General features: G+C 38.0%; 7 protein-coding genes, 1 long non-coding RNA gene and 1 pseudogene across 20 annotated transcripts; 6 read left to right on the top strand and 3 right to left on the bottom strand.

Annotated features, from left to right (window-relative positions):
• Positions 1-507: 507 nt before the first annotated feature.
• LOC139147920 (lysosomal protective protein-like) lies at positions 508-13,224 on the bottom strand. Of its 3 annotated transcripts, none has more exons than XM_070719144.1 (12): positions 13,087-13,224; positions 11,678-11,886; positions 9,881-10,043; positions 8,837-8,923; positions 6,071-6,226; positions 5,780-5,871; positions 4,821-4,911; positions 4,518-4,688; positions 3,792-3,934; positions 2,993-3,068; positions 2,544-2,732; positions 508-1,544 (listed from the first exon to the last, which is right to left on the bottom strand). In XM_070719144.1, exons 2-12 carry the CDS (start codon positions 11,851-11,853, stop codon positions 1,461-1,463), a joined length of 1,428 nt encoding a protein of 475 aa, XP_070575245.1. In that variant the 5' UTR covers positions 11,854-11,886; positions 13,087-13,224; the 3' UTR covers positions 508-1,460. The 3 variants fall into 3 exon arrangements, with proteins under 3 accessions (XP_070575245.1, XP_070575246.1, XP_070575244.1); XM_070719145.1 differs by having other exon boundaries at positions 11,678-11,907; positions 13,087-13,209; XM_070719143.1 differs by lacking the exon at positions 13,087-13,224 and adding an exon at positions 12,634-12,901.
• An 8,668-nt stretch (positions 13,225-21,892) lies between these two features.
• Positions 21,893-28,868, top strand: LOC139147916 (arylsulfatase B-like; annotated as a pseudogene).
• Positions 28,869-29,704: 836 nt separating this feature from the next.
• Positions 29,705-36,236, top strand: LOC139147917 (arylsulfatase B-like). The gene is made up of 7 exons (XM_070719140.1): positions 29,705-30,282; positions 31,777-31,963; positions 32,259-32,422; positions 33,641-33,851; positions 34,001-34,250; positions 34,747-34,919; positions 35,529-36,236. The coding sequence occupies exons 1-7, from the start codon at positions 30,028-30,030 to the stop codon at positions 35,792-35,794; spliced, it is 1,506 nt and encodes a 501-aa protein (XP_070575241.1). The 5' UTR covers positions 29,705-30,027; the 3' UTR covers positions 35,795-36,236.
• Positions 36,237-38,333: 2,097 nt separating this feature from the next.
• Positions 38,334-51,639, bottom strand: LOC139147918 (sodium-dependent multivitamin transporter-like). Of its 4 annotated transcripts, XM_070719141.1 has the most exons (9): positions 50,049-51,639; positions 49,301-49,438; positions 48,925-49,010; positions 47,644-47,688; positions 46,952-47,007; positions 45,502-45,644; positions 44,601-44,754; positions 43,953-44,059; positions 38,334-41,469 (listed from the first exon to the last, which is right to left on the bottom strand). In XM_070719141.1, exons 1-9 carry the CDS (start codon positions 50,234-50,236, stop codon positions 41,412-41,414), a joined length of 975 nt encoding a protein of 324 aa, XP_070575242.1. In that variant the 5' UTR covers positions 50,237-51,639; the 3' UTR covers positions 38,334-41,411. The 4 variants fall into 4 exon arrangements, 2 of the variants coding, with proteins under 2 accessions (XP_070575242.1, XP_070575243.1); XR_011555835.1 differs by lacking the exons at positions 38,334-41,469; positions 43,953-44,059 and adding an exon at positions 46,065-46,153 and having other exon boundaries at positions 44,657-44,754; XR_011555836.1 differs by lacking the exons at positions 38,334-41,469; positions 43,953-44,059; positions 47,644-47,688 and adding an exon at positions 46,065-46,153 and having other exon boundaries at positions 44,657-44,754.
• Positions 51,640-53,127: 1,488 nt separating this feature from the next.
• On the bottom strand, positions 53,128-67,391 carry LOC139147914 (sodium-dependent multivitamin transporter-like). 5 transcript variants are annotated; one of them, XM_070719137.1, is made up of 18 exons: positions 67,028-67,391; positions 65,712-65,826; positions 65,349-65,484; positions 64,052-64,220; positions 62,526-62,745; positions 61,895-62,012; positions 60,915-60,982; positions 60,470-60,624; positions 59,756-59,893; positions 59,382-59,467; positions 58,200-58,244; positions 57,704-57,759; positions 57,166-57,254; positions 56,604-56,746; positions 55,683-55,836; positions 55,066-55,171; positions 54,693-54,832; positions 53,128-54,390 (listed from the first exon to the last, which is right to left on the bottom strand). In XM_070719137.1, the coding sequence occupies exons 4-18, from the start codon at positions 64,174-64,176 to the stop codon at positions 54,231-54,233; spliced, it is 1,803 nt and encodes a 600-aa protein (XP_070575238.1). In that variant the 5' UTR covers positions 64,177-64,220; positions 65,349-65,484; positions 65,712-65,826; positions 67,028-67,391; the 3' UTR covers positions 53,128-54,230. The 5 variants fall into 5 exon arrangements, with proteins under 5 accessions (XP_070575238.1, XP_070575236.1, XP_070575239.1 ...); XM_070719135.1 differs by having other exon boundaries at positions 65,349-65,826; positions 67,028-67,185; XM_070719138.1 differs by lacking the exon at positions 65,712-65,826 and having other exon boundaries at positions 67,028-67,185.
• A 3,052-nt stretch (positions 67,392-70,443) lies between these two features.
• On the top strand, positions 70,444-79,294 carry LOC139148724 (Y+L amino acid transporter 2-like). The gene is made up of 10 exons (XM_070720198.1): positions 70,444-70,951; positions 71,257-71,382; positions 73,558-73,657; positions 74,429-74,473; positions 74,892-75,015; positions 75,502-75,605; positions 76,214-76,310; positions 77,220-77,369; positions 78,019-78,199; positions 79,017-79,294. Exons 1-10 carry the CDS (start codon positions 70,444-70,446, stop codon positions 79,070-79,072), a joined length of 1,491 nt encoding a protein of 496 aa, XP_070576299.1. The 3' UTR covers positions 79,073-79,294.
• Positions 79,295-80,609: 1,315 nt separating this feature from the next.
• On the top strand, positions 80,610-90,422 carry LOC139147913 (large neutral amino acids transporter small subunit 1-like). 4 transcript variants are annotated; one of them, XR_011555832.1, is made up of 10 exons: positions 80,610-81,196; positions 81,505-81,630; positions 82,113-82,212; positions 83,118-83,162; positions 83,584-83,708; positions 84,736-84,839; positions 85,405-85,501; positions 86,581-86,730; positions 87,427-87,607; positions 88,359-90,422. XR_011555832.1 is itself a non-coding variant. In XM_070719133.1 (10 exons), the coding sequence occupies exons 6-10, from the start codon at positions 84,763-84,765 to the stop codon at positions 88,418-88,420; spliced, it is 567 nt and encodes a 188-aa protein (XP_070575234.1). In that variant the 5' UTR covers positions 80,666-81,196; positions 81,505-81,630; positions 82,113-82,212; positions 83,118-83,162; positions 83,584-83,708; positions 84,736-84,762; the 3' UTR covers positions 88,421-90,422. The 4 variants fall into 4 exon arrangements, 2 of the variants coding, with proteins under 2 accessions (XP_070575234.1, XP_070575235.1); XM_070719133.1 differs by having other exon boundaries at positions 80,666-81,196; XR_011555833.1 differs by lacking the exon at positions 83,118-83,162.
• Positions 90,423-91,698: 1,276 nt separating this feature from the next.
• Positions 91,699-97,886, top strand: LOC139147911 (Y+L amino acid transporter 2-like). Its single transcript, XM_070719132.1, has 7 exons — positions 91,699-92,257; positions 93,364-93,489; positions 93,935-94,034; positions 94,442-94,486; positions 96,355-96,478; positions 96,920-97,023; positions 97,677-97,886. The coding sequence occupies exons 1-7, from the start codon at positions 91,741-91,743 to the stop codon at positions 97,735-97,737; spliced, it is 1,077 nt and encodes a 358-aa protein (XP_070575233.1). The 5' UTR covers positions 91,699-91,740; the 3' UTR covers positions 97,738-97,886.
• A 4,926-nt stretch (positions 97,887-102,812) lies between these two features.
• Positions 102,813-105,789, top strand: LOC139147912 (uncharacterized). Its single transcript, XR_011555831.1, has 3 exons — positions 102,813-102,892; positions 103,197-103,346; positions 105,447-105,789. It is a non-coding gene; the product is annotated as an uncharacterized lncRNA (long non-coding RNA).
• Positions 105,790-111,740: the final 5,951 nt, after the last annotated feature.

Genomic DNA, 111,740 nt, shown 5'->3' with positions numbered 1-111,740 from the left:
GAATGGGCTCCAGCAGAGACTACGATGTCACTTGCATCCCTTTAAAAGTCAATCAGTCAAATTTGTATTTACACTGGAGCTCCATCGTGAACAAGTCACATGAGGGCTATTTTGATTGACTTTTAAAGGGTCGCCAGTGACGAATATGGTCTCTGCTGGAGCCAATTCACATCTAAATGTACAGGTTTGCATTCTAGTGTTTAAAGTGGACCAAATGACTAGAAAGAGAATGGACGAAGGCGGAAAGACAACGTTGAGATGCTAGACAAAATTTTACAGATATTGGGATCAAACTTCTCTTGTTTCTTGTTTTGTCACATAACATACTGGTACTCACCATGAGTGATTTCCCTTTAACCCATTTAATGCCCAAAGCTGGCTATAATAGCACTCATTTATGACAGTTGTATACTTGTGCACATTTTACACCATATATACAACACAGGCAATGTGTTTCCATGTCAATCCTACCAATGAGAACACAAAGTCCAACAGCACACCATCAAAGAAGGATTTCTTTCCTGTTTAATATAAACTTGAGCATAGATTACATTTCACAAGGCATTGTGTTGTACCTTAACTTTAGCAAAATCTTTATGGTGAATTGTTGCTGTCCTGAGTTGAGTCCATTACTTGGAAAATACATCCATCTGTACATAAACCACAGTGGCAACATGTAAAATGTCAAATTAGCAAAAATTCAGCGCCAGATATTTATTAATTTCAAAGCTTGGAAACTTCAAAGATTTCAATGCACACTACAAATGCAGAGTCCTAACTTCAAAGAGGTCTGATAATCCAAAGGTATTCTCGGAACAAAATAATTTTCATCAGTTATGAGAGAAAAAAATGTACAAAGAAAGGTAGAAAAATAGGACTGTCTTTGTTTGACAGGAAGAATGGGTACCTTTATTTGTGACCAGCCTGCTATAACCAAAGTGAAAATAAGCGTTGTACTCCATCCATTCTATTAATGTGTATGCACATATTCCAGACTATTTGATTCTTTTTATTGAATTTAAAATAATCAAAAAATTGCATGTCAATTGGGAAAATTAGATTTGGAATGTTTATATGATAACCAATATAACAGTTTGAAAAATTAAGTTCTGTAGGGATTCTGTTACTTCATTGGTTCCCAACAGAATGATAAAAGCAATGTATAAATCAAATGACAAGTAAATACAGTGTGATAGTTAAAATCATGGAAATTAAAAGCAATGACAGCAGTGCTTTAAGCAGAATTTATATCTATAACAATAGTTATTGAAACACACCTTGCATAAAAAGGGAGATTTGAATCAACAAATCAGTTCTGACCATATAAATTTATCGTTTTGCATAGCATTTCCAGTCTAAATAAATACAGAAGCACTGATGATTTCCTTTGACAAAACTATGAAATTACAACGAGACAGAAATACTAAATTTTGTAACATTTTTACATTCTATAATCATCTTTAGTAGGGTTTCTTTTCAATGAAATTGGTGATAAGTTGCTGCATTGCTTTACGTTTCTCCTGTGGTGCCAGGTGTCCTGCGCCCTGTAATATAACACAGACAAAGTTTGTTAATGGGCTGCAGTCATCATCAGCAACTCTCTCCAATTCATATACAGATACGTCCTTTGTGACAAATAAATGTTGCACAAAGTTACATTGAGAAGACTGCAAGTTAACCAAGTTATTGTGTTACGTTCAATAATATTACAATTTCGCATCTACATTTATTCGTTTCAACTAAACTTTTGCTAAAGAAATACATTCATTTCAAACAAGAATCTCTCATGCAGAATCTTCATGATCACAGCCCTTCCATAGGAAAGAGCAATCCTCTCCTATAGTAATCACTTGAGGGCGCTCTTACGTTTGTCCTTGCCTTCTCAGCAAAATTCTGACCCTTGTTGTAATGGGTGCTGCACAGGGTAAATGTCAAGTCAATCACAGACTCTTACACAGGAATATTCATGCTCACTTTTTAGAATTATTATTAAATGTACTTGAAACTTCAATTAGTACAGTGTTGGCCCTATCATGTCATTGAAAAGTATGAGAATAGGCTAAATTCTCATTGTGAAAAGGAGCGGGCCAGTCTGATCTTTCAAGTGAAATACACCTGGTACTTCCTAATCTATGTGAGTGTGATGTAAAGCTAGTACAGATTTCTCCCTCAATACATGCAATATACTGTTCTCTCACATCTGGCGGTCTTAAACTACGCTCCCATCAATCAAAATCATCGCTAGTGAATGTAGTTGTTTTTTTTTTACTGCAAGAATAATTATGACTGACAGGAATTATGTTCATTATGACTGATTTTAATACATACAACGGATATCGTAAAAGAAATTAATCACAACATTGTTGCTTAACACTCACTGAGACCAAAAGCAATGACTGCTGTAGAGACTTGTATCGTTCTGGTTCCCTCTCAAAGGTTAACATTGTTCCAACACACAACACACGAGTGTTACACAGGTGCAAAGATTGCAATTTTACTCTCTCACAGAGGTAAACACGAATGGTGGTGTAAACATAGCTTACCTTTACAGTTGCAAATGCAAGATTTTCAAATTCTTTGACAAACCCTGCAACCTGATCAGTGCCGTCATTGTAGAGCCACGGCCTGCGTTGAATTTGCTCTTCTAGATTGAGTTTTTCCACAAACCACTGATCACCAAGGAAGTTGCAGGCCATGTCAACATCACCGTTGTACACCAGTATGCGGTAATTCTACCAAAGGCAAACATTGCAGAGAATCGGTGAACTGAACTCAGAGTTAAAGCAGACCAGGGTATCAAGAACCACAGTTTGCGGCTTCAAAATATTACACGGTATTTTGGAAGCTTTGTTTTGAGATACATCTAACAATTCACTCACAACAAGGGACACAGTAAGATTTGGTGTGTTCACAAAAAGGTTGCATGTACTGCAAGTTCCATAATCTTCTTGATTTCAGACTTAAAGTATTGGTTAAAAACAGATTTACTCACGTAAGTGGCAAGAAGGGCCAGATATTGGGCTTGCATACTATCATAAAGCCTCTTATAAGTCGTAGTGACATCACCACTGAAAGGAAAACAAACATAAAATGATTATAATAATTTCATAATTTTTGTCAGGCTACGTGTGGATAGTATTTCCTCAATTGCCAGTATTATTTTCAGAACTGAGTACCAGGAGATCAAGATATGGACGCTCGCAATATTGGGAGAGTTTGTTTCAGAACAAGTGACCAGAACATCCCTTAAACCATCGTCCCTCTATGTGATAGAAAAACCATGCTTAAACAAAAGATGCTGATTAACAGAACTTGCATTTCACAAATTAACAAATTAACAAATGCTGACAAAAGGTAAAATTCAAAATTTGAATTCTTTCAAAAAAGGACATGCATGGGAAACAGAAATCTGATCTTGATGTTATCTGAAAGTCTCATTACATGAATTTTTAGGTGAATTCTTATAAATGATGAGAAATCAAGAGGAAAAGCTCACATCATATTCCTTGTCAGTCAACCAAAACAACATTGCATTAAATTATTATTTTTTTGCAAAAACAATACAGAATTTCTTGTTTTAATTATCTGAGATTGAGATTTTGAACAAGTAAATAATAGAAAATAAATGAACACAGTAAGGCATTTCCCTTCGAAAACTGAATAAACTGTCGGCATGGGCTTTCTTGAACTAATTTTTAATTACATCCTAAAAAGAAATTTTCAGTGTTTTTATTTCATAAGAGAGAGTGATATCTGCCTGATATCTTTCAATGAGTTGAAGAATCACTAACTTGCATATCTCCCAACCGGGTAGTCCATCTTTGATGTGCAAAGCCTGTTTGACATACGGATCATTGAGGTATGTGGTGACGGCTGTGGCATTGATGCATGGTGGTACCAGTTTCAACCTGTGTTTTGGAATGTATTTCAGCATCTGAAGGGTAATAAAAAAGAAGACAGAGAGTTTCAAAGAATTGTCACAGAGTATTTCAATGAAGAAATGCAGTCGTATTTGCTTAGGAGAATACTGTAGTTTCTTGCAAATCAGACTTCGGTGATCTGGCAGTCGAGTGGTCGTGCATGCATAGTCCTTCGTCCACAAAGCTACTGTTCCCACCAACCAACCCTTTACAATTTACAACAATAGGAGACAAACCACAAAGCTTCAACCATGGAGTGAGGAAGCAGGTCTTACAAAAGAAATATTAAACATGCTAACTGCACAAGTCTTTCCATCGAAGGATGTACCCAAGTGCCTCAGCGACCAAGACATCAATGCACTGGGCTTGTCTATTGGCCAATGTGAACTGCTCAGTTGGGCATGGATCAACTAAGGTGCAAAAGCGGCCACTGAAATGCATTCCTGAAGATAACTCAGTGCAGTCTGAAAAGTTTTAAAGCAGGGCATCCGGCACAGGCCATTCACAATAGTTACAATATCAGAAACAGCATCAGTTTTAATATGATTAATTTTCAGCTCCGTTCAGAAGAGTGAGAAGCATAATTAATGCACAAACCTCTTTTTCCTTCTTTTTGAAATCATATTCACTGAAGATGTGATCCAGACCGACAGTGTATCGGAAATAATCTTTCTGTACAGAGTTGCCCGGAACACCACCAGCACAATCTGCATAGAGGTTGTACACGTTCAGACCAATGCCACTGATGATGTAGTCAACTTGTTGAATCTGTGCAGGAAAATTAAAATCATTCATGAATATTATGTCAGGTACCATCATTTGTTTTATCTACAAGGGGAAAACAAGACATGAAATTTTTCAGTTCTTAGTAATTAAGATTACATCCACTAACTTACTTACCCCACTCATACAATCTATGTCAGTATTGTTGTAAAAATTACACTTGGTTCCATTGTTGGTGCAGCAATTTTGTTGTAGACTGCTCCAGAGGCTGTGAGAGAGACAGAACAATAGATTCATTATTGGTTTGCCCAACTAGATTTATACATAAACAGGAAGTCCTCTCTGTTTTACTTTATGATTTTTCTTGTGAGTGGCCAATGGCAGTTTCACTTTCAGATAAAACTAAATTGGGTAGTTTGTTGGGGAGGTTTCCTAAAGTCATAAAATCTCCTACAGTTTGCACTGAAAAGCGAGTTTTTTTGCACAAATACTTCAGAATATTTTTATCTTTTAAGAAAAAGTTAGTCGAGCATACATGTATTTGCATATGTAGAGTCATATCTGTCATGTCAGAGAAATGGCTGCTTCAACTTTGACTAGTCTCACCATCTGGTACCAAATCTCTGGATCGGAATGGATAGAGTGAATTCATTACAAAATACAGTTCAGGGTAAAAGGGATACATGACGGACTGACTGAACCAAAACTAGAATTTATTTGTAATCATCCATTATACTAAATTAAATATACTACAAAAAGGTTTTGCTGCCTCAGTTTCATCAAAATCGAAAATTTAATTTTTCTCCATGTACATGTACCAGGTAGTTAACATGAGGATGAAGGCCATTTTGAATGCCAGTATATCTGTCATTTGTTTCTCTGGTACCAAATTTACACAGTGACTCCTAAATTTTATTCTTGATTTGTTAAGAGAATGTTGAAAGTTTCCTTGACGAAAGCTTACTGATTAAGTTTTGAGGTGCATATAACCTGAAACCATACCAGATCAAAATAAGTTCTTGGTCGCCATGCCAGCATTGATATAATAAGGCACGTACATTACTGTATCAGTTTGACTAAAAAATTGTGGAAAATCAATGAGACATTGAACCAGCAAAATTACATAATTGAAATACCTTGTTCCAAAGAGACCGTGGTAGTAAGAAAAGTACACAATAGAATTTGACAAATCTTCAAAACTTGTGACACCATTACCGACTGCAAATCCCTGTAAGTTGGAAATCAGACAATGTGAAATTATTGCACAGTTTTTGAAGTATTGAGATTTACAAGAGCTGTTATGATTGTTCTTTCTTACTTTGTTAATACGAAATTTGCATTTGGAAGGTCATGCCTGTACGATACGTAAAATGTAAAACTCGTACAAAGGAAACAAGACATGTTCATGATATTCACATTTATCTCACCTGGAATTTGATGGCTGTGTCAGCCATGACCTTCACTGCCAGTGTTGGCACGTATATTCCTCCGTAACTTTCACCGAGGATGAAGAAAGGCAGTTTCGCAAAGTCAGGATAAAGTGCAAAGAAACTCTTCAGAGCTTGGTAATTGTCTTCTGCAACCTTAGAAAAAGTGTAAAAAATTAAGTTAGCGAACAAATTGCTAACAAAATCAAATCAAAGTAGTAATTGTAACAATTTTGGAGTTTTAAAAGATATGCAGTGGTAATTTCATATAAAGGACAGATCAAGTCAGGGTCTGATGGCGGGATCATGATTCAGAGTAGGTCTATTAAACAAAATCGTGCAGGGATATCTTCACGATGTCAAATCCTGTGAGTTGGCAGTTACACGTTTTACTTCATGTTTGGATAATATTAATGGAAAGAGTTGTCAGGGACAAGTCATCGTTGATGACACAGTCCCCACTTGTTAATGGGTACTTTGATTACAAGTCCTCAGAGAGGATAGAGTCCTCTTCATTAATTAGGTCTGTGATAAAAATACTTTGATACAGATGGCACTCAATGGCCAAGAATGAGTTCCATTTTGATGAAAACATAAAACCAATGTAGGCCACCATCCTAAAGTTCATAAAATGTATGTATAAAATGTATATAATATGTATTACATAAGTCAATGTCCATGTACCAACTTTGAATAAGATCAGTTGAGACTTGCCAGAGTTATGGCTCTCGACATGAAACAACCATAACAAAATTGCCACCATGTGGCCATATTTGACCACCTCGTGAAACCAATCGACATACATATGTATATAAATAAGTCAATGTCCTTGTACCAACTTTGAATAAATTCGCTTGATACATGTCTGTGTTATGGTTCCGGACATGAAAAAATCTGAAAAACAATGGCCACATGGCGGCCATATTGGATTGTATCACAAACAAATCAATGTGCATATGTATGACATAGGTCAATGTCCTTGCACTAAGTTTGAATAAAATTGGTGAATAAAATTGTACGTGTCCAAAGGACGTGAACAAATTGTAACAAAATGGCTGCCATGCAGCCATGTTGGATCATATCATGAAACAAATGACGTACATATGTATGACATAGGTTAATGTCATTGTACAAACTGTGAATAAAATCGGTTGAGATATGCCTGAGTATTATGGCTCTGTACATGAAAAAATCGTAACAAAATGGCCACACGGCAGCCATATTGGATCATATCACAAAACAAATTGACATGCATATCTATGACATTGGTCAATATTCTTGTACCAACTTTGAAAAAATTGGTTGAAACATGTCTGAGTTATGGCTTTGTACATGACAAAATCGTAATAAAATGGCCGCCTTGCGGCCATATTGGATTGTATCACAAAACAAATTGATGTGCATATGTATCACATAGGTCAATGTCCTTGTACCAACTTTGAATAAAATCGGTTGAGATATGTTTGAGTTATGGCTCAGTACATGAAAAATTGTAACAAAATGGCCACACGGCAGCCATATTGGATCGCATCACAAAACAAATTAATGCGCATATCTATTACAGTGGTCAATATCCTTGTACCAACTTTGAAAAAATCGGTTGAAACATGTCTGACTTATGGCTCAGTACATGAAAAAATTATAATAAAATGGCCGCCTTGCGGCCATATTGGATCGTATCATGAAACAAATCGACAGGTTTATCCATGACATTGGTCAATGTCCTTGTACCAACTTTGAATAAAATAGGTTGAAACATGTCTGAGTTATGGCTTTGTACATGAAAAAATCGTAATAAAATGGCCGCCTGGCGGCCATATTGGATCATATCACAAAACAAATTGACATGCATATCTATGACATTGGTCAATATTCTTGTACCAACTTTGAAAAAATTGGTTGAAACATGTCTGAGTTATGGCTTTGTACATGACAAATCGTAATAAAATGGCCGCCTTGCGGCCATATTGGATTGTATCACAAAACAAATTGATGTGCATATGTATCACATAGGTCAATGTCCTTGTACCAACTTTGAATAAAATCGGTTGAGATATGTTTGAGTTATGGCTCAGTACATGAAAAAATTGTAACAAAATGGCCACACGGCAGCCATATTGGATCGCATCACAAAACAAATTAATGCGCATATCTATTACAGTGGTCAATATCCTTGTACCAACTTTGAAAAAAATCGGTTGAAACATGTCTGACTTATGGCTCAGTACATGAAAAAATTATAATAAAATGGCCGCCTTGCGGCCATATTGGATCGTATCACAAAACAAATCGACAGGTTTATCTATGACATTGGTCAATGTCCTTGTACCAACTTTGAATAAAATCGGTTGAAACATGTCTGAGTTATGGCTTTGTACATGAAAAAATCGTAATAAAATGGCCGCCTGGCGGCCATATTGGATCGTATCACAAAACAAATCGACGTGCATCTGTATGACGTATGAAGTAATCCTTGTACCTAGTTTGAATGAAATCGCTCCTTGCATCTCTGAGATATCTGCGTGAACGGACGGACGGACGCACGGACGCACACACGCACGCACGGACGCACACACGCACGGACATGACCAAACCTATAAGTCCCCCCCGGACGGTGTCCGTGGGGACTAAAAATGTTGTAAAAGGTGTAGGCAATATGCTCTATGCAATACCACATGCATAGTCCAGTCCACCTGTCTCTCTGTCACTTCCTCAAGTGATGTAAATTTCATCATCCGTTGGTCATGTGATGGTCATATGACCTACCTGGTCATCATCAGTTGTATAATTGCCATCATCAGAGTAAGAGAATCCCACACCAGCTGGTGATTCCAAGTAGATTACACTGGCTTTCTGTGGAAAGAGAAAAATGTATATCCATGGGGTTTGATCATCTTATTTTGGATATTTTGTGGTCAGTGGTGCCAGTCAACATTATTGGACACAAACTTTTGGATATAAACCAATATAAAAAGGTTTTCCTGTTCGCCCTTGCTATGTACTCTGTCTCTGATGATATTGGCACCCTGTTTGAGCATACTTCAAAGCATTTGGAAAGTTTGTAACGGTAGACATAAAATACTTTTACATGCATCAAACAATGTTACAATGAACAAGACAATGTTACAAGTATGACACAGCCTTGCAAAGTTTATCTGATTACGTACATTTCACTACATACGCTAGATGTACAGTAGGCATCGTCAAGGTTACTCTACCTTTAAGATGATTTCCCCTAATTAACAAGTAATTATGCGTTCATCAGTGCTGCAGTGTTGATTCTTATGAATATTCATAATAATCATGAATATTCATTGATACTAACTGGTGTCATGAGTGATTGCGATGCGTACCATGGGCGCACTCGTAATCACAGCCACTTTGATTTTGACATGACCCCTAACCCTACTGACTCCCTAGATTACTCATGATTAATGCAAAATCTTGTCTGCATCAACTGATCGTCACTCATTAATAATGCCTGGTGAGGAAAATTCAAAAGTTGTTTCAAAATGAAAGGACACGTATAAGTACATGTCGCCAGGTTGCATCTGTTCTGTATATGACTTGATTCATACATTGAAATATTGTATTTCTTCATTCTTGAATAGCATCCACATTTACAGGAACGGACTTCGAGGTGAATGACTATGGTAAATCTGTTAAACACTGCAATTACTGCTGTGACTTTTGTCCAAGGTAGTTTATAAGATTCATTTTTATCTGTATGTTTCCACAGATAAAGAGTGGTGACAAATATAGAGAAATTCACATTCATGTGAGGCGTTCTGCTTGCTCAGGGCAACTCACCATGTTCCAACTGTATTCATTGTATTGTAAATTGACACCATCGGGTTGTATGATGTAAGGACCATGTTCTGATAGAAGTCCATCCAATGAACTGCAGCCTGGACCTCCGTTTAACCAAAGGATGACTGGATCTGCCGTTGGCTTATTCTGGGATTCAACAAACCTGTAGAAATTTTGAAGAAATCCGATAAAGCAGTTGCATCAAACCACCCACGTATGTCATGTTGGTTTATATGTTGTATGTTTAAGCAATAAAGCACATCAAGCGATGGTATACAACAAGAGTTTGACTAGTTCACGACGTATATGCACGAGCGATAGCAAGTGCATGAAGTGAACTGGTCAAAATAGAGTGGTATACCGTCGCTGGGTGTGATTTATTGCTATTATATCATAACAGTATATTGAAATTCTGGTGTGGAACGTCAAAAATGGATTTTTGCTCAAGCCAAGAGCTCGCGCGTATGCCAGCCGTGGTATATCGCGAATATACCATGATTCTTTTGCATCTCGACCAATCAGATAGCTGTATTTGTGCCATTGATATACTGGTATGATATAATTTAGGATAGTGCATGCCTAAAAAGTGAAGGACTTTAACTTTGGCTCAATCTTTCTTCAATCAAACTTTCAACCATATCTGTCCCCGAGGTGCAGTCTACCTTAAGGTATTCGGTCACCTATTTTTTTATTGCCAATAACAGATTTTACGTAGGTGGCCACTTTTTAAAAAGGGCCCCTCCACAAAACCAGCCATGGCATACTTAGCAGCGTAGACAACTACCATGTTCTTTGACGTATCAAATATGGAGGACCGACAGCTACAGGTGTTACGGGGTAGTACGCTAAGCCTCGCCCCTTTACCATATATGGAATATGCAAATTTACGGTAACCGTGTACCTTAAAAGCAGTGTACAAAGTCTTCCACAATGTCACGTTTCAGAGACAGGTCACATGAATTTATTGAAGAGCTTTATTACCACGTGTTGCAAATGTAGCAAATACACTTATATATATTGAATGTATACAATGAAATTACTTTAATAATCATAACAAATTTCAGACCTTCTCATGATTCAAATGTCATTCCAACACTAGCAGTGGTCATTGTGTGCACACCTTATACACAGCTGGTGTGTTTACATACTGATGACATTGACATCACACATATTCATGCGTGGCAAGAGTATGACATAATTAACACACAGAACTGGCAAAAGTTGCACAGAATATTAATAGCGTAAGGTCACAGCCACAGTCCCTTGGTTGATCTTTCAACAAAGTAGCTGAAAGGGACAAAGCTTGTCACTTTTGTATACTATTTAGTAATGCAACACAGGGAATGGTCATTGAAAAAACTCAGCTTAAGCCCTGCTTTGAAAGACCAATGGTATAATTTCTTATGGCTACAACTTAGAAATACATGCTAATGCAACTACAAGCTGCTGTACCAAACTGTAAACCATGGTGTACAGTCCAGTGTGGCAATACCCGAGTTCAATGTCCATTATATCACAGCTCACCAATATTTGGGTTCATGGTGAATTTTAATGATGAACTTCACTTGTTCTTTACATGAAAATTGGAAAAAAATTGAGTGACTGTGGCTATTTGTAATGATGACACATGATAATTCATTTACATGTTGATCGTTTCACCACGTATTCAGTTATTGCTAACAAACCAGCTACACTCAAGGACAAAAGGTTATGACATACACTATTGTACAGTGCACTGTGATCAGTACAGGGCAACAACTGGACATCAGAAATGAGGGACTCTGTCCATACACTCACCAATAGTGGAGCATCTTTGTACCTGTTGCCTTCAGGTAACCTGAGTAGTGCTTAAAGCTGGGTTGTTTTTGAAGTCCTGGCAGGTAAGTAATTTCATCGGTGTTTTTGAGACTTTGGACGCCCAGGGCCAGCCAAATATTGCACAGGGAAATCACAAACACAATGGATTTCATCATGTTTACCCTGCTGTAAGCCTCTGTAATGTAAATCTGGAAGACAGTAAAACAACTCTGTAATGGAATGTAAAATAATGAACAATTATTCATGAAATAAGGCAGAAAGAATCACTTTGAGAATTTCTCTATGACTGTACTGCCTATCAAATCATTCAACATGAACCTTACTCTGTAACATATGGTTCAAGAATTTTGCATTGAGCACATGTTATTTTTATAACTTGCTATGTAGGTGGCCTATAAAATAAATATACATATTCCTTGCTAATTAATGATATTGTCCCACAAATGAATCACTCATTCACTGGGTCCAGATTAACATTCAGTATCGGATATCACAGATGTACAGTATTGACAAGCTGAATTCACAGCATTTGGGACCTATGTTAGGAGTAGAATAAGAACACCATAAAAAAATACTGGAAAGCACATCAAAAGTTCTGACTGATGGAGAGTTTGGCTACGAGAGGAGGGAGAAAAGGGTCATTCCTTTGATGAGGATTGTACATCAGTCCCTACTGCCATATTTTTGCTGTCATATTCAGCACAACTGCATGACATAAAACATTGTGTACGTGTCCTGTTTGACGATGTTGTAATACATGGCAATGTTGTTGTGCTAGGCACCGTCACTCCTCCGTGTGCTGGGTCAATTGATCAAGGTACCATCATGAAAATATCTATCTACCTATGCATGAACTGACCATACAATATCAGACAAGAAGGCATGCTGGCCTTATGTCTAGCCAACCACACTAACAGAATTGAAAAGTACATTACCAACTTCACTGAAGAAAAATCCACGCCAAGATACTTTCTAGTGTCGAGGAAACGCCTCCTACATTTATATATTGTACTCTGATACGATGTCGTGAAGGACATGTATATGTACTGTAAACAATCTGTTTCCTGATATTCTCGACGCCCTTGCTTGCGGCTAAACAGCTACATTCGCTTACTTTATGGTGGTATTCGCTTCATAGAATCGCGCAGGGAGATACGCAGATAGTACAGAGATTACTATTCCCAGGGAAACACGGTCTCATGCCGTTTGCGGGTCTTCAATTCGAAACCGGAACATGCGGAAGGCATGCTACTTGCTACCCTGTACACTTTGTCAAGCTCGATAGCGATAACGCTTGCCCTACTCTTGGACTTATCACTTGCATGTTTCAAAACTAAGCGAATAAACACGCCTTTCGCAACGTCAAGCGTATATTGCCTCTTTCTTACCTTAAGTATGATAAATACCGGGACTCAGAACCACGCGCTGACGCCAAACATAAGAGCAAATTGCAAGATACGTATACAAGGTCGCCAAAGGTGAATCAGCTGAAAGTCAGGTGACATTGACGCGCAAAGACTTGTGGGTAGTTTATAGAAGTTGCGACGCGTTGATGAAGAGATCTGGTAGGTCGCGCGCGTACTCGTGACTTTCAAAGTCGCGGAAAATGCGCGATGGGTTGTGCCATGTGTATGACCAGCCGACGACAGCGAAGTCATTTTTCAAAGATGCAAAGTGCATGCTGAAAGCAACACGTCGTAATTATTTTGAACGAAATGATGTTAAAGTGCTGAAAGTGGTCAGTAGGCCTATATAATTTGCCGAAAACTTCCAAACAACGAAACCTTGCGAAAGAACGTGTTTGACTTCAACTCTGTTTGGCTAGATTAATATTACACTGAAATTTAGACCCATGAAAAACTACCCCAGAGGGCACCATGTATACTTATACAGACTAAAGCCTACCGGCACCGACTAATTGACAAACTCCCACTGATGTTTATCTCCTTTATAGCTGTCTACCATGCACACATAAAATGAGAGCTAATATTTGCTATAAATGTGCACATATGGCATGTTGTAGGCTATACTCTTAATGTGGTACCTTAGGCAGTAAAATAATAACAATAAAAAATATAACATATGATTAAAATTGCCTTCATTCTTGGCAGTACAGATGACTGGCTCTAGCCGTAAGTATACAACTAAACTCTCGGTCAGTCAGCAGAACTGTGAATCAACAGAATGAAAAGAATATGGAACTCTGAAACATTAATAATAGACAACACATGTAATTTGAGTAACAATGCAAATGCTTTGGTGTTCGATGGCATCTCAAAAGTTAATGGCATCTCAAAAGTAAACAAACAAAGAATAACATTATGACAATCTTGCATTGTTGCCTTGTCTCTCGTTACTATAAAGTTATATTTGTGAAGTCAAAAACCGCTGTACCACTGTGTTGTGGCCAGGAATTTTAGATCAGGGGTTACTGTGTCCCACCACCATTTGTTTTGGGGGACATTTTGTACATTTTAGGACAACAAGCAGTTGTCAATCAAATTTTGCATCATTTCGTAAATACATTAGTTTAACTGAAAAAAATTCAAGCTACCGGGACCGCGTCGCTACGCTTGAATTTCAGGCAATTGAAGAGTTGAAGAGTAAACCATATCTGCCGCAAATCAGAGCTCAGACGGACTTCAGTCAAGCAAATTACATGATATCAAGTGCAGAGTTTCAATTACTTTTAATCATATACTAGTTCTGAAAGTACGTAAGTGTAAGCCTCAAAATAATTATGCAAAACAAAGATCATCATCAGTAACATATATTACTTGTAGACTACACCCATCACAGTCGACTCAGGAGTGCGCCCGAGGTGACCCGCTGTACGCAAGAGTGCGGGGCAAGTATTAGGGTTCCGTTTAGGGGACATTGTCGCAAGGGCGTGTCCTGGCGGCAACACTGTGTACCATAGTCATCTTCGCTTGCCAAGGTCTCTTGCCCTGGCGACCGGATGCTCTATGAAGAGTGGGAGACTGTATTCGAAGTAACAGACCCTTGCGAGAGGACGAAAAAGGCAGTAGCTCAAACTGTTACCAAATTTTTCCCCAAAGAATGTTAATGCTGTGCTTCAACACGTAAGCTTATGAAAATGTGTTTTGCAGTTAAGTTTTTTCACCGTGCCCAGATGCTCACATGGTAAAACCAACATTGGTATACTTCTTTAAATGCGACGGTGTGGTGAAGGACATGTACTGTAAGGCTGCGTTCACAAAAAAACCGATGGGGGGGGGGGGCAGGAGAAATTCAGGGGGGGATTCGGAAATTTTGGGGGTAGTAGAGGGGGACTTGGAAATTTTGCTCTACCTGTAAGGGGGGACTTGAAAATTTTTGGTTCCCTTTTATGTTTTAAATTTTCCAATTCCAAGTTTTTGTAGGTAATTTAATGAAAAATGAATACCAGTTTTATGTCATCCAAATGTTGTAGTGTTAGTAATAATTTATCAGAATCTAGAACCATTTTGTCGCATTCCATGATTTTTATCTCGAAAAAATCTAAACATGTGTGATTTGTCGTAAAATAAATCAAACTTGAGCCTAGTAACAGGGCAAAAGCTGCAACTGTTGATGATTTTTGCAATATTTCTATGCAATATATCAACTACAGTTTCTTGCTGTCTCCCTACAGCATGCTCAAACACACAATGTTCAGTTTGTCGACAAAACCTGTATATATAAATATGTATTTAGGTGATAGAGTCCAGACTGACAGTCAGTTGTCAGTGATACAAATGCATGGTACACACACATAGGCTGTGATAGCAAGCTGAATACTGGACAATTCAACATGTTGCTAGAACAAAAACGCAGTTGTATAAACTGAACAAAAATATTGTCAAAATTATCAAAGTTAATAGAGCTACTGCCTACGGGCAACTGTCACTATCAGATACTGCCCGTGCTACTGCAGTGCCACTGTTACTGCATACCTGGACAGTGACAGAGATAGCTCTGACTCTGATCTGGGACTAGTATACCTAACGGTGTGGTGAAGGACATGTACTGTAAGGCTGCGTTCACAAAAAACCGATGGGGGGGCAGGAAATTCAGGGGGGATTCGAAAATTTTGGGGGTAGTAGAGGGGGGACTTGAAAATTTTGCTCTACCGGTAGGGGGAGGACTTGAAAATTTTTGTGTTCCCTTTTATGTTTTACATCTTCCAATTCCAAGTTTTGTAGGTAATTTAAATGAATACCAGTTTTATGTCATCCAAATGTTGTAATGTTAGTAATAATTTATCAGAATCTAGAACCATTTTGTCGCATTCCATGATTTTTATCTCGAAAAAATCTAAACATGTGTGATTTGTCGTAAAATAAATCAAACTTGAGCCTAGTAACAGGGCAAAAGCTGCAACTGTTGATGATTTTTGCAATATTTCTATGCAATATATCAACTACAGTTTCTTGCTGTCTCCCTACAGCATGCTCAAACACACAATGTTCAGTTTGTCGACAAAACCTGTATATATAAATATGTATTTAGGTGATAGAGTCCAGACTGACAGTCAGTTGTCAGTGATACAAATGCATGGTACACACACATAGGCTGTGATAGCAAGCTGAATACTGGACAATTCAACATGTTGCTAGAACAAAAACGCAGTTGTATAAACTGAACAAAAATATTGTCAAAATTATCAAAGTTAATAGAGCTACTGCCTACGGGCAACTGTCACTATCAGATACTGCCCGTGCTACTGCAGTGCCACTGTTACTGCATACCTGGACAGTGACAGAGATAGCTCTGACTCTGATCTGGGACTAGTATACCTAACACATCCTTTACAAATGTGCGGGCCTGTGATAGTTGGGGGGGACTTGAAAAATTTTGATCATATAGAGGGGGGCATTTGAAATTTTTTTAGGTTATTAAGGGGGGGGCATCTGAAAAAAAAATAAGATTTTAATCGCGATTCCTCCAGCCCCTCCTAATCGTTATTTGTGAACGCAGCCTAACAATCTATTTCCTGATATTCTCGATGCCCTAGCTTGTGGCTAAACCAATAACTGAACAACTCAATGGGAAGTAGCTCTGTTTTACTCCTTTTTCAACTTTCAGGCTGGGCGAGACAAAATTATTTGTTTTGATGTGTAATTTTGTGTTAGTGTACATGTGTTTTATAAGTATGTATAATTTGCTATTAATATTATTTTTGAGAAGTTTATGAAAAAGACCAACTCTCCATACCGAGTTGAAAGCCTTGGCAAAGTCAACAAAACAAAATATTCTACTTTTTGTTGATGTGAAATTTTATCTACAAAGGGGAATAAACGTAAATAACGAAATGCGCATAATTTATGCGCCTCTAAATAATCATTATCACTCGACTCTAACTTGAATGTGTCTGGACATGATGTTTAGAATATCTGCAATGCTGGATACATTCAAACTGGACAGATTTATAGCTCTGTTCGTCACTTCCTCTCTCCACAAGCTACTCAAACCACAGGCGCCCGTGCCCTGGGTAGTCTGCTAGATCGATTTTCTGTTCAATCAATGGATCCCTTACTCGATCTGGCCATTTAGGTTGCAGTGGCGGGCAGATCGAGTACGGGGTCGATAGAAATATAGATCGAGCAGAAAATCCATTGATCTAGCAGACTACCCAGGGCACGGGCGCCTGTCGCGGTGACTCAAACCCTCGTCTCTGCACTTGTGCTGTCTCGCTAAAATCGGACTATTTTCTCAGTCCGCACAACTTCTCGTGTTTGACTCGAAGTTGTACGGTTCCGCGAAAAACTCTCGTATACGATGATGTCAAACAGAGAAAAATTCCATGGGACAGTTTGATGTGGATTTCTCAAAATTATTGCTACAGATTGCAAAAATATCGTTGCGATCTGGGTTTTATTCACCGGGATTATTTTCATTTGATGAGTAAAACGATTAAAGCGGCCTATCAACCAGGAACTGTGCAATTTTGATGTACTGAGTGCCATCTTTACCAATAAGATATACGGATTCGGTCACGTGAACTTGTCAACCACTGTCTCGCGCTGTCACGACGCCAACGCAAGTCTGCCTGGGCGAGCAGAAAGTTTCACCGCGCTATCGACAGACAGCCACAGTAATCAGATTATTGAAATTATTTGATTGTTATCAAATATATTTGTGAAGGGAAGGCAACAACAAGATCGAAACAGTATCGTTGCTTTCAAAATATCACAAGCAAAATAGTCTTAGAAAAATACTTTCCGTGACAACATAATCGTGCGCTGTACATTTGTTCTATTGCATTTAAAAGTATACATTCACCTATAATCTAAATATGGCCATATATGGTCAAAGGGGCGTTCCTTGGTATTCAAAATACCCATGTGAGGGCGCCGTTTTTAAAAAGCGGCCACCCGCTTAAAATCTGTGATTGGTTAGATTTTCTCTTTCCATGGTAACTGTGGCAAAATGGGAACAGGTGACAGTATACCTTTAAAGTCTGAGATAGTCAAGCTACAGAGCAAGCGTTTACAGTTCTTTATACTGTTTGGTTTGGTTTATCAAACACCCCTGCAAAACGATCGAACAAGGGTCACTTCAAATTTGAAAACTGCAAAGGGGGGGGGGTCATGTATTTTTCAAACAGCTCAAAGGAGGGGGGGTCACTTAATTTTCATAAGTATCCGTCCCGTCAAAAAGCAGTTTCAGTGTTCATAAATATTCTGGGAGATAAAAATGATTCGTTGCATGATTTCATTCTCTGCAGTTATTCACCTGTAAATCTGAACAACAGTATAATTATCTGTCACATGAACATCTTGACTTGACAACTCTGAGGCTTGTCTTATTGTAAATCAAGCTCACTGAACTGAGGGCAATGAACAATTCCTATTACTTACATATTAGAGATATAGCAAGTTTTGTCAGGGAAATTATTTAACAGTTACCTGTACTGAGACTACTAGTACCATGAAAAGTTAAATAATACTTTTAGGTGAAATTCCAATATCATAATTGTTGTCCACATCTGAACTTTTAAATACCCTATTTGAATCAAGTACATTTGTATCAATTATCAAACACCTATAAAAGCACAAATTAATTTAGTTTAGAATTGTAAAAAAATTATTCTTAGTTTTTTCATAGACTCCAATGTATAGTGAATCAACATTTCGGTGAAATTCCAAAATCCAATTTCTTGCACACATATCAACCTTTAACCTTCCTAGGCTAAGTACTTTAAAATGAATTATCAAATGTCTCTAAATACAAAGATTTTGATAGTTTTGTATTGGAAAAAAATTATTTATATTTTCCTCATAGACTCCCATGTACAGTGAATCTACATTTTGGTATAATTCCAAAATCCAATTTCTAGCGAACACATCCATTTGTTACTACCCTAATCTAGTCTAGTACACTGATATCAATAATCGAGAGTACATAAATACATGGGTATGGCGCGTAAATCAAGGCCATTATTCGAACTCCCCATTTTCAACTATACAACTCAACATTCAACATTCAAACTCCCCATTTTCAACTATACAACTCAACATTCAACATTCAAACTCCCCATTTTCAACTATACAACTCGACATTCAACATTCAAACTCCCCATTTTCAACTACACAACTCAACATTCAACATTCAAACTCCCCATTTTCAACTATACAACTCGACATTCAACATTCAAACTCCCCATTTTCAACTATACAACTCGACATTCAACATTCAAACTCCCCATTTTCAACTATACAACTCGACATTCAACATTCAAACTCCCCATTTTCAACTATACACTTACAACTCAACATTCTATTATCGAACTCAACATTTGGGATTCCTATTCCCCATTTTCAACTTTCGAACTCAAAATTTGGGATTCGTATTCTCCCTAGGCATCCCTAACTTGCTTCATTGTAGTTACCCACGTTTTTCCTTCTGGGCTATACTACGTCAGAACGCGTCATAGTACGTCACATGACGTTTCGGAGTTTTGGAGTTATTCTATGTGATGTTCTAGAGGGTCCAAAAATATGGACCGGAAACACTTGTGATGCTATCAAGATTTACCGCCGACCTCCGCCATCACTTCAGTCACTTAGGCCTAGGCCTAAATTCGGTCGCTATCATGTCGTCTAAATCAAGAGCATGCATGCGTGGCCCGCCATGGCTTATTTTAAAATTAACAACTCGCTTGTTAATTTCCACACTATTACAGCCAAAACACAACTCAGACACTAAACTAGCTCTGCATGGCAGGGCTAAAACACACAAAATCACATACAAGACAAGATGGCTGATGTGTGGAGCCACTTTCCCTTTATTACACCGTGACCACTATGTTCAACATCATGTATTTCACGTTGAGCGGCTTGCACTACCTGGACAATACGCTCACTACACATTCAAATGCCACTTAAACTGTGACAAAAGTCTAACAAGACTCTCACACCTACGTGACACATCTCCCCGTCTGTCGGGCTCGTCAAGGTCAAGTAGCAGCCTAGACAAACTACCACTGACGTGGTCACTAAATTGTTCGGTGTCGTCCAAAATTAACTGCGAGGTCACCATATGTTTGGGACCCCCTAACAAAGTGATAAGTAGTTTCATGTAAAATGACACCGACGATTTTTTAAAGTCGTATTTGACTATATGTATGCTCATTTTGGCTTGTGTTCGCTGGCTAGTGGTCTAGGGGGACCTATGACTTCGATAGTTGAAAATGTGGAATACGAATCCAAAATGTTGAGTTCCATAGTTGAAAATGTGGAGTTCGAAAGTTGAAAATGTGGAGTTCGAAAGCTGAAAATTGGGAGTTCGAAAGTTGAAAATGTAGATTTGTATAGTTGAAAATTGGGAGTTCGACAGTTGAAAATGTGGAGTTGTATAGTTGAAAATTGGGAGTTCGAAAGTTGAAAATGTGGAGTTGTATAGTTGAAAATGGGGAGTTTGAATGTTGAATGTTGAGTTGTATAGTTGAAAATGGGGAGTTTGAATGTTGAATGTTGAGTTGTATAGTTGAAAATGGGGAGTTTGAATGTTGAATGTTGAGTTGTATAGTTGAAAATTGGGAGTTCGAATATGGGCCTTGATTACGCGTCATAACATGGGTTTACCAATTTTTGTATTGGAAAAAAATTATTCATACTTCCTCATAGACTCCCATGTATAGTGAATGAACATTTTAAGTGAAATTCCATAATCAGATTTCATGTACACATAATATGCACGTTTAACCTTCATATTCTAATCAAGTACCAATTATGTTAATTATTTAACGTCTGTATATGCACAAGTATACCAAGTTTTTCATTGGAAAAAAAAATTATTCACAATTTTATCAATGACTTCCATGTATAGTGGATGAACATTTTTGGTGAAATTCTAAAGTCAAACTTTTTGTCCACATGCCAGTTGTAACAACCCTATTTCATTTAAGTACATTTATGTAAATTATCTAATATCTATAAATGCATAGATATGGTTTTGCATTGAAAAAGTATTACATAGATTTCTCATACATACATGTATGAGAAAATATATGTATACCATGTATAGTGAATCAACATTATCAACAGCTGATTTTTAATTACATCCAAACATCAAAATTTTGTACACACACGGTTGCGCAAAAATATTGCGTTCACCAGTAATTTCTGTCCAACCCCTTTGAGGCGTAATTTCAAAATTATAAGCAAGTCAGAAGGGGAAATCTGAGAATCAACACCTTTTGAGTTTGTAAGGAAGGTCATTTGAAAAAATCTAAGCTCTTTTTGGGGGGATTCTATCGCTCCATACCCCTGAGGTGTTTGTGTGTGCAGCTTTACTCGAGCAATGTCTGTGTGTGTGTGTGCGTGGGGGGGGGGGGGTCATGAAATTTTTGTCATAGTGAAAGGGGGGTCATCAATTTTTTGGTACAATGGGTAGGGGGGTTCACTTATTTTGACTGATGCGCAGGAAGAATTTGCTGCCCCCCCCCCGGCCATAATAACTGAACGCTCCCTAATGTGCGTAAACACTCATTTTTCACTACAAAGAGTAAAACATTTGACGAAAATCTCAGTCTGATAGATCATTCAAGTCTTTGGCAACGTAGATTCAATAGAAATTACGTCATAGAAACGCATGGGCACAAATATCGAAGTCAAAATTGCATGAATCAGATGAATTGTGTCACCTTCATCGGCCGACCAAATTGTTCGGTAAATGTAACGCATGCGCACTAAAATGTATCACTAAAATCGGCTACAGAATTTCATCGGCGTTGTATGGCGGGGGAGGTCGTACAACGCCGGGAACACACAGTTTCATGGAGACGTGCATGGAGGTAAAAAAGATCGTACGCAGGGCTAATTCAGCCCGTTCCCTCCCAGCTCCTAACTACGGCTGATCTCTCAAGAACGTCAAGTAAACTTGTGATGTGGATCGCGGTCAGCGGTCTTTACGTATTGTTTCGTTTTCGGTCACATGACTGGTCAGCTGATACCCGTAGTTATTGTATTACAGGGTGTTGGCTAGATTGGCTCCAAGTAGTAACCTCAGGCTGGCTTTTCTCGGCAACGGTCAGTAATACTGGCTGACCAAGTATTCCCCCTACCACTCAGTGCGACAGTCTGCCGAAGTCTAGCCCGTCAGTTTATTCTGTTTTGATAGTTATATGCCCACAGACTTGGAGCAAGTCCAGATATTGGCCTATACGAGCTACATGACGTGCAGTAAATATGAGGAGCAGTGTGTGACTTCCTTTCGCATATGCGTTCACGTATTTGTAATGTTTGCATCGGATGGTCGGAAAGACTGAGCCATGGCAAACTCCATTTACTTTTCTCTGATTTGCATTTTGTTCGCGTTGCACAGTTCTCACGTACTCGTACTCGGCAGCCGGCCCCACATTTTGCTGATACTTGCCGACGATTACGGTTGGCATGACGTTGGTTACCACGGCTCGATTATCAAAACTCCTTACCTTGACGAGCTGGCTGGCGAGGGCATCAAACTTGAGAACTACTATGTACAGCCCATCTGCACACCAACTAGAAGTCAGCTGATGAGTGGGCGATATCAGGTAGGAAAGTGAATCTGATTACAAATCGTACGTGGTAGGCTACAATATGTAGCATTGCTGCAAGGCATGACACCACTTTATAAGCGTAGACATTGCATACTCCACTGACAAGGAGCAAGAGAGCAACTTTCACGCACGATAGACCATCACAGCCTGTGGTACGCAGGGCTAGATTGATCGTAGACTTTAGGGTATGGTAAAAACTGCGAAACATATGTTTATGTTTCCTAGGGCAGTACCTGAGGGGTTCAGTACTAGAAATACACACCACAGTTCGGACTGTGATTATAGATTTTGACCACAATAGGCCTCTTGGATGAAAATCCCCTGAAAATCGCACCGGGCATGGTGATTTCTACGCTAAAAGTTGAGTTGCAGACCCACGTAAGTTTACGCCCCTTTCATTTAATGAAAGAGGCGTAAACTTGGCCACAGATAAGCACCTTTGACTTTTTGCTGCAGTTCTGTAGCAGTGGAGGTAGGCCACAACTTCCCCCGGCGTAGGAAGGAAACACACACCTTCGTTCCTTCCCAGTCACCCAAAATCGCCGGGGAAAGTTGGCTACAGAATTGCAGTAATTTTGACCTCCAATTTTGTATAATGTTGAGATTTGACATTATAAGTATTCAGCCAAATACGTAGAATTTAGACACCAAACACAATTTACAGAAAATTGTAGAGATGGCGGTTTTTAATGTGAACCGACGCCAATTTTGAACATTTGATATAATTTATTATCTGCAAGAGTCTGAATGTCATGGCCTTAGCCTTCCATATCTTTCATCACCAAGTTTCCGTTCTGATACTATCTCTTCCTTCAGGGATCAACCTTATGATCTCGAAAGAGAGGTGATGACAATGATTTACATACAAAGTGATGGGGGTTTCCAGGAGGGGTACTGCCTCAGGAAGGGTAGTCCCGGGGGTTTGACCTCATTTATTCCGCCTTATGTACACTTTTGACCATGGCAACGTTGAGATCAGACATTTGACGCTTATCTTTGACTAGCACAACTGCTAATCGCAAAAACACACTTTTGACAGATCGTTTGGTAGAGAATGTAGATTTTTTACATCATTCAGGTACTTATATGACCATAAAATGTAGACTTATGAACACCCCTACCTCAGTTAATGGAAAATCGTTAAGTCTGTGCTTTGTATTTCGAATTGTCCAGGGTACACATGTAGTCAATTCGTGACTGAATGTCCCCACGGGTTTACCGGTCCAACATTTATCACTGTTCCACCCAGCTCAAGAGTTAGCATAGATAGAATACTCACGCGAAAATTTCATTTTCAAGTTTTTTCACTTTTCGAACGTGTGAATCATTATAAAGCAGCCAGGCTGCAAAAGAGTTCCTTCAAGCCATGTTTCCTACTGGACTTTCCACATTTTTGCAACCCCAAAGATCTAATGACGAATCCCTTTAGATCCACACAGGTTTGCAACATGGCGTCATAAAGCCTCAACAGCCGAACTGTTTACCTGTTGAAGAAGTGACATTGGCTCAGAAACTCAAAGAAGCTGGATACTCCACACACATTGTCGGCAAATGGCATCTGGGATTTTACAAGAAGGCCTGTCTACCAACTCATCGAGGGTTCGACACATTCTTCGGTAAATTAAAGTTTACTAGAACAGTTTACTTAAAATTTGAAAGTTGATCTGTGAATTGTATTGAGAGTACTATGATGGTGTACTGAGTGTAAATGCCCAGGCGGTATGTTAATTGAGCGGCATTATGAGGTGCAGTCCAGTTGCATTGTGGGTAAATAAAGTTCATATTTATTTCATGGATTTAATAAGTTGTCTGTGAAGCCACTATGGATATCAACGGTCCCCCCTTTCCATTTTAAATATCCTTCGGCTTTCCTTTGTCGCCATTGTGTAGGTAATCTTTTTTTAATTGAAACTTTCTGTCAACGCAGGATACCTGGTCGGCGCGGAAGACTACTACACTCATAAAAAGGAGGACGGCTATGACCTGCGTAGAAACGAGGAGGAAGTCGCTAAAAACTACAGCGGACAATATTCAGCCATGATATTTGCCAGCGAAGTGGAAACCATCATAAAGGAACATGATTCTGACCAAGTATTTCGTTCTCAAGAAATTTCAAAGTTAGGCCATTTAAAGAAAATTCTTTGTCTTCCGTCCTTTGATTTTTGAAAAACTTACCCGGCCAACCAGGGGAAAAACAAACAAACACAGACAAAAACACAAGTGTATTAACATAAGCTCATTTTTTACTTGGTTTTCTTTGGAAAAAGAATATTTTTATTTGTAATGGTGTTAACATCGTGTTTGTTTTCTTAATTTTCTCTGAAAACCTATCAGCATGAGGGCGGCAAACACAGAATTTTATTTAAAGCGCCCTAGGCTACAGTGTGAACACAATTTTTTTTTTAATATTTTGAAATCATATCATGATGCGGATAATATTTCATTCAAGTGTATAGAGAAGGCTCGAAAAAAGAAAATATTTGTTTCCCCTCCTGGCGTGAGACGATCCAAATTTGCCGGGTCAGCTCTGTTTGTGACCTTCGCACCTAAAATTTGAAAGCAGTGACAATGCACTGCGCACAGCAGAAAAGTTCTCGCGTTAACTATTATTAGCCTATGCTTGGTGATTACTTTCGACAACGAGTAGGGTTACAGCCAAATGAGGCAGTTTTGGTCAGATGTGCACGTTTTGTCAGATAAGTTTCCTACAAATTGTACAGGTCCGAAAAGTGAACATATATTCGTTTCTCTGCGCACATCAAATCATCGCCGGATGTGAGCATTCGTGGTGTTAGTGCACTGAATGTCGGGACTTAATATTCCAAACTACTAGTATTTATGAAGAGTTCTCCCGCGTTTAACACCATGAAATTATCCAAAAATCATTTCAATTATGTTATCCTCAAGCCCAAATTGTTGCACCCGTCACACATCATTGACGTTAACTTCTGTTTGAATACGTAGATTGACAGTCACTTTGGTACGCGAACTTTAACAGTGATGATATTTTGATGACATACTCTTTATTTAAGTCAGAGAAACCTTTCTATCTGTTTTAAATACAAAACGTACATACTCTCCAAGAGTCACATGTTCATCGCATACGAGCCTTCCGAACCAAGAAAATCATCCACATTGAAGTTTGCTCTAGTAATCAGACTCTCAAAATGTGTTGATTGAAACTTTTTCAATTCATAATTGTAAACTGTTTCCAACACCCAACTGAACGGAGACTCGCTGAGTGGTGTTAATGTGTTCCGTATTCCTGTTTTCCTTGCAGCCGCTGTTTATATATCTTCCATTCCAATCAGTCCACGCGCCGTTGCAAGTACCTGAAAAGTACATCAGCCAATACAGAGGCCTGATACAGGACAAGGACCGTTTAATATACGCCGGCAAGGTGACGTGCATGGACGAAGCCATTGGAAACGTCACACAGGCCTTAAGAAATTCGCCTATGTGGAACAACACATTGATTGTGTTTTCAACTGGTAACGCTATAAGTTCATTTACCTTCCCCGTTTTTGCTAGAAATGTAGGAATAATAAATATGCATCCTTATATTTTTTACTTGCGAGAAAAAACAAGAACTGTTTTTTTTCATCATGTCGCTAATAATCATAATAATTATTTTTCAGATAACGGCGGGCAGGTAGGTGTTGGAGGAAACAACTGGCCACTTCGAGGATGGAAGGGATCATTGTGGGAAGGGGGAGTACGCGGTGTTGGATTTGTGCACAGCCCGCTCTTCGCCAACAACGTGAAAGGCACGGTGAACAATGAACTGATCCACGTGAGTGACTGGTTCCCAACGTTAGTTCACTTAGCTGGCAGTACACTGAATGGCACGAAACCACTGGATGGGCACAATCAGTGGCGTACCATCAGGTAAGTTTATCTCCTGTCAGGTGCAGGCCACACAATTGATGAAAGAATGCACGGTACCTCCACAAAGTAGGTAATATAATAAACAGAAAGGAAAGGTTTCCGATAAAGAGAAGGTTTTGCTCACGTCTTTACATGCCTCTGAACTCTTCCTATGAACACAGATAACTTGGTAATCCTGTCTGAGAACTGCTATGCAGTTGAAATTACAAAAATGTGGACAATCCATTCTGAAAGTTATTTTGTTCTGGTAATCCTGAGACTTGCAGGAGACGCAGGATTAAGGACAAGGTCGTGCTAGTTTTGATACTACCATGGATGTTACCTTCACGTTTATAGTAGTAACTTATAACTGATTGTCAAAGCGAACACTGTACGCTAGAGAATTGTCGGTTTGGTATTAGTGTGTAGTTGATCCGAAGCACCTATACCGTCACAGAAACTGTGCCACACTAACTTTGTAAAATTGATCCACAAACTGAAAACAAATGTTTTGATTATGTCTGTTGTGATAGTGAGGGCGCCCCATCTGCCAGGAAAGAGCTACTTCATAACATTGACCCATTGGCCTGGTTGCCAAGCAACTCAACTGGCATCGATGATGTTGTTGCAAACAACGGAACATTCAACTCATCGATAAGGGCGGCTCTACGGGTGGGTGACTGGAAGATATTAACTGGATATCCAGGTATGACTAACATCAAATAAGTTTAAATTTAGAAAAATGAGTACGTCAGATTCTCAAACATGCATGGGATGGTACCTTAATTAAACGTTTAAGGAACAGCATATTGGCATATTATTGCGGTCTCGACTACACAGCAGTTGCTGTCAAGTTTCTAGAGAAAAACCAAAATATACTTGATTTTCATAGACAGTTGTGAGTCAGTTTTGTCGTACAGCAGGATCGATACTTGCAGTGTCTATGGTTTTGTATACAGTTTTGTTTTCGTAAAATTCAATCACACGCCATCTTTGCAAAAGAATAGTGCCAGTGAGTGTTTGGGCCGATGAATTGACTTTGTGTCCCTAAGAAGGGAAGCCTTGCCCCCGCCGATTGCTCTCAACGCTGCATACAAAGATGTTTTCATGAAGGTAATGCATGAAAAACATTGTTTGTTTATTAATGGCGAACTTAAATGTTTATTATACGAACAATGTTTTTTTATTCAGCCAATATTACGTGATTTACCATCTTTTACTTATTTATTTCATATCATTTATACTTATTAATAATTTTCATAGTTGTTTTCGTCGTATTCGTCACTAAAAGTCTCCAATCATGGGAACTTTGCAGGAAACGGAAGTTGGATTCCACCTCCGGAATACGGGAAAACACCTGTTGTCCCACGGGATGGATCTGATAAACGTGTCTGGTTGTTCAACATCAGGAAGGACCCGGATGAGCGACACGACCTATCGGATATCGAAACAGAAAAGGTGAAGAACTGTTAGAGAAGATAGAAGACTACTACAAAACAGCGGTTCCTCCGAGATATCCTAAGTACGACCCGGAAAGTGATCCAAACTACACGGTGGTAACTGGGGACCGTGGCGATGACATGGAATTACTCTTCCAGCCTGAGGGATCTCGAGTGAGGACTGTAGTCACTGATTTTATGTGATGGCGGATATATAGTCAGGTTCTCGCGTAGGATTATGTAGGAACTAATAACAAATGTTACGGAGCTCGCCTTTATGGAAACTACATAGTCATCGTTTCAGTTTTTTTAACCTTCCAGGCAAAAGCCATATTTCCAGAAGGCATCAAGCGAGAACAATATGCAACTGAGGAACTTTGGGCAAACACAAACATAACAAACAAAAAACATCAAAATGTGCTACAAAATCGACAGTGGATCATTTACACGACAGCAATACACTCTGTAGTCATTTCCGTACTCAAATCAAAAACAACGTGGGCTTGTTTCGTTTTCTATTCACAGCATGTCATGTGAAAATACTGTTTTTACGACAAATAAAATACAGACTTGCGATATCACTTGGAGCACTCTCTGAACACAAAACCAGGCTTTCGTGATATATAACAAGATAGTAACCAGAAGGTATCAAAATCATGGACGATAAGGGAGATAGCTGGGCCTGATTGACATATTTTTACATGTACGTTTTTGAGTAAAAATATTAAGAAACGCGTTTTTTTACCGCAAAACCACCGTATGCGCAATGTTTTTGAAAAACTAACAAATTTTCTGAACTTTTCGATAACCGCGTAAATAAAAAAAAAACACATGTCGACGATGTCGGGTGTGTGACCTCTTCTTTTATGTGAAAACGCAGATATTGAAAAATACGTGTTAAAGATCCATTAGCTGTAACTTTGGTCATTTTTATTTTGTTTGTTCTGTGTATCATCTGCAGTTTCTGGTTTAAATTCCTGAACCATGGAGAATTTCCTAATATTTAGCTCATAAATATACCCTATATGAGTATAATCTGCATTGTTATTTTTTAAATTTTGTATTCATGTCCGGACTAGAATACATTTACTAACAATAACAATGGTCATTTCACATATACACATATATACATATACTCGGCCGAAAATCACACGAAAATTCATACCTGATACTTCATCTGCTTACAAAATGCTCATTTCCTGTGATTTTCGGCCGAGTTCAAGAGACATCTGGCCAAAACATAAGCGTGAGTAACATTCCAGTCATCCCTCATGGGTAGGCTGCGCCAACGTCAGTAAAGTGGAGGTACCCAAGAGGTGACCGGAATGTTGCTCACCCCTAGGTTTTGGCGAGTTGTCCGTCGAAGTCGGCCGAAAATCACACGAAACGAGCGTTTTTGAATCAGATAAAGTATCAGGTATGAATTTTTAGAATGGTAGGGAACGATCGACGGTTGCATGATAGATGAACTTGCTAATTTTCACAGTGAAATCGGACACGGAATGTGACATGGCATGGTTTTTATAGCCATTCTGTTTCCAGACTTGGGGTATTTCTCGCTTCTGTATACTCGTCTATGGGGCGAATAGTCCCAGAGCTGAATAACTCTCAAGCGACTGTGTGTGGATCCGCGGTCAGCGGTCTTTACGTATTGTTTCGTTTTCGGTCATGTGACTGGTCAGCTGATACCGGTAGTTATCGTATTACAGGATGTTGGCTACTATACCAGTAACCTCAGGCTGACTTTTCTCGGCGGCAGTTACTGGCTGACCAAGCATTCCCCCTACCACTCAGCGCGGCAGTCTGCCGATGTCTAGCCCGTTAGTTTATTCTATTTTGATATTTATATGCCCACAGACTTGGAGCAAGTCCAGATATTGGCCTACGACAGTACGAGCTACATGACGTACAGTAAATATGAGGAGCAGTGTGTGACTTCCTTTCGCATATGCGTTCACGTATTTGGAATGTTTGCATCGGATGGTCGGAAAGACTGAGCCATGGCAAACTCCATTTACTTTTCCCTGATTTGCATTTTGTTCGCGATGCACAGTTGTCACGTACTCGGCAGCCGGCCCCACATTTTGCTGATACTTGCCGACGATTACGGTTGGCATGACGTTGGTTACCACGGCTCGATTATCAAAACTCCTTACCTTGACAAGCTGGCCGGCGATGGCATCAAACTTGAGAACTACTATGTACAGCCCATCTGCACACCAACTAGAAGTCAGCTGATGAGTGGGCGATATCAGGTAGGAAAGTGAATCTGATTACGATTCGTGGTAGACTTTAGGGTATGGTAAAAACTGCGAAACATATGTTTAGCCTATATATGTTTCCTAGGGCAATGCCTTAGGGGTTCAGTACTAGAAATACATACCACAGTTCGGACTGTGGTTGTAGATGTTGACAACAATAGGCCTCTTGGGTGAAATTTCCCTGAAAATCGCACCGGGCATGGCGATTTCTACGCTAAAAGGTGAGTTGCAGACCCACGTATTAAGTTTACGCCCCTTTCATTTAATGAAAGGGGCGTAAACTTGGGTCTGCAACTCAAGTTTTGGCGTTTATCTATATACCCTACACGATAGGGTCGTCTATGTTTTTACCCTCTTCTCACCCCATGACGACTACTGTTGATACGACTAAGACTGTTTAACACTTTTTGACTCAAGCACACTGTTTAATAACAGATAAGCACCTTTAACTTTTTGCTGCAATTCTGTAGCCATGGGGGTAGGCCACAACTTTCCCCAGCGACTTTGCTTGACGTGTGATAGGAAGGAAACACACACCTTAGTTCCTTCCCAGTCACACAAAATCGCCGGGGAAAGTTGGGGGCTACAGAATTGCAGTAATTTTGACCTCCAATTTTGTAGAACGTTCAGTTTTGACATTATAAGTATTCAGCCAAACATGTAGAATTTGGACCCCAACCCAATTTACAGAAAATTGTAGAGGTGGCGCTTTTTAATGTGAACCGAAGCTAATTTTGAAGGAGGGATGCTTGACACAACGATATCAGCATTTGATATAATGTTCTGCACGAGGCCCAATATAAATGGCCTTAGCCTTCCATATCTTTCGTCTCCAAGTTCCCGTTCTGATATTATCTCTTTCCTTCAGGGATCAACCTTATGATCTCGGAAGATGGGTGGTCACAATGATTTACATGCAAAGTGATGTGGGTTTCCCGGAGGGGAACTGCCTCAGGAAGGGTAGTCCCGGGAGTTTGACCTCATTTATTCCGCCTTATGTACACTTTTGACCATGGCAACGTTGAGATCAGACATTTGACGCTTATCTTTTACTAGCACAACTGCTAATCGCAAAAAGACACTTTTGACAGATCGTTTGGTAGAGAATGTAGATTTTTTACATCATTCAGGTACTTATATGACCATAAAATGTAAACTTATGCACACCCCTACCTCAGTTAATTGAGAATCGTTAAGTCTGTGCTTTGTATTTCGAATTGTCCGGGGTACACATGTACTCAATTCGTGACTGAATGTCCCCACGGGTTTACCGGTCCAACATTTATCACTGTTCCACCCAGCTCAAGAGTTGGCATAGATAGAATACTCACGCGAAAATTTCATTTTCAAGTTTTTTCACTTTTCGAACGTGTGAATCATTATTTTTGCATAAGCAGCCAGGCTGCAAAAGAGTTCCTTCAAGCCATGTTTCCTACTGGACTTTCCACATTTTTGCAACCCCAAAGATCTAATGACGAATCCCTTTAGATCCACACAGGTTTACAACATGGCGTCATAAAGCCTCAACAGCCGAACTGTTTACCTGTTGAAGAAGTGACATTGGCTCAGAAACTCAAAGAAGCTGGATACTCCACACACATTGTCGGCAAATGGCATCTTGGATTTTACAAGAAGGCCTGTCTACCAACTCATCGAGGGTTCGACACATTCTTCGGTAAATTAAAGTTTACTAGAACAGTTTACTTAAAATTTGAAATTTGATCTGTGAATTGTATTGAGAGTACTATGATGGTGTACTGAGTGTAAATGCCCGGGCGGTATGTTAATTGAGCGGCATTATGAGATGCAGTCCAGTTGCATTGTGAGTAAATAAAGTTCATATTTATTTCATGGATTTAATAAGTGTTTGTAAAGCCACTATGGATATCAACGGTCCCCCCTTTCCATTTTAAATATCCTTCGCCTTTCCTTTGTCGCCATTGTGTAATTGAAACTTTCTGTCAACGCAGGATACCTTGTCGGCGCGGAAGACTACTACACTCATAAGAGGGAGGACGGCTATGACCTGCGTAGGAACGAGGAGGAAGTCGCTAAAAACTACAGCGGACAATATTCCGCCATGATATTTGCCAGCGAAGTGGAAACCATCATAAAGGAACATGATTCTGACCAAGTATTTCGTTCTCAAGAAATTTCAAAGTTAGGCCATTTAAAGAAAATTCTTTGTCTTCCGTCCTTTGATTTTTGAAAAACCTATCCGGCCAACCAGGGAAAAAACAAACACAGACAAAAACACAAGTGTATTAACATAAGCTCATTTTTTACTTGGTTTCCTTTGGAAAAAGAATATTTTTATTTGAAATGGACAGGTGTTAACATTGTGTTTGTTTTCTTAATTTTCTCTGAAAAACCTATCAGCATGAGGGCGGCAAACACAGAATTTTATTTAAAGCGCCCTAGGCTACAGTGTGAACACAATTTTTTTTTCATATTTTGAAATCATATCATGATGCGGATAATATTTCATTCAAGTGTATAGAGAAGGCTCGAAAAAAGAAAAGATTTGTTTCCCCTCCTGGCGTGAGACGATCCAAATTTGCCGGGTCAGCTCTGTTTGTGACCTTCGCACCTAAAATTTGAAAGCAGTGACAATGCACTGCGCACAGCAGAAAAGTTCTCGCGTTAACTATTAGCCTATGCTTGGTGATTACTTTCGACAACGAGTAGGGTTACAGCCAAATGAAACGGTTTTTGTCAGATAAGCACGTTTTGTCAGATAAGTTTCCTACGAATTGTACAGGTCCGAAAAGTGAACATATCGTCGTTTCTCTGCGCATATCAAATAATCGCCGGATGTGAGCATTTCCTTCTACATGTGACATGTAGTTTTCCTGTCGGTTGTTGAATCCTGTGGTGTTAGTGCACTGAATATTCTAAACTACTAGTATTTGTGAAGAGTTCTCTCGCGTTTAACACCATGCAATTATCCAAAAATCATTTCAATTATGTTATCCTCAAGCCCAAATTGTTGCACCCGTCACACATTGACGTTAACTTCTGTTTGAATACGTAGATTGACAGTCACTTTGGTACGCGAACTTTAACAGTGATGATATTTTGATGACATACTCTTTATTTAAGTCAGAGAAACCTTTCTATCTGTTTTAAATACAAAACGTACACACACTCTCCAAGAGTCACATGTTCATCGCATACGAGCCTTCCGAACCAAGAAAATCATCCACATTGAAGTTTGCTCTAGTAATCAGACTCTCAAAATGTGTTGATTGAAACTTTTTCAATTCATAATTGTAAACTGTTTCCAACACCCAACTGAACGGAGACTCGCTGAGTGGTGTTAATGTGTTCCGTATTCCTGTTTTCCTTGCAGCCGCTGTTTATATATCTTCCATTCCAATCAGTCCACGCGCCGTTGCAAGTACCTGAAAAGTACATCGACCAATACAGAGGCCTGATACAGGACAAGGACCGTTTAATATACGCCGGCAAGGTGACGTGCATGGACGAAGCCATTGGAAACGTCACACAGGCCTTAAGAAATTCGCCTATGTGGAACAACACATTGATTGTGTTTTCAACTGGTAACGCTATAAGTTCATTTACCTTCCCCGTTTTTGCTAGCAAATGTAGGAATAATAAATATGCATCCTTATATTTTTTACTTGCGAGAAAAAACAAGAACTGTTTTTTTTTCATCATGTCGCTAATAATCATAATAATTATTTTTCAGATAACGGCGGGCAGGTAGGTGTTGGAGGAAACAACTGGCCACTTCGAGGATGGAAGGGATCATTGTGGGAAGGGGGAGTACGAGGTGTTGGATTTGTGCACAGCCCGCTCTTCGCCAACAACGTGAAAGGCTCTGTGAACAATGAACTGATCCACGTGAGTGACTGGTTCCCAACGTTAGTTCACTTAGCTGGCAGTACACTGAATGGCACGAAACCACTGGATGGGCACAATCAGTGGCGTACCATCAGGTAAGTTTATCTCCTGTCAGGTGCAGGCCACACAATTGATGAAAGAATGCACGGTACCTCCACAAAGTAGGTAATATAATAAACAGAAAGGAAAGGTTTCCGATAAAGAGAAGGTTTTGCTCACGTCTTTACATGCCTCTGAACTCTTCCTATGAACACAGATAACTTGGTAATCCTGTCTGAGAACTGCTATGCAGTTGAAATTACAAAAATGTGGACAATCCATTCTGAAAGTTATTTTGTTCTGGTAATCCTGAGACTTGCAGGAGACGCAGGATTAAGGACAAGGTCGTCCAAGTTTTGATACTACCATGGATGTTACCAGCACGTTTATAGTAATAAGTTATAGCTGATTGTCCAAGCCGATACCGTACACTATAGAATATTGTTGATCCGAAGCACATACACTGGTACAGAAACTGTGCCACGCTATTAAACTTCGTAAAATTGATCTACAAACTGAAAACAAATGTTTTGATTATTTCTGTTGTGATAGTGAGGGCGCCCCATCTGCCAGGAAAGAGCTACTTCATAACATTGACCCATTGGCCTGGTTGCCAAGCAACTCAACTGGCATCGATGATGTTGTTGCAAACAACGGAACATTCAACTCATCGATAAGGGCGGCTCTACGGGTGGGTGACTGGAAGATATTAACTGGATATCCAGGTATGACTAACATCAAATAAGTTTAAATTTAGAAAAATGAGTACGTCAGATTCTCAAACATGCATGGGATGGTACCTTAATTAAACGTTTAAGGAACAGCATATTGGCATATTATTGCGGTCTCGACTACACAGCAGTTGCTGTCAAGTTTCTAGAGAAAAACCAAAATATACTTGATTTTCATAGACAGTTGTGAGTCAGTTTTGTCGTACAGCAGGATCGATACTTGCAGTGTCTATGGTTTTGTATACAGTTTTGTTTTCGTAAAATTCAATCACACGCCATCTTTGCAAAAGAATAGTGCCAGTGAGTGTTTGGGCCGATGAATTGACTTTGTGTCCCTAAGAAGGGAAGCCTTGCCCCCGCCGATTGCTCTCAACGCTGCATACAAAGATGTTTTCATGAAGGTAATGCATGAAAAACATTGTTTGTTTATTAATGGCGAACTTAAATGTTTATTATACGAACAATGTTTTTTTATTCAGCCAATATTACGTGATTTACCATCTTTTACTTATTTATTTCATATCATTTATACTTATTAATAATTTTCATAGTTGTTTTCGTCGTATTCGTCACTAAAAGTCTCCAATCATGGGAACTTTGCAGGAAACGGAAGTTGGATTCCACCTCCGGAATACGGGAAAACACCTGTTGTCCCACGGGATGGATCTGATAAACGTGTCTGGTTGTTCAACATCAGGAAGGACCCGGATGAGCGACACGACCTATCGGATATCGAAACAGAAAAGGTGAAAGAACTGTTAGAGAAGATAGAAGACTACTACAAAACAGCGGTTCCTCCGAGATATCCTAAGTACGACCCGGAAAGTGATCCAAAACTACACGGTGGTAACTGGGGACCGTGGCGATGACATGGAATTACTCTTCCAGCCTGAGGGATCTCGAGTGAGGACTGTAGTCACTGATTTTATGTGATGGCGGATATATAGTCAGGTTCTCGCGTAGGATTATGTAGGAACTAATAACAAAATGTTACGGAGCTCGCCTTTATGGAAACTACATAGTCATCGTTTCAGTTTTTTTAACCTTCCAGGCAAAAGCCATATTTCCAGAAGGCATCAAGCGAGAACAATATGCAACTGAGGAACTTAGGGCAAACACAAACATAACAAACAAAAAACATCAAAATGTGCTACAAAATCGACAGTGGATCATTTACACGACAGCAATACACTCTGTAGTCATTTCCGTACTCAAATCAAAAACAACGTGGGCTTGTTTCGTTTTCTATTCACAGCATGTCATGTGAAAATACTGTTTTTACGACAAATAAAATACAGACTTGCGATATCACTTGGAGCACTCTCTGAACACAAAACCAGGCTTTCGTGATATATAACAAGATAGTAACCAGAAGGTATCAAAATCATGGACGATAAGGGAGATAGCTGGGCCTGATTGACATATTTTTACATGTACGTTTTTGAGTAAAAATATTAAGAAACGCGTTTTTTTACCGCAAAACCACCGTATGCGCAATGTTTTTGAAAAACTAACAAATTTTCTGAACTTTTCGATAACCGCGTAAATAAAAAAAAAAAACACATGTCGACGATGTCGGGTGTGTGACCTCTTCTTTTATGTGAAAACGCAGATATTGAAAAATACGTGTTAAAGATCCATTAGCTGTAACTTTGGTCATTTTTATTTTGTTTGTTCTGTGTATCATCTGCAGTTTCTGGTTTAAATTCCTGAACCATGGAGAATTTCCTAATATTTAGCTCATAAATATACCCTATATGAGTATAATCTGCATTGTTATTTTTTAAATTTTGTATTCATGTCCGGACTAGAATACATTTACCAACAATAACAATGGTCATTTCACATATACAGGCTGTGTTGGAAAGCAGGACACCGGACATTGGTCATGATGATCGGATTATAGTAAAATTCTGTAGTTAATACATTGAAACATAGTAGTGAAACATTAGTCAAAAGTTACAGCTAATGTCCCTTTAATGAACCTGCTGTGTTGCTACCGTTCTTTCTAATGTTGACCAGTGTTTTAGATAGATGAGTAATATCTTATAATTAATATTCAAAATGTCATATGGTAACGACTACCAGTATGAATGTTTTTGAAATCTGTGAGTTGTATTTGTTAGGCTTACTGAGAGAGTGCAGCGTCCAGAGTTTGTAGATTCTTAAACTAAAAACAAAACTCCCTTCTCTTCGACGATTGTTATCAATGGTGATTGTGGACCTGTTTACAGGGAATTAGGGGTGAACAGGGTAAACGTAGCACTGCAGACCAGGGCCGTGGCCTCACCAAATGGTGAAAGGGGGTTGAGCGTAATTGCTCAAGATTTTCTACTTTGCAAAACTAGAAGTTACAGAGTATCCAAATTTTCTTGTACACACACGTGATGGATTGAATAAAATCATCATTTTTATGAATGTTTCTGAATTGCTGCTCAAAACACTGAAATATTGACAGTGCGGAAAATTCCAGGGGTGACGCACATGCCCCCTTATGCTACGACCCAGGAGACAATGCTTCGATGACACTGCTAACCGGATTGACAGAAAACGTAAACAGTCTCCGTCCTGTAAATAAAGTTCAAAAGGGCACAGACAATTTTTTCTTTGTTTGTGGACAGAGTAAATTAAAGCCACCCTACATCACTTCAGATTAGCAGGGATGTTACATTTTTGACCCTTCGCTATGAAAAAATAACTTGCCTCTCACTTGCTTGTATCCTTCGAATCCAGTCAGCTGGCGGATATCAATGAAAATTTCAATGGGGTGAGGATTGCACACACCAACTAAAGCTTCGTTGTTTTTCTTCCGTAAAACACTGATAGGTATACCGAGCCGCACCTTGTTGAAACGAGGGTTTATTGACGTCGAAATAGAAACATACACGTAATGGAAATATGACGCATTTAAATCACAAACAACTGGGTTAAACTGATTTTTGCTACCCGACGGATCACCATGACCAGCCAGGTGAGCATGTCACGGACAGATATAAATCATAAATTGTTATCAGATTTCCGATAACGAAGAGCAGTGTACAAAGATAAAGCACATGTGCAGTTTTAAACAATCACTCATTCACTCGATTAGTCAAATATGTCTTTTACCTCTTCCTCTAAATCTGTCAATATGATTCTTGCCTTTCCTCGTTTCAACCAGGTTTCCATCACTCTTTGTCACAAAAAACGCTCTACGAACTGGCCGGAACGTTGCATAGCACAGTGCTGAGACCCCCCCAGTGTGAAATGGTTGCAACTTTTATTGTCGCGTAAACACAACCGACACCATAACGGATAAAATGGACAATTCGTCATACCCATAATATGTCGTTCACCCTTTCTTAAATTACACCGAATCACTTTATACGAACTGTATATGTCGAGTGAAAACAAGACCGCCGGCATAAGTGAAGATAATGTATCTTTAGTACATTTACATTGTCATGAAGTATTTTACAATAAGAGCATTGTCCGGAGAAGTCGTATTTTGATATCAGTGTTTGGAGAAAAAAGGTGAAGGTATGATAGCAGCAACAACGACGACGATGATGATGATATGATGATGATGACGATGATGATGATGATGATGATGATGATGATGATGATGATGATGACGATGATGATGATGATGGTGGTGGTGGCGGTGGTGATGATGATGATGATGATGATGATGATGATGATGATGGTGGTGGTGGTGGTGGTGGTGGGGTGGTGGTAGCGATGATGATGATGATGATGATGATGATGATGATGATGATGAAGTAAGACATCTAGCAAACATAATGCTCAGTGTTGCACAACGTGTAATCATGTTAAGTATTCATCCAATGCAATACATTCTATCTTGCTGAGAAAAGTATGCCGTCCAGACACTTCCATGAACTGCTGCTTGTGCGGGCTCATTTTGAACGGAGCGTCTTCTTTCGGAAACCGCAAATTTAATTTTTACCTATGAGTTAACACAGGGAAGTGTGGTCATTTTGGCTTTTAAGTACCGGTATTATTCAAGTCACATTGTTTCTAAAGTAAACCTCATTTTTATTCTTGATTATGAAGGAGAATGGCTCCACGTTGCCTTTAAGATGTTTTGAGCTAAAGGTTTAAAGGTATACTGTCACCTGTTCCAATTTTGCCACAGTTACCATTGAAAGAGAAAATCTAACCAATCACAGATTTTAAGCGGGTGGCTGCTTTTTAAAAACAGCGCCCTCACATGGGCATTTTCAATACCAAGGAATGCCCCTTTGACCATATATGGGCATATTTAGATTACAGGTGACTGTATACGCCTCGAGGCGTATACTATCTTAAAGTACCCGTATTTGCCGACAGAATGTAGCAGCAGCTGGCTTCTTCAATGACAAAGTTATTTCGTGGAAGGCAAGGCAGTCTGTATCAGAGTCAAGTCAACTAGAGACGGCAAAGTGAACTCGTGCCAAGTTGTCTTTGTCCTGGCTTACACTGAATACTCATTTAAGTGATAGTAACGGGCATTTTAATATTGACGTCAAGAGTGAGGTTAAAATCTCCTCCCAAAATAATATCAAAGAAAGAAAATTTTGTGTTGATTAATGAGGAAACCTATTTAAAGTAAACTTTTCGTTCGAAGGTCTTATTAGGAGCATAGGTATTTGAAAGACAATATATTTGGCGGGTACTGTCATTTACATGCAGTTTACAAATAAGGAATCTTTCCTTGTCATCTTGACAAGTGTCGGAAATGCTAAGGTTGGACTTGCGATTTATAAGCGTAGCAACGCCATAGCTGTGATTCGTACCATGTGCAAAGAATATCTGACCATTCCATTCTGTTTTCCATCTACTTTCAACTTCAGGAGTGCTACAAGTTTCTTGGAGTAAACATACATCAAATTTGTTTTGTTTTGTTTTTTTCAAAAACTAGAAAATGTGCTTGCGGTTCGATTTATCCCTTAATTCACGAACATTAAAACTAACACAAGAAAACGACATTCAAAAGAACAGAAAGAAAAAAAACACAAAGAGGCTGCACCATTCGAAAAAGCCTACAGACTGTTAAACAGCAACAAAAAGGACGTTTGCGGGAAGAACAAACCCGTCCGTCAACCGGTTGCTATTTTTCCGGTATGACACGATTCAAGAACAGCGCTTTCAAGTAATAAATATTCTGGAAAAAGTGAGCTATACCATAGACCCTTCATTGTGGTTGTACAAAGTAAAAGAGAATGTAAAGTCATTCAGCATTGAAGTCCTAGTGTAACACTGTGCCAAGAATGAGTGAACATGACAATGACTTATCACTTCGGAATTCTCATGCAGCTCAGTTGGCAGCTTTCGGCTCACTACGGCATCTGGAGGGGAGTTCAAGGTTTGAATAGAGTTCCGTTAATGTACAACTTTTCCTTTTTGAATACGACACACTTCTTATCCTGGTAAGCTTTACGCATTACCTCACCAACTGCTCTTTTCGCTTGGTAATCCGCTGCTGTCATGTCCCGCGTAATGTAGACCGTGGAAGACTGTAGGGCAGTCCAAGAGTTTCTGAGGATAGTGCTGACTTCGAAGCGGAACTGAAATTTACCAATGATGTGGCGATATCCGCTATCTTTCTTCTTATAGACTCCTTGGGCAATTTCTAAGGTGGAATCGTCGATAAGCGAATTTTTACGAAGCAAATCTGACTATTTAATTTGAATTTTCATTCCTCCGAAACGTAGGTTGTACTCACGTGAGTGTCTTTCTAAATCGTTCATCTTCAATTCAAGGCTGGAGCTTTTCGCTGCTTCATCTACCAACATTTTTCTGTTTGCATTAATGTTTCTCGTAAAATCTTATATTCTGTCTTCAACTCTTCAGCAGTCTCTGAAGTAAACTGTAGAGCAGTGTCAAAGTCTTTATATTCTATTTCTGTGTTTTTCTTTGGCAGAGACGCGTGGTCTTCTTTTACACGTTTCACGGTTTCCAAATAAGACAGGGCTGAAGTTTCGAAGTCTCTCTGTCTGAATTCCACGTCAGGTACCTCCTGCATTAATATTTCGTGGTTAGTAAGCACTCGGTCTAGCTTTTTCTCAATGTTCTGGAGAGTTTCAATTATATACTTTTTAAACTCAGAGTCTACGCTACCTTGTTCACACTCAGTGTCTTTATGGCTCTCAGGTTCTACTTCAGCTCTTACTTGTAGAAAGAATGACATGTCTGTCTGGCGCTGGGACGTACTGCGAGTGTTTACTCCTTTAATGGTCATGCTGGAATGACTGCTTCGTATCTCGGACCTCGAGGTCTATCGCTGAAAAAATTTCAACAGGCGTGATGTTTGAACAAAGGGATTTGAATAACCCGTTAACTCTCCCACCGTACGGTCAATTTCTTGAAAGTTTGAGTGAAAATTCTAGGCGAAGGAAAGATATTACATTTGTAGTCCTCTTAAGAAGTTGAGCTCGTACATTATTGTTTGCCAAGCTCTTGAAATTGTTGGCTTTTGGGTCAAATTTCGTGTAAATTCAGGCATCAGTTGACAGGAGCGATGGAAATCAGTGCAGCATGGTCACTGGCTGACCTCGGACTCCTGTGGATAAAAGGGGAGATCACTTAGATTTTGAAAACACAGCCAGAAAGGAACTCAAAAACATCATGCATGGTATGAAACTGGTCAATGTGTACCGCAAATTAAATCCAAACCTCAGCCGTTTTACTTGGCGTTAAGGCACGAAATCCTCACGCCTAGATTATTTTGTAATCTCGGAAACAGTTGTTGATAAATATTAGAGATTGCAGCACCCTTCCGAGTACAAAAACTGATCATAGCGCTGTAGTGTTAATATTTCCCCCCTGCGAAATCATGATTATTGCCTTTTAATTACAAATACCATACAAGAGACCATAGATGATTATTCCGTCTCTGACCCTCAAAAACATTTTGAGTACATTAAATTTAAAATAAAGGAATTTTCAATTTCCTATTCAACGTCTGTATGTTCACAAGTATAGCAAGTTTTTCATTTGATTACAAAATATTATTCACAATTTTATCATAGACTCCCATGTTTAGGTATGTTAATGCATGGGCATAGGCTTACATACATGTAAAATCAGTTTGAACATACTTTTTAATCAGACCTGGTCAGAAAATTGTGAAAATTGCCAAAAATATGTTTTGCATTTGATTAAGTTGAAATTTGTCATAATATATTACCTAAGTCAGATCACGTGACCGTAATCTATTATTTTCCCGCCAAAATTGTATATTGCAAATAACTGAATATTCCAACCGTCAAACATCAAAATATTTAAAATATTATGACCAACTAATGTAAAATTGGACAGGAACTTGTATTAGAACTAGTGGCAGATGCAAAATTATTGAATTTTGAATGACATTTCTTCACAAAAAACAACAAATACAATATTTTTTACGTTTTGCATGAATATTTTGAATATCAGAAAGAAGTATAGATAGAGTTTCATGAGTGCCATATATTTTTGAAAGAATATGATAGATGTTGTTCCCAAAAAGGCAGAGAAAATCAAAAAAATTTAACGGGTTACGGTTGGAATATTGAAATTAATTAAGACATAAATTTTGGCGGGAAAATATCAGATTTGGTCACGTGACTCAACTCGTCAAGATTTAGGCAGACATTAATTTAAAGAATTTAATAATTCCAATAATTTGGCCAAATATCAATGAAATCCGGTGGTGTTTAAAGATAACTGATCATTTTCTTACTTTTGGGCTTGATGGGTACAAACACCCATGCATTAACTTACTCCCATGTATTGTGGATGAACATTTTTGGTGAAATTTCTAAAGTCAAATCTTTTGTCCACATACCAGTTGTTACAACCCTATTCCAATTAAGTACATTTATGTCAGTTATCAAATATCTATAAATGCATGTATTGAAAAAGTATTACATAGTTTTCTCATAGACTACCATGTACAGTGAATCAACATTATCAACAGCTGATTATCAATTAAATCCAAATATCAAAATTTATACACACACGCTTGCGCAAACATATTGCGATCCACCTGTAATTTTTGTCCAATCACTTTGAGGGGTAATTTATAACAAGTCAGAAGGGGAAATTTGAACATTAACACCTTGTGAGTTTGTAAGGAGGGTCATTTGAAAAAATCTGAGATTCTTTTTTTTTATTCTATTGGGCCCCTTCCAGAACTGCTTGTGTGCAGCTTTACTCAATAAATGTTGGGGGAGGGTCATGAAATGTTTGTCATCTTAAACGGGGGGGTGTCATCAATATTTTGGTGGAACGAGTAAGGGGGTTCACTTATTTTGACTGATGCGCAGGAAGAATTTGCCGGCCAGACCCTGGCCATAATGACTGAACGCTCCCTTAGGTCTAAAGAAGAACTACAATTATCATTGAGAAAGCAAGGAGCAAATATCACGTGAAACATACATATTGGTAAAGGCTCTACCTCTGCCAAAATCACCACCACCACTACCAGCACCGCCGCCATCACCATCATCCTTATCGTCGCCGTCGGCTTCGTCGTGGTCTTGAATGCAGTGTCTGAGTAATTAATATTCTCTATTTGTCTCTGCCTGTCTGTCTGTTTATCTCTCTTATTCAATTCTCTTATTCAATTATGTTTGAATGTGTGTCATAGTTTTACACATTAACGATTAGGCCTATTGCCAGATTCTCCTACCTTAGAAACAGTCCCAGTAGTAACGGGTCGACTTGGATGTGTCTCTCACTGGGTATAATGCAACGGATCAACTCGCTGCATATTATGCCTGGGATCACCGTGCATAGAAAGCTAAACCAGCTGTACCACATGAAAGATAGCTGGGAAGCAGAAACGATATACAGACAGGTTTTTCTCCAGCGTTCTTTAAATATTTGAATGACATGAAAACAAAATGAAGTACACTGGCTCACTGGTCGATTCGCAATTTAGGCGAAAAATGCTTAACATGTTTGGCAGAGTGTTTCATTGACATTTAGAAAATGGGAAAAAACAGGCCATTGAATCAAACCCTCGATTGATATGTACTGCAGCTTTTGTGGGATATTTACCTTGTAGATGGATAAAGCTTCTTCCAAAACGTCTGAATATACAATGGCACCAATACTAACCCACACACCGAGACCAAAACCGAGCAACACACCAAAAAGTGTCCCCCCTTGGGTAAAAGATGAAATCATTCTGTAAGTGCAAACGACGTCTTCAAACAGAGTGCTCAAAATCACTGGACAAGTGTATTATATGAAAGCAGTAAATAAAAGATGTTTTCGCAATACAAGAATAAGTTCTTTTAAATGTAGATAGAGGAGATTGTATGAAAATTTGGGCCAAAGGGTAACCATGTGAATGCTAAAATAATAGTTGTCAAGCGAATGAATGAGCTTCTACGAACTTAAAAACAAATACCTATCTTTATCAAGTTGCCAATTGTATTTTTCACAGAAAAAAGGTTTATATTCCGTCGAATGACATATATCGAACGTGTTCCAAAATGAGAGATAGTTAATGATCGTGGCACACATTCTAGAAATGATATAGGCCTACAATAATTTGTTAAAATTACAACATAGCACGCAAATTAATATGTGCAATCCTTTTATAATGACGTTTGCTCTAAATTATTGCACCTTTACATTTTAAGTCTGTTTTCGTCTTTTGTATGACAGTTGGACACAATGGAGCGCTTGGATAGAGCTTACCATGAATTGGCCCTTCTGTAGAACATTCCCAAGGTAAAAGCGCCGACCAGAGGTCCTCCAGAAGTGCCAAATATAGTATTTGCCAAGGAAACTAGCGATCCGAAAGAGGATGCCACGTAGGCAAGGCCAATTACAATGATTCCGTAAATAACAGCTGATAATAATCAAATTAAAGACACATAGATGGAAAGCAATAGATAAGACATCTGTTTAATAACAGGATCGAAACATACAGCATAAAAGTCACGTGCACATTAAAGTTTGTTTTAGAAAGGACTATCCAAAAGGAAATTTCTCGTGTCCATGGCTTGTTACAAGATCTCTCTCTCTCTCTCTCTCTCTCTCTCTCTCTCTCTCTCTCTCTCTCTCTCTCGTAGCTGCGACTCCATGCGCGCTGTTTTGCTATGCACATAAATATATGAAAAATTATGTAGTTCCAAATCGATCCATATGCTATCGATGCACTCCTATATCCAAGTTAGAAATGGTGTGTTAAGGAATTTCTGTGACACAGTAGGACGATAACCGCGGATCAAAAGAAACTATATGGATATTTGTCGGTACGAAAACATATACCATGGATAATTTTTAAGGTAATGAAAAATACGGAAAGATATTAGACATGTATTTATCCCAGCTTGTTCTGAATGTTTTTTCTGTCATTGTGTTCATTGGAAGATAGTGTTCATGTACTCTACAGCTGCATCAATACTTTTTCGAATATGTAGAGAGCATCTAAAGTACACAGTATTTTGACATGATTTGTCTATACTTCAGTATATTTTATTTGTGTGACTTCAGTTGAGATGTACCGCATAATACTTTGGATGTGAAATCCTTGGAGTTGTTTATTTCTACTAAACTTCTGCTGTAACAACTTTTCTGCAAGTATCCAACTTACTCAGAATTTTGGTGAAAATTGTGTCCAGGACGTCGTTTTCGTACACGTTTCTGTGTGTTCTTGCCGCCCTTCATCGTCGCCAAGGTTTCATCATGTCTTCTAAAGTCACGGCGATCATGGAGTTTAATCCAGACGACACTGAGCTACGCATGGGAAATGTGAATGAACAAATATTAGACAACATCATCGGTTGAGTTGTCACGACGGACATGCTATTGGGTGGAATATAAAAGACACAATGCTCTCACGAGGGCATCACTATACCTGCACCACAATCTCATCGCCTTGGGTGAATATAAAATCAAGACAAATAATTTATTTATAATTTATAATAGTCACCACATTGTCATGACGTACAGGCAGCTGTGACAACTTGGATAGTCGACCTGTAATTTTGCGATTCTGGGTCAGACAGAATCAAAGCCATTTGTTATCCGAGTGTCAACAGTACTGTACAGCAACAAAAGTCTATCAGACAATATGCCATTTGCTCCCTAACGTTTTGCTGAAACGATGATGTATTGTACATTTCTCATCGGTAAAACTTTCAGAAAATCGTATACCTCAGAGCTCCCGCAAACAGGGCAGCCACGAAGAGACCTTGTATCCCAGGAATAGATCCAAACAATGTACTGATAAAGTACACCAGAATCTGTTAAAGAAATTGATCGATTGATTGATTGATTGATTGATTGATTGATTGATGATTGATTGATTGATTGATTGGTGATTTGCTGGTTCGTTCTTGATATTTAGCTATTATCTATGCTGTAGAAATCTGTCACCTTCATACTAACGTCCCATCATCTATCTATCTATCTATCTATCTATCTATCTATCTATCTATCTATCTATCTATCTATCTATCTTGATATTTAGCTATTATCTATGCTGTAGAAATCTCTCACCTTCATACTAACGTCCCATCATCTATCTATCTATCTATCTATCTATCTATCTATCTATCTATCTATCTATCTATCTATCTATCTATGTATGTATCTATCTATCTATCTATCTATCTATCTATCTATCTATCTATCTATCTATCTATCTATCTATCTATCTATCTATCTATCTATCTATCTATCTATGTATCTATGTATCTATCTATCTATCTATCTATCTATCTATCTATCTATCTATCTATCTATCTATCTGTCTGCCTGTCTGTCTATCTGCCTGTCTGTCTGTCTGTCTGTCTGTCTGTCTATCTGTCTGTCTTTCTATATTTCTTTTGGAAACAAGCAAGCGACGTCTTAGTATTGAAGCCGCAAAGGGCAGAAATTAAGATAACACTATGTCTTAATTTCATCTTAGTTGCCTTTACGGTTGTATTAGCCAACGACCGAAAAGGAGAACTCACCATTACCATTAGCGCTACTCACGATCTTGAACTTTTGAGGAAAAGAAACAATTTTAATGAAAAAAGAAAATTTGCTATGCTTACTTGATCTGAAGAAGTGTAATCAGGCGAGTAATGTTGGCCTCCAACTATCACAATGGCTGAAATAAAAATCACACCGGACGTGAACTTCACATGAGAGCACAAACATGAAAGTAAATTATAAGTTTTTGCTATTACCAAGATGCATGTGTACCATATTTCATTCACATTAGCTGTGCAAGCAAACACGCATATACATTGTGTGTACTGTTACAGAAGTAATGTGCTTTTCAAAAAACTTTCTGTAAAACTTGTAAAGTTGTAAACTTGCAAAGTTGTATGAGCCTTAATTTGTGGAACTTCAACAACATTCACAAAGTCATCAAGCAGATGTCAGCATAAATAAGCTGGAATATGATTAGTTTAGAGAGTATAAGGTTAGATATTAATTTTGGTATAGCAGCCTTTTATCATCAGCGGGCTATTCTGTAAGCATCTTTGTCAAAGAAATAAAGATTCTTATTTCTTATCAACAGGTACAGACTCTTGTTGATCTCTGGTAACCTACTCGTACGACGACCGATAGACTCAGTAGTAATAGTATATCGAAGCTTAAGTTGCTTCAGAAGCATGAAAGAAAACATAAAATAGACACTAGGCAACTACTTAATAATACAAAGAATAGCTTCCAAATGGCCCAGTTGTAACAAAAGCAAAAGCTTTACAAACAAAATTTTAAATACAAAACAGCTTACATGCATTTGTTGCATTGATAGGTGGCTGCAGTGGCATGATATCATCTGGGGGAAAAGACTATTTATTGTCTTCCATAAAAAGGAAAGTGGTATTCGTCCAAAGACCACTCATTTGTATTCAAATACTATTGACCATTACAATACTCGTATATCATCGTACATCTTTTTGTCTTCACCGATGTATCTAAAACTACAGTCATGCACCAGTTTCAAAGAACTAATAAGTTCGGTTAATTTTGTCAGCAAATATATCACCTCGAAGACTTTGAGGACATTGTTTTGAAATGCAGAATATTAAAAATAAAGGACGTATGAATGCAATTTTGATTTTTTCGTTTAGTTCCTTAAGGTAGTATGCGCCTCGAAAGTGAAAGACTTAAACTTTTGCTCAAACTTTCCTGAATGAAACTTTTAACCATTCTTTTACCAAATCAACAATAAAAATCGGGTGTCACCGTGAAAAGTTTGGAACTAGCGAAACAAATTACCCAACATTTTGCGATATTTGAAATTCAAATTGGCCGCCGTTCCTGTGTTAACCTTATGGGGGAAATAAAATGTTGGATTTTCGAAAAACTAAGGCGGTAAAAGTTTTTCTTTCTCCAAGAGCTTTAAAATGAACCCCCACAAGTGGTAGATCAGGAAAGAATTGTAGAAATTTGAGAGTCCCACGATCTGTCCCCGTGGCACGTTCTACCTTAACCCTTTCACCACCATGGTTTGTCCTCAATCCATTGTTTTCTATGGTAAAGTTGGACCTGTATACAGGGCACTGGGGGTGAAAGGGTTTAACAAGGGTCATCGAAAAGCAATGTCATTTTCTTTGCGTACTGTAAGGAGACATCCACACGGCAGTTGAATAATTCACAGACAGATAAGGCACAGCAGTGACTGGCGAAAATTTCTAATTTTTTTAAAAATTATAATTTTAACAATCTGTTTTTCTTTAAAAGAGGTTTTGGGCCTTTGTTGAAGTAATCACGCTATAATATAAAAAACTGATGACAACTAAGATGAGTTGAAAAGGGTTTAATAGGGAGTCACATGACCTTCAAATTCCCAAGTTTGAATAATTTTAGTTGATATTTTCCTGTTAATTTGTAAGAATAATCGTTTACTGTACAAATGTTTCAATTCCTCTACCTAAATGTCAAGACATTACCCCAGGGTAGACCAAGAATGGGTAGTTTCGAGAAATTGCTTAAGTTCATGGTATTTATTTTGAAAATTCTCTACGAGTAGCCCCTTTTGTGTGTTCACATTTTCCTGCAATCAACTTACTATTGTAGTAGGCATACATAACCAATCCTGAAAAATAGACCGTCGGCAGAATGATTAACTGGAACGGCATATTCAGTAAGACTGACCTGTTGGCATTGAAAGAAGAAACCTAGTCAGTTTCCTATCTATCGCACCTCACATGTATTACTCAGTATGTATTTCACACTTATTGTTCAAACACTTTTACACTCAAGCATGAAGATATATTTGCTGTAAAAATCACCAAAGATAATTTGATACATAGCAAAACTCAAAGACAGCATTTTACGTTTCACTACAAGGGCAGGCAATTTTAATTTAAGTCCGAAACCCTCTACAGAACTTATATTTTGTTTGTCATTGAGTGCTTAAGTGAAAAAGAAGATGTTCGACTTACATCTGGGCATGTTTCAGAGTTTTAGAAGACATGTATCTCTGCACTGCAGTTTGGCTGATGAACTGTGGAATTGTGTTCATTCCCCCACCAAATATCGCACTGAATATGGTTGTTCTTTGAGTTAGATCAAATGGAACTCTGAAAAAAAAGAAGTTACGCGAATTGTAGAATGTTCCATCCACTGCTTGTGTTTATTTGCCTGTGTTTATTTGTTTTGTTTATTTGTTTGAGAGTTTGAGAGTTTATCAGATGCATTGATAGACAGATAGATAGATACGCAGGCTGGCAGACAAACAGACATGCGCACTTGCTGACGGAGAGACGGCTAACTTGCTGGCTAGCGAGCCATCATTCTAGGTAGATAGAGATAAACAGGCAGAGACAGACCGACAGATAGACACAACAAACAGGCAGATATACAATCAGATAGACAGAAAGAGAAGCAAGGATGAGTTAGACGAATTGTAACAGAAAGAGAGAATCAGAATTGAGAGGATAGAATTCCCGTAGTCATAAGAGACTAATAACATTCGTTTTGACTTCATATGCTTGTGTAACTTGATGATAGTCGACTTTGCGATACTTAAAGAGAAAGACGTTCTCAGCGCATGAGGGAGACTATTTTCAGGCTGGGTGAACGTCGCACACATATTGATTTACTTTCTGTTCACAAACTATCACGACAATGTTGGACTCAGAAAGTTCTCACGAAAGTTACTTGGGTGATAGCCCAGAATGCATCACTCACTTGAACACATCAAGCCGACCATCTTGTTTGTTGGCCTCCCAGACGTACTGTAGACCACCTGCCTCGATGGTTCCCAAGATAATGACGGTCATGAGAGTCCCGACAATAACGAGAAACTGGAAGACATCTGTCCAGATGACCGCTTTCATTCCACCCTGAATATGTAGACAGATGATGCACAATAACATTTTTTCATGCTAGTTTTCTTTGTATGAATATAGCTGATTACAAATGACCCATGTATAATTTGTAGGCGGGATCGCAAAATTAATTGCCTAACTTGACAAAGGAATCGTTGTCGTTATCTATCATTATACATGAACAAAGATTAAAAAAGCAATAGAACAGGTATTACAATTCGCGCCACTGATAGTATGAAATGAATTTGCAGGGTCTCTGAACATCTGTCATTTTTACTTCTTCAAAGAATTTAAAAACTCACTACGCTGGTATAGAAAACGCACACTGCCCCGGACACCACCAATGTGATCCATAAATCTACATTCACAACTATAAAATAGAATATTGATGCATGAGATTCGGAACAGCGACTATCTTCTGATATCTGAAAATCAACTGTTAGTTCGTCATGAAGTTGTTTATACGCACTCAGTGCGTTAGAGGTAAGAAAGCACAAATCAAGCAAAACTAGAAAGCATTTGCAAGCAAAAGCGAAGTTCCAGAGACCAGAGCAGCGGAAGAAACAAGAGAATGTGTGACAAAGATAGGTGCAGAATGAAAGAGTGCTTTGGATTTTAATATTCAGGGCTGATAGCAGTAAACACCATAGGCCTAATACAACTAAAAGCAAGGCAGTCCGGGGAATTACAGTACACAGATTACAAATGCCTACATGTACGGTAAAAACGCAACAGATACATACGGGGGCGACAACGCACGGAAATGTTTATCAGACGACATTCTCGCGAGCCAGAGCAATAATTTTCGCTCCGCTGACCTACGCAAAAATCAATCGCTTGACGGGTAGCGCTGAGTTGTTGCCGTAAAGAGCCGTGTCATTTACGACGATGATCAGACGAGAGGAAACATCGGACCTGGGCCGTTGAAATTGAGCCACATGCATTTTCATTTGATTAAAAGCACACACTAAAACAATTTTCATTGCTATGTCGCTGTTTTCACTAGATACTGACCATTTGATCTTGGAAAGTTGAGTTGCTTTTACGTGCAGCCAACGCATGCCGGTGCATGACAGACAGTACGTTCACTATGAATGCCTAGCTCTGCATGGCAGGGCTGTGTGTTACCGGCGTTAAACGGCCTCCCACCACAGCCCCGCAGACTGATATAGGAAAAACCGCTGGTGGCTCCTCAGAAATACGGCGGGCAGTTTCTCCGCCAAAACAGCCGATTTGAGTCCAAATTTTGCATTGATCATCGTTTTAGAGCACACCCACCTCACCTAGGTACACGATGTGCCCAGCCGCGCTTGTAAACTTAGGGAAAGGCTATTTTTCTATGTGCGAGCGAGGCCATCGATACGCCGCCATGTTGTCTCATGAGCATTCGGGCGAAACAGTATAGCGCCACGTACGGCGGGTATTTAGAGAAAAATAAAATCAAAAAGCAACAAAAACAAAGCGAAAGAAAGCTAGAATTATTATAACTGAACGCAATATGATAGTTGAGCAATGCTAAATAAAAAATAAATAAATAAATAAACAAGAAATGCCCGTAAAACCCGTCCGAGCTGAGCGATGACGTCATAAGCGTGTCGCAATGCATTCTGGGTAATTAAGGTAAAATTTGTGTATCGCATGTTCTACGGTATTAAATCCGGAAATAGAGAAAGAGAAAGAAAGAAAGAAAGAAAGAAAGAAAAGAAAGAAAGAAGAAAGAAGAAAGAAAGAAAGAAAGAAGGAAAGTGAGCAAAAACTAACAGTTCCAGAGCTGGTCTCTGGAACTAATAAATGAAACGCGTGCATAACGCTTTGATGTTAAGTTACAACAGAGTTTGAATAAAACTAAGCTATTAAATACTGGGCAACAGACGTTACTTGGCAGACGTTACTTGAGTTCGTGCAGTGGACAAAGGGATAATAAGCTTATTCATGCCATCTACGGACCCATTATTCATCGATTTCAAATGCATGTTATTCCTTCTATGCGTATGTGACAGTCCAATCGCTAGTACTCGCTCCTCCACTCGATCCGGCTGTTTTTGTCACTCTTTACATCTGTTCGTTCTCGATTCAGTTTCTACCTACCTCCCTGCTCGTCATAAAAAACTCAGCCTGATAAGGAATGGCAGACATGTTTTATGACCTAGTAAAGTACAAATGTAGTGATGACCCCTCAATGACCTCTGTATGACCTGTCATTCAGATATTTTTAAAAGGGGCCGGTCGTCGGAACTGCGCGTGTGCGACTTTCTTGTTTACAAACAATGTATTTCATGCATGATATCTAGATGCATCAAGTCAACATAGCTGCAACATTTAAATTTTAAGTTTTAACTTTCATCAATCGCCAATGTACCCCAGATATAGTGTTTACATCGGTCTTGGGGTCCCTACTGGCAATCTTTGAGCAGACGATTGCCTCCCTTTAATAGTGTAGTACCATTCAAATCCGATATTTTGCTCCAAGAAAAATGCTAACGCGTGTGTGAATTCAACTTAGACCTGTAATTGTTCAGTGCACAACTTAGACGTATTGATTGGCTGTTACGAATGTTCCATCTATACCAATGAAAATACCAGAATGCAAGATCTTGATAGTAGCCAATTATTTTCACTGTGCAAACATGTCAGTGGTTTCAATGATAAATGAAAGCAAACATGAAATAGATATGTGTTGTTGTGTTGTTTTGCGTCTTCTCAAACAAATGCCAGAGTCAAGAGTCATTATAACATGTTTAATTATGAAATGTTTCTTCAAAATTCATACTTTTGTATTATTTAGCAAATACTTGACTTTGGGCACCCTGTGAAGCAGTGATTATGTCCATGCCGTTATCAAGGACAGCGAACCTGTTTTCTGATTTCGCCATGAATGTCTGTCATCATAGTCTGTCACACAGTCAAACATCACTCTCGTTTAAACAGAATTGGAAAAATTCTAATCAAAAGTTTTTTATTCGTATCTGTATTCGATTTTACAGGGAACCGGTCGTCAGTTGCGCACCGCCACGGTTTTCTGTCGAGAAACAATGGTTTGTCTCAACCGCAGTGTGAAGGCAAGTTTTGTTGATCATGATGAAGGCAATGCGGTCGATAAAAGATCTTGCCACAGGTAGTGCCATAATCGTAAATTGCTAGCATCTATGATTAGCACCGTGAAGCAGGTATACGATCTCTGACTGGCCACTGGCCAACAAGCAGTATGGTTTCCGTGTACTGAGTCAGGTCAAAAATCACTCAACACTCACTGTCTTCGGACATATTAGATAAACAGGAGGTAGAATAAATTCCAAACACTCCCTTTCTAATTCTCGCCGTCACTTACGGCAAGGCCTTCGAAGATTTTGTGCATGACGATATCTGCTCAGCATGGGTATGGCTGTCCAAGATGGACAACGATGATACTTGAGTGCACCTACTTCCTGCAGATTGATCAAATATAATGCGTAGCCAATGTATAGCAAATAAAATATGTGACCTTGCCGATCATCTAAAGTACTTTATCCAAATTGACAATCGTACAATTTGCAAGGTAATCTGCTTTCATGGTGACAAGCTTACCTTGAATGAACGAATTTTAGCGCAACCACTGAAGACTATGAGTGATATATAAATTTTGTATCAGTCTCTTACAGGTTGAATTCTACCAAATACCGGCTTTATTTGCATTCTAATCAAAACTTGAGTCGTATCGTGATTGTCTTCGGTTGCAGTGGCGTTTCAGGACAAAGCAGTCTTCAATAATCAAGTTACCGGCATGCAAATAAAGACCTGAGACTAAGTTTCGTGTGAAATAGACATCTTCATACTATTATTATTTATAATTGGCTAATGTGTACTGATTTATCTACACTGTAGGTGATTACTTTCAAAGATGAAAATAATAGGCGTGCTAGAAGATGGTTATACAACGGAACGATTTGGGAAGAGTATTCTCTATCGATGGTACATGACACTAAGCACCGTCTCTGTTCATCGACCAAATTAAGGATCGAATTCGGTAGACGAGCATCATCGATGGATCCAGTGCACGGTGCAGTTAAAGGTTTGTATCGGATGAGCCAATATTCTCTCGACCATCATTGTTGGCCTTGTTGAGTTCATGCATTTGAATTTCACCCTGGATTAATGACGAGGGCTCTGTTGACGAATCACCACTTTCTTGTTCTTCGATCTTTGGTTTACCAGTCACCTTAGGTCTAAGGGAGAACCACAATTATTATTGAGAGAGTATCACGTGAAACACACATATGGGTAAATGCTCTACCTCTGCCAAAATCAACACCACCACAACCAGCACCGCCGCCATCACCATCATCCTTATCGTCGCCGTCGGCTAAGTCGTGGTCTTGAATGCAATGTCTTAGTAATTAACATTCTCTATCTGTCTCTGCCTGTCTGTCTGTTTCTCTCTCTTATTCAACTCTCTTATTCAGTTATGTTTGAATGTGTGTCATATTTTTACACATTAACGATTAGGCCTATTGCCAGATTCTCCTACCTTAGAAACAGTCCCAGTAGTAACGGGTCGACTTGGTTGTGTCTCTCTCTGGGTATAATGCAACGGATCAACTCGCTGCATATTATGCCTGGAATCACCGTGCACAGAAAGCTAAACCAGCTGTACCACATGAAGGATAGCTGGGAAGCAGAAACGATATAAAGACAAGTTTTACTCCAGCGTCTTTAAATATTTGAATGATATGCAAACAAAATGAAGTACACTGGGCCACTGGTCGATTCCCATTTTGGGGCGAAATTTGCTTAAAATGTTTGGTAGAGTGTTTCATTGACAGCTTTGAAAATGAAAAAAAACCAGGCCATTGAATCAAACCCTCAATTGATATGTTCTGCAGCTTTTGTAGGATATTTACCTTGTAGATGGACAAAGCTTCTTCCAAAGCGTCTGAATATACAATGGCGCCAATACTAACCCATACACCAAGACCAAAACCAAGCAACACACCAAAAAGTGTCCCCCTTGGGTAAAAGATGAAATCATTTAGTAAGTGAAAACGACGCCAAGAATCACTAGACAAGTGTATGATATGAAATCTGTTTTAATAAAAGATGTTTTCGCAATACAAGGATAAGTTTTTTTAAATATCGAAACAGTATTAAAATTTGGGCCAAAGGGTAACCAAACGAATGCTAAAATGATAATTGTCAAGTGCAAGAAGGGGCTTCTACGAACTTGAAAACAAATACTTATCCTTATCAAGTTGCCAACAATTTTTGCAAGGAAAAAAGGTTATACTCCCTCGAATGATATGTCGAACGCGTTACAAAATGAGAGCTTGTTAATGATGATGGCACACATTCTCGAAATGATATACAATAATTTAAAATTACAACAAAACAAGCAAATTATATGCGCAATACATTTATGATGACGTTTGCTTTGAATTATTCCACCTCTACATTTTCAAGTTGTTGTTTTTCCTTCGACTTTTTGTATGATAGTTGGACACGATGGCACGCTAGAGCTTACCATGAATTGGCCCTTCTGTAGAACATTCCCAAGGTAAAAGCGCCGACCAGAGGTCCCCCAGAAGTGCCGAATATTGTATTTGCCAAGGAAACTAGCGATCCGAAAGAAGACGCCACGTAGGCAAGGCCAATGACAATGATTCCGTAAATAACAGCTGATAATAATCAAATTAAAGACACATAGATGGAAAACAATAGATAAGACATCTGTTGAATGAGAGCGATCAAAACATGCATCATAAAAGTCATATGAACATTTAGTTTGCTTTAGAAAGGAATGCACGTGGACGCAGAAGTTTAAAACTTCTGCGTCCACGGCTAGCTATAAGAGATGTTGAAAATCTCTCTCTCTCTCTCTCTCTCTCTCTCTCTCTCTCTCTCTCTTTCTCTCTCATAGCTGCGACAGCATGTGAGCTGCTTTACTATGCACATAACTGTATAAACAATTATATTGTTCTAAATCGATTCCTTTGCTATTTGATGCTCTTCTACTATGTAAATTAGAAATGATGTGACTTAAGGATTCTTTGAGGCACACCTTAACGCTAACCGCGGATCAAAGGAAACTGTATGGATACTTGTCGGTATGAAAACCTATACCATGGAGAATTTTAAGATCATGAAACATACGGAAAGTTCGCAGACATGTATTTATCCCAGCTTGTTCTGAGTGTTTTTCTGTAATGTGCGTGTTCATTGGAAGATAGTCTTCATGTCCTCTACAGGCGCATCAATATTTTTTTCGAATATGAGGATAGCATCTCAGGTACACAGTGTTTCGACATGTTTTTTCTATACTTCAGTATATTTTATTTATGTGACTTCAGTTGAGAGAAAGCATATTACGTTGGATGTGAAATCCCTGGAGTTGTTTATTTCTACTTAACTACTGTAAAAACTTTTCTGTGAGTATTCAACTTACTGAGAATTTTGGTAAAAATTGTGTCCAGGATGTCATTTTCGTACACGTTCCTATGTGTTCTTGCCGCCCTCCATCGTCGCCAAGGTTTCACCATGTCTTCTAAAGTCACGGCGATCATGGAGTTTAATCCAGACGACACTGAGCTAAGCATGGGAAATGTACGTGAATGAACAAATATTAGACAACATCATCGGTTGAGTTGTCACGACGGAATGCTATTGGGTGGATATAAAAGACGAAATGCTCTGACGAGGACATCAATATACCTGCACCACAAATCTCATCGCCTTGGGTGAAATATATAATCACGACAAATAATTTATTTTTCTGATGAAAAATAATTATCACCACATTCACATGGCGTATAGGCAGCTTTGACAACTTGGATAGTCGACCTTTAATTTTGCGATTCTGGGTTAGACTGAATCAAAGCCGAGAGTCAGCAGTACTGTACAGTATCAAAAGTCTCTCAGATAATATGCCATTTGCTGCCTAACGTTTTACTGAAAAATCGATGTATTGTACATTCCTCATCAGTAAGACTTTCATAAAAATCGTATACCTCAGAGCTCCCGCAAACAGGGCAGCCACGAAGAGACCCTGTATTCCAGGTATAGATCCAAACAACGTACTGATAAAGTACACCAGTATCTGTTAAAGAAATTGATTGATTGATTGATTGATTGATTGATTGATTGATTGATTGATTGGTTGATTGGTGATTTTCTGGTTTGTTCTTGAAATTTAGCTATTATCTGTGCTGTATCTCTCATCTTCATACTAACCATCAAACCATCTATCTATCTATCTATCTATCTATCTATCTATCTATCTATCTATCTATCTATCTATCTATCTATCTATCTGTCTGTCTGTCTTTCTAAATTTCTTTTGGAAACATGCGACATTTTAATAATCAAGCCGCAAAAGGCATAAATTAAGATAACACTATGACTTAATTTCATCTTAGTTGCCTTTATTAGTTGTATTAGCCCACGACCGAGAAGGATAACTCGCCATAACCATTAGTGCTACTCACTATCTTGAACTTTTGAGGAAAAGGAACCATTTTAAAGAAAAAAGAAATTTTCTATGCTTACTTGATCTGAAGAAGCGTAATCAGGAGAGTAATGTTGGTCTCCAACTGTCTGAATTGCTGAAATAAAAATCAAACCGGACAGACGTCATCATAAAAAGATGGAATATGGTTACTTTTACCTTGAGTTATTGTAATTGGTTGGATCGAATATGCAATTATGATTAAGTTAAGAGAGTATAAAGCCAGATATTAATTTTGGTATAGCAACCCTTTATCACCAGTGAGCTGTGCTGTAAGCATCTTCGTCTAAGAAATAAAGATTCTCATTTCTCATCAACAAGCCACTGTGCTTGTTGATCTCGGGTATTCTACTCGTACGACGACCGATGTACTCAGTGGTAATGGTATATCGGAGCTTAAATTGCTTCAGAAAAAAGAAAGAAAACAGAAATAGACACTAGGCAACTACTTAATAATACAAAGAATGGCTTCCAAATGGCTCACTTGAAACAAAATCAAAGATTTACAAACAGAATTCTAAATACAAAAATGCTTACGTGCATTTGTTGCATTGATAGGTGGCTGCAGTGGCATGAGATCATCTGGGGAGAGAAGAATATTTATTGTCTTCCATAAAATAGAAAGTGGTATTCGTCCAAAGACCACTCATTTGTATTCAAATACTATTGACCATTACAATACTCGTATATCATCGTACATCTTTTTGTCTTCAGCGATGTATCTATAACTACAGTCAAGCGCCAGTTCTAAACTACAAGTAGGTTCTGTTAATTTTGACAGCAAATGATATTATAACGGAAAGTTTTGAGTGCGTTGTTTTAAAAATACAGTATATTGAGTAAAATAAAGAATATATGAAGACAATTTTGATTTTTTCGTTTAGTTCCTTAAGGTAGTATGCACCTCAAAAGTGAAAGACAAACTTTTGCTCAAACTTTCCTGAATGAAACTTTCAACCATTCTTTTACCAAGTCAACAATAAAAATCGGGGGTCACCGTGCAAAGTTTGGAACTACCGAATTAAATTACCCAACATTTTGCGATATTTGAAATTCAAAATGGCCACCATCCCTGTGTTAACGCTATGGGGGAAAATCAAAATGTTGATTTTTCGAAAAACTAAGACGATGAAAGTTTTTCTTTCTCCAAGAGCTTTAAAATGTGCCTCCACAAGTCGTAGATCAGAAAAGAATTGTAGAAATTTGATAGTCCGACTATCTGTCCCCGAGACACGTTATACCTTTAACAAGGGTCACCGGAGAGCAACATCATATTCTTTCCTGACTGTAAGGAGAAAATCCACTCGATAGTTGAATATTTCACAGACAGGTAAGGCACAGCAGTGACTGGCTAAAAATTCTAATGTTTTTTAAATGACAATTTTGACAATTTGTTGTTCTTTAAAAGGGGGTTTTGGGCCTTTATTGAATTAAGCACGCTGTAATGTCAAAAACTAATAACAACTTAGCTGAAAAGGGTTTAATAGGGGGTCATACGACCTTCAAATTCCTAAGTTTTGAATGATTTTAGATGATATTGAGAATAATCGTTTACTATACAAATGTTTCAACTCCTCTACCTAAATGTCAAGACATTACCCCAGGGTAGACCAAGAATGGCGAGTTTCGAGAAATCGCTTAAGCTCATGGTATTTGTTTTGAAAATTTTTCTACGAGTTGCCCTTTCTCTTTGTTCACATTTTCCTGCAATCAACTTACTATTGTAGTAGGCATACATAACCAATCCTGAAAAATAGACCGTCGGCAGAATGATTAACTGGAACGGCATATTCAGTAAGACGGACCTGTTGGCATGGAAAGAAGAAACTTAGTCAGTTTCCTATCTATCGCACCTCACATGCATTACTCAGTACATATTTCATACCTATTGTTACACACTTTTACATTCGAGTATAAAAATATATTTGACGTCAAAACACACTAAAGATAATTTGATACTCAGCAAAACTCAAAGACAGCATTTTAACTTTCGCTACGAGGGCAGATTTTTTATTTATGATCGGAACCCTCTACAGAACATAATTTTTGTTTGTCATTGAATGCTTAAGTGAAAACGAAGATGTTCGACTTACATCTGGGCATGTTTCAGAGTTTTAGAAGACATGTATCTCTGCACTGCAGTTTGGCTGACGAATTGTGGAATCGCGTTCATTCCCCCGCCAAATATCGCACTGATTATGGTTGTTCTTTGAGTTACATCAAATGGAACTCTGAAAAAAGAAGTGTGGAATGTGCAATCCACTGCATACGTTTGTTTGTTTTTGTTTATTTGTTTTAGAGTTTGAGAGTTTATTAGATGTATTGATAGACAGATAGATAGATACGTAGGCTGGCAGGCAGACAGACATGCGCAGTTACTGACGAAGAGACGGCTAACTTGTTGGCTCGAGCCAGCATTATTGGTAGATAGAGATAGACAGGCAGATAGATAGACAGAGACAGACAGACAGACAGATAGACACAACAAACAGGCAGATATACAATCAGATGGATAGAAAGAGAAACAAGGACGAGTTAGACGAATTGTGACAGAAAGAGAGAATCAGAATTGAGTGGAGAGAATTCCTGCAGTCATAAGAGACAAATTACAGAAATTGCATTCGTTTTGACTTCATATGCTTATGTAATTTGAAGATGGTTGACTTTTGCGACACTTAAAGAGGAAAGCTGGGTGCACGTCGCGCACATTTTGATTTACTTTCTGTTCACAAACTATCACGACAATGTTGGACTCAAAAAGTTCTCTCGAAAGTTACCCGGATGATAGCCCAGAATGCATCACTCACTTGAACACATCAAGCCGACCATCTTGTTTGTTGCTTTCCCAGACGTACTGTAGACCACCTGCCTCGATGGTCCCTAAGATAATGACGGTCATGAGAGTCCCGACAATGACGAGAAACTGGAAGACATCTGTCCAGATGACCGCTTTCATTCCACCCTGAATATGCAGACAGATGATGCACAATAACATGTTTTCATGCTAGTTTTCTTTGTATGAATATAGGGCCTAGCTGATTACAAATGACCCATGTATAATTTGTAGGCGGGATCGCAAAATTAATTGCCTAACTTGACAAAGGAATCCTTGTCGTTATCTATCATTATACATGAACAAAGAGAAAAAAAGCAATAGAACAGGTATTACAATTCGAGCCATTGATAGTATGAATTTGCAGGGTTTCTGAACATCTGTCATTTTTACTTCTTTTTAAAGGATTAAAAACTCACCACGCTGGTATAGAAAATGCAAACCGCCCCGGACACCACCAATGTGATCCATAAATCTACATTCACAACTATATATAAAAGAGAAAATCAATGTATGAGATTCGGAAAGGGGACTATTTTCTTATATTATTTTTCATCATAAGTTCATGGACAAGCAAGATCTCTGCTCCCGTGTTCAAAGAGGAAGAAGATGCAAGTACCAACATTCACCTAAATCAGTTAACACTCGTGAGTAACGGCCTATAATAGATGAACATAATTGTAGCAAAACGACCACTTTCCTGCCATATTTGGTCATACTGTAACGGAAATTGTGTAAAAACCAATAGTACAAATCATTCGTACAAAAGTGCGAAGTGGATCACGTGAAGCATGCCTGACAGCCATACGAGACCACATCACGAAACAAATTCACATTTTAAGTAAACACATCAAAAAAGTATATTGTCTTTGTTCAATTTGTAGATGAGTAATACCGTTCAGATTTGAATATTGAACAAAAACATCTGGTGGCCATGTCATCGATAAGAATGATAATCACGTGCATGTTTTAGTTCATTTTACCCATAAAGATTTTGAAACAAATCAGATGAAGCAATGATATGTACTAAATGACTGCAAAAATGAAACAATCGTAATGAAATGGCCACTCGGTACTATTGGATCATATCGTAAAACAAATTGCATATGCATCGTTAAAATTAATAGCATGTAGTCGCTGTGTCAACATTTCATGAAATTGATACAGGCATAGGTTACAGCTTTGGCCATGAAACACTGGAAAAAGTCTGTCTGTTGATTATGTATCATGTTGATTATCATATCATGATGAGACATACAGCTGTACTAAATTACAGTGCAGTACAAGGAGTCATGTACGCTAAGCTCCCGTCAATGTGTGACATAATGGTCTGAAATTCTGCAAAGGGTAAGAACAGTTCGTCTTTGTTTCTAACACCATCAACGTCGTGAACTCTCACCTGCTTCGACTGCTAGGGCCGGGCCAATCATCGTCGCCGCCATGTAGAAGACTGTCTGTAGTGCGAAGAGTAGGGCCGCCGTGATTCGTACTGCATAGTTGAACCTCAGACCAAAGTACTGCAAGAGAAGAGTTTCCCCTTTTGAATCACGATGCTGAGTATCATCTGTTCATTCGAAAATGCTCTTAAGGCAGAATGTGCCTCGATGACGTAAACTTTTACTACACCTTTGCGGCATCCGTCACTTGTGGGGGCTCATTTTTAAGCTCATGGGGTGACTAAAGTTTTCATCGGCATATTTTTGAGAACATCGAAATCCCCAAACAGAGTTTACACGGGATGGCGGCCATTTTGAATTTCAGGTGTCGATAAACATTTGGTAGATTGTTTTCTAGTAACAAATTTTGCACGGAAACCCTGAATATTTGTTTTTTATTTTGGATGATTTAATCCTTCCGAATAGCAACAAGCTGAAGTCTTTCAATTTTAAGTTGAGTACCGCCATTATTTTAAAAATCGTACTCATAACATTATAGGAACACAAAGTTTATTTTAACACAGTCCAAGAGAGAACAAACTTTTTTACGACGCATTTAATTGGTACCATAATGAATATAAAAAACCTACCAACCTCGTAAGCACTTATCAAGTTAAGGCCGTGGAAAACCGGCACGCACAGGAACGAGACAGCAGGCAACGTCCACAGCACACTCAACGCGAAGAAGGCATATGTGGGTCCATTAATGAAGATCTCTGCCGGAATACCCATTATAGTCAATGCCGAGAGGAATGAAACCAGCAGAGACATGGCTACTGGTAAACCACTCATTGATTTGCCCGCAACCAAGAACCTACAGTAGGTAGAATGATGTAACGAGTCATACTTTGATGAAATTCCAGAGATTTTACACTAATAATGTAGTAAACACCTATCGCCTGGTCATGAGGGCTATAGCGACCGTCTATTACCCCGAGGGGCCGTGTGTTACCAGAAACACATCGCTATTCCCCGAGGCCGTTGGCCGAGGGGTATAGCTATGTGTTTCTGGTAACACACGGCCACGAGGGGTAATAGACGGTCGCTATAGCCCGAATAAAGACCAGGCTATAGGTGTTTTATAACACACCACATGCTCATGTTGTACTGTTATAGGCCTATAGTTTTTAATGTGTTTTGATATTTTGCATCGCAACAATCCATTGTGACAAGTTTACTGGGCGATGTTTCCACAGCGCCTTCAGTTGTACGTGGTACCACTTTCTTTCAAAAAATATTCTAAGCATACCTAGCGACATCCTTAGTTGCACCTTAATCTTTTCCGTCGATGAGCTATTCAAGTTCCTACGCTGTTGGAATGTTGGAAAACGTTGGAAAATCTGTTTTAGAGAATGTGTCGTCACCTATCCCGGACGCACATCACCTATTAGTCACCCGCCATTGTTGCAAAGCTGCAGACGACACTACGGTCACGTGACAGGGCACTTTTCCAAATTTGGTCAAAAAATACCCTCTGACGTCACTTTTGTCAATTTGGTGGTGACTAGACGTATCTACTTTCACGTCACGTGACGTATTCTGGCGAATCACGACACGGAATGAGCATGTGGCGTGTTATAATTACACTTATGCTTCACGAGAAAGTCTATCAACGAAAAAGCTTTTGAATATTGTAAGCAACGGTTGGCCCTTGCCAACTAGACAACCTGATGTATATAGATTATTAGTTATTAAGCTGTATTATGTTCTCCCACTAGTAGTTGTCCAAAGCAGCAATTTTCTAGCCAATACACATATAGAATTAAGAAGTGGCGCTGTGTAAGATAGTAAGCTTATTTTGCAATATGATGTCCCCTACACGTATTCACACCTATGCACACTTTCTCTTAATTACTTAATTGCTTTGCAACTTAATTAATATGTCAATCTCACAGATCCGAAATGCTATGAATCGTTTGATAACAGATTACATCAACACCGAGAGATGTGAGAATTTTTACAATTTCTTTTGAGCAGGAACAATTCAATGTGATATATATATATATATATATATATATATATATATATATATATATATATATATATATATATATAAATATATCGGCTTAAGGCATAGTAAATGTCAACCATTTTACCGACGAATCCTCACCGCTACTTACTCTGACGTGCTTGTTCTTTGTCCACTTTTGACACCATGATAGATTCCTGTCACAAGTGACACCCCCAGCATTGTTGCAAACACCACATAGTCAACTACTCCAAACGGAGTAGCTACTGTTGACATCGTTGCTGACCCAATTCTACAAGCTCTTCAAGCGTGCTATTGAGCTAAAGGGATCAAGACAGTGTTGTACGTTTTCATCTGTGGCATTTTCATTGTGATTTTTAATTGTCCGTGATGAGTTTGAAAATTGTAGGTAGGTTACGGAAGGTTAAGATGGCACTGGTGTAACCTTTCGGTGTTTCGAGCAGACTGAAGTTAAAAACTTATAGCTATACTGTGTGCGCTCTTAAATTTAGCCTGAACTTTACACTGAGCATCATGATCAAATTTCGTATATATACCATAATTAAGTAGGCTGTTCTGTTAAAATGATGTCAGAGAAAGACTTCAAGACACACAGAAAGAAAAAGAATGGAGTGATCGTCACATTGTCTTTTCTTCAGCTTGATGATCAAATGACTTCGCACCACTGTCGGCTACCCTCACGGGGCAAATATAGCTAGTGTTTTGCCAACTAGTGGCCGCGATCACAGGCAATCAGTTTAGCATCGGCGCCCACGAATTGTACAGTTTATCTTTTACCTTCACCTAAAGGTCAATCTTATCGCTACCATTCACAATGTAAGAATGTTTGACGTAATTTAAGCAAGACAACAACGCACATTGGTATGTGATGATTAAATTACGATTAACATTTATGAAACACTTGTAAAATGCATGAAGAAATCAACGCTTCAAAATTCCCCTCAGTATTTGTCTCCGAGGTTTCGTAATGGCTGTCCCTTTTTGGATTTCAGGGTTATATTAAGTGATTAGACGAGTGATATTGGCAACTGCAATACATATACTCAACTTTATCATAGTCTGTCATGTTCTGTCATTTTTCATTTATGACCCTGATATATGTTTGTGTTACTAATGTGAATTTGCGTTACTGTGAACGGCGGACTTTGAACGCATGGGCAATTATCATGTGTTTTGAAAAAATGTTCATGTTGACGTTTGCGAGTCGTCTCACAGGAAGTGACAAGTTCTCTATGAAAGGTACTTCTTTTTTATGTGTCACATGTTTTAAACATATTATCTTGGCACTTTGGGTGATGAGAAAGTATTTGGTTCGTAGTTACCCTGAAAACGAGGTTAAAACCTGATATTATGGCAGTTTTCATTTTACAACAAGATAGGCATATCTACATATCAGTATGTAGACCAGTTGATGTAATAAAACTTACCTGTCGACAAATGTCCCGAGAAGTAGTTGGGATTATTGAGATATCTCTGAAAATGTAGCGGAGTTGTCGATATCGATGTGCACAGAAACTCCGCTGCAAGCTCGTCTAGATGTTCTTGATACGCACTCAGTTGATACTGCGTTGGAGGTAAGAAAGCGCAAATCAAGCAAAACTACACAAACGCGTGGTATGACGCTTTCATATTACAACAGGGGTTGAATAACACTAAGCTAATACTGGGAAACTCTAGCTGGCAGACGTTACTTGAGTTCGTGCAATGGCCAAGGAATAATATTCATGCCATCGACGGACATTATTCATCGATTTCAAATGCATGTTATTCCTTGTATGCGTATGTATTACCCGTGTATACTTCGGAATGACAGTCCAATCGCTAGTACTCGCTCCTCCACTCGATCCGGCTGTTTTTGTCACTCTTTGCATCTGTTCGTTCTCGATTCAGTTTCTACCTAACTCCCTGCTCGTCATAAAAAAACCACAGACATGTTTTATGACTTATTAAAGTACAAATGTAGTGATGACCTCTCAATGACCTCTCTATGTCCTCTCATTCAGATATTTTTAAGGGGAGGCAGTCGTTGGAACTGCGCGTGTGCGACTTTCTTGTTTACAAACCATATATTTCATGCATGATATTATCTAGATGCATCAAGTTAATATAGCTGCAACATTTAAATTTTACGATATTCATTGTTAACAAACATGTTTTAACTTTCATCAATCGCCAATGCACCCTAGATACAGTGATCACATCGATCATAGTGGTCCCTACTGGCAACCTTTGAGGAGAATTCCGACGATTGCCTCCCTTTAAAAGTGTAGTACTATTCGAATCCAATATTTTGCTCCAAGAAAAATGCTAACGCGTGTGTTGAATTCAAGTTAGACCTCTAATTGTTCAGTGCACAACTTAGACGTATAATTGGCTGTTATGAGTGTTCCACTATACCAACAAAAATACCAGAATGTGAGATCTTGATAGTAGTCAATTATTTTCACTGTGCAAACATGTCAGTGGTGTCAAGGAAAACTGAAAACAAATATGAAATAAATACGTGTTGTTTTGTTGTTTTGCCGTCTTCTCAAACAAATGCCAGAGTCAAGAGTCATTATAACATGTTATGAAATGTTCCTTTCCAAAATACGTACTTTTGTATTATTTAGCGAATACTTGACTTTTGGCACCCTGAAGCGGTGATTATGTCTATGCCGTTATCAAGGACAGCGAACCTGTTTTCTGATTTCGCCATGAATGTGTAGCATCGTGGTCTGTCACACAGTGAAAGCTCACTCTCGTTTAACAGCCTGTCGCATGTTGCGCATTGTAAAAGTTTTCTGTGGGGAAACAATGATTTGTCTCAATATCAGTGTGAAGGCAAGTTTTGTTGATCATGATGAAGGCAATGCGATCGACCAAAGATCTTGCCACAGTAGTGCCATAGTCGTTAATTGCTAGCATCTAAGGTTAGTACCGTGTAGCAGGCATACAGATCTCTGACTGGCAAGCAAGCAGTACTTTTTCAATGTACTGAGTCGGGTACACCTGTGTATATTGTACAACACCGTACTATGTAAATTACAGTGCCAAAAATCACTCAATACTCACTGATATCGGACATATAAGGTAAACAGGAGGTAGAATTAATTCAAAACACCACCTTTCTAATTGTCGCCGTCACTTTCAGCAAGGCCTTCGAAGATGTGGTGCATGACGATATCTGCTCAGCATGGGTATGGCTCTCAAAGATGGACAACGATGAAACTGGACTGAACCTACTTGCTGCAGATTGATCTCGTGTAATGTTTAGCGAATGTAAAGCAAACAAAATCGGTGACCCCGCCGATCATCTAAAGTACTTTATCCAAATTGACAATTTTACAGTTTGCAAGGTAATCTGCTTTCATGGTGACAAGCTTACCTTGAATGAACGAGTTTTAGCGCAACCACTGAAGACTATGAGTGTGAGTGAGTGCTTGCTTCTCAGGTGAACCTAAAGGTCCTAGTAATTCCTCGTCTATATATCAATAATGTACCCGTATGCTTGTTTTATTTTGATGACTCTAAGCATTTTTTGTTACGAGTCACCAGTCATAGGTAGATTAAACACTATAACGATAAGACATTTATATGCCCTGCGGTAAAATTTTCTTTAATCCTTGAAACTAACAATTCAATGTAGAGGAAGTGATTCCGCTTCAAAACCCTACCGTTCGTCAGAAGGTCGACAAATAATCACACGACAGTGAACGTAAGTGTAGATTAAATCCTTCACTTTATTACAGCTGTATTACATTAATGAAAGACATTTATGGTTTGATTCAGCCTTCATTTTCAGATTTAAGTAATAACATATTTTGACTCTTTTTACAATATTACACATACTCCTGACAGCCAAGTTTCATTATCGTTCCGGTCAACTCTCCAAAACGTCCCATTGAGAAAGCTGAATATCGAATGTGTCAAGAAAAGTTTATATAATCGAAAGCCCAAGCTTCAGACAGGTATGCATGAAATTCGGGTACAATATGCAACATAGAGCAGAAGCTGCTATGAAAATGCCATATAGGGCAAACTGAAACAAATTGAGCGTGTATATGACCCCCGCCCATGGACGGGGGTTATTGCTATGAAGTAAAACACGAAAGGCCCGGACAGAGAGTTGTAAACAATTATAATAGGCGTACGAACTTCGGCACACATGTTGGGCATGGCATCAAAAGAGAAGCAGACGGTGAAAAGTTACCATGTTCATACAGTGAAACGCATGCCTAATGTTTAGTCTGGCAGTTCTGAAACTCAATTTCTAAAGTTTACGCTGCTCTTCACAGCCGGAGTCAACAGTTCCTATCAATATCCTTGCAACATTCAAACTTGCCCCTTGTTCTGTACCATCGAGAACGACTGTAGTAGCGTGTCCATCTATTTATTTTCAAAGAATATTTTTAAAGAAATTCAAAAGATTATAGGAAGTTTTTGTAAAATATGTTGACATTACGTTAAAACAGAGTGCGCTTCAAGGACAGAAGTAAGGACTCTAAAAAGGTCCAATACTTCTCTGGTCTATCGCTTGTTCAAGTTGGCCTGGAGGGCTCATTTTGAAACTCTTGAGGTAAGTAGACTTTGTACCTTATTCGTTTTTTGAAAATGTTAATTTGATGTTATTTTCCCCATAAAGATTTTACACAGGGATGGCGACCATTTTGAATCTCAAATACTGGTAAATGTTAGGTTATTTGTTTTCTCTATTACCAAATTTGCATCTCAACATCTGCTATGTATTTTTGATTTGGTAAGAGAGCGGTTGAAAATTCATATTTTGAAGTTGTGACAATGTTTTATAATTGCTAATCGATGATCGCAGAAATAAAAATCACAGCCACTTTGTAATTTGATATAATCTTACAGGAGGCAAATGTATGGAGGAGGACTACTATTGATGTTTGAATAATTAATCATGACAACACAGAATAGAGGAGCATGCCGGGATTGTATAGGGAAGTAAATCACGGAAACCTTTAGGTAGTCAAGGTATTATTTCAAGTATCATATGATGGCCAATTGCACAGGTTCATGGAACATTAAGAAATGAGAGTTTCCATGGCCATTTCATGCCTACTGCGCAAGTCAATAATCAAATAAGTGTTTTGATTTCATATTTTCTTGAAGATTTTACATACATGTATCAAGTTGGGCAAAACCTTTTCTGATGATTGGTTGTAAGGAAGTTTGAGATGTACAATTCGTTTTCGTGTCGGCCTTTCTGAGACTAAGTGAGAGCGTTTGTCAAAAGATAGATTTGACATATCTGCATTATATATATATATATATATATATATATATATATATATATATATATATATATATATATATATGTGTGTGTGTGTGTGTGTGTGTGTGTGTGTGTGTGTGTGTATCTGTCTGTCTGTCTGTCTGTCTGTCTGTCTGTCGGTCTGTCTGTTCTGTGTTTGTATATATGATATATTTTCATCTTTGTTATATATTTCATTACTGACAATTTGAACTCAATATGTCACGTAGACTATCGGTCCATATAAGAGCAATCGCGGCCAATAGACATCAAATCAGGTCCAATAATCGTTATCATTCAAGGTAACTAAGAAAGTTACCAGGCCCAAGGAACATATTGAAAATGACAAAGGCAATGGGGTCATCTTGAACCACAAAGTAGTTGTGGTACCAGGTGTCCGGAATGGGTAAGCGTACCCTGCCAGCTAGCTGCACCCGTTAAGATTGACCCAAAGCGACAAATCCATTGTTATTTGGTGAATTCACCAAATTACTTTTGAGAGTCAAAATTTGGTATGCTGTCACTCATCATTTGAGTGACAGACAGGTCATATTTTGATACAACATCTCCGTATCTACCATAGAACTTCTTAAATGATTTCACTAATCTACTTTCTGAGAACCCTTGCCTCACTAACTTTTGAGCTAATAGGCTGTGTCTAACTCGAAAGTCTTCATATGAATTGCATGCTCTACTGTATCTAAGAAGTTGTGAAATATACACACCATAAGCTAGGGATAAAAGGGCGTTACTGTCTCAGAGAAGTAGACAACCTGTTCTGAAATTTTATCGTTTTTTCGATAACAAACTAAGTTAAGCAGCTTTTGTATTTGACAGAGAGACAAGCTAACCTACTCACTTTGTACGTATAATGTTCCAAGGTCACTGCAGTCGTTGGTATGACAAATTAAGGCCACAAGGACAGAAAAGTATAGTGTTACCTGTTTAAGGTACACGATGTTCGTACTTATGATTACAAAAGAGTAACGCTGTCAGAAAGTGTGAAAATAAATTGTGTTAAACATATAAAAAAACTTTTCAATCAGTTTGATGTAAGAGCCCGCTAAAATATTCTTGATATCATGTAGTCAACGTCCCTTCACGCTTTACTTTTCATGTTCACGCCCCGCTGTCCTAAACGTCTTTGTATTATTGTGGTCATGATTGATATCACCACTTTAGAATTCGATCGACCCAGATGTTGTGCAAAACAATGTACAGTACCATGTAAAGCACACTCAAATCTTGATACCGTTCATGGCAAGATGGCGACGACAGGGGAAGCTGCAGCTGATCGAACGTCCAGCGTACGCCGTCGTGATTTGCCATCGAATGATGATGGCGATGTACAGCAGGAAGGTTTTCGCATCAAGAAACGGCTGACTTTAATCGATGGCATCCTTCTGAATGTTGGTGTAATTATCGGATCGGGTATTTTCATATCACCGAAGGGAGTACTCCAGAATGCTGGTTCTGTTGGATTGTCTTTGATCATATGGTTGGTTTGTGGAATATGTTCGTTGCTTGGGGCTTTGGTGATGTCAGAGTTGGGCACATCTATAAAAAAATTCGGAGGCGAATATATCTACATCTACGAAGCGTTCGGTCCCCTTCCCGGTTTCCTCAAGCTATGGATTTCAATGGTCGTTCTTAGACCAACGGGCCAGGCAATCATACTGTTAGTTTGTGCTGATTATATCGTCTATCCACTGTTTTCTGAATGTAACGTCACCCCAGAGCTACCAATACGTCTCATAGCTTTAGCAGCTGTGTGTAAGTACAAAACGTATTTTTAATATTACGTCGGTTTTCATGAGGAAAGACACTATGAGATATCGGACATTTTACCAAAGTATTGAAAAAATCCATTATATCAACCTTCATTTATGAAGAAAGGCAAAAAGTGTCGCCACACTTTTGGCATAATGGTATTTCTACATCTCGAAATGATCAAATGATATGTTAAAAGTTACACGTGCAATCTGCTACCACAAGAAGTGATTTTAATGTTTCATCTTCAGGTCCATGTTTTATACCGAAAACTCTTTTCATTTCTTTTATCTTCCACTATATTCAAGTGTTCCTGTCATTTCTGAACTGCAGCGGAACTAAATGGACCGTGCGATTTACAAACGTCCTCTCCAATACAAAACTTTTTGCGACGGCCGTCATCATTGGGACAGGCCTGTACTATTTAGGGACAGGTATGTCAACGACGTCATTATTCTATCAACATTGACCATATGCAGGTTTTTGCGTATTGAAGAATCTTCGCTCGGGGAGAAAGTTGGTCCAAAGGCTGTAATTAAAGAGAGTAATGTCACCTGAAGGATGATGGTGTCGAAGAGTCGGAGCAAAGCCCACTCGTACTTGACATATTGTAATTTCATATCATTTGCGCACAAGTGCGCGTTCATTGCGTTTCAAAACCTGCAGCCCATATGTTAGGGTGTCATAACAGAATGAGACATCAATAACCTGGTAAAATATTTACACAGTATAAAGAAAAAATGAATGACAAATGAACCGAGAACATTTTTATTATTAACCATGCAATCGAAGTTAAGATCGGTATGTCAGCAGTGACACCCACCATAAGACTGGGATCTGTGTGATCATTTTGTCATGAATGTTTCGTAAGTTTGTTCTGGTGGCGTATGAAATAACGATAGGAGTTTATAATACTCCCTGAAGTGATCCCTTGTGTCACCATGCTTACACTCTGTATTTGTTTACGAGGGGTAAGTCAAGCTTGTGGTCCGGATGGATAGAATAACGATAGCTGTGAACGATTAACTTAAGAATATTACCTCCTACTTTGAGTGGAAGACAATACAACAAGTTGATGTACAATCACTGGCACCTTCATTCGATTATTTAAGTGATCACTGTTGCACAGGTGCCGATCTCTTTTTCCAGATTTTACACACTGTACGTTCTTCTACGATTTGAACTGTCTCCAGATCTTCCTTCTTCTATGATTTGGTCTCTCTAGTTGAAAAGTCCCACAAACAGAAATAGTTCCTGTCAAATACATCACACAATTCTCACTTAAAGTTTCGCTCATGATGTATAGAATGACTGGTCTTATATATCGATCGCAGGTTTTTGTGATTGAGTTCTCAGCGTGCAATACACGATGCGCACGTAGGCACAATTTGCCAGGTTTGCCGATTTTCAAACGGGTTCTAATTGCATGACTAACTTTACTTTTCAAGACACACAGAAAGTTTTGAGATAGCTTCGCAAAGAGCACAAACTCAGTTGATAGCATCACACTCGCGATGCATTCCGGTTTATTCTGATCGTCATACGGGATATCGATTCATCAGTATACATAGGGATGGGCCGAAACTTCACGTGTGAAAATCAAATAGGAAATTAGGTTAAATACCGAAATACCGATTTCAACTACCTGTAAGAGCAATCGCGGCCAAGTTGGGATAAAAGGGCGTCGCTATCTCCAGAAAGCAGAGAAAATGTCCTTCTGAAATGTTATCAGATTTCGATAACAAACGTAGTTAAGCAGCTTTTATATCTGATAGAAAGACAAACTTACCTACTCACACATAGTTTTTATACCCTCTTGAGTTTGTAAGTGTAATGTATCAAGGTTACTACCCTCCGTGACTGACAAACTAAGGCCAAAGAGGACAAGAAAGTAGTGCTATTGTTACCTCTTTTGCGTAAATGATGTTCGTACTTCTCATTACAACACAGTAACACAATCGGAAAGTGAGAAAATGAAGCGTGTTAACACAAAAGACCTTTAACATATTATGTATCCGCTAAACTATTCCTGCTATCATGTAGTCCACAGACTGCCAGGCCTCACTTCTCATGTCACGCCCCGCTGTCCTCAACGTCTTTGTGGTGTTGTGACGTGGGTGTTTGATTAAACACTCCCTTAGATTTCGATCTACCTAGTTCCACTTGTTTGTCGTAGATGTTGTCAAAACAATGTACAAATGCATTGAACGCACACTCAAAACTTGATACCCTTCATGACAAGATGGCGACGACACGGGGAGCGTACAATTTCGTGATTTGCAATCGTACAGCAAGAAGGTTTTTGCATCAAGAAACAGCTTACTGAAATCGATGGCATCCTTATGAATGGTGGTTTAATTATCGGATCCGGTATGTTTATATCACCGAAGGGAGTACTCCAGAGCGCTGGTTCTGTTTGTTTTGTCTTTGATCATTTGATCATACATGACACAATTCTCACTTTAAGTTTCATTCCTGATGTAGTACAACCAGTCTTATCTATCACAGGTTTTATAATTGGGTTCTCAGGGTGCAATACACGATGCAAATATGCACAATTTGCCGGTTTTCAAACCGGTTCTAATTGCATGTCGAACTTTACTTTTCAGGACACACAGAAAACTTTGAGAATGCCTTTGCCAACAGCACGAACTCAGTGGGTAACATCGCTCTCGCGATGTATTCTGGTTTATGGGCGTACTCTGGCTGGTCAGTCCAAATACCTTACTCCTTTAAACGAAACTTGCAAGTTCTCATATGGAGTGTGATATTAGTACTGAACATAAAGTAACTAATGTACATTATTACTTTGTTATACGGAGACAACACAAAGCTTATACAATGACGGTGATAAGATGACGACGACGGTTATGGTGATGATGCCAACGATTGAAATAGCAACTCAGCAATCACAACAGCACTTCCACCAAAGCTTATAATAGTTGAAAAAAAAATTCTTACAAAATCATGATCGGAAAAATATTAGTTTTAATTGTAGAGAAACTTTTACTCCGGGGTAGTTTTCATCGACTATACTGTTATTAATATATCTTCGAAATATGCTGTAATAAAGTTCAAGTATTGGTGATTTCGAGGGATTCTTTGGGCTATTGCCAGAATATATGTAGAGGCATAGGTTGTGAGAAGCGTGTACTACATCGATAGACCCCTTGACATATAAATCAGTGGAAAAATTATCGTGGCATTCACTATTCACCCAACTTGACGCCTGAGTCACGAATCCAAGATAAGTTCTTCCGAAAATACTTCAGGGTATGCCTTCCGCTTCATGTCGCGTAATGCACGGGACTAGCTGTCATTTATGTAAACTACTACTACTACTACTACTACTACTACTACTACTACTACTACTACTACTACTACATGTTTCAAACATATATATTATTCATGTGCCCTTCTCACTGATGTCTAACCGACTTCTTATTATCTTTACGATATTCATTGTCTTCCTATTTGAAGGAGTTCTACGAATTATGTTGCGGAGGAAATGAAGAATATAAAAAGGTTTTTAATCAACCCTTTACATTTATTTATTTGGTTTTTTGTTTCTTTTTCTTCTTTGTTTGCCCATTTGTTTGTGTTTGTTGTTTTTGAGATTGTTATGTATACCCGCAATGTAAACCATCTGGTGATCACATAACGAAATCAGAATCAATATATCTTTGGCAAGAGACTTAATTCTGTACCGCATCAAAAATTACCATTTTTGTTTCATTTGATATTGAGGAATCTGATTCTGTTTTGGGTGACATACACACAACGTAACCGAGAAATTTTCATATTGATAGGTTTACAACATTCAATATAGTGCAGAACACTGTAATATTTATTCATCGTCATAAGGCATATGGCAGTCAAGAGAGTTGCCGGTAACTTAAACGAATGCCAGCATAAATGAAATTTTGATTTTTCTCTTATGCAGAAACCTTCCACTGGCTATCATCAGTGCTGTTACATTGGTGACCATTACTTACGTTTTGACTATCACAGCATATTTTTCAGTGCTAAGTCCTCAAGAACTTCTTCGAGCCGACGCAGTTGCTGTAGTAAGTACTAGGCTTCCAGATTATACAAAATGTTATTCATGTCTAGAGTCGCATTGAAGAGTTGCCAAAACCGATTCGTTTCAAAACCTATACGATGACATATCCCTCTGTCATACATTTGCGCTTTGCTTTTTTCCTTATCGGACCTTATATGGCCGCACAATAGTCATTGCTGCTTTTTTCCATTTCTCACGCCATGACACAACGACGCCATGACACAACGATTTTCAGAATTGATGCAAGGGGATCCCCGATCCGCATGTTATACATAACAAATTGCATGCATTCCGATTTTGGATGATACAACAGAACTACATATGGCCACGTTTGTCGACAATTACAACACTATTAAAGTTTCTTGAAACCTATTGGTGTGCATTCTTTGAAATCCCTATTCAGGTGTCATGAGAAAATGGACATTTTCAAAGAGTCCACACAGCAAATGGCTGTCTTTTGACCATTTCGCTCCCCATTCCAATTCAACAGACGTTCGCTGACACGTCTTTGGGTGTTATGTCGTGGATAATGCCCGTCTTTGTGGCCTTGTCAACACTTGGAGCTGCTAACGGATCGTTGTTCTTGACCAGCAGGTACGTGTACTGTAAAATATGGAGAAAAACTAATTTAATCGGTTATGAAGTACTCTAAGAACGGTAACATGGCTAGCGCTGGCATATTTTGTCATCTTTTATAGAAGTGACAAAGCTACCAGACTTAAGACCTCTTTACCCTGTTCAATCTTTAGATTATGTCCATATGATAAAAAGAGGCGTGTTAGCTATCTTCAGTAATGTCGACCGTCACTAATGCCATTATAACATTTTGAACGCCCGCTTTTTGCGTTCCCCCTCCTCATAATTTGGCAACAACTGTATTTACAAATCGCGTAATTTTCTTATAGTGCATAAACAATGTATTTATTCGATGGGTAATATAGATTGTGACGTTGAAGCACATACAAGTAGGCTATCGCAATCTGAATAGATACTAGGCATACGTGCGTAGACGTAGACGAGATTTCCTATAACTGAGTAACTTTAAAGTACTGGTGTGTTCGATGATTTGATTGATCGATCGATCGATCAATCAATAAATCAAGAAGTGAATCGATTGGTCCTTTAATCGGCTTTCCCTTTGGCACATAGATTGCCCTCTGTATTTGAAGTGATTTTGCTTATCCTGCGTTTCTCGGTTACAGAATATATTTCTCAGGTGCCAGAGAAGGCCAACTCCCAGATATATTCGCCATGATCCATGTAACAAAACGTACACCACTTCCGGCGTTTCTGATGCATGTAAGTAATAATTATCGATGGAAAACCATCATCAAATTATTATATGTTACTGTATGCATCACAAACACTACTGCATATTGAACTAGTCTCACTTCGGAGTATTCTCTCAATAACCCTAGTAATTCATGCATCTTATTCTAAGGAGTAAACAGATGGTTTTACACGTTGATACAAAAATTATCTAATAACAGGTACAGCCCTTTCATCTTTTTAAAAGTCAACGTGCGGAAACAAAAAAGCACTTAAACATTCCCAAAATAAACGTAAAGATCTTCAAATATAAAGTAACGATATAAGGTTATTCACAAAATACCGGGATTTTCCGAGTACATCATGCAGCGGAGGTATTGTCCATGGTGCGTATTTTGTGAATAACCTGATTATTATACAACTTTTTAGTCCAATTTCAATAGAAAAAGTCGAAATTAAGGCGTTTTAGGATGTCCATCGCGCACTGCACTGAGCGATCTTGAACAGACTGGAACGCGTTCAGCACGTCCGCAGCCTGAGAACGAAATTTCAACCCGCGCAGCGCAGTGCACGTGGTAAAATTGTAGGTCAGCAGCATAATTTCACTTAAATTCACAGGTTTCCGAATGACTATTATTCACTGCGAGTGAAGTACTGAATGTTTCGAAGTATAAGTTTTTGTAAAAAATATATAATCTTCTCCCATTTTCCTCGTGTTGACGTAAGAGAGTTATGAGCTAAAAGGTCAAATAGCGTACAATAACAACTAAAGTTATTGGACTCTGCGTCCTCTGATACTGAAACTTACTGTACGACGAAACTTCATAGCTTACAGAAATAGGTGTATAATAATGAAACTTACTGTACGACGAAACTCTATTGGTTACAGACGCAACAGACGCAAGTGTATAATAATTTACATTTATTTACATTTTACAGACAATTTTGGTTTGTATTATGATCCAAATTAGAGAAATCAACACGCTCATCAATTACTTCAGTTTTGTGGAATGGTTATCGATCTTGACTTGTGTTGTTGGTCTGATGTGGTTAAGATTCAAAAGACCTGATCTTGATCGACCTATCAAGGTACGTCATTCTATCTGAACAAGACCAGTCAACCACGCGAATTTTAGCAGGGACCTAGCGGTACTTTGGTCGTGATGAAATCTTCCCTTCAGCCCGCTCTTCGTAACAAAAGTTCCCCCTCCCCTTCCATTTGCAAAAAAGTTTCCACAACCCTCTCCCTGTAGCATTTCTACTAGGCGAAACAGCCGAATCCTATTTTCTATATGCCATGACTTTTTCAAATTCTTTGAGTGATGAAATGCTGAAACATGCCCTGACGTAATAAAAGTGCCCGTCATTTAGACGTGACTTGTAGGGGAACTCTTCTGCTTTTACATGTAAAAACCTTATCGCTCTGAACTGACGAGCGTAATAAAGTGCAACAAATTTTGTTCGGGAACAGCTTTGATGGCTTCTCCATACTCTTCGCTATCGTCGGGAAGAAACAAGTTTCATTCAAGCATGGCTGGATTGATGCAAAAGATTTAGCTATGGATAGACTGATAGATCGAGAAGGCTCTTTTCTTGCAATTCAAACAGGAAAAATTCATGAACATGACGACCGGCGTTTGCCACATGAGTGACATAACTTCCAGAACGGTGTCATCTTATGCACCCCTATCTCAAATAAAGATTCTTTTTGAACTCACGGAAATGCATTTTTTTGCAGCTTCCTCTTCTGATCCCAATAATTTTCTCGCTCTTTGCCTTGTTCTTGGTGGTGGTGCCGTTCTATGCTGAACCCTTGGTATCCCTCACCGGTCTGGCTGTGACCCTAAGTGGTGTTCCGGTTTACCTACTTGGCCAACTCTATCGGAAGAAGAAACCTAAGGCGATGGTGAAGGTTTTAGGTGAGTGTCAACAGACAATCGTAGCCACTCCATGCTTTCTTTTGGCGTAATGATTATAATATTGGAAAGACAGTTACTATCACAAGAAGAGCGATGCCGTTGAATATTCGTTTAAAGTATATTGTTTGTGACTTTTAACGTATGTATTTCAGTTTCGTTAGAAAGTGATTTTTTTCATCCGCACTGTAATTCGTTTGCAAATAGTACAATTACTTATTGTAGACAGCCTTATGTACTGTTTGCAAAACTAAACCTCTTATAATTCATGATACTTGACAATACGGGTAAGATAAAGAAAATGTGTGTTGAAAAAGAAATAAGGAAATGTTTTATGAAAAAGACAATGACAATATTTAAAAATGTTACAGGTATTAATTCGTTCAGGTGACCATTTAAAATTGTGACTTGTAAGTTAACGTAATTATACTGGCGTGTAAGATAACAATTTCGAATGAAATCTACCCGCCCATCGCATATGTTTTCAACATGGATGATCTCACGTGGTGAACAATGAATAAAGCGCATGACTATTTGGCCCACTTGATTCAATTCAAATTATCAAAATAATGCGTTATTCTTTCATGCCGTCCATATGTATTATTTAAATCACTTGGTGAGTGCTGATTAAAATAATCTTAAAAGTAAAAAAGAATGTTCAATGTGCGAAAAATAAATGAGGGCTATCCAAAAAAATGTCAGTTTGTGAAGATCAAGAGTGTAAATATCGAAAAAAAGAAAGTGATCGAAACGAGAACATGGCCCTGCCTCTTCGAAAGCCTCCTTGAAATCATTAGTAACCACTTTATTTTTTCATCAGGTACCTTTACATGGTTCTGTCAGATGTACCTGCAAGTTTCCCTCACAGATCACTAACCTTGAGTGCGTAGCATACATGAAGACCAAGGGAACCAGAAATCACCGGATTGCGTTAGTCCGACGTTTCGCCGGGGGATTCACGTTTTGACTGACGGCTATTTTATTCAGATTTGGCCATTTTGTGAGAAATTACTGAAACTTTTTCCGGGCTATATGACTTGTTCTTCTTGAACCTTTTTATCGTTACTCGCTAGTTCATATTAAATTTGCCAAACGTAACATGTTTTGTGGCTAGTGCCTGTATCATTTAATAATTTTTTCAGTACATTTGCGCATTTGCCCATAGGATGACATAATCACGATGCCTTTCTCATTGTTCAGTCTATTCGTTGCAATCTCCAAAGATACATAGATTAATTGAGTTTGATTGACAAATAGATTCTATAAGTTCACAAATGTGATAGTTGTAGTGAAGCATTTGAAGACAATAAGGATTACGACGACTACAAGTCAACGATAAAAAATGATAAAATTATTGTATATCTCTTATGTTATTGCGCGGAAAGTTCCCGTTCAGGGTTGGTACATTCTACGTTGACACATGACACTGAGGAGGCTAATGAGCGCGGAAGGTCCGATTTCTGGCGCCCGCTGGATATGAGAAATGTCTACCCTATGTATTTTTAAACTTAAGTTTTACCACAGGGAATCCAGGCTCCTAGTCATTAATGTTAATAAAATATAATAATAATAATAATAATAATAATAATAATAATAATAATAATAATAAAGCTTAATCATCACCACCACAATAATTAATCACCACCACCACCACCACCACCATCATCATCATCATCATCATCATCACCACCACCACCTATGATTCATCTATATATTTTTAAACAATTTCAAAAGAATATGGGAAAATTGTGTAACTACATCAACCAACCTTTGTCTTAAAGTTAAGATAGAGTGCGCCTCGGAAACTGATATTCGGGCTTTGATATTTTCCGATACTTTTCTGGTTTACCGCTTGTAGAGGGTCAAGTTTGGCCAATTAGGAAGTTTGAGAGTTACAATTTGTTTTCGTGTTGGCATTTGGAGATCAACTGAAAGCGTTAATATGTGGATTTTAACAAGCAACATGTCTCGTAGACTATCGGTACTTATAAGAGCAGCCGTGGCCAAGTGGGAATAAAAGAGCGTTGCCATCCAAGACAAGTAAAGAACACGTTTATCACATTTCGATAACCTACTCACATGTAGTTTTCACCCTCATGAGTTCGTAAGAATAATGTTCCAAGGTTACTACCCTCCATGACTGACAAACTAAGGCCACAAAGGACGGGAAAATGCTACCGGTGTTAACTCTTTGGCGTAAATGATGTTCGTACTTCTGATTACAAAAGAATAACACTATCAGAAAGTGTGAATATGAATTGTTTCAAACATTAAGGGCCTTTTTTCATTTTATGAATTATAAAGAGCCCATTAAATTATTCTTGATACCAAGTAGTCTACAACCTGTCAGGCCCGGCTGTCCTTTGTCGTGTTGTGGGCATGATTGATAACACCACTGTAGATTTCAATCAACCCAGTTATGTAGATGTTGTGCAAAACAATGTACAGTACCAAGTAAAGCACAATCAAATCTTGATACCGTTCATGGCAAGATGGCGACGACAGGGGAAGCTGCAGCTGATCGAATGTCCAGCGTACGCCGTCGTGATTTGCCATCGAATGATGATGGCGATGTACAGCAGGAAGGTTTTCGCATCAAAAAACGGCTGACTTTAATCGATGGCATCCTTCTGAATGTTGGTGTAATTATCGGATCGGGTATTTTCATATCACCGAAGGGAGTACTCCAGAATGCTGGTTCTGTTGGGTTGTCTTTGATCATATGGTTGGTTTGTGGAATAGGTTCATTGCTTGGGGCTCTGGTGATGGCAGAGTTGGGCACATCTATAAAGAAATTCGGAGGCGAATATATCTACATCTATGAAGCATTCGGTCCCCTTCCCGGTTTCCTCAACCTATGGATTTCAATGGTCGTTCTTAGACCAACGGGCCAGGCAATTATACTGTTGGTGTGCGCTGATTACATAGTACATCCACTGTTTTCTGAATGTAACGTCAGCCCAGAGCTACCAAAACGTCTCGTAGCTTCAGCAGCTCTGTGTAAGTAGAGAGAGTTTTTCTAATTACGTTGATTTGCACGAGGAAAGACTTAATGAAATATCGATCATTTGACTAAATGATCGAAAAAGTTCATGACATCCACCTTCTTTTATAAAGAGAGGCAAAGAATCACATTTTTGGCATAATGGTAGTTATACATCTCGACATGATCGTTTGAAAAGTATGCTAAAAGTTACATGTACAATCTTTTATTAAAAGAAGTGATTTGAATGTTTCATCTTGAGGTGCATGTTATACATGTATACTGAAAACTCTTTTCATTTCTTTTCTCTTCCGCTATATTCAAGTGTTCCTGACATTTCTAAACTGCATTGGAACTAAATGGACCGTGCGATTTACAAACGTCCTCTCCAATACCAAACTATTGGCGACGGCCGTCATCATTGGGACAGGCCTGTACTACTTAGGGACAGGTATGTCAATGACGTCACTATTCTGTCAACATTGACCATATACAGGTTTTTGTGTATTGTGATCCAGTGGCTTTTTAGGACAAGTACCGATATTACCTGCAACTTTGAGTAGAAGACAATGCAATACTTTACAAGCACTGACGCCCTCATTCGATCATTTTTATGATCACTGTTGTAGAGGTTCCCACCTTTTTTTCCAGATTTCTCGTTCTCTATTATTTACATGTAAACTGTCTCTAGATTTCCCTTTCTTATACGATTTAAACTCTCTAGTTGAGAAGTCCAACAAACAGAGAAAGTTCCTGCTAAATACATCACACAATTCTCACTTTAAGTTTCGCTACTAATGTAGTACGACCAGTCTTATCTATAGCAGGTTTTTGTAATTGAGTTGTCAGCATTCAATACACAGTGCACGTATGCGCAATTTGCTAGGTTTGACGATTTCCAAACCCGGTTCTAACAGAAACTTTACATTTCAGGACACACAGAAAACTTCGAGAATGCTTTTGCAAACAGCACGAACTCAGTGGGTAACATCGCTCTGGCGATGTATTCAGGTTTATGGGCATATTCTGGCTGGTCAGTCCAAACACCTTACTCCTTTAACTTGATTTAAACGTAACTTGCAAGTTCTCATATGAAATGTGATATTAGTACTAACATAAAGTAAATAATGTACATTATTACTTTGTTATACGGAGACAACACAAAGCTTATACAATGACGGTGATAAGATGACGACGACGGTGCTGGTGATGATACTGATGATTGAAATAGCAACACAGCAATTACATCAGCTCTCCTGCTGGCGTTTATAATAGTTAAATAGAAGCCTTTGGAAATAATGATTTTCAAAAATATTAGTTTTGATTGAAAAGAAACTTTTACTTTTTGATCCATAATAATATTATTGATATATTTTTTGAAATGTGCTTTAATAACGTGTGTAATTTTCTCTGTTTTTGGAATCAACTACTCTTACACTCGTCTGTTCAATTAGGGTGTGAGAACGAATGATTTCAAAATCACTTTTTTATCTTTCACTGTGTCGTTTGCAAAATCGTGCCTAGGTTTGCATTCTTGACTTCTTCTATAAATGATGCGGTAAATATTTGATTTGCTAAGTTTTGTTAAACAAGAATACTACTATTGTCCACTAGTTCAATATATAGGCCGACATTTTGCGTGTTGGATAGGCTCTAATTGGTTTTCAGTTGACCTATTATTTTGTCAACCAAGAGGAATCGATGACAGTTAAAGGTTGTAGTATGCTGGCATTCATATATTGATGTACAACAACAACAACAACAACAACAACAACAACAACAACAATAATAATAATAATAATAATAATAATAACATGTTTTCTCAAATAAATATGTTCATTCATATGCGCTTCTGACCGATGCACTGTTTTCTTTATTTTTGCCTGATTCGTTTACTTCTTATTATCTTTACTGTATTCATTATCTTCCTATTTAAAGGAGTTCTTCGAATTATGTTGCGGAGGAAATGAAGAATATGAAAAGGTTTTCATTCGAACCCTTTATATTTATTCATCTGATTGTTTCCACTTCTTTTTTTCTTTGTTTGTCCATTTGTTTGTCTCTCTTGCTTTTGAGACTTATGTATACTCGTGATGTAAACGATCTGGCGATAAAATGACGAAATCAGAATCGATCTACTTATATCGTGGGCAAGCGACTTTATTCTGTACCACATCAAAATAACCATTTTTGTTTCACTTGATACTGTGGAATCTGATTCTGTTTGGATGACGTATAGGCAACATAACCCAGAAATTGTCATATTCATAAACATTAAATTGCAGAACGCGTTCATATTAATTCATCGTCATGAGGACAAACTTCAGTTATGTCCGTCAAGTAAGTTGCCAATAACTTAAACGAATGCCAGCATAAATGAAATTTAGATTTTTCTCTTTTGCAGAAACCTTCCACTGGCTATCATCAGTGCTGTTACATTGGTGACCATTACTTACGTTTTGACTATCACAGCATATTTTTCAGTGCTTTAGTCCTCAAGAACTTCTTCGAGCCGACGCAGTTGCTGTAGTAAGTACTAGGCTTCCAGATTATAAAAGATGTTATTCATGTCTAGAGTCGCATTGGAGAGTTGCCAAGACCGATTCGTTCCAAAGTTAGTACAATGACATATCTCTCTGTCATACATATGCGCTTTGATTTTTTTCATTATCGGATCTTCTATATTGCCGCACAATAGTCATTTTGTGGTGATTTTTCAATTTTAGTGTCATCGCCAAGCCATCCAAAACTCAATATGACCGCCTCTCGGCAATTTTGTCTTGTTGATGTGTTTCCATATCTAATGCCATGACACATCAATGCCTAAACCTGTTTACTTCAAAATCAGTTCAGAGAGATTCGCCACTAATATGTCATGTATAACCAAAAGCATGCCGAGGTTTGGTGATACATATATATTTGTTGATATGGCGAGGTTTGTTCGGAATCGAACACTAATGAACGCGGGTCAAAGATTCTTGAAGTCTATTGGAACACGATTTGAACTAATTTAGGATAATTGGATTTTCATATTTTTGAAATTTCTAAAAAGTGTTAGGTGCCGTATAGCTGAATATTGCAATATTGCAAATTACTCATGAAAACAAGTGTGTAATGTTTAAAGAATAGCAGATGAGATTACATTTGTAGATGAAATCGACATTAGCTCACCATCCAATTATCCCAAATTAGTTCCAATCGTGTATTGATGTGTTTTCCCTATTACGTCTTTTGACTCATGCTTTTGAAATCCTTACTTATACGTTTCTACAGCGCGTCATATTGTCGAGAATCTGAGCGCATGTCTAATAAGCGTGTGATACCATTTCGCAAAGTTTTACGGTGTGATCGATAATATTTGATTTACGTATGCATATGCTATAATGCACAGTCATGCATTCAGCGATGTGCTCTTTGGTAGAATTTTCTACCTCCAACAGATAGCGTGCGATCTTCTTAAAACCTGAGCTGAAAATAAATCCGACTTGGTATGAGAAAACAGATTTTTGCACGGAGTTTACACAGCATTGGCGTCCGTTGCTTTTCATTTCAACAGACATTCGCTGACACGTCATTGGGTGTCATGTCTTGGATAATGCCCGTCTTTGTGGCCTTATCAACCCTTGGAGCGGCTAACGCATCGTTGTTCTTGCTTAGCAGGTACGTGAGAAGGAGAAAACTAATTTAATCGGATATAAAGTACTCTAAGAGCCGTAACAGCGCTTGCATCTTTTGTCATTTATAGAAGGGACAGAGCTACTACACTGAAGACTAGCCTAACCTCTTCAACCTTTAGATCATTTCTGTAGGACAAAAAGAGACATGTGAACTATCATTAGTTATCGGCCGTCTCCTAGCGACATAACATTTTGAAAGCCCACTTTTTTGCGTTCCCCTCCTCATCAATTGGTAACAACTGTATTTACAAATATCTAATTGATTTACAATTCAGATATTTGTTTCATGCGGAGTACATATTGTGATGCCGAAGCATGCACAAATAAGCTATGGCAATCGGAATGATTGCTACACGGACACATGCTGCCTGCATAGACGTAGAAGAATAGTGATGTTTGATGACTTGATCTATAAATCAATAAATCAATAAAGCAAGCAATCAATCAATTGATCCTTTAGTCTGCTTTCCTTGTGGCATATTGATTGCCCTCGGTATCATAAATGATTTGGCTTATTCCGTGTGTCTCTTCGCACTGTACGGTTACAGGGTATACTTTTCTGGTGCTAGAGAAGGCCAAGTCCCAGATATATCCGCCATGATCCATGTGACCAAACGTACACCACTACCGGGGCTTCTAATGAATGTAAGTAATATTTATTAATGGGAAATCGTTGTCGAATTATCATATATCACTATATGCATATCTTACACTACTACAGATAAAATGAGTCTCACTTCGATATTCTCTCATTACCCCCTTTAGTCTTTTTAAAAGGTCAACTAGCCTAGACCCTACTCTTCGCTTTCGGCCTCCGCCACACCCCATCTAACCGCGTGAGCAGTGATCAAGATACTATTGTAAAAACTGCTCATTTTAATGTAAATGGTCGCCAACAGAGACCGTGACGTCACTGGCGTCCCTTTCAAAGTCGATCACTCAAAATGATCCTCTCACGAGAGTTGTTCGGGGCGTAGCTATAATGTAATTACCGCGAGAAAAACTAGCCACAGAACGTGTGTTATATTTGGGCATGTGAAAAAGTGAATCTTCATGACAACACCCATAGGCCAATCAGGAGAAGACTATTTTATATTATTTAATTGGGTAGTGGGTAATTGGTAACTCATCCTGTGATTGGGCAATACCTGTTGGATGATATGTAGTCAGTAAATAAAAAAAAATATTTTACGGTCGTTTTATATGTACGTTTGAGTACCTCTCTTTCTCTTTCTCTCTCAATATATATATATATATATATATATATATATATATATATATATATATATATAATATATGCATATTTATATAGTACGTTTGAGTACCTCTCTTTCTCTTTCTCACTCCATTATATATATATATATATATATATATATATATATATATATATATATATATATATGCATATTTATATATATGTACATATTTTATTGTTGTTTTTATTCAATCCATAATCCAACAGGCATTGCGCAATTACAGGACGAGGAGCAATGAGGATGAAAGAGTGTCGAACACACCATCCTTCAACAGTGAGTACGTCACTCTGTATACCGGGTGTCGAACTCACCATCCTCAGAGAGAGAGAGAGAGAGAGAGAGAGAGAGAGAGAGAGAGAGAGAGAGAGGAGAGAGAGAGAGAGAGAGAGAGAGAGAGAGAGAGAGAGAGAGGTGTTTGTAATGTGTGCTATAATTTACGTCTATTTACATCTATAATATACATTTTAGGCAATCGTGGCAAGTATAATGATCCAAATTAAGGAAATCGGTACGCTCATCAATTACTTCAGTTTTGTGGAATGGTTATCGATCTTGACTTGTGTTGTTGGTCTGATGTGGTTAAGATTCAAGAGACCTGGTCTTGATCGACCTATCAAGGTACGTCATTCTATCTGAACAAGAGCAGTCAACCACCTGAATTTTAACATTAACATAGCGGTATACTGCTCTGAGGTATTTTGGTCGCGATGAAATTAAAATTGAATAGAATCATCCTCTTCACCGCTGCTGCTCCCCCTACATATTCAATACTCCCCTCCCACTTGCAAAAATGCTTCCACTGCCCTCTTCGTGTAACATTTCTCGCTCTCAGAGGCAACCAGGCTAAATAACTGAATCAGATTTTTATATGTCATGACTTTTAAAAAAAATCTTTTTGAAATACCAAATGCACGCCTGCTGACGTAAAAAAGTGACCGCCATTTATAGGTGGCTGCTTATACGGGATCCCTTTCGCTCCTTTTAGCCTCACACTCCCAAACTGATAAGCGAAATAAAGTGCAACAAATTTTGTTCAGGAACAGCTTGGTTGCCCTACTCTATGTTATCTCTAGGACAAAAATAAATTTCACTCAATTAAGTTTGGTTGGATTGGTGCAAAAGATTTAGCGATGGATAGACTGATAGATCGAGAAGACTCTTTTGTTGTAATTGACACAGGAAAAAAATGGAATGAATATCACGACCGACGTTTGCCATATGAGTGGTGTAACTTCCAGAACAGTGCCATCTTACGCACCTCTATCACAAATAAAGATTATGTTTGAACTCACAGAAATGCATTTTCTTTTGCAGCTTCCTCTTGTGATCCCAATAGTGTTCTCGCTCTTTGCCTTGTTTTTGGTGGTGGTGCCGTTCTATGCTGAACCCCTGGTATCCCTCACTGGTCTGGCTGTGACCCTAAGTGGTGTTCCGGTTTACCTACTTGGCCAACTCTACCGGAAGAAGAAACCTAAAGCGATGGTGAAGGTATTAGGTGAGTGTCAACAGACAATCGTAACCACACCGTGTTTTCTTTTGTCGTCATATTTATCATGTGGGAAAGACATTCACTATCGTAAGAAGAGCGATACCATTGTATCTTCCCTTAAAGTCTACTATTTGCAACTTTGAACGTACATATTTCAGTTCCGTTCACAAGCGAATTTTCATCCGCACTGTAATTCATTTGTCAATAATACAATTGCTTATTGTACACTGTATGTGTGTGCTGTTTGCAAGACTCAAACTTTTGTATTTCATAATACTTAATAATACAGGGTAAGATTAAGAAAACGTGTATTTTGAAAATATAAGAAATAGTTGATAAAAAATGAAAATATTTCGATTATCTTCTCTTAGTTCATGTAATTATTTGTGTGTAAAATAACACACTATCGTATGAAATCTGTCCGCCCAAGGGTTAATGTTTAAGTGGATGCTCTCCCGTGCTTGTTAGAAGATAAATCGCATGGCGCATTCGACAACTTGGATCAATTCGAAATTATCAAATATATTTTAACATATGTTGTGTTGTTTTTCATCTCGTCCAGTTGTATTATTTTAATGCTATAGTGAGTACAGACTAAGAAAAAAAATAAAGAATTTTAACTGTGCGAAAAATAAATGATCGCTACCCTAAAACAATCTATTTGGGTATATCAAGTGCGACAATATCGAAAAAAGAAATTTAAAGTGAACGAAACGAGTACATGACACTGTCAATTACCACTTTTTTGTTTCATCAGGTAACTTCACGTGGTTCTGGCAGATGTACTTGCAAGTTTGCCCCACAGATCACAAGCCTTAAGTGGTGCTATACATGGGGACCATGCTGCGAGAAATCATATGATTGTGTTAGACTTTTGCCAGAGATATGCATTTCATCGATGACTATGTTGTTACCATTTGACCATTGTGTAAGAAATTCCTGAAACCGTGTCGGGGATATTGGACGTCGACTTCCTTTTTTAACTTTTTTTCTGTAATTACTCACTAGTTATTTTAAATTTGTTGAAGGTAACATCCTTTGTGATAAGTGTCTGTATCATTTAATGCATTTTTGCAGAAGTTTTGATATTTTAGGTGATGTGCATTTCCCCATAAGATGACATAATCATGTAGCTTTTTCTCATTGTTCAGTCTATCAATTGCAATCTATGCAGATCAATAAGGTTAGATTTATAAACAGATACATTCCGCGTATACACATGACACTGAGGGGCCGATGAGCGCGGAAGTGCCGATTTCTGGTGCCCGCCAGATACATACTGAGGAAACTCTACCCCGAGTATTTTGTAGCTCAAGTTTTACGACAAAATGTCAAACTTCACTCTCTCATAACTATGTATACATGGTTTGAATTAACATGGTGTGCATTCAGTGTGCATTATCGACAACATAGTGTCAATGTTTTTATTATCGAGGGGCTCGCTGAACATTTGTGGATCCGTATGTACACAAATAATTTAAGATATTCCAAAGTTACCCAAATCTAGTGATCTACTTAAAAACTTAGCATCGATCAAAGACACAAAGGCCTTGAGAACGTAAATTCATGCACGCCCTGCATTTCATTATACGACTGTAGTAAGGTACGAAGCGGCTGACATACTTATAGAGATCTAATGATCTGCAGTAAATATTATTACACCTCTGAACACTTGCCATTAACGACACCAAGTGCAAGAAATTAACCCTACATACTGTTACAGAGGATATTCACTTTGACGTCAATTCTGCATAAAGGTCAATAATCAGGTTCAGAATTGTTAATTATGTGCGATAGAGATGCATACTGTAAGAAATCTAACAAGTACATAAGTGTTCTGGTGTTCCTTTTCTTGGCCATTGATATGAACCTTGGCGACAAATACGTCATTATTAGGAAGAGACATTTATTCAGAGGTTGCATTTCAATTATAAACGCTGCATAGATTGTATACAGGAGGTGTCTTTACGAACACGAGCCTTAAGGAGAAGGGACAACACCTAGAAGGATGTAACATCCTTGTAGAAGAAATAAACAGTGTTAACTTTGAAAACTTTGAGCCTCTACACTGCTTCTGTATCCCGATGTCCTCTCGCTAGCTATTCCCCGAAGGAAGACGGTTTTTTGAAAATTAGAACATTTTAAAAGGAAAAACCGACTTGGTGATTTTGACACTATATTTGCGTTTTCAGTGAACTAAAGTGTTTATTTTTAAGTGGATTATCAGTTTGGTAGTTCTTAATGCGTGTCTATTGCACCTAAATCTTGTGAAGCTACGTTTCGAAACCTGAAGCAGTATTTTTATCCTCAATGTTAAACTTGTCCATATCCATAATTTTACCACTTATCAAAGTTTGGTACCAGAGAAACAAATAAACATCACGGTGTTAATAACTCCGTGGAGAAAATAAAATTCTCAATTTTCTAAAAAGTAAGATAGTCAAACCTTTTCTTACTCAAAGGGCTTTAAAAGGAGCCCCCAAAAAGCGTTAAGACCAGAAAGCTTTTGGAAAAATTTCAGCGTCCAAATACCAGCCCCAGAGGCGCAATCTACATTAATTTTTGAGGATTATCAGAAGAACCTATAAGAATGTTTTGCATCTACGTCAAGAAACGTACATAGGTACCGTCAATCAAAGGAATAAGTCATGGAAACGCTCGGTAATATAACCAAGCTAAAATAGCCCAGAAAATGTATTTAGCTTGCTAATAAAAACATAAAGCTGTAGCAAAAAAGTAACCTTGTGACATAACCTCACAGGATTCATGCCCACCGCAGAAACTACTTTTGGACTTGTTTGATTGTCACTTACTGTCACAGAGAAAAAAAAGAAGCATCCACGCCATGGTAGTATCGGAAGGTAGATATCGAAAAGCTACTTTTGGCAGTTACAATAGTATCAAGTGCAATATATCGGACTGTTGCAGAGTTACATTGAAGGCACTTATCCTATAAGTAAAGGAATGCTGAAAAGGTGAGACTGTGACGTTTTAACTTCCAAGGGTGAGATTGGCATGATCTGTTAAACAGAGTGAAAAGTCTCCCTCTGCGTTCGTAAGGACTAAACGTCGGCTGCATTAGGGTCATTTTGGTTCGGCGGAGATTATTTGTTCTAGCCCAATAAGTGGTACAATGGTTACGCATAGAAGTCCCCTCAATCAAATCACCAGATCTACTTCCTGAGAATTTGTGCTCCGTCTTGTAGGCCAACGGTTCTTCTTCGGGGCTATCTTGTCCAAATGATTACGAGGGGGTGTTGCCGGCGGCACCAGAAGGCTGAAAGCACGCTTTGAGAGATTGTAAGTTTTTCGATAATAAACGTACTGTGTCAGCTTGCTTATTCACTCATAGCGTTTAAGCTCTTGACTTCTAAGCATAATGCACCAAGGTGGCCACCCACGGAACACGTTATGGAATTCCAAATTTCATAAAAAGGCACGAATTTAGTTTTAACGTTACATCTTTAACGTATTTACGATAACAAATGACTCAGCCAACAGAAATTGAGAATATTGAAGGGTAAGTAATGCTAACTTTTGATGATTTTTTTGACTATTTTTGTTTTTAATGTCAACCATAATATCCTTTTCTATTCCCGAAGCATATTGATATACACAGTTTTCAGCCAGTCAACTCACCCTGTACATTTGTAAACTGCATCGTTATAATTGTTGACAAATGACTTCTGGTCCGGACTTGAATTCAGAAGTAAACAATAGCAGTGCCTTTTGCACATATATACGCTATGTTTACAAGCTAAATAGTGGGTGTTTCAACATTCTATTTGGAGAACAATAATAACTTGTACTTGATATTCAAAATGCAAGTAAGAAAAATAAATCAAAGATTAGCATTACTGGCCCTTTAAATCATTAAACGATTGACCCTTGTCCTTTTATTCTTTTAGTCTGTCAAGTTATTCTTGCGACAATTCAAGTAGTCAGCAATCTGTTCTGCTTGACCTATGATTTGTTACCGCCTTTCTCTATTCTTTACAACCTTTTTGATTTGTCGATAGCAGTAAGTTTGATATCGGTCTAACGTCGACCCAGATGCATTTAACCTCGTACAAGTGAGTGCTCCAAACAACACAATACCATGTAGCGCATAGTGAAATCTTGATACCGTTCATGTCAAGATGGCGACGATACAGGGAGCTGCAGATGATCGAACGTCCAGCGTACGTCGTCGTGATTCGCCATCGAAAGATGAAATAAAAAGCAGCGATGTACAGCAGGAAGGTTTCCGCATGAAGAAAAAGCTGACTGTAATTGATGGCGTTCTTCTGAATGTTGGTATGATGATCGGATCGGGTATTTTTATATCACCGAAGGGAGTACTCCAGAATGCTGGTTCTGTTGGATTGTCTTTGATTATATGGCTGGCTTGCGGAATATGCTCATTGCTTGGGGCTTTGGTGATGTCAGAATTAGGCACATCTATAAAGAAATTCGGAGGCGAATACATCTACATCCATGAAGCGTTCGGTCCCCTTCCAGGCTTCCTCAACCTGTGGATTAATATGGTCGTCCAGAAGCCAACGGCTCAAGCAATAGTATTGTTAGTTTGCGCTGATTACATCGTGTATCCGCTGTTTTCGGAGTGCGACGTTAGACCCGAACTACCAAGGCGCCTCGTAGCTTTAGCAGCTCTGTGTAAGTGGAAAACATTGTGTTGTATTACATGTCTCATTTATTAAAAGCAGCGTGCCCAAACATTCAACGAAAACTGATTGATTAGGTATCGGGCCGCATAATCATCATTTAGTGTAAGGTGATCCGGAACAATTTTAACTTGACAACTGTGAGCAGGGGAACACTGCTACGTGAGACTTGTTGCCCTCTTGACGTCGGGTAAGAGGTCACCTACCCTCGGCACATAGTTCCTTGTTTGAGCAATAATGTTTTTATTACATGTCTGTTTCACATAGTTTTCACTCCGAGCTTGTGGATTTGTTTGACAATCGTATGCTTTGTTTTCATGATAGATGAAAATCTGTTAAAAGTAAAACGATTTTCATCATCGAATGGTGCATTGATGTATCTAAATAACTGTTATGTATCTTATAGATTTTAATGCATATTTTTTTCAAAGCGTAATTGCTGAGTACGACAGGCAAACTTTATATTCTATAGTTGTCAGGTTGAAAATAGTTACAAGTGTTGTTGCTGAACCATTGACTAAATCTTTAACAAGTGTATTGTCAACTGATTGGAAATTAACTAAAGTTACCCCTTCTTCCGCTGCTGCTCACATTTTGGATCGTAATTATTTTAGACCTATGTCTTCTTTACCTGTTGTTTAAAAGATTTTTAAAGAGCCGCTAAGGGCCAGTTATATGGCAATTTACAACATCACAGGTACCTTAGTGTGAAACCAATCTGGATGTCGCCCAATGCATATTACAACAACCACCTCAATTGATATGGCTTAAGTACCATAATGTTGACAATCACAATTATAATGTATTTTGGTCATATAAGGTTTTGCATAATTTGTCTATAATCACTATTTCCTATGTCAATCATGTTCATGTTTAGTTTCCGAAGGTGGCAAGTAAAATAACCAACCGGCATGTTACGTCATCATCAAGATACTATTGAATCCTATGGGGCGTGCGATATTACACATGGGGCATGTAATAAGCAAGTTTGAAAAGTATGCAAAACACGTACAAATGAAGAAGTTCCGTTTCGCGTACGGATAGAAGCATGCTATAGACTGAACAATCTTGTATTTTGTCTCTCCTGGTGCATTCAAGGGTTTCTGTCATTTCTGAACTGCGTCGGAACTAAATGGACCGTGCGATTTACAAACGTCCTCTCCAATACCAAACTATTGGCGACGGCCGTCATCATTGGGACAGGCCTGTACTACCTAGCGACAGGTATGTCAATGACGTCACTATTATTCACGTTTTGAGAATTGAAATGTCTTTTTGTTCAAAAGAATTTCAGTCGGCTAGCAGCTGTAGTTTGGAATCAGTAAGCGCCTTAAACGGTTAGAATTTTTAAATTTTGTTTTATAGTGGCGTGTTTCATAGCGATATCACATCATATTATATGTATACACTCCGAAGTTATCCGGGACGGAAAAGGAAGTCTTGCATTTAAAGATTTCTTAGAACGGTTAATTGATCTCATAATATCCAAAAGCAATAGTCCTTTAGAAATATTTCACTCTTATCATCAAAGCAAGAATGCATAATGAAAGTTTTCCGGATGCAATGCATTTTCCGCATCTTGCAAATTTGAGAGAACACAAATGCTACAATTTATTATTTATGCCAATTTCGAAACCAGTTCTAGTTGATGTCACAATTTTCTTTTTAGGACACACAGACAGTTTTGAGAACGCATTTTCCAACAGCACAAACTCAATTGGTGACATTGCCCTCGCAATGTATTCAGGATTATGGGCATATGCTGGCTGGTTAGTTCAATCACCTCACCCCTTTATCTCAATTTAAATTAAACTTGCAATTTTCCTTGTGAATCCCAATTTACCAGTACGTTATTTTTTCACTGGATGGCAAGGGTTTCCTGAAAGCAGCGTGTACGAGTACGATGGTTTAACGGTGATAAAAAACAACGACTACAAAAAACAATAACAAAATCAATATCTACTACTACTACTACTACTACTACTACTACTACTACTACTACTACTACTACTACTACTACTACTACTACTAATAATAATAATAACAATAACAATAGCAATAAGACATTGTTTCAGTGAAAAGGCAGTTTGTAACGCTATCTGACCTTTTGATTGATGCACATCTCTCTGTCATTTCTGATTACATTTTTTGTCATCCATCATCTTCCTATCTGAAGGGGTTCTTTGAATGATGTGGCCGAAGAGATGAAGAATATAAAAAGGTTTACTTATTTAATTGATTTATTTATTTCATTCGTGCGCTGGTCGTTCTGTCCGACGCCCCTTTAAGTTAGAGTATCGTTCTCATAGTAATTCATTCATTTATTGGTACAATCATTCGTTCATACATATGCATCCACGAACTTATATACAATTATATTCATGAGTTAGGACACCATAGTATAGTACATACTAAACTTTTCAATCAGATGCTGATATATACGTGACATCTTAGAACCAATTCCTTATCAACGAAAGAGCTAAAATAGTAAGTCTACGATAAATATTTACTACTAGGGGCGATGTCAAAAATTCTCTAGTCATGCTCCAGCTCCCCCCCCCCCCGAAACTTAACTGATGAATGTTGATCAGAAGTTCACATTATTTCCTTTCAGTGATACTGCTAATTATACGTAGACGTATTCAAGACAGGGGAATTGCAAATAACAATATTCACGTAAAAAGATTTGTTTCTGTTATCAGTGAGATAATAGTAACTGTAAAGCACCTATAAAAAGTATCTCCTTCGAACTTCTTCTTTTCTGATTGTAAAAGTAGCCAAGTGTTTGATTTAGTCTCTGTTCACCAACGTCATTCGATATTGATTAAGGTGGGATAGCGGTTGTTGACGTATCTCTCCCATTGTGAGGTGACGTTTGTCGATGCTGCGTTAAAGCACAGGGGGTTGTCTAAATGTCCGTCCCCAGGGGTGGGTAGGTGTTTCGTTGTACCGCTAATAAAGATATATTCTACCAACCTTTGGTGTTTCGGTCTTAACTTAGCACTGCCCTTGACAATCTTGCGTATACGTTTTATCAACATGCTGCGTCTATTATCTGATGAGTTTGAGTGCCTAATTAGCCAAAGTAATCAAGGGTAAATTACTAATCTGTGGACGCTCTCACCAGATTATCACCGGATTAAATTTGACAAAGTCAACAACGAACGCACCAGCAAGGTCTTCAGTTATACCTTGCTGGTGCGTTCGTTGTTGACTTTGTCAAATTTAATCCGGTGATAATCTGGTGAGAGCGTCCACAGATTAGTAATTTACCCTTGATTACTTTGGCTAATTAGGCACTCAAACTCATCAGATAATAGACGCAGCATGTTGATAAAACGTAGACGCAAGATTGTCAAGGGCAGTGCTAAGTTAAGACCGAAACACAAAGGTTGGTAGAATATATCTTTATTAGCGATACAACGAAACACCTACCCACCCCTGGGGACGGACATTTAGACAACCCCCTGTGGTTAAAGTAACTTGCTATGGACGATTTTGGCTTGACATCCGCACTTGCTCCAAGTCTGTAGGCTTAGGGCCTGACTATATCGGCAAAAGGCTAATGAATTTCTTCATAATTCGTTTCGCGTTACTCTATCGCCAGAGAAGTGCATGTATTCAGATTAGTGTGATCAAGGGGCCAGCACTATCCTTAACCCGGCGAAAGAATCGTCATGAGAAAGAATTCAAGAACCAAAGAATATTCATGGAAACATAAAAAAAATATGCCAAGCGACTCGTTGGGTAGTCTATGTGACCTTGCGGTTGGGAAGCTGGCAACCCCGTAACGTCGTTCTATCACCTTTATGATGTATATCGCTAAAAACTACCGCGGCAAACTCTTGCATTTTGGCCCATGATTTTCCCAGGTGCCGTTTAAGATATACATCCTCCGTGGAATATAAACATCAGCTTTTAGGAATTCGTAAAATGCATGGCATGCTAATAAACGTTTCATTTACAAAATCGTGTATCTAATCTGATGAAATCCACCGGCCACACTTAACATGCTGACCTGCGATCACGATCGTAAATACACTGTTGTCATAAAATTTTACGTTATGCTTCATTTTTTCTCTTTTGTAGAAACCTTCCATTGGCTATAATCATTGCCGTTACCTTGGTGACCGTTATTTACGTTTTGACCAACATGGCATATTTTTCAGTCCTTAGTCCTCCAGAACTTTTACGAGCAGACGCAGTTGCCGTCGTAAGTATTTAACCTTCAGGTTTCTTGGTCCTCACAAATTTGTAAATATCTGCAGCGCAAGTTTTTCCGACACGTTTAGCAATTGAATTTCAGTAAGTTACACAATATATGTAATATTTGCAGAGGGAACATCGATGAAAGCTTTTTTTAATAAACATATTCCGTATTCTGAGAACTTCATCAGTGTAAGGGTTGGATGTTCATTGGGGATGAATTTTTGAAGTATCTCTATTCTTTTTGATCAAGAATATGCGTGAAATGTTGTTGAAACCCGATGTCAAATTAATGTTTTCGCTCACTTGGTTACAGAACTGAAAATAGATTTTTCACTGAGTTCACATAGCGAATAGTAGTCATGTTCATTATGATGAATCAGTAAAATTAAAACTTGAAATAACTGGCATCTGCTGATCTCTAGAAGTTGACTTTTTGTTCCAACAGACATTTGCTGACTCATCGTTGGGTGTTATGTCATGGATAATACCTGTCTTCGTTGCTTTGTCAACTCTGGGTACATGTAACGGATCGATATTCACCGCTGGAAGGTACGTGTAACTAAATATACGGAGAATATAACGGGAGAGAATATAACGGAAGAAAAGGGCTAACGCTGGCAATGGCATATACTTTTGTCGTCTGTCGAATTTGTGAAAGGGGACACGGAATTCAGACCTCCTTGCCCTTTCATTGCGGAGATTGCGCCAGCATGTGGCAAAAGCCGGCTTGTGTTTGACATATTACAAAGACATTAATCGTACACTACACACTAGAATAGGTTCAAGTCGGTGAATTTCTAAAAATAAAATCATTTGCAGTGGTTTCTCATGTGTCTCTCCTTTTTTCATACAAACCTATTTGGAATTTGGCAGCCCAGGCTAAGTTTTCCTAGCGATTGAACGCGTTACCTTTGAGTCTGCGCAGTCGTGAGTTAGTTTCTGCCGGATTCCGGGAGAAACTCCCCTGTATAGCGTGACTGAGGCACATGGCTCGGCAAATTAACACATGCCCACACATACCAAGGGCACGAATTTCCTGCCTGATCAAATGTCAGGCTATGTTCGATGACTAGATTGATTGAGCGATCGACAAATCAATCAATCGATTTTTCAGTCTGCTTTCTTTGTTACACCTTCACCGCTGTATGAAAAATCGCTTTGCTTACTTACTCTCTTTGTCTCATCGCAATGTGTGGTTACAGGGTATATTTTTCCGGTGCTAGAGATAGGCGAGCGGCAGACACACCCATTTTTCACACTTAATGTACCCACCTTACATACGGCCACATCATACATCATTTGAAAGCTTATTATCTCTACTTCAAGAAAATTGACGATGTGGAGCTGCCAAGTAGGGCCATAACCCCCTAATTTGCATAATTTACATGGGTACCCAATTTGCATAAATGTGATATAAAATTAGGAATTCATTGTTAACTACTCTAAACATACTTTTAAACTATTGAGTGATACATCAAATGAAAGGTATTTGCATGTAGAATACAAAAGTGATATCCAAAAAGATATTTAAAATGGTTTTACTGAAATATTTTCATATTAATACTGAAAAAATATTTAACCCTTTTGAATAACAATATCTTAAAATTTGAACACATACAGCCACATCATACAGCCACATTATACATCATTTGAAAGCTTACTATCTCTACTTGAAGAAAATAGACAACATTTGGTTGTCAAGTACGGCCGTAGCCCCTAATTTGCATAAGTCCTACGGGTACCCAATTTGCATAAATGCGATTAATATTAGATATTTATTATTCACTACTCGAAAAATACTTTTAAACTATCGAGTGATATATCAAATGAAAGGTATTTGCATGTAGAATACTAAAAAGACATCCAAAAATATATTTAAATTCATTTTACTGAAATATTGTCATATTTATATTGAAAAATATTTTCCCCTTTTCAATAACAATATTTAAAAAAATTTAATACAAAAAGCCAAATCTTACAGCATCATCATACGTTATTTAAAAGCTTACTATCTCTACTTCAAGAAAATTGACAATGTGGAGCTGTCAAGTACGGACGTGGCCCTTAATTTGCATAATTTACATGGGTACCCTATTTGCATAAATGCGATATAAAATTAGAAATTTATTAACTACTATAAACATACTTTAACTATCGAGTGATATATCAAATGAAAGGTATTTGCACGGAGAATACAAAATGGATATCTAAAGAGATATTAAAATGATTTTACTAAATTTTTTTCGTACTAATGTAGAACAATATACTTTCCCCTTTTTAATAACGATATTATAATAATTTTAACACATAGAACCGCATCACACAACCACATCAAACGTTATTTGAAAGCCTATTATCTCTGCCTCATGAAAAATGGCGATATGCAGCTGACAAATAGGGCTGTAATGATTTAATTTGCATAATGCAAACGGGTACCTAATTTTCATGAATACAATATAAAATTACAAAAATCAATTGCAAAGTACTCTAAACTTACTTTTCAACTATCAAGTGATATATCAAATGATAGGTATTTGCATGTAGAATAGAATCATGAACTCCAAACGTGTATTCAAAATATTCTTATTGAATATTTTCAATTAAATTGTAAACGTTTGACTAGTTTATAATATTCAAAATATTGTGTACTAATAACGAATAATGCTAAAGTTTTGGGGATAAATATCTGAATTTGTTTTGCAATTGATTTTTGTTTATTAAGGATACGAAAACTGGAACATTTTCCTGTCTAATTCCCATATAGCTGAACAACAACAAGAATACATAAAACCAATTGGAACTAATTTGGGATAATTGGGTCTTCATATTTTGCAAATTTTCTAAAGCGTGTTTTGTGCTCTATAGTTGAGTGTTGAAATATAACAAGTTACTCTTTAAACATTACAAGTAAAAAAAAAAGCAGATGAGCTTAAATTTGCAAATTAAACCGACATTACTTCACCATCCAATTATCCCAAATTAGTTCCAATCTTGTTATAAATAGCTGTGTGTTGAATGACCCTTTTGTATTATTGATGTCATTTTTGTTTCAATTTCTCTAGAAATCTTGTTTGATGGAGACATCATTGGTTACTACATCTGTGTTACATCTGTATTTTCAGTTCAGTTATGTGGAATATGTAGACGGAAGGCACCATATTTCATTTATCGTATTTATTGTCATATAATGAAGAAAAGCAACTCAACACACCGTTCATATCTTCGTTGTTTGCATTGTGTGTATGATATTGTGTATATTGTCAGTGTATAATATGTTTGGCTGTTTTATATAAAGTATTAATTAGCCATGGCGATTATTCTAGTTAAGAGTAAAACACTAGCACCACTTACAAGTTGGTACCTTATGCTAAAAATACAAGCGAACAAAATGACGCTCACGAGGAAAGTTCGTGGGCCGCCCAATTATAAGTGGATGATGCAGTCCAACCTTTCACAGATCAAAATTCATTGACTATTTTCTCAAATAAATCGTGAAGAAATAAACAACATATATCAAAGATACGACTGATTTTACACGGAAAATTGAGACAATAAAAGTTCCGGCCAATGCGACATTGGTAACACTAGACATTGTTTCAATGTACACTAATACAACGCACAATGAACCAATGGAATCAGTCGACAGAGCATTAAATCAGGAAAGATCATCAAATGATTGCATAATCAAACAACCAACAACAAAATACATGATAGCTATGCTGAAAATAATCTTGAAAAACAACACTTTCAAGTCAACAGTGAATTTACCGTCATGTATTTGGGGTGCGGTACGAGATCTCCAGTTTTACCAGAAATTCCCGACATCACATTTCACAAGACAAAATGAGAATAATTCAGCAACACACTGAACAAATATCGCTCTGACTGAGATTCAGAAACGATGTATGATTCTCATTGGAACTCAACACGAGCTTAATGAATTCATATCAAACATGAAAAAATGCATCATACTTTCAAATTTTCGAAAGCTCTTCTCAAGAAATCATATCGTTAGACCTCATTATCTATAAAGGTCATCGGTGGAACAAAGAGGACATTCTCGACTGCAAAACACACAAAACACACAGATACATTGCGGTTAACGAAACCAAACGGCAACATTCAAGGGCCTTGTAAACGCGAAACATTACGATACATTAGAACAATCATGCAACAACAAGGCAATAGAGAATACAAGATATTTTCGAGATAAAAGTAATGAAATGCGACCAAACGATTCTAAATCTTGTTAAATTATTACTAACTTTGGACAATCGGATGACATTTCAATGTTATTAAATTTTCATTAAATTAATTTCAAAACCTTTGAATCGTAAATAGTAAAAGGGAACCAAAACATTTTCAGGTCCCCTATATGCTGATCAAAATCTCCAAGTACCCCTCTACAATCTCCCAAAATTTTCGAATCCAACCCGAATTCCTCTGCCTCTCACCGTTATTTGTGAGCGTAGCCTAATCACATACATATGAAACGGAAATATAAGCGTTACGATGATGCCAAACTTCACAAAACCTACAACAGTCCGATCTCCGATTCAAATGAGCGTACACAAATACAGCCTGAACGAACAGTAGACATCCTAGCTTCCGTACTTGAACAAACTGAACTTTCAGTGGAACAACTCGATTGGTAACACCTACAATCATTCAATCAGTGCACATGTTTCACAAAATAAAAATGAAGGACTGATGAAGACAAGTCAGTACTCTCAAAAGATAGCATCAAAGGATCGCGGTGTCACATTAGTCTTGCTACCCATAGGGCAGAACACGTAGATTAGGGTTACGTCTCGCCATGGCAAATCAACACTATACATTAAAGGCCAAACATAACATAATATACACTTACAATATACACATGTAACGTACACAAAATTCAAACAACTAAGATATGAACGGTTTGCGGAACTGCTTTCTCTTATTACATGTCATCAATTGTGTCTGCTGTCGAATTAATCTTCCCTGCACAGACCTTTGTTCCTGCCAAGGCAGCGATAACTGTGGCAACCCTTTTACTCATGACAATGCTGGTGAAGAAGAGGATGATGAATTCCTACAATTACTAGATTTACTGGAAATGACATGAATGATTTGGATCATGAATCATGCCATTACTTTGACTGCAGCTTACTCTGACACATAGTTTCAGCTACAAAGCTACATTTCAACAACTACAATAGTGTCTTTCGTGTGGATCTTTTTGTTGCATTGATACTTGAATTAATTTTTTTAAATACCATTATTAAAAAGAGGAAATATTTATTTCGACAGAAATATGAAAATATTTCCGTAAATTAATTTAAATATCACTTTTGATATCAATTTTGTGTTTTACATGCAAATACCATCACCACAGACCATATATCACTCGATAGTGTAAAAGTGTGTTTAGAATAGTTAACAATGAATTTTCTAATTTCATATCTCATTTCTGCAAATTGCTTACCAGTGTAATTTATGGACATAAAGGGGTACGGTCTTCCTTGATAGCTCCACATTGTCAATTTTCTTCAAGTAGATATAATAAGCTTTCAAATGACGTATGGTGTGGCTGTATGATAGGACTCTATGTGTTAACATTTTAAAAATATTGTTATTCTAAAGGGGAAAATATTTTTTCCATATAAATATGAAAATATTTCAGTGAAGTCCATTTCAATATCTTTTTGAATATTCATTTGTATTCTACATGCAACTACCTTTCATTTGATATATCACTCGATAGTTTAAACGTATGTTTAGAAAAGTTAACTATAAATTTATAATACTATATCGCATTTATGCAAATTGGGTATGCGTGTTTATTATGCAAATTAGGGTGTTATGCCCCAATTTGGTAGCTCCAAATTGTCAATTTTTATAAAGTAGAGATAATAAGCTTTCAAATGATGTATGATGTGGCTATGTGTTGTGGCTGTATGTGTTAAAATTTTTAAAATATTGTTATTCAAAAGGGGAAAATATTGTTTTCCATATAAACATGAAAATATTTCAGTATAATCAATTTCATTATCTCTTTGAATATCCATTTTGTTTTCTACATGGAAAGACCTTTCATTTGATATATCACTCGATAGTTTAAACGTATCGTTAGAGAAGTTAACAATAAATTTCAAATATTATATCGCATTTATGCAAATTGGGTACCCTTGTTAATTATGCAAATTGGGAGGTTATGGCCCTACTTGGCAGCTCCACATCGTCAATTTTCTTAAAGTAGAGATAATAAGCTTTCAAATGACGTATGATGTGGCCGTATGTAAGGTGGGTACATTAAACTCCTAAAATAAGGCCCTTTTTGTGGATTCGCCGCTCGCCTAAGAAGGGTCAATTCCCTGACGTACTTGCCATGATCCATGTGACCAAACGTACACCACTACCTGCACTTCTACTTGATGTAAGTAACATTCATTAAAAAACAACTTGTCATCTATTTATTGTATAAACTGTATGCTTGTCACCCCATATATATATATTTATTGTATAAACCGTATGCTTGTCACCCCATATTTACACTTCCAAATATTATCTATATTTTACTTTGACAAACAAACAATGATATACCTGAGAGGTACGGTTTCTCTCAGTCTGTCTCTCCTTTTATAAATATATATATATATATATATATATATATATAATATATATATATATATATATATAGATAGATAGATATATAGATATATGTTCATTTCATTTCACAGACGCTGTTGGCAAGTATCATCATCCAAATTAACGAAATCCATACGCTCGTCAATTACTTCAGTTTTGTAAGATGGCTATCGATCTTGGCTTGTGCTCTTGGCTTGATGTGGTTAAGATTCAAGAAACCTGATATTGAACGTCCTATCAAGGTGCGCAGTTCTATTTTTCTGTGATCTCAAAGAGCAACTTCATTTGAGTTAGAGGTGAGACTACTCTGTCTTACATTCCTGGTCATTTGGAGATTGGTATCGACAGTGTGGGAATAATAGAATCTCACACCCCCAAGGACCTGGGCTCAGATTTCTCACACGAGTTGGGGATATTTTGTCATACACGAGTCGCAGGCGAGTATGAGACAAAATACCCCCAGACAAAATATCCCCAACGTGTGTGAGAAATCTGATCCCAGGTCCTTGGTGTGTGAGATTCTTTTTCTAATATGACCACAAAATGCGTTAATTAATTCACATTGGACACGTACAACATTATCAAAAATCGTGACAACTATGTCGTCTGCCCCTGTACTCTGACCTGCTTACTTTTGTAGTTTCGGTCCGTGTGTTACTCGTCGTGCCATTGGATAACATTTTGCAAGTGGAACGAAACAGACTGTTTATCATCCAATCAGAGCTCGTGTAATATTTACTGCAGAGTGTGGACGATTTCTCAGAGTGTGGGGTCGATTTTTCCAACACCGTCGATCCCGCACTCCAAGCGGCCAGGAATGTGAGAAAAATCGATCCCACACTCTAAGAAATCGATCATACACTGTACAGTATATATTACACGAGCTCCGATTGGATCATAAACAGCCGTTCGTTCCAAGCGCAAAATATTATCCAATGACACGATGAGTAACACACGGACCGGAACTACAAAGTAAGCAGGTCAGAGTACTCTACAGTGGTAGACGACAGCGTTGTTATGATTTTGGATAATGTATACGTTGTTGGTGGCAGACTCACAAAAGACGGCCGAATTTGGAATTTAGAATATATCTAGCCAATTCTTTTTTTCTGTTGGACATCTCGTCCATAGCAGTAGTTGAAGTATTGGCAGTGAAACTCGCCACAGACGTCGCGTTAGTGACACGGAATACTAGATGACCGCGAAGTAGGATATTCGCTGATACAGTTAAACATTCAATATTTCCATAATGTTTGATTGTGAATTCAATGCATTTTGTGGTCGCGTGAGAAAAAGAATCTGCGGCTCGCGTGAGACAAAATATCCCAACTCGTGTGAGGAATCTGATCCCAGGTCTTTTGGGGTGTGAGATTCTATAATTCTATATTTTTAAGAAAACTAAAAGTAACTAAAACAAATTTTTCAAAATCAAATATATGAAAGTTTTGTTGTTATCAATATGTTTTTACCTTTTTTTTATAAATGAGATAAAATTATGTTATATCTGTCTGTCTGCTTATCTATTTGTTTGAAGGACATATCTATCAGTCTATCCATCTCTCTACCTCTTATCTGTTATCTATCTATCTATCTATCTATCTATCTATCTATCTATCTATCTATCTATCTATCTATCTACCTACCTACCTACCTGTCTGTCTGTCTTTCTGTCTGTCTGTCTGTCTGTCTGTCTGTCTGTCTACTTATCTATGTATCGCTCTATTGATCTATCGTTTTATAGGTCTGTATGACAACCTATCCATGCACGATTAAAACTTTTTGCCTTGCTGATGATTTCTTCCAGACAGTAACCTTGTTGTAGACAATATAACCTTCCTTAAAATCTTGGTTCACCTGCGGTCACATTTAATCGGGAAGGACGAACTGATAATTTGATTCTTAACATCGTTGATAGAGCTGTTTTATTACTTTTTTCAATAGGCACATGAAAAAGTGCGCAGGGCTTGCAGGGAATAGGATTCGCCTGTTGGGAGGGGTGTCTGTTGGTGAGCGCAAAATTATTTGAAAGTAAGGGGGCAGAGGGGAGATTCTGTGGTCGGAAAGTAGAGGGAAAAACTAATGCATTTGGATGTAAGGGAGAGTGGGTAACGTAAGTTCTCTTTTAGTTTTGGGCGTCTGGGGAAAGGTTACAAATCCTAGCGGTAGGGGAAGTTAGCATATAAGAAGAACTTTCACTTCCACTGCATTTTTCATTGCGTTCAAAGTAGGCCTACCTTAGAAGAGCATATATACCACACGCTGAAACAGCGCTAGACTCAGGTTACGCCTCTGCAAAATCAGGTGATTGACTGCCCTTGTTCACATCTCCAATTCCTTTGCAGCTTCCTCTTGTGATCCCAATACTGTTCTCGCTCTTTGCCTTGTTCCTGGTGGTGGTACCCTTCTATGCTGAACCCCTGGTGTCTCTCACTGGTTTGGCTGTGAGCCTAAGTGGTGTTCCAGTTTACCTACTTGGCCAACTCTATCGGAAGAAGAAACCTGAGGCGATGGTGAAGGTATTAGGTGAGTATACAGAACCTCTTCCGTGCTTTCCTTTGGCGTTAATATTTATCTTCTTCGAAAGAGTTACCAGCCCGACAAAAGCGATTGCCAATGTGTATGCGTTTAAAGGTCCCTTGCTTTGATGTCTAATGTTTTGATAAAATTTGACTATTGAATTGTAATGCGAAATATGATTAAATTCTTTTGTCTACAATAACATCTTATTGTTGTAAACGATGTCTCGTGTTTGCCGAAGAAACTTGTATTTCAAAACACTTTAGGAAAAACAATAAAAAAACTAGTATTTTCTACTACAAAATGATTAAACGATTACGGTACCAAACATTACTGGTATTAGCCGTCCGGTAATGTAATTCTTAAAGATTATTTAAGTTGGCATCGCACTTGACCAACACACTTTTTCAAAGGATTATTTCTTATCAAAGATGACTTGAAAACTCCAACTTTATATTTAAATTCAGACACTAAAGTTTAGTATAGAAACAATGCTTTACTTGAAGTATAAAAGGGTGCATATTTGGGGATAAAACCTCAATTTGTTATCAATAATACCTATGAAGTCAGAATCTTGATACTTCTTTATTAAATTTGTAATGCGAAATATGATTAAATTCTTTTGTCAACAATAACATCTGATTGTTGTAAACGATGTCTCGTGTTTGCCGAAGAAACTTGTATTTCAAAACACTTTAGGAAAAACAATAAAAAAACTAGTATTTTCTACTACAAAATGATTAAACGATTACGGTACCAAACATTACTGGTATTAGCCGTCCGGTAATGTAATTCTTAAAGATTATTTAAGTTGGCATCGCACTTGACCAACACACTTTTTCAAAGGATTATTTCTTATCAAAGATGACTTGAAAACCCCAACTTTATATATAAATTCAGACAGTAAAGTTTAGTATAGAAACAATGCTTTACTTGAAGTATAAAAGGGTGCATATTTGGGGTATAAAACCTCAATTTGGTATCAATAATAACTATGAAGTCAGAAACTTGATACTTCTTTATTAGATTTTATATCTCCCTTGGAACGAGTTTATATTTGGATTTTGTTTTGCATTATCTATTCTCATTCTTAAATGGCAAATGTTGAAAGACTGACATTCACAAAAGTGATTAAAATCATGATAAGCAAAATGGAAATGACTTATTCACAAAGTAAGAGCTTTTATTGCTTAACAAGATGGTCGTTTGTCAAATAGATTTTAAAGATGATTTTAAAGAATGAAAATTTCACAAAATTTTACTCAGCCAGAGTGGAGTTAATTTTTTGAAATGATGAAAACGGGAGAAAAAAGAAGACAGTGATTTGCATACATTTGCATACATTTACATTTTCTTCTAAGCCAACTTACGACTGCTTGTCATGCTAAAAGATGCACCCGACCAATATTTTAATATTGGGTTCACAATTGAATGTTGAGCAAAATATGATGTGCTATGTGCAACGCTACTTTAAGATAATCATGTCTCAGTTTACGAGATCATTTTATGCTTTAAGTTACCTGTACGATAAGATATGATGTTAGGAAGTTTATCTGCCAATCTGGTATTTTTCGTTTATTTAAAACAATTCAGTGCATAGCTAAATTTAAGATTATCATAATATTTAAGATTATCATATATATTTAAATTTATCAAGATTAGTTAAGATTATTTAAGATTCAAGACTATCATACATATTTAAAAAGAATGTTGTGTTTTCCCCTCATCTTAGTTCATATTTAGACCATGGAGTTAAACAATCTTTACACAAAATAATTTTAAGAATTCCAAATGTCTTGGAAAATGAGATATAAAAACTGAATATCAGTTTGGGTAGATAAAATTTGAGAATATTACAGAAAATGTAAAGTGACCCAGACAAGATCATGGACCTATCTCTTCGATGAATCGTCCAAAGACTCATCAAGCACTGGTGATTAACAACATGTTGTCTGTTTTCTTCGTTAGGTAACTTCACCTGGTTCTGTCAAATGTACCTGAAAATTTCTCTAACAGATCACAAGCAATGAGTGCGTGCCATTCATTTGCATCGGAAATCGTCAGGATAATTGTTTGCTCGATCATGTTTCTCACATTAAGGATTTAGGTATCATTTTTTATTCCAAACTCACTTTAAAATTTGTTCATCACATTGATTCTATTGTAGGTAAAGCCAATCGCATGATTGGTCTCATTAAACGCAATTTAATTTGATCATTCAAGTTGCTGTCCTTCGACATCTGTTCATTACTATGGTGCGTCCAATTTTAGAATATAATACAGTTATTTTCAATTCAATTTCTGACAGTCAGGCAAACCGTATTGAGTCAATTCAGAAACGTTTTCTTAGATATTTACATCATAAGCAGGGATGTCACAGTGACTCTTCATCTTGGTGTAATTGTGACTATAAATTGCTCTGTAATTTATTTAAAATTCAACCTTTGTTCTTACGTAGGAAACTATTTGATTGTATGTTTGTGCGTAAATGCCTTTTATCTTCTTATGACTCTACAGATTGTACAGGTTTTTATGGCCTATGCGTACCTAGATACTCTGCTAGACATAGACCTCTATTACACATCCCTTACTGTAGAGTTGATGTTACAAAAAATGGCCTGATTGGACGTACGTCACGACTTTTTAATGATTTTATTGATAAGGTTTGCGATGTCGATGTTTTTGAAGAATCTCATTCAACTTTTAAAAGACATGTTAATTTGTTTTTGTCATTGTTTGATGTTTAGGGTACATTTTTGTTTGTTTAAATTTTAGTGTATTTTATCCCTTTCTTTATTTTCTTGTCTGTAAGTGGCTTCCTGATGGCGTTGTTGATGAGCAAACAAAATAAAATAAAATAAAATAAAATGTCCCTGGTTTGATTTTTGCCAGGGATTTACCTTTTATCGACGGCTATGTAACTTGAAATCTATTTGGATCATTAATTTATTGGCTTGGATTAATAAAAGTTAGTCTATACAAATGCACATATGTGACTGTTGTATTGAATGACAAATACCACGACGACGACGACGACGACGACAACAACAACAACAACAACAACAACAACAACAAAACAAGTACGATCATAGAATTATCATACTTTGACCTCAGGCTAAATCCAATCACTGTTTAAGTCATCGTGCGGGAACATTCCTTCGCCGGGTAAAACAATTCAACTTCGACAATTTAGGCATGGCATTTTATGAAAGACATAAATTTACCTGTAAATGATATGATACTTTGACATAAGAACTCAGGCTACGTGTCTCTGTGACAGCTCGTAATGTAAATTTGCAATATTGGAGATTAGTAAACACATTCAGCGTTTTGCATTGATCGCCAGAAACCTAGGGAGTTAGCAGCCATTTTCTGTCTCATACGCTTGTAAATCACCATGCATAGTTCTTGTGCCAAGTTTTGACAATTTCTTTGAAGAGGTGTCTGTGTTTGAAAATATCACACGAAATGGCCGACAGACAAACATATTAGTCCCACGAGTGTATCGCTAAGTTATGTTCTCGTGTAGCCTCTAATACATTCCCCATGTGGCTAGTTTAAGGAAATCGGTCCAGGTATCTTTAATTCCGAATGGACCAAGGAACGGGTTAAGGAGTGCACTTGGACAAGGACGGAGAAGCCGTTACTACGTCCGACGAAGTCTGTAAACGCTGCTTACATAGAAACAAAATGAATGTACCTCCGACCAGGTAATTGGCAACATAGGACCAACAGTCCTGGAAACAGTTAACCTAACGGATACAATTTCATAAACATGCAGGGACTTGCTTATATTGTCTAAATCACAAGAGTTTCAGGCTGTAGTATATCTCACAATGTGACAGTAATGTTAAAATTGGAATGTCCACATCATACGCTATTAAAAATTTAATTTAGGAAAGTTGCCGCTTCGCCATTTTCTTGACTAGAAACTGACAACCATCACCCCAAAATGGATAAAAACATGACCTTCCAAAAAATATCGTGATGCATGGAGTATGTTGCCGTCAGTTAAACCACAATGGACCGTCGGTACTTCTTAAAGATCCATTAGCTGTAACTTTGGTCATTTTTAAAATTTTGTTTGTTCTGTATATCATCTGCAGTTTCTGGTTTGAGTCCCTGAACCATGGAGAAACTCCTAATATTTAGCTCATAAATATACCCTATATGAGTATAATCTGCTTTGTTATTATTTAATTTTGTATTCAGGTCTGGACCAGAATACATTTATCAACAATAACAACGGTCATTTCACATATACAGGCTGTGTTGGCAAAAAAGACACCGGGCATTGGTCATGATGATCGGATTAAAGTAAAATTCTGTAGTTGATACATTGCAACAGAGTAGTGAAAAAATCATTCAAAATTTACAGCTAATGTCCCTTTAAGAGCAATCGCTACATAATACAGCTAAAAGGGGCGTTGTGTCCGAAACAAGCAGAAAGTTTTCACGTAGTGGAAGGTTATCAGTTTCCGATAACAAACGTACCTACGCAGCAATTATCGCCGACAGAGAAAAAACTGACATATTCACGCCTTCTTGAGCTTGTATATCTAATGTACCAAGGTCACAACCCATGGACAAGGCGATGTCAAAGCCTAAAAGGGAAAAGAAAGTAATGATAGTGTTGCGTCTTCAGCGTAAATAATGCTCTTACTTAGGATTGCAAATGAGTCATATGGTCAGTAAGCAAGAATATGAGTTATGTGAAACAATTGAGTGTAAAGGTGTCTGTCCTTGTATATATGGGAGCCTTGTAAATTAATAATTTACAAGGCTCCCATATATACAAGGACAGAGAACTTTATTTATTTATTAATTAAGTTTATAACAAGTAGTCGACAATATGTCACGCTTTACAATTCATGTTTTGCCGCCTGCTGTCCTTTACGTCCTTTTGACCAATGTATTGTTTTTTGCTTGATAACATCAAGTTTGATATCTATCGAATGTCCACATAAAGGCATTTGACCTCTGTAAACGTAGGCCAAAACGGAATACAATAGCATGCAGCTCTCTGTGAAATAGCGTCTAGGAGCGAGCATGATTAATGGCAGTGGAGATATGAATAGAAAACTCTTGGCTAACATGAGGGGGTTCCAACTTTCCACTCAGTGCAATTGAACAGATAAATTCTTGTGAATGGTACAGAAAACAATATTTAACCTGTTCTGAGGTTATCCAATGAGACATTTGTTTCAATGGCTGACGATCATAAATAGTTTGTGCTTGTAAACACCGCTTTAATGCTGACTGTGGAAGAGTGGGCACAAGAGATATAGATGAGAATAAAAATGTACTATCATGAGGATACTAAAGTAGCAGACAATGAGACGGGGAAAACATTAAGGCAAGTAAATTAATCTCACAGGTTAGCTAGCTCTGTGGTGAATTCTTGCTCATGGTTTGCCTGAAACATGCCAATGTATCACAATAATATTTTCGGTGAAATGTCGATGCCATATTTGTTTTACTTCTTTGCACTTCTAATCACACCGGTATATTAAATTAAGTATACTTATCTATAATGAGAAGAGAGAGAGAGAGAGAGAGAGAGAGAGAGAGAGAGAGAGAGAGAGAGAGAGAGAGAGAGAGAGGGGGGGGGGGGTGGCTAAGAAAGAGAATTAATAAAATGTGTTCTTTGCCCCTGTCGGTTATTGTGATCATTCCATTATGACAAGATGGCGATGACAGGGGAAGCTGCAGCTCATCGAACGTCAGGCGTACACCGTCATGATTTGCCATTGAAAAATGACGTACAAAATGGCGATGAACGGAAAGAATGTTTCCGAATCAAGAAACGACTGACTGTAATCGATGGCATTCTTCTAAATGTTGGTGTAATTGTTGGATCGGGAATTTTCGTGTCACCGAAGGGAAAACTCCAGAACGCTGGTTCTGTTGGATTGTCTTGGATTATATGGCTGGTTTGTGGAATATGTTCATTGCTTGGGGCGCTGGTGATGTCAGAGCTGGGCACATCTATAAAGAAATTCGGAGGCGTTCGGTCCCCTGCCAGCTTTCCTAAGGCTATGGATTACCACTGTCATCCTAAGGCCAACGAGTCAAGCTATAGTACTGCTAGTTTGCGCTGATTATATAGTCTATCCACT

This window comes from Ptychodera flava, chromosome 13 (assembly GCF_041260155.1).
Source record: "Ptychodera flava strain L36383 chromosome 13, AS_Pfla_20210202, whole genome shotgun sequence".
NCBI classification, from domain to species: domain Eukaryota; kingdom Metazoa; phylum Hemichordata; class Enteropneusta; family Ptychoderidae; genus Ptychodera; species Ptychodera flava.
Note: the sequence above shows the minus strand (reverse complement) of the source record. Positions and strands in the feature narration are given on the sequence as shown.

Excerpts from the sequence above, each read along its gene's own strand:
- LOC139147920 (XM_070719143.1), bottom strand. The coding sequence starts at position 12,735 with ATGTCCTTCACGACATCGTATCAGAGTACAATATATAAATGTAGGAGG. Across the intron at positions 3,935-4,517 it reads TCAAAAAGAAGGAAAAAGAG|ATGCTGAAATACATTCCAAA; the intron begins GTTTGTGCATTA and ends ATTACCCTTCAG. Across the intron at positions 1,545-2,543 it reads TTGCATTTGCAACTGTAAAG|GGCGCAGGACACCTGGCACC; the intron begins GTAAGCTATGTT and ends GTTATATTACAG.
- LOC139147917 (XM_070719140.1), top strand. The coding sequence starts at position 30,028 with ATGGCAAACTCCATTTACTTTTCCCTGATTTGCATTTTGTTCGCGATG. Across the intron at positions 31,964-32,258 it reads AGGGTTCGACACATTCTTCG|GATACCTTGTCGGCGCGGAA; the intron begins GTAAATTAAAGT and ends CTGTCAACGCAG. Across the intron at positions 32,423-33,640 it reads AGGAACATGATTCTGACCAA|CCGCTGTTTATATATCTTCC; the intron begins GTATTTCGTTCT and ends TTTTCCTTGCAG.
- LOC139147918 (XM_070719141.1), bottom strand. The coding sequence starts at position 50,236 with ATGTTATTGTGCATCATCTGTCTACATATTCAGGGTGGAATGAAAGCG. Across the intron at positions 44,755-45,501 it reads AATTTTCACCAAAATTCTGA|CTGTTATTTACGGAATCATT; the intron begins GTAAGTTGGATA and ends GATTATTATCAG. Across the intron at positions 44,060-44,600 it reads TACAGAAGGGCCAATTCATG|GGGGGACACTTTTTGGTGTG; the intron begins GTAAGCTCTATC and ends CTTTTACCCAAG.
- LOC139147914 (XM_070719137.1), bottom strand. The coding sequence starts at position 64,176 with ATGTCAACAGTAGCTACTCCGTTTGGAGTAGTTGACTATGTGGTGTTT. Across the intron at positions 60,983-61,894 it reads GGCCCTAGCAGTCGAAGCAG|TTGTGAATGTAGATTTATGG; the intron begins GTGAGAGTTCAC and ends TTTTATATATAG. Across the intron at positions 60,625-60,914 it reads GCATTTTCTATACCAGCGTG|GGTGGAATGAAAGCGGTCAT; the intron begins GTGAGTTTTTAA and ends CTGCATATTCAG.
- LOC139148724 (XM_070720198.1), top strand. The coding sequence starts at position 70,444 with ATGGCGACGACAGGGGAAGCTGCAGCTGATCGAACGTCCAGCGTACGC. Across the intron at positions 71,383-73,557 it reads CCTGTACTATTTAGGGACAG|GACACACAGAAAACTTTGAG; the intron begins GTATGTCAACGA and ends TTTACTTTTCAG. Across the intron at positions 76,311-77,219 it reads TTCCGGCGTTTCTGATGCAT|ACAATTTTGGTTTGTATTAT; the intron begins GTAAGTAATAAT and ends TACATTTTACAG.
- LOC139147913 (XM_070719134.1), top strand. The coding sequence starts at position 84,763 with ATGTCTTGGATAATGCCCGTCTTTGTGGCCTTATCAACCCTTGGAGCG. Across the intron at positions 85,502-86,580 it reads TACCGGGGCTTCTAATGAAT|GCAATCGTGGCAAGTATAAT; the intron begins GTAAGTAATATT and ends TATACATTTTAG. Across the intron at positions 86,731-87,426 it reads GTCTTGATCGACCTATCAAG|CTTCCTCTTGTGATCCCAAT; the intron begins GTACGTCATTCT and ends TTTCTTTTGCAG.
- LOC139147911 (XM_070719132.1), top strand. The coding sequence starts at position 91,741 with ATGGCGACGATACAGGGAGCTGCAGATGATCGAACGTCCAGCGTACGT. Across the intron at positions 94,487-96,354 it reads GAGATGAAGAATATAAAAAG|AAACCTTCCATTGGCTATAA; the intron begins GTTTACTTATTT and ends TCTCTTTTGTAG. Across the intron at positions 96,479-96,919 it reads GAGCAGACGCAGTTGCCGTC|ACATTTGCTGACTCATCGTT; the intron begins GTAAGTATTTAA and ends TTGTTCCAACAG.